Raw genomic sequence first — 144,179 nt, 5'->3', positions numbered from 1 at the left:
CTTCTGTTACCACAATGTGCAAATTCGATGAAACATAATGATACTCTGGACTCAAAAAGACGTGGGAAACTCCGTGTTTCAAGCTTGGCCTGTAATACTCACAGCCTCCCTCACATGCCAAATCCATTCCATACCTGCTCTTCTCCTATGTTCTAGAGTATATCATATCTTCAGGTGTCCACTGCAAATAGTGTCCTCTCCAGGGCTCTCTAATGAGACTTCACATATGCCTGAAGGACATTGGCTCTCTTTCATATTCTCAAATATTAGTACCACACAGATGATAATCACTCTTCCTTACTTAACTCATGAAATGGCCTCGTTTCTTTAGATCACACAGTTGCATGAGCTTTTGAGGTAAAACAGAAGATGTCAATTGTGGACTGATACACCAAGTTATTTTTCAGTGACACTGTCCTGTGATAGAAGACCAAGAGACCAAAAGATCAGGCAGATAGTGTTGTTTGGTATTACAACGTCTTATACAAGCTATGTCTTATGCCAAGAGTGATGACTCATAAGTAGAATATTTATTTTTAATAAAGGAATGGGATGAGGTAAGCAGAAATTACCATACAGTGCGATGCAGACACCAGGAAGCTAATAAAGCAAGATTGCACAAAGCAACAAAGGATACTTCTGGATCATTATAGACAGAGTACCCAACAGCCTTGGGGCTGGTGACTATAACCTAGTATGAGAAGAAACAATAGGTTCTTCTGATCCTAAGCCAATGATCCACAAAATTGTTGGCCTTGTTCTACAGGCACTGCCAAGCATGCTCCTTGTTATAGAGAAGGAACTTAGTATTTCGCATATAATATACATAAGAGCCTCAGAAAAGGGATGCAAAGACATGCACACACAAATGTTAATGGAACTAACATGTATGTTGATGAAACAACTTTTCTTCTCCATACATTGTAGCCTCAGGGAAAAGCCTGGGAGGACCCCAGACCTCAAGACAAATCTGTAGTGCTGCTCTCTTTCATACTTCCTCCACAGCACCAACAGATTTAGCACACATGAATTGAGTGAAAATACTACAGAAGCCCAGGACAGATAGATGTGTCTGCCCCTTTCCAAACTGTAGAGCCTACATGTTTCCCTGAATATCTGCCATCACCAGGGACACAGGGATGATCCCTATCCCAGTACACATGCCAGCTGGGATCACCACAGAGCCCAGCACAGGAGACTACTCACCTCTCTGATCAAGTCCCGTCTTCTTTCTGATCTACACTTCCAACCAGAGCAGATTAGACTGCCTGACCTGCTACCACACCCTACATCCTGAGCACCTCCCAGGAGATCTGCCACAAGCTTTTCAGGAGGTCTCCCTTAACCAGGGACAAAGGTGAATGGCTCCAATGAGAGACAAACAATCCAGTTAACATTACAGTTAATGAGGTAATAAGAGAAAAAGCACAAGAATATAAGCAAGAGAAGCCAAGGTAATATGGCACCATGAGAAAACAGTTCTGCTACAACAGCAGGCCCTGGATACCCTAACACACCTGGAAACTAGATTCTGACCTGACATTCCAACTCATAAAGATGAAAGAAGCCTTTAAAAAGGATATAAATAATTCCCTTAAAGAAATACAGGAAAACACAGGCAAACATGTAGAATCCATTAGAGAGAAAACAAGTCAATTCCTTAAAGATATACAGGAAAACATGACCAAGCAGGTAAAGGAATTGAACAAAAATGTTCAAGACACAAAAAATTAAAACAGAAAAAGGAAATCACAAATGGAGGCAACAACCTTGAAGATGGCACCCTAGGAAACAGTTCAGGAACTACATCACCAGCAGAAGACAAGGGAGGGAAGAGAGAATCACAAGTATAGTATATGAAGATATTACCACATTCGTCAGAAAATACAATATACAAAACGTCCTCATCCAAAACATCCAGAAAATGTGGGATACAATGAGAAGAACAAACCTAAGAATAATAGGAATAGAAGAGGGCAAAGAGTCCCAGGTCAGAGAGCCAGAGAATGTCTTCAACAACATTTAAGAAGAAACTTTCCTAATCTGAAGGAGGTGATGGCCAAAAACATACAAGAAGCCTACAGAACACCAAAAACTTTGGACTAGGAAATAAAATCCTCTTGTCACACAAAATGCACAGAACTAAGAAAGAATATTAGAAGCTGTAAGGAGAAAAGGTCAAGTAACATATGAAGGTAGAACTGTGAGAATTACACCACACCCCTCAAAAGAGACACTAAACCGTGAAAATCCAGGACACATGTCATGCAGTCCATAGGAGACCAGAAGTGCCAGCCCAGGCTCCAATACCCAGCACAAATCTCAATCATCATAGATGTAGAAACAAAGATATTTCATGATCAAACCAAATTTAAACAGTATTTTTCTAATATAAAGCACTACAAAGGACACTAGACCCAATACTCCTACACAAGGTATGTAACTACACCCAAGAAAACAAGAAATTAATCAACTCACAATAAACCTAACATAAGACACACACACACACACACACACACACACACACACACACACTACCATGTCCAACCAAAAAACAATAACAATCTTTGATCTTTAATATTTATAAAAATCAGTGGACTCAAATTCAAAATAAAGACACAAGCTAACAGACTGGATTTGCAAACAGGATTCAGCTTTTGTCTGCATACAAGAATAATACCTCACTGACAAATACAGAAAGAATTCTGAGTAAAGGTCTAGAAAAAAGTTTTCCAAGCAAATGGTCCCAAGAAACAAGCTGTAGTAGCCATTCTAATACCCAATAAAATAGACTTTCAACCAAAAATAACCAACGGAGATGGGGAAGGACACTTCATATTCATCAAAGGAAAAGTCCACCAATATGAACTCTCAATTCTGAATATCTAAGTCCCAATGAAAGGACACCAGCATTCTTAAAAAAAAAAGCAAAAACATTATTAAAGCTCAAAAAACATATTGAAACTTACACAGTAATAGTGGGAGACTTCAATGGCCCACTCTCACCCATGAACAAGTTATTGAAACAGAAACTAAACAGACACACAGAAAAGCTAGCAGAAGTTATGAACTAAAAGGATTTAACAGATATCCACAAAACATGTCACCATAATACAAAAGAACAAAATTTCTCAGGATCTCATGAAATCTTCTCCAAAATTGACCAGTTAATTGGACACAAAACAAGCATCAACAGATACAAGAAGATTGAAATAATCTCATACATTCTATTGGATCACAAGGGTCTAATAATGAACATCCATACCGAAAAAGAAAAAGAAAAAGAAAGAAAGAAAGGAAGGAAGGAAGAAAGGAAGAAAGGAAGAAAGAAAGAAAGAGAGAGAGAGAGAGAGAGAGAGAGAGAAAGAGAGAAAGAAAGCAAGCAACAGAAAGCACACAGATACTTGAAAACCAAAGAAATGTCTAATCAATGACAACTTGATCAGGGAGGAAATAAAGAAAAAAATAAAAAATTCCCAGAATTCAATGAAAATAAAAGCACAGCATATTCAAAATCAGAGGACACAATGAAAGTAATGTTAAGAGGAAAGTTCATACCACTAAACGACTTTACAAAGAAATTGGAGAGGTCTTATACTGAAAACTTAACAGAAAACCTGAAAGCTATAGAAGCAAAAGAAGCAAACATCCCTAAGAGGAATAGACAGCCAGAAATTGTCAAGCACATGACTAAAATCAACCATTTACAAAGAGAACAATACAAAGAATCAAAAAAACCAACAGCTGATTCTTAAAGAAAATTAACAAAGCAGATAAACTGTTAACCAATCTAACTAAAAATTATGGATACAGTATCCAAATTAAACTATTATTTAGCACCATAATATGGAATAAATTAGGAAACATGAATAAATAACCCACACAAAAGTCGTTTTATATCGATATGAAAACCATTCTCTTTGTACAATACCCAAAACACCACTCTGTCAGTCAGAGCAATCTAACATAAAGGCCCAATTTTCCCACACCTCGCTACAGAACAGTTAAGAACAGGAAAAGTGTACCCTACAGTACAAGGACAGTCTGATCAGTGAAGAACAAAGTTACTACAGAGGAAATATTCATACGGCTTTCCTATTTCTATTAGGATACTGCATTCTGTATACCCACTTCATGATTCAAAAACCATAAATAGCTAAAACAGACAGTGAAATGCTAACTGACTCATATAACAACTGACCTAATAGAGATTATTTACATTATCAGTTTCAAGGTTGTAAAGTTCATAATATTTGATTGTGATAACATATTCAGTCCTTTAAAAACTTACTACTTTCCCTCTACTTTAACTACAACTATGATTTTATTTCTTCCAAGTATTACTCTGAACACCCCTAGTAGTCTGCTAATATGATGCCTGTTGTTTTAACATGACACCTAATTATGAAAAGATAATCCAACTGTTAATACATTGAATTAAAAAATATTTTGCTTTGAAATGCCAAAAGAAAATCATCACAATAAATGAAATCTCAGCATATCCATTAATATGAATATTTTTCTGGAAAAGAGTAAATGAATTATCTTAAGAATGTTAAAAATGTTTTATCTGTAACAGAGGAAACTATTCAGGAAATGTTAAAATAAAGAAAAGTGTCACTTCACAGCATGCCTGGCATGGGCTCAATTCTTAGTGGGTTGCATCCTTGACAAACACAGTGAATGGCCACACTCAGTAGACTCTACTCAAGGCAGTCTCCTCAAAGTTCTCCTCACACTTAACTTTCAATGAATCCGTATATAATCATTAAACTGAAGGAGCCTCCCTTCACAAACGAGTAAGCCAGTCTGTCAGGAGATGTTAAATGCTATTCCGAAGGAAGAGTGTCAACAGGGAGGGTATTATAGAACTGATGTAATTCCAATTATTAAGCCAAATGTAGGTAATTACTGCTTTTTCTTTCTCATTTTATGCTCTTCAACTTGAAGCTCCATTTATATCTTAAAACACTGGTATTTTTAAGAGAGCAAAGTGCATAGCGGAGGAAAAGAGGAAATAAGAAGGAGGCTGCAGAGAGCGGGAGGAATGGGCAGGCTTCTCAGGGCCATGGGACAGGTTTTTTCCCATCTTCATTAACTTGGGTATTCCTTATTTACATTTCAATTGTTATTCCCCTTTCCGGTTTCCAGGCCAACATCCCCCTAAACCCTCCCCTTCTATGTGGGTGTTCCCCTCCCCATCCTCCCCCCATTACTGCCCTCCCCTGCAACAATCCATTCACTGGGGGTTCAGTCTTGGCAGGACCAAGGGCTTCCCCTTCCACTGGTGCCCTTCCTAGGCTATTCATTGCTACCTATGAGGTCAGAGTCCAGGGTCAGTCCATGTATAGTCTTTAGGTAGTGGCTTAGTCCCTGGAAGCTCTGGTTGCTTGGCATTGTTGTTCATATGGGGTCTCGAGCCCCTTCAGCTCTTTCAGTCCTTTCTCTGATTCCTTTAACGGGGGTCCCGTTCTCAGTTCAGTGGTTTGCTGCTGACATTCGCCTATGTATTTGCTGTATTCTGGCTGTGTCTCTCAGCAGACATCTACATCTGGTTCCTGTCAGCCTGCACCTCTTTGCTTCATCCATCTTATCTAGTTTGGTGGCTGTATATGTATGGGCCACATGTGGGGCAGGCTCTGAATGGGCGTTCCTTCAGCCTCTGTTCTAAACTTAGCCTCCCTATTCCCTGCCAAGGGTATTCTTATTCCCCTTTTAAAGAAGGAGTGAAGCATTCGCATTTTCTTCATCCTTCTTGAGTTTCATGTGTACTGTGTATCTGGAATAATTCGAGCATTTGGGCTAATAGTCACTTATCAATGAGTGCATACCATGTGTGTTTTTCTGTGATTGGGTTACCTCACTCAGGATATTTTCATCCAGTTACCTATGAATTTCATGAAGTCATTGTTTTCGTAGCTGAGTAGTATTCCATTGTGTAGATTTACCACATTTTCTGTATCCATTCCTCTGTTGAAGGGCATCTAAGTTCTTTCCAGCTTCTGGCTATTATAAATAAGGCAAGGCAGCTTATCCTTATTAAAGAGAAGAAAGCTTTCTTCTTACATCTGGGTTTAATTCATTTAGCATTAAAAGGGTTGAACCTTTTCCTTTCTTTATGCAATAAAGATTGGAGCTCATTAAAAAAAAAACACTGGTATTTTAAACCATGTTTAAAATATGCCATCTGATAGCATGAAAGGTAAATTAAGCTTTTGAAAAACCTTTGAACAACTTATTCTGACCTAAACTGAGTACTGTAACTTAAGGCCCAGTATGGTATTGACCAACTTAAAAAATGAATAAATGAAAAGAAAAATTTAATTTTAAATAGGAGCTAACAAAATCAGGAGCTAATAAAATGGCTGGCCACACTGATTAGGCACTCACTGTAAAACACAGCAGAATTGATATTTTCTGCTCATCACCACAGCACTGTAGTTTCACTAGCCTAATCAAATATTCATTTTTACATAGAAAACAACCCACTTTAGTGTCTAGTAATTCCTTTTAATGCAACTACCTTTCAAAATGTTGCTGGGACAGGTGTTCAGTCGGTGTGTGAGAGCTCTCAGTAAATCCTGTGGATTTACCTGCTTGAGTCTTTCATCAGTGAGTTTGTCCTGGTTGCCTACTTGGACTTTCTGCAGTAAAGAGCAGTGAGGTGTGACCACTATGAGAGAGGTGTCAGGAAGCTGCTTACACCTATATGTTGTATACCTAAGAAGTCCAGGACACTTAAATGCTAGAACACACATCAGACATACTGAGACAACCAGAAATGCTGATCTCAAATATATTCTGAATTCTGGAAGCAATTTTTTTCCAATAATCATCAGTAATCTGCTGATGACTAGTAAGATCCAGCAGCTTCCAAACCTGGAAATCTAAACAAGTCAGCCCAGGACTTGCAAACCAATGATGCAGAAAGGTAACATTATTCAGGGACAAATTCAAAACTATCTTATGGACTGTGGCAGTTGGGTGATAGCTGGGATTTGGGGGAGGCTCTCTGTGACAGAAACAGGAGTTTTTAGGGATGGGCTCCTGAGAGTAAGTTTGGCTACTTTAAGGCTGCTCCTGGGCAGATGAGGGCAGGTGCACCTGGCTCTGACTGCATGCCCCCTCAGCCCCTCCCCCACAATTGCCTCAATCCTGGCACACTCTGTGGCTGGAGAGGCTGGTGCCAGGTAGAGAGGCAGTAAGGGCTGCACAGGGCCTCATAGCAGCTGGTGTTGGGCAGCCACGGAAGTGAGGCACCTCCCTTGCCCCTGCTGCCCTGGCACTTCAGAGGGTCTTTTCCAGCTCTCTGCTTCATACTACCTCAACTGCATTGAAGTTTTTCCTCTAAAGACTTGCGTCTCAGACATTTTCAGAGCAGTTGGTCACTTGGTCCACCATTTCAGACTGTTCAAATCATTTGTTCAAATCAAAGCTTCATTTATACCTGCACTTTCTCAGCACACAAACCCTGGACAATACATGCTACAGCTAACCAGTTTCCTTTTTTATTAATCATTTTATTCACTTGCATTCCAAATGATATCTCCCTTCCGGATTACCCCACACAAACCCCCCATCCCATCTCCTTCTCCCCCCTCCTATTTACCTCTATGAGGGGGCTCCTCCACACACTCAACCACTCACTCTTCACTTCCCTACTCTAGCATCTCCCTATTTTGGGGCATCAAGCCTCCAGAGGACCAAGGGCCTCCCCTTCAAATGAGGCCAGGTAAGGCCATCCTCTGATATATATGTATGTGGAGCCATGGATTCCCTTCATGTATACTCTTTGGTTGGTGGTCTAGTCCTTGGAATCTCCTACTGTGTAATTACTTGGTATCTTTCTTCCTATGGTGTTGCAGTTCCCTTCAGCTCCTTCAGTCCTTCCCCTAATTCTTCCATGGGGCCCCCATGTCCAGTCTGATGGTTGGCTTTGGGCACCTGAATTTGAATTGGTCAGGTTCTGGCACAGCCTGTCAGGGGAGAGTTATGCCAGGCTCCTATCAGCAAGTGTTTCTTGGCATCAGCAATAGTGTCTGTGTTTGGTGTCTGCAGATGGCATGGATCCCCAGGTGGAGTGGTCCCTGGATGGTGTTTCAGTCTTTGCTCCACTCTTTGTCTATATTTCCTTTAGACATGAACAATTCTGGGTTAATATTTTGAAATGGTGGGTGGCCACATCCCTCAGCTGGGGCCATGCTATCAACAGGATATAGTCTCTACTGGTTCTCTCTCCTCTTTGTTGAGTATTTTGCCTAATGTCATTCCGATTGGGTCCTAGGAAACTCTTGCTTCCCTGGCATCTGGGACTATCTAGTAGTTGTCACCAGTACCCATACCCCACTACTGCACACCTCTGTTCATTTTCCTGACCCTTAGTACATCTCCCCTTCTCCTCCCAGACCTCTTCCTGCCACCATTTTTCCCTGTGCCTGCTATCTCCCTCCCAGGTTCCTCCCTCTTCTACCTCCCATAATTATTTTGTTCCCCCCTCCAAGTAGGAATGAAACATCTACATTTTGCTCTTCATTCTTGGGCTTCATATGATCTGTGAATTATATTGTGAGTATTGTGAAATTTGGGCTAATATCCACTTATCAGTGAGATAAGTGATATGTGACCATATGATCAGTGACCATACCCTATGTGACCTTTTTGTGTCTGGGTTACCTTACACAGGAAGATCTTTTCTAGTTCCATCCATTTGTCTGCAAATTTCACATAGACATTTTTTTACAGCTGAAAATTACTTTATTATGCAAATATACCACATTTTCTGTATCCATCCCTCTATTGAGGGAGATCAGGTTTGTCTGCAGCTTCTGGCTACTACAAATAAGGCTGCTGGTGAACTAATACCATCCCACAGTTCCCTGCACCCAAATCCCTTGGGAAAGAGAGCAGACCACCCAGGCGCACAGACATCCCAAGGCCCCAGGACAGACTGCCACCTCTGAACACCTCGGCCCACATTCCTGGTCCAAGGGGAAACTGCACAATGCCTCTGGACAGAGGGATATAAGAACAGACAACTGCCAGTACCTGCAGTTCTGGTCTGCGCCCAGGACGGAACTGATCCCCCAAACAGCTCCCTGAAGCCAAATCCCATGGGGGAGAGAGCTGGAATCTCAGAAGTGTGGATACTCCTGAGAAGTCAGTGGAGAATACCCTCTGCCCACAGTCCAGACCCAAGAGGGAATTGAATAGTGCCAAGTGTGCCCGCTGGGTGCAAGGACCTACATGAGCAATCAGGGACAGGACCCTTTGATTCCTGCCCATGCCTAGAGCTGAAATACAGTCTCCAGGAGTGCTGCCACAGCTGAGAGCAAGCACCTGTTCTCAGGAAAGGCTGAAAGAAAACAGGAAAACAGTTCTACAGGAGTGGGGCCACACAGGCCTCTCACAGGGACAAGACACTCCCAGATATGGCAAGACAAGCAAACACCAGAGACAACCCAATGGCTAGAGGCAAACGCAGGAACATAATAAACAGTAACCAAGACTACTTTGAATCAACAGAGCCCAGTTCTCCAAACAAAGAAAATACTGGATATCCAAACACACCAGAAAAGCAAGATTTGGATTTGAAATTACATTTTTTGATAATGATGGAGGATTTTAAGAACGACATAAAGAACTCCCTTAGAGAAATGCAGGAATGCACAAGTAAACAAGTAGAAGCCCTTAGAGAGGAAACACAAAAATCACTGAAAGAATTACAGGAAAACACAATGAAATAAAACAGGTGAAAGAGTTGAAAATGAAAATAGAGACAATAAAGAAAGCACAAAGGGAGACAACTCTGGATAAAGAAAACCAAAGGAAGAGACAAGGAGTCGTAGACACAAGCATCACCAATAGAATGCAAGAGATAGAAGAGAGAATCTCAGGGGCAGAAGATACTGTAGAAAACATCGACACAACTGTCAAAGATAATGTAAAACGCAAAAATCTCCTAGCCCAAAACATACAGGAAATCCAGGACACAATGAGAAGATCAAACCTAAGGATAATAGGTATAGAAGAAAGTGAAGACTCACAACTTAAAGGGCCAGTAAATTATTCAACAAACTTATAGAAGAAAACTTCCCTAACCTAAAGAAAGAGATGCCCATAAACATACAAGAAGCCTACAGACCTCCAAATAGATTGGACTAGAAGAGAAATTCCTCCCGTCACATAATAGTTAAAACAGCAAATGCACAAAACAAAGAGAGAATATTAAAAGCAGTAAGGGAAAAAGGTCAAGTGACATACAAAGGCAGACCTATAAGAATTACACCAGACTTCTCACCAGAGACTATGAAAGATATAAGATGCAGGACAAATGTCATACAGACCCTAAGAGAACACAACTGCCAGCCCTAGTTACTGTATCCAGTAAAACTTTCAATTAACATAGATGGAGAAACCAAGCTATTCCATGACTAAACCAAATTTACACAATATCTTTCTACAAATCCAGGCCTACAAAGGATAAGAGATAGAAAGCTCCAAGACAGGGAGAGGAACTACACCATACAGAAAGCAAGAATATAATTTCCTTGCATTGAAACCAAAAGAGAGACAAACAAACATAATTTCACCTCTAACAATGAAAATAACAGGAAGCTACAATCACTATCCCTTAACACCTCTCAACATCAACAGACTCGATTACCCAATAAAAAGACATAGGCTAACAGACTGAATAAAGAGGACCCAGCATTTTGCAACATGCAGGAAACACACGTCAGAGACAAAGACAGACACTACCTCAGAGTAAATGGCTGGAAAAAAATTTCCAAGCAAATGGCCAAAAAAACAAGCTGGAGTTGCCATTCTAATACCAAATAAAATTGAATTTCAACCAAGAGTCATTAAAAAAGATAAGGAAGGACACTTTATATTCATCAAAGGAAAAATCCACCAAGATGAACTCTCAATCCTAAATATCTATGCTCCTAATGCAAGGTCAACTACATTCATAAAAGAAACCTTACTAAAGCTCAAAGCACACATTGTAACTTACACAATAATACTAGGAGACTTCAACCCCTCACTCTCATCACTGGACAGATCATGGAAACAGAAATTAAACAGAGACATAGAAAAACTAACAGAAGTTATGAACCAATTTGATTTAACAGATATTTACAGAACATTCCATCCTAAAACAAAACGATATACTTTCTTTTCAGCACCTCATGGAACCTTCTCCAAAACTGACCATATAATCAGTCACAAAACAGGCCTCAACAGATACAGGAAGATAGAAATGATCCCATGCGTCCTATCAGATCACCATGAGCTAAGACTGGTCTTCAGTAACAACAATAATGACAGAAAGCCCACATATACATGGAAGTTGAACAATGCTCTACTCAAGGACAATGTGGTCAAGGAAGAAATAAAGAAAGAAATTAAGACTTCTTAGAATTTAATAAAAATGAAGATGAAACATTCCCTAGCTTATGGGACACAATGAAAGCGGTACTAAGAGGAAAACTCATAGCTCTGAGTACCTACAAATAGAAACAGGAGAGAGCATATGTCAGCAGCTTGACATCACATCTTAAAGCTCTAGAACAAAAGGAAATAAATAAACCCAAGAGGAGTAGAAGGCAGGAAAAAAATCAAACTCAGAGCTGAAATCAACCAAGTAGAAATGGAATGGACTATACAAAGAATCAACAAAATCAGGAGCTGGTTCTTTGAGAAAATCAACAAGATAGATAAACCCTTAGCCAGACTAACCAGTAGTCACAGACAGTGTATCCAAATTAACAAAATCAGAAATGAAAAGGGAGACATAACAAAATCTGAATAAATTTTAAAAAATCATCATATCCTACTACAAAAGCCTATATTAAATAAAACTGGAAAATCTGGAGGAAATGGACAATTTTCTAGGCATATACCAGGTACCAAAGTTAAATCAAGAACAAATAAATCATCTAAACAACCCCGTAACTCTATAGAAATAAAAGCAGTTATTAGAAGTCTCCCAACCAAACAGAGCCCAGGTCCAGATGGATTCAGTGCAGAATTCTATCATACCTTCATAGAAGATCTCAACTCAATACTGTCCAAACTATTCCACAAAATTAAAACAGACGGAGCACTACCAAATTCCTTCTATGAAGCCACAATTACTCTTATACCTAAACCACACAAAGACCCAACAAAGAAAGAGAACTTTAGAACAATTTCCCTTAAGAATATCAACGCAAAAAATACTCAATAAAATTCTTGCAAACTGAATCTAAGAACACATCAAAACAATCATCCATCATGATCAAGTAGGCTTCATCCCAGGGATGCAGGGATGGTTTAATGTATGAAAATCCATCAATGTAATCCACTACGTAAACAACTCAAAGATAAGAAGCACATGGTCATTTCATTAGATGCTGAGAAAGCACTTGACAAAATTCCACACCCCTTCATGATAAAAGTCCTGAAAAGATCAGGAATTCAAGGCCTATATCTAAACATTCTAAAAGCAATATACAGCAAACCAGTAGCTGACATCAAACTAAATGGAGAGAAACTTGAAGCAATCCCACTAAAATCAGGGACTAGACAAGGCTGCCCACGCTCTCCCTACTTATTCAATATAGTTCTTGAAGTTCTAGCCAGAGCAATCAGACAGCGAAAGGAGGTCAAAGGGATACAAATTGGAAGGGAAGAAATCAAAATATCACTATTTGCAGATGATATGATAGTGTACTTAAGCGAACACAAACGATCCACCAGAGAACTACTTAACCTGATAAACAACTTCAGCAAAGTGCCGGGGCATAAAATTAACTCAAACAAATCAGTAGCCTTACTCTACCCAAAGGATAAACCGGCTGAGAGAGAAATTAGGGAATGACACCCTTAAAAATAGTCCCAAATAACAGAAAATATCTTGATGTGACTTTAACCAAGCAAGTGAGAGATCTGTATGACAAGAACTTCAAATCTCTGAAGAAATTGAATAAGATCTCAGAAGATGACAAGATCTTCCATGGTCATGGATTGGCAGGATTAATATAGTAAAGATGGCCATTTTGCCAAAATCAATCTATAGGTCAATGCAATTCCCATCAAATTTCTTACTCAATTCTTTATAGAGATAGAAAGAGCAATTTGCAAATTCATTTGGAATAACAAAAAACCCAGAATAGCGAAAACTATAGTCAACAGTAAAAGAAATTCTGGGGGAATCACCATCCCTGACTTCAAGCAGTATTACAGAGCAATAGTCTTCAAAACTGTATGGTATTGCTACAGAGACAGGCAGGTAGATCAGTGCAACAGAATTGAAGACCCAGCAATGAAACACACACCTATAGCCTCTTGATCTTTGACAAAGGAGCTAAAACCTTCCAATGGAAAAAAGATAACATTTTCAGCAAATGGTGCTGGTTCAACTGGAGGTCAGCATATAGAAAAAGGCAAATCGATCCATGCTTATCACCCTGTACAAAGAAGTGGATCAAGGACCTCCACATCAAACCAGATACACTCAAATTAATAGAAGAAAAAGTGGGGAAGCATCTCAAACACATGGGCACTGGAGAAAATTTCCTGAACAAAACAATGTCTTATGCTCTAAGATCAAGAATCAACAAATGGGACCTCATAAGACTGCAAAGCTTTTGTAAAGCAAAAGACAATGTCATTAGGACAAAATGGCAACCAACAGATTGGGAAAAGATCTTTACCAATCCTACATCTGACAGAGAGCTAATATTAATCCAAAATATACAAAGAACTCAAGGAGATGGACTCCAGAGAGCTAAATCACCCTATCAAAAAATAGGGTACAGAGCTAAAGAAAACATTCTCAGCTGAGGATTATCAAATGGCCAAAAAGCATCTAAAGAAATGTTCAACATCCTTAGTCATCAGGTAAATGCAAATCAAAGCAGCCCTGAGATAAAAAAAGCTCAGATGACAGCAGACGCTGGTGAGGATGTGGAGAAAGAGGAACACTCCTCCATTGTTGGTGGGATTGCAAACTTCTACCACCTCTCTGGAAATCAGTCTGGAGGTTCCTCAGAAAATTGGGCATTACACTACCTCAGAACCCAGCTCTACAACCCTTGGGCATACACCCAAAGATGCTCCAACATACAATAAAGACACATGCTCCACTATGTTCATAGCAGCCTTATTTATAATAGCCAGAAGCTGGAAAAAACCCAGGTGCCCTTCAACAGAGGAATGGATACAGAAAATGTGGTACATTTACACAATGGAGTACTACTCAGGTATCAAAAACAATGACTTCATGAGATTCATAGGCAAATGGAATGAACTAGAAAATATCATCCTGAGGGAGGTAACCCACCACAGAAAACACACATGGCACGCACTCATCGATAAGTGGATATTAGCCCAAAACCTCGAATTACCCAAGATGCAATCCACAGACCACTTGAAGCTCAAGAAAAAGATTGAATAAAATACAGATGCTTCCACTACTTATTATAATGGGATAACAGAAATATCCATAGGAAGGGATATAGAGGCAAAGTTTAGAGCAGAGACTGAAGGAACAGCCATTCAGAGCCTGGCCCACATGTGGCCCATACATATACAGCCACCAAAACTAGATTAGACTGATGAAGCTAAGAAGTGCGTCATGTCCGGAACTGGATATAGATATCTCCTGAGAGACACAACCAGAGCATGTCAAATACAGAGGCTAACACTAGCAGCAAACTACTGAACTGAGAACAGGACGCCCTTTCAGGGATTAGAGAAAGGATTGAAAGAGCTGAAGGGGCTTGCAACCCCATAAGAATAACAATGCCAAAGATTCCAGGGACTAAACCACTACCCAAAGACTATATATGGACCCAGGGCTCCAGCTGTGTATGTAGCAGAGAATACACTTGTTGGTGACCAGTGGAAGGGGAAGCCCTTGATCCTACCCTGGTTGGATCCCCAGTGCAGGGGAATGTAGGGATGGATTGTAAGGGAGTTGGATTCGGGGAGGGACACCCTTACAGGGAAGGGGGAGGGCATAGGGGTTTAAGGACAGGAAACTGGGAAAGGCAATAACATTTGAAATGTAAATAAAGAAACATATACAATTAAAAAAAGAAGAAAAATAAGTAGAGGAGGAGGAGGACGACGAGGAGGAGGAGGAGGAGGACCAAGAGGACGACAAGGTGGAGGAGGAGAAGGACGAGGAGGGGGAGGAGGAGGAGGAGAAGGAGGACGAGGAGGAGGACGAGGACGAGGAGGACGAGGACGAGGAGGAGGAGGGCGAGGAGGAGGACAAGGACGAGGAGGAGGAGGAGGGGTGGAGGAGGACGAGGACGAGGACAAGGAGCAGCAGCAGCAACAGAAGCAGCAGCAGCAGCAGCAGCAGCAACAGAAGCAGCACCCGAAGCCGCAGCCCAAGCTCCAACAGAAGCAGCCAAAGCCAAAGCAGCTGAAGCCAAAACAGCGGAAGCCTAAGCCACCTAATCCGCTGAAACCCCCGAAGCCACCGAAGCCGCCAAAGGCGCCAAAGCCTCCATAGCCACGGAAGCCGCCGAAGCAGCTAAAGCCGATGCCGAAACCGCCAAGCCGAAGCCTAAGCAGAAGCCAAAGAAGAAGCAGAAGGCGAAGCCGAAGCAGAAGAAGCTGGCGAAGCATAAGAAGCCAACAAAGCCAAAGAAGCCAATGAGGACAAGGAAGAAGACAGAGGAGGAGGGGGAGGGGGAGGGGAAGCAAAGGGGAGAAGGCGGGGAAGGAGGAGATGATGACAACCACAAAGATGACTAGGACGAGAAGAAGAAGAAGCCGAAGAAAAAGAAGAAGATGAAGGAGAAGAAGGTGAAGGAGAAGAAGAAGGAGAAGGAGAAGAAGGAGAAGGAGAAGGAGAAGAAGAAGGAGGAGGAGAAGCCGGAGTAGAAGGAGAAGCAGGAATAGAAGGAGAAGCCAGAGAATCTGTATCTATATCTATATCTGATAGAGGGCTAATATGCATACAAAGAAATTCATAAGTTTAGACTGCAGAGAATTAAATAACTCTAGCACAAAATGAGGTGCAGAGCTAAACAAAGAATTCTAAGCTGAGGAATATCAAATGGCCCTGAAGCTCCTAAGGAACTATTAAACATCCTTAATCATCAGCAAAAATCAAACCAAGAAAATGTTGAGATTTGACCTCATACCACTCAGAATGACTAAGAAAAAAGTCTAAAGTGACAACAAATGTTGACGAGGATGAGGAGAAAGAGAAACATTCCTCCACTGTAGGTGGGATTGCAAGCTCTTATACTAACTCTGGAAATTAGTTTGTAAGTTCCTCAGAATTCGGACATAGTACTACCTGAGGACCTAGCTATACAGCCTCCTGGGCATATACCCAAAAGGGGCGCCAACATGTGGCAAGGAAACATGCTCCATTATGTTCATAGAACCCTTATTTGTAATTGCCAGGAGCTGGAAAGAACCCAGATGTCCCGCCATCTACAGAGTACACTGACAGACCCATGTCTTAGGTGCACATGTAGCAGAGGATGGCCTTGTGGGGAACCAATGGGAGGAGAAGCCCTTGGTCTTGCCAAGGCTCTACCTCCACAGTGTAAAGGAATGCTGAGACAGGGAGGGAGGTGGGAAGGGGTGAGTGGATAGGTGGGGGAACAGCCTCATAGAAGAGGGAAAAGGAAGATGGGATGGGCGTTCATGGGTGGGAAACCAGGAAAGGGGATAACATTTGAAATGGAAATAAAAAAAATCAAATACTCCTCCCCAAAAAAGGATGAGGGGAAGGGGTGGTTGGTAAACCTCACTTGGTAAAACTCTTGCCTTGAAAACCCAACTGCAGATGTGGGGACAAGGGGATCCCCAAAGCTACTTGCCTGCAAGTGTGAATATCAGTGCGCTCCAAGATAGTAAATCAATCACACCAGGGACGTGGGTGAGTGAGGTTTGTCTCCAGAACAGAGGGACCAGGGGTGGAACCCACAGGGCGGCCTGATGGCCTGAGTTCAGTCCTCAGAAGCCACAATGTGGCAGAACAGAACGGTCAGTTGACCCTGCCTTCTGGCCACTACACACTTAGCTCCACATGTGTGGGGCACTGGAAAGTGAGAGTTGAGCAGGTGTCCCTGTCGTATGGTTGGTTATCTTTTTGGTATATGCCTAGGAGTGGTATACCTGGGTCTTGAGGTAAAACAATTTTTAGTTATCTGAGAAACCTCCAAATTAATTTTCCAAATTCATTGTACAAGTTTCCACTCCAGCAACACTGAGAAACTCTTTCCTGTGCTCTACATCCTTACCAGCATGTGCTATCACTTGAATTTTTGGACTTAGCCATTCTAACAGTGGATATGGAATCTCAGGGTCATTTTGATACTCATTTCCAAGATGGCTAAGTACTTTGAAGATTTCTTGGCCATTTGAGGTTCCTTTGTTGAGGATTCCCTGCTTATCTTTGTATGCCATTTTAAATTGATAAACCCAGGGACCAGAAATCCTGACCTGGCAGGGCTTAAGAAGTAGTTCTAGCGTAATGAGCTCCAAATGCCAAAATGAAAGCCAAAGATGATTGCACTGTGACATAGGAAGAACCTATATGGGGGTTGCAGGGATGGCTCAGTATTGATAAGGGCCTGGTGCATTTGCCAAAAATCTATGTTCTATTCTCAGAACTTATCCAGTGGCTCAAGAGTACCTGACCTTATCTTCTGGATGCTCTAGATATGACATAGTTGGCAAACACAGACGCACATGACAAGCGTTTATTATTTTGATGTTTGACCTGTATAGATATTTTGTCTGCATGTATTTCTGTGCACCAAATGAATGTAGTGCCTGAAGCATTCAGAAGTGGGTACCACTGCCAGATCTCCTTCAAACTGTAGTTACAGACAGCTGATGGCCACCATGTACAGCTAGATATTAGGCTCATGTCTCCTAGAAGGGCAGTTAGCCAGTGCGTTTAACCACTGGGCCACATCTCCTAAAAATATTCTAAAAGATAAAATACTATAGAATCAATTTTAAAAGTGCTCAGAAAATCTCAGAGTTGCATAAGAGTGTAGGGGGTTGCGATTATTGCAACCAAAGAAACAACAAACTAGTTCTAGACTCATAAACAGGGAATTTAATGAGAGAACCACTTTCTTGATCACTAAGCATGGAAGTGTAGGAATCAAGTGGACCTCACTCTCCTACAGGATTGAGAAAGGTGACAGTCAGTGAGAGAGATTAACCTTAAGAATGCAGAAGACAAATTTGTGTTCAACATACAAAATGAAATGTTTTGAAGTCTCTTGACATCGTCTAAAATTGCCACAGCCATGTACTTCTTTAAACTACTCTTAGCGAATGATTTAGCTCCCTTGAATTTAAGTTTTTATAGGAATAGCCCTCCACTGATTTTTATTGCTTTTATTAGATAATTGCTTTATTTACATTTCAAATGTTATCCTGCTTCTCTGCTTCCAGTCCAGAAAACCGCTACTCCATCCCATCTCCTCAACCCCTGCCTCCATGAGGGTGAACTCCCACACACCCACACACTCCCTCCTGCCTCCCTGCCCTGGCATTCCCCTATACTTGTCATTGAGCCTTCACAGGACCACGGGTCTCTCCTCCCATTGATGCCCAACAAGGCCCATCTTCTGCTACACATGCTGCTGGAGCCAGGGTTCGTTCCAAGTGTACTCTTTACTTGGTGCTTTAGTCCCTGGAAGCTCTGCGGTATCTGGTTGGTTGATACTGTAGTTCTTCCTATGGGGTTGCACATCCCCTCAATTACCTCAGTCCTTTCACTAACTCCCCCATTGAGGTCCCAGTTCTCAATCCAATGGCTTGCTGAGAGCATCTGCCTCTGATTTGTCAGGCTCTGGCATATTCTCTCAGGAGGCAGCTGTATCAGGCTCCTGTCAGCATGTACCTCTTGTCACCCCAATAGTGAATGGGTTTGGTGACTGCATGTGGGATGGATCCACATATGTGTTACTCTCTGGATGGCCTTTCCTTCAGTCTCTGCTCCATACTTTGTCTTCATATTTCCTCCTGGACTATTTTGTACCCCCTTCTAAGAAGTACTGAAGCATCAGATTTTTGTCGTTCGTCTTCTTGAGCTACAAATAGTCTCTAAATTATATGGTCAGTATGCTGAAATTTTGGGATAATATCCACCACTCCACTGTATGTTTAGATTCACCAAGCATGCTGCGGTTTAGGCAAATTAGGGAATTTTAGGATGTGGACATCAGTGGGACTGCTCCGTTATCCATCAGAAAACTCAGGTTTCCTTAGCTATTAACTAAAGATTTAGTGAGTATTATCAAGGAATAAAAACATTAAGATTATGAAGAATCAAGTTAAAAAATCTATTATAATTACAGCCACGATAAATATCCCAGAAAGTTTTATAAAGAAAAGCTTACCAGACAGCCTGAAGTCCGTGGCTTTCATATGAGAGGAATAGAGTAGATCCACAAATTAATATTTGAAGAAGTAACATTTCTAAGAAGAACTTAAAGGAAATTGTGTGAATGAGGAAATAGAGACAGAGTAGCAGGATCCAGCCCAAGAACATCAAAACCTAGGGTAGGAAAATGAGTGCTGCCCGTTCAAACGAACTGCAATAAGAAAGGTGTGCCTGGCAAAGAGCCAGGGAAAAACTGCAGAAAGAACACTGTCTCCTAATGTGATCCCGATTTTCCCCCTGAAAATACTTCAGGAAGCACATTCAACTTACATCCATTGTTATAAAGAATTATTTTGCACCTAGTCTCTGTGATTCTCTCTGAAATATCTACACACAAAACCTTGAATGTTTCACTCTCTGACTGTCTTAAATAGCATCTTGTTTCAGCATTTAGTAAGTAAAAACTCAGAATTATTGGCAGAAGGTGAATTAACCATGTGGAGATTAGGCAATGGCCTATCTACGGTACTGATCAAGATATATCAAAACATAAAACCTTTGTGTGTGTTGTGTGTGTGTGTGTGTGTGTGTGTGCGTGTGTGTGTCTCTGTGTGTGTCTGTGTGTCGGTGTGTGTGTGTGCATGTCTGTCTGTGTGTCTGTGTGTCGGTGTGTGTGTGTGCCTTTCATACAGGAACGTAAACCATTAAAGCAGGTTACAAACCTGTCAATGTGATTTACTCATAAAATATTAATTCTACGCTCACATTGTTAAAAACATTGGTGTTTGTGTGTCCATGGTAACCTGTGATCATTCAGAATGAGGAGTTTCCTTTATTTTTTCTGAACTTTTCGCTATTGTCAATATAATCAAAATAATATGAGGATGGACTCTTGAATGGACACAAACTTGCTGCCTTGTTTTCCTATTATACAATCTTCTGCTTTATCAGGAGCTCTGAAGAATTAGCTACCGTATGCAGAAAAAGTGTTCTAAATCCTTCTGAAAATGTGCTGTCAACAGAAACAAAATCCTGCGCTTCCTTCACTACATTATTTTTCATAAAGAATAAATACATGATGTTGATCATCACAAACATCTCCCCATTTGATTTCAAGCAGGCATGGTAACAGGATCGGCTCTGCATGGCAAACCTGAGGCCTGAATGATGTAGGAGGAGGAGCCTGAGGCAGAGATGAATCTTTGCTCTCGGCATGATTTATTGTGTGCTGTCTCCCAGGTTTATCACGTCCCTATTTATGATATCAGTGTGTGAGGGTTGTGGGTTTTTGAAATTTTTCTGTTTAATCTTAATTGAATACTGTTGCTGTTTACTTTGGATAATTGAAAGACTGTGTGAATTTTCTCTTGATAACTGACAGACTGTTGGAGATTCCTATGCATGATTTACTGGTTGTGTTCATTTCCTTTGTATGCATGACAGGCACTTAGCTTTTCCTATGGATGACTCTCACGCAATGTATGTGATGTGTGGATGACTGACAGACTGTGCGTGTTTCTAATAGATGACAGGATATGGTCATTCCTTATAAATGATTCTAAGGCTGTAGGGAATTCTTATGGATGATTGATAGGACGTAGGTTCTTCCTCCAGATGATTGCCAGCTTGGGGGTGTGCCATGTGTATTGATGACTAACAAGCTGTAGCTATTTCCTATAAACGATTGACAGGCTGTGGGCATTCCCTATGAATGCCTGACAGGATGTGGGTACTTCCTATGGATGATTTGCAGGTAGCACTCAGTTAATATGGATGACTGACTAGAAGGCTGTACATGTTTACTGTGCATATTGAACAATTGTAGATATGGGTTCTTTCCAGCTTCTGGCTATTATAAATAAGGCTGCTATGAACATAGTGGAGCACGTGTCTTTTTTATATGTCGGGGCAACTTTTCGGTATGTGCCCAAGAGAGGTATAGCTGGATCCTCAGGCAGTTCAATGTCCAATTTTCTGAGGAACCTCCAGACTGATTTCCAGAATGGTTGCACCAGTCTGCTTTCCCACCAACAATGGAGGAGTGTTCCTCTTTCTCCACATCCTCGCCAGCATTTGCTGTCACCTGAGTTTTTGATCTTACCCATTCTCACTGGTGTGAGGTGAAATCTCAGGGTTGTTTTGATTTGCATTTCCATTATGACTAAAGATGTTGAACATTACTTTAGGTGTTTCTCAGCCATTTCGCCTTCCTCAGCTGTGAATTCTTTGTTTAGCTCTGAACCCCATTTTTAATAGGGTTATTTGTATCACTGCGGTCTAACTTCTTGAGTTCTTTGTATATTTTGGATGTAAGGCCTCTATCTGTTGTAGGATTGGTAAAGATCTTTTCCCAATCTGTTGGTGGCCGTTTTGTCCTACCCACAGTGTCCTTTGTCTTACAGAAGCTTTGCAGTTTTATGAGATCCCATTTGTCGATTCTTTTTTTTTTTTCTTTTTTTTCTTTTTTTTTTTTTTATTAACTTGAGTATTTCTTATATACATTTCGAGTGTTATTCCCTTTCCCGGTTTCCGGGCAAACATCCCCCTCCCCCCTCCCCTTCCTTATGGGTATTCCCCTCCCAGCCCTCTCCCCATTGCCGCCCTCCCCCCATAGACTAGTTCACTGGGGGTTCAGTCTTAGCAGGACCCAGGGTTTCCCCTTCCACTGGTGCTCTTACTAGGATATTCATTGCTACCTATGGGGTCAGAGTCCAGGGTCAGTCCATGTATAGTCTTTAGGTAGTGGCTTAGTCCCTGGAAGCTCTGGTTGCTTGGCATTGTTGTACTTTTGGGGTCTCGAGCCCCTTCAAGCTCTTCCAGTTCTTTCTCTGATTCCTTCAATAGGGGACCTATTCTCAGTTCAGTGGTTTGCTGCTGGCATTCGCCTCTATATTTGCTGTATTCTGGCTGTGTCTCTCAGGAGCGATCTACATCCGTCTCCTGTCGGTCTGCACTTCTTTGCTTCATCCATCTTGTCTAATTGGGTGGCTGTATATGTATGGGCCACATGTGGGGCAGGCTCTGAATGGGTGTTCCTTCAGTCTCTGTTTTAATCTTTGCCTCTCCCTTCCCTGCCAAGGGTATTCTTTTTCCTCATTTAAAGAAGGAGTGAAGCATTCACATTTTGATCATCCGTCTTGAGTTTCGTTTGTTCTAGGGATCTAGGGTAATTCAAGCATTTGGGCTAATAGCCACTTATCAATGAGTGCATACCATGTATGTCTTTCTGTGATTGGGTTAGCTCACTCAGGATGATATTTTCCAGTTCCAACCATTTGCCTACGAATTTCATAAACTCGTTGTTTTTGATAGCTGAGTAATATTCCATTGTGTAGATGTACCACATTTTCTGTATCCATTCCTCTGTTGAAGGGCATCTGGGTTCTTTCCATTTTCTGGCTATTATAAATAAGGCTGCGATGAACATAGTGGAGCACGTGTCTCTTTTATATGTTGAGGCATCTTTTGGGTATATGCCCAAGAGAGGTATAGCTGGATCCTCAGGCAGTTCAATGTCCAATTTTCTGAGGAACCTCCAGACTGATTTGCAGAATGGTTTTACCAGTCTGCAATCCCACCAACAATGGAGGAGTGTTCCTCTTTCTCCACATCCTCGCCAGCATCTGCTATCACCTGAGTTTTTTATCTTAGCCATTCTCACTGGTGTGAGGTGAAATCTCAGGGTTGTTTTGATTTGCATTTCCCTTATGACTAAAGATGTTGAACATTTCTTTAGGTGTTTCTCAGCCATTCGGCATTCCTCAGCTGTGAATTCTTTGTTTAGCTCTGAACCCCATTTTTTAATAGGGTTATTTGTCTCCCTGCGGTCTAACTTCTTGAGTTCTTTGTCTATTTTGGATATAAGCCCTCTATCTGTTGTAGGATTGGTAAAGATCTTTTCCCAATCTGTTGGTTGCCGTTTTGTCCTAACCACAGTGTCCTTTGCCTTACAGAAGCTTTGCAGTTTTATGAGATCCCATTTGTCGATTCTTGATCTTAGAGCATAAGCCATTGGTGTTTTGTTCAGGAAATTTTTTCCAGTGCCCATGTGTTCCAGATGCTGCCCTAGTTTTTCTTCTATTAGCTTGAGTGTATCTGGTTTGATGTAGAGGTCCTTGATCCACTTGGACTTAAGCTTTGTACAGGGTGATAAGCATGGATCGATCTGCATTCTTCTACATGTTGACCTCCAGTTGAACCAGCACCATTTGCTGAAAATGCTATCTTTTTTCCATTGGATGGTTTTGGCTCCTTTGTCAAAAATCAAGTGACCATAAGTGTGTGGGTTCATTTCTGGGTCTTCAATTCTATTCCATTGGTCTATCTGTCTGTCTCTGTACCAATACCATGCAGTTTTTATCACTATTGCTCTGTAATACTGCTTGAGTTCAGGGATAGTGATTCGCGTTGGGTGTTTCTTATGAATGATGGTCAGGGTGTAGTCATTTCTTATGAATGACTGACAGACTGTAGGCTTGTCCTTTAGAGAAGTGACAGAGTTGGTATGTGTTTCTTGGGGTTGATTCACAGGCTGTTGACATTACCTATGAATGATTTACAGACTCTGAGACTGGGCACAGAAACAAAAAGGTTAAGAATGGGACGATTTTGAGAGATAGTAGAATGTGTATTGTACTCAGTACACATCTAAGTTACATGTGGGGAGTAAATGGACTGACAGAATGAAAAACTACAGTAGGACAAGTCAGTGTATTTAAAGAAAATATTCAATAAACAGGAAGATCTTGGAATTCTAATTCAGAATTTATTATTTATATGAAACTGTAACTTAAAGACTAAAGGCCTTTAGATCTACAAAATTATCAAGAAGCATGTGGATTATGGAATATCTACTACTGTGCTATGGTTCTCCTTCATAACCTAGTACAGCCTAACAATAGGAAATAAGGATTAGAGCCTGAGGTGTTTGGTAAAACACGTTTCCTGAAAACCTCACTGCAGATGTGGAAATAAGGGGATCCCCAAAACTTGCTTTCCTGCAAGGATGAAGATCAGTGTGCTCCAAGACACTAGGATTTGAGTGAATGAACATGTCCCCAGAACTGAGGGACCAGGGGTGGAACCCATACAGAGGGATGATGGCCTGAGTTCAGTCCCTAGAACCCACAATGTGGCGGAACAGAACTGTAGAGTGGCATTGTCCTTTGACCCACACAATTACACATGTGAGTGGGGTACAGGAAATCGAGAGGAAGACAATATCAGTCTCTATCCTTCACATGTGGATCAATGCACACACAAGATGTACACAAGGCTTATACTGGGGTTCAGGGTTATAGATCCAATTCAAAATGTCTTTGTTTGACCCATCTGCAAGCACAAGTCATATTGGTGTAAATATCTCTTGGTGAAAATTTTTGCACGATACTAGAAAATTTATTGAAGTTTCATGATAAAAATTTATCTTATGGTGAAATTTACCATGTTGTATAATATTAACATACATATACATATACATATACATATACATATACATACACACACACACACATACATACACACATATGGCCTAGAGAGATGGAGACGCAGTTAAGAGTTCTAGTTTTGTTTGTAGAGCACTCAGTTTTAATTGCTAGCACATCGCTGGCCACTCAAAACCAACCATCTGTAAATCCAGTTCCAGGGGAACCAGCACTGGGTTCTATCACACATACTGCATAGAAAACGCACAGCAGTAAAAACTCCTACATATAAATCTAATCAATTTAATGATAGACAAAGAAAATAAAATGTATTAACTTCTTGACCTAAAACATGTGCCCAATAACGGGCTCTAAAGGAGACCATGGAAAAGAATTGATAAACTAACTCAATGTTTCTGTTTTCCGTACAGAAGGCCTATGAGCTGCTGTCTTCAGGTACGCAGCTCTCATATGCCTAGGAGCCTAAAGTAGGTATGCAATCCAGTGGGGCTCAGTGAAAAGGAAGCTAAGCATGACCTCTCCCCTCTCAGTAAGGAGCCTATAAAATAAAGGATGCCCAGTGCTACACTCCACAGATCCAAGAAGACTGAACAAAAGAAGGGCACAAGAAAGGATAATTGAGAATATGGAAGGGTCATGGAAGGCATATGGATGAAGGGAACCAGTTGGGAAAGGAGAAAGGAAGGAATAGGGTCACTGAGGGTCCAGTGTAGGGAGGGGGAGGGAACCATGATAATGAATGGAAATCTGCAACAGATAGGGGTGGTGAGTGAGGAGGCGACCTCAGAGAGAGACAGAGACTGAGGTAGGGGAGGCAACAAGAATCACTGGAGCTTTTGACTCACTGCACTGGGGATACAGAGCATGGGGATCCTGGCTCTTCTCGCTATACAGGAAGCCCAGTGGAGCAACTGGAACATCGACCCAACCACAAAACTTTAAATCCAAATTTTTTCCTGTCTACAGGAAATGAAGGAATAGGGCTGGAGGAGAGACTGAGGGAACAGCCAACCAATAACCCACCCAACTTGAAACTGATCCCTTGAACAAGCGACAGTCCCTGACTCTGAATGATACCCTGTTATGCTAGCAGACAGAGTCTAGCACAGGCTGTCTGGAGAGGTTGCACCCAGCAGCTGACTTAGATGTACACACCCACAGCTAAAATTGGATGGATCTTGAAGACTCTTATGGAAGAAAAAGTAGAAGGATTGCAGTCCCTCAGAAGATAAGAACGCAACAGGAGGACTAACAAAATCGATTGACCTGGACTCTTAGGGCTCTTAGAGACTGATCCACCAACCAAAGAATATACAGAGGCTGGTCCTAAGCCTCCACACACATAGGTAGCACATATGGACCTCGATCTTCATGTGAGTCCCAAAAAAACTGCAGCAGGGACTATCCTTAAAGCTGTTGCCCGTATGCGGGATATGTCCTTCTATCTAGACGGCCTTGTCTGGACTCAGTGGGAGAGGAAGGGCATAGTCTCACAGAGACTTCATGTTCCAGGGTGGGAAGATAACCAAGTGGCCCCTACCCTCTCAGAGGAGAAGGAGGCGGGGCGCAAGGGAAGGATTGTGGGAGAGGCTGACAGGGAGGGGGCAGTGAGCAGGATGTAAAGTAAACAAGTAAAAAATAAAATTGAAAATAATTGAACATTTTTTCTAGGAAGCATCACATGGCACAACTGAGTCTCCAGTGAAACAATAAATTTTTACTTCAGTCTACTATCACATTATACCTTTAACTCTACAATTTATATATATGATCAATTCTCCCACACAGACTGCTGTGGCATTCCAATCGATCCTGGAGGAACATCAAGGGTCTAGGGATCAGGAGCCGCAGCCACTAGAAGAAAAACAAGAATTATCAACAGCATCATCAGGCACATCACTGGTGATATTGTCATGCCCAGCATCAACAACATCAGTGTCATTATCATCGGGATCAACGTAGTGAGAAACAGTGAGAAGGTGGATGCTTCTCTTGTTATTTTTAATCTCAGAAGTTGCTTCTTTTGGAATGTTGCGGTCAAAGGCTATGCTAACCTCAGAAGTCAGAGTTCAGAATGACAGCATTAAATAGACAATAACATTTAACAGGAAGTTACCCCTGCTTAGTCATTCAGGAAACACAAGGTCTTCACTGGGAGTGACCATAATCTCCTCATTCTAGACTAGAAAACAACCAATCAGAAAACAGTTTTACATGTCACTTGTATTTGTCCAAACTGGATTTATCACGTTACTGAAAATATATAAATTGAAAAAAAATTTTCAGGTTCTAGGTTATTCATGAATAACCCTATAGAAGCATGAAATTTATTAACAAAACAGACCTAGGTTTCAAGGGAAAAAAATTCATCTATTTTAAGCTACTATTTTTGTCTAACTTACCTGATCCAACTTTTTTGTCAGTGGGAGCTCCTTGGCCATTTTCTTCATGCCATGCATGTTGAATCTGGATTTTCATCCATGTTATGACAGAGAAAAGTGAGGATACAAGCCATATAAAAGGCAAAAAGGGGATGTGTGCTATCGCTGGTGCCCGAAGATATCCACCCACCCTGAGAGGGTTCATGCTGTGGTTTATTGGTTCAGCTGACGCAGAAGCATCAAAATTATCAACAGGTGCCTGAGTAGCAGGCAGACCTTCTTCTATGTCAGGAATAAAAGAAGATTCCTCATCTGAAGAAGCAGTATAAAATATTTCTTCTTCACTAAAGGATATCAAAAGAGTCAGGTTAGTCATTTGAATGGAATCAAGGGAATAACAAGTGCAGGAACCAGGAGTGGGCTCTGGGTCAGCATGGGGTTTGTACCTTGTACTCTCCTTGTAAAGAGGTAAATCAACTACATAATCCAATCCAATGTGACTAGCTGGTCCTGAGTCACCTGACACAGTACTGTCAGAAGCATATGTAAGGGACAGCTCGGGCTCATCTGCAGTCAGACCGTCAGCGGCAGTGGTGGACTTAGTCGGCGCAGGCTCATCTGCAGTCAGACCGTCAGCGGCAGTGGTGGACTTAGTCGGCGCAGGCTCAGCTGCAGTCAGACTGGCAGCAGCAGTGGTGGACTTAGTCGGCGCAGGCTCAACTGCAGTCAGACTGTCAGCGGCAGTGGTGGACTTAGTCGGCATAGGCTCAACTGCAGTCAGACTGTCAGCGGCAATGGTGGACTTAGTCGGCACAGGCTCAGCTGCAATCAGACTGTCAGCGGCAATGGTAGACTTAGTCGGCACAGGCTCAACTGCAGTCAGACTGTCAGCGGCATTGGTGGACTTAGTCGGCACAGGCTCAACTGCAGTCAGACTGTCAGCGGCATTGGTGGACTTAGTCTGCGCAGGCTCAGCTGCAGTCAGACTGGCAGCATCCTTGGTGGACTTAGTCAGTGCAGGCTCAACTGCAGTCAGACTGTCAGTGGCAATGGTGGACTTAGTCTGCGCAGGCTCAACTGCAGTCAGACTGTCAGCGGCAATGGTGGACTTAGTTGGCTCAGGCTCAACTGCAGTCAGACTGGCAGCCTTCTTGGTGGACTTAGTCTGCGCAGGCTCAGCAGCATTCAGGCTGTCAGCAGTAGAAGTGGAAGGTCCAACATCAGCAGCAGCCTCAGAAGGCACGGAATGGAAATTTTCCATTTTAGTTTTTTCATCCTATAAGGAAAATTATCATTATTATTTTTGATTTAAAATTCACTGATTTTATTCATTTCATCACCCTTCTGATAATGTCAGGACCTTGATTTATAGTCCCCAAACTATTTCTGTATTCTGTTGATATTTAGCACTACATTCAATGATATTCAGTAACGTCTGCTTCCTTTCAGGATGAGTAAACGGCCCAGAGTCTTTAAAAATCTTTAATGTGGACATACTTAGGTTTAAACTTACCACTATTCTGCTCTTTGGGATCTAAAGTCATGGTACTTTTTAAGATGGAAATATATAAAAAGAAGTGACAAAATGTGTTTCTTGGCCTCTGATGTTTTGCTCTGCTTCTCCTCTAAATAGCAAATTTGTAATATTCTCTCTCCTTCATATTCTATGGTTCATCCCAAAAGTTCCACCAGAGAACTACTACACCTGATTAAAAAACTTCAGCAAAGTGGCTGGGTATAAAATTAACTCAAATAAATCAGTAGCCTTCCTCTACACAAAAGAGAAACAAGCAGAGAAAGAAATTAGGGAAACGACACCCTTCATAATAGTCCCAAAGAATATAAAGTACCTCAGTGTGACTTTAACCAAGCAAGTAAAAGATCTGTACAATAAGAACTTCAAGTCTCTGAAGAAAGAAATTTAAGAAGACCTCAGTAGATGGACAGATCTCCCACGCTCATGGATTGGCAGGATTAATATAGTAAAAATGGCCATTTTACCAAAAGTGATCTACAGATTCAATGCAATCCCCATCAAAATACCAATCCAATTCTTCACAGAGTTAGAACAATTTGCAAATTCCTCTGGAATAACAAAAAACCCAGGATAGCTAAAACTATCCTCAACAATAAAAGGACTTCAGGGGGAATCACTATCCCTGAACTCAAGCAGTATTGCAGAGTAATAGTGATAAAAACTGCATGGTATTGGTACAGAGACAGATAGACCAATGGACTAGAATTGAAGACCCAGAAATGAACCCACACACCTATGGGCACTTGATTTTTGACAAAGGAGACAAAACCATCCAATAGAAAAAAACATAGCATTTTCAGCAAATGGTGCAGTTCAACAGAAGGTCAACATGTAGAGGAATGCAGATCGACCGATGCTTATCACCCTGTACAAAGCTTAAGTCCAAGTGGATCAAGGACCTCCACATCAAACCAGATACACTCAAACAACAGAAGAAAAAGTGAGGAAGCATCTGGAACACATGGGCACTGGAGAAAATTTCCTGAACAAAACACCAATGGCTTATGCTCTAAGTTCAAGAATGGACAAACAGGATCTCATAAAACTGGAAAGCTTCTGTAAGGCAAAGGACACTGTTGTTAGGACAAAACGGCAACCAACAGATTGGGAAAACATCTTTACCAATCCTACAACAGATAGAGGCCTTATATCCAAAATAGACAAAGAACTCAAGAAGTTAGACCGCAGGGAGACAAATAACCCTAATAAAAATGGGGTTCAGAGCGAAGCAAAGAATTCACAGCTGGGGAATGCTGAATGGCTGGGAAACACCTAAAGAAATGTTCAACATCTTTAGTCATAAGGGAAATGCAAATCAAAACAACCCTGTGATTTCATCTCACACCAGTGAGAATGGCTAAGATCAAAAACTCAGGTGACAGCAAATGCTGGCGAGGATGTGGTGAGATTGCAGACTGGTACAACCATTCTGGAAATCAGTCTGGAGTCTCCTCAGAAAATTGGACATTGAACTACCCGAGGACCCAGCTATACCTCTCTTGGGCATATACCCAAAAGATGCCCCAACTTATAAAAAAGACACGTGCTCCACTATGTTCATAGCAGCCTTATTTATAATAGCCAGAAGCTGGAAAGAACCCAGATGCCCTTCAACAGAGGAATGGATACAGAAAATGTGGTACATCTACACAATGGAATATTACTCAGTTATCAAAAACAATGACTTTATGAAATTCATAGGCAAATGGTTGGAACTGGAAAATATCATCCTGAGTGAGGTAACCCAATCACAGAAAAACACACATGGCATGCACTCATTGATAAGTGGCTATTAGACCAAATGCTTGAATTACCCTAGATGCCTAGAACAAATGAAACTCAAGATGGATGATCAAAATGTGAATGCTTCACTCCTTCTTTAAAAGGGGAACAAGAATATCCTTGGCAGGGAATAGAGAGGCAAAGTTTAAAACAGAGGCAGAAGGAACACCCATTCAGAGCCTGCCCCACATGTGGCCCACACATATACAGCCATCCAGTTAGACAAGATGGATGAAGTAAAGAAGTACAGGCCGACAGCAGCCGAATGTAGATCTCTCCTGAGAGACACAGCCAGAATACAGCAAATACATAGGCGAATGCCAGCATGAAACCACTGAACTGAGAACGGGACCCCCGTTGAAAGAATCAGAGAAAGGACTGGAAGAGCATGAAGGGGCTTGAGATCCCATATGAACAACAATGCCAAGCAACCAGAGCTTCCAGGGACTAAGCCACTACCCAAAGACTATACATGGACTGACCCTGGACTCTGACCTCATAGGTAGCAATGAATATCCTAGTAAGAGCACCAGTGGAAGGGGAAGCCCTTAGTCCTGCTAAGACTGAACTCCCAGTGAACAAGATTGTTAGGGGGAGGGAGGTAATGGGAGGAGGATGGGGAGGGGAACAGGGGGGAGGGGCTAGGGGGACGTTGGCCTGGAAATTGGGAAAGGGAATAACAATCGAAATGTAAATAAGAAATACTCAAGTTAATAAAGAAAAAAATAAAAATAAAAATAAAAAGTACCTGAGTTCCATGTCTTTGCTAAGTTCTTCCTAGAATAAAAATTACTCAGGTTCATCACCTGTAGTAGTTAATTGGAAACCAAATTGATCTAGGCATAAAGGAAGAGCATTTGAGTTTGGTTTCTATAAATTTACAGTTTCTAATGATTCCATTATGTGTAATAATTATATCTGAACTTCCTCTTTCCTAATGATGAAATTAGAGGTCTAGAGGAAGGTAATTAGCTACGTGTTGACAGTATGCAGTGGAGTAAGGAGTAAGTAGTGTGTGTAAGATCAGCAGACACACCCTTCTGCTTGCTTTGTAACTTCTGAAAGGGGATTTAAACAGGAAAGATGGCTGTTACTTTTGAATTTGTTTCTGTACTTTCTGTGACAAAATATCTGATGGGGAAAACCAGTCACTTATTTCAAGGAAGGAACAGGGAGGCCTGACTTTTGGCAGTACATTATTGGTTCTCACAGGCTGGTAGACCGGGAAGCAGATAACACAGTACTGGTACCACAAGTAGTCACAGCCATTAAAATCTACCACTGAAAACCTTCTGCTAGCGAGGCCACACCCCAAAAGTTAAACAATCTCCCAAACAGTGGCCAAGTGTTCAAACACATGAACTCCCATCTCTTTGTCTGATCCTCCCATGCACTGCTTAGCATTTGTGTTAATGTTAAATAACCCCCCCCACACACACACACATGCAGAGTTTATCTACTGTCTGTCTGTTAAGGCTAACCAAAGTGTAAATCATGCTACAAATGTGATAAACCTACTTGGCAGCCTGACTGATAACTTGAATTTGATACCTGAGACTGGAAACAGAGGAAGGGAAAGATTGATTCATACAAGTTATCTTTTGATACCCACAATTCAACTTACATTCTCCTACTCCCCAAATAAATTAAGAACAGGACGTCCTTGAACTGACAGAGACCACCCTGCCTGCTTTATGAGTTCGTGAATTAACTGTGTACACCAACATACCCAGCCACCTGTTGTGGGCACCCTGCCTATAAGTACTTTGGACTTCAATGGGTAAAACCAGAATGCTGAGGTCCTGTCCAGGAAGTTAAGAAATATCAGAAGACTGACTTCTTATTTCCCCTGATGATAATTTTAATCTTTTTGCCTATCAAACATATTAAATCTGTGTGCTGGAAAAGGGGCTGAGGAGTTTAAAACATTCATTGCTCCTCCAGGACACCTGGCTTTGCTTTGTAAAACACATAATATTGGCTGACAAAGTTCTGGAACAACAAGAACAAAGGATGAAATGACCTCTTCTGATTTTTGTGGGCAGCACACGCACATAGTATACAGACAGAATACACGCAAAACATTCACACACATAAAGTCAGTCAATCCAAAGTAAATGAAACAGAACTATGGTGGTCGCTTTCATATTGACTGTACCTATTTCCAGGAGCATGTACTATTTGGTTTCTGTATTTTTATGACTTCTCCTCAGTGAGTTAAAAACATGCTCATTTTCTGTTTTTTCTTCTGTTTCCATAGTCTAATTTACTATTATAACATTTTATGACAGTGATTCTCAACCTGTCTGTCATACCCTATTGGAGGAGGGCATAGAACAGTCTCACACAGGTTGGCAAAGACCTTCTGAAAATACCAATACGACATTACAGTTGATGATATTATCAATCTGACACTGATGCAGTAGCAACAAAACAGTTGTATGGTTGGGAATCACCACAGCATGAGGAACTGTATTAAAGGTCACAGCATTAGGAAGGTTGAGAAGCACTGCCTAATGCAGTGACTGGCAAGGAGTGAGGATATGGAGAGTGTGAAGGGAATGCTCAAGGCTGATCTTTCTCTACTCGTTCACTACTTGCACTAGGAAGACATAGGCACAATAACCCATCACTCCCCTTCACAAAAGGAAATAGGTTACTTCTCACATCAGTGGGGATTACCGTTGCAGATGTATTTTCTTCCCATACTTCAAGAATTGGGGCTACCCGAGAAGACACATAAACTCCAGATTTTCTAAAACTGTTCTGGCTCTTCTTAGGTTTTATGTGGATCTTTCTCCCTGATTCTCCCTGCAATGCAGAGGGGACAGTTAACTTTTTATTTGGTCCCGAAATTAACTCTTTTCTTTTAGGATGCATGCTTTTAAATCAACTTTATTACTTAGGAATTACAGGATATTGACACATGAAAATTAAAATTCATTATTAAATATAAAATATCTTCTAATATGCCTACTTACAACTTAGCAGAGGAGGACGGTAATGGGGGGAGGATGGGGAGGGGAACACACAAAGAGAAGGCGACAGGGAGGGGCTAGGGGGATGGGGAGGGTTTAGGGAGATGTTGGCCAAAAACCCGAAAACAGAATAAGAATCGAAATCTAAATAAGAAATACCCAAGTTAATAAAGATGAAAAAAGTTGCATGCATTTTCCTGAGGGTCAAGTCACTTAGGAGATTCCTGGATTATAGAAATGTCTGGACTTACTAAGAAGTACTTATTATATATAAGTACACTGTAGCTGTCTTCAGACACACCAGGAGAGATCATCAGATCTCATTATAGATGGTTGTGAGCCACCATGTGGTTGCTGGGAATTGGATTCATCAAGACCTCTGGAAGAGCAGTCAGTGCTCTTAACCACTGAGCCATCTCTCCAGCCCAGGAAAACCCATATGGGAGAGGGTGAGGGGGAAGGGATGGGGGCTCATGGACAGGAAACCGGGAAGGGGAAAAACATTGGAAAAGTAAAGAAATATATCTAATAAAGAATTTTTAAAAAAGAAATATTATGGTCTAGTAACAGTCACATTTTAAAATCAGTCAAATGTGTACTCATCTCTGCAAACAATACTTGTCAAACATCAGACATCTTCTATTGTACAAGGACTGTGCTCAATCTTCCACTCACTATGTCTTTTGAGTCCATTCTCTTATTGGCCACCACTACCCACAAGGACTTACTGCTCACTTGCAGTTTGTAGAAATCTCCACATCTACAATGTAGACTCCCTTGAGCAATCTTTCCATATAAAACTGATCCCAGTTACACTATTGCTGAATTATAACAAAATTCATAAGAAAATTAATTTCACAAAGAAGCATTTTACCTTCACAGAGGAGGTAGAGCTGACATTATCCACATTCACACACCTAGGAACAACAAAGGAGGGCTTGTCAGGGAGCCTTTAGAATAACAGCATGCAACATTCTTCCAACCTCAGTTTTGTGGCTCAATCCCTTCTTCGTGAATAAGAAACCCAGGCAAACTAGCCAGTAAACTTCAGGGGATTCTCTGTCACCACCTCCTGCCTCATCATAAGTGCCCCAGGATTCAGATGCACGTGAGATCATCAGACTTCATGTGGATTCTGAGAATCCAAACTTCTATTCTCACAGACTCATGGCAAGCACTTTATCCACTGAATCATCTCCCTACCTAAGGATGTTTGTCCATATCTCATGCTGTGTGGGAGATAGGTCTAGTAGTTTGAACATGGTTTGCTCTACAAATAATTGTTTAGCTTGTGATTATAGAAGAAATAAAGAAGCTGAAATCGTTGTACACAGAGACAAAGACAGTGTCATGTTCTGAACACTATACTTTTTACAGATTAATGTATTGTACAATGCACACATTCTTACCACGGTGATCTTCCTGTAAGTTGCATACCAGCTTCTAAATAGGGAAGCAAAATTTGTCACTAAACAACTATAGGAAACATGACAATAAGTGCAAAGGCTAATATTTGTGACCCTATATCTTTTGGCACCATTTATGAAAAGCCTTTAAAGTGAATAATTATTGGTAAATAATAAATATATGCAAAAACCTTCCTTCCCATTTCCTAGTATATTTTAAAGACAAAGAGAAAATTTCATCAAAAGTTACTACTTATAAAAATTGTTGTGCAAATTACCTATGATCCTGATCACTATCAGACACAGAAATTACCATCTTAGCCTGAACTGTTGTCCCATAGTGAAGGGTTAAAAGGACAGCGTCATGTTGCCACTGCTGCTTTTTGCCTCTGGACTAGGGATGTTTGCAGCGCTCTAAGTGAGCATGCTCATCTGGTACAGCAGTGAAAGGGGCTGCTACAAAGGTCGACTTGAACTTCCTTCACTGTGGAGGAACATTCATTGCTACCACCGGGAAGCACAGTCTCTGGTGACTGTCATTGCAGGACAGTCAAATATAGGAGACCCAAAGACCTTTACAAAACATTTCCAGCTGCAAGTGTGACAAAGCTCTTGAGAGATCAGTGTGTTACTGTAGTCGAGATCTTCTGAAGAAGATGTTAAGGGCCCTCAGATCTAGCATTGACCCCTAGCTCATTTCCAGCAAAAAGAAGTTCAACATCAACTTCCATTGCCGGCCATGGCAAGAGCAACTGGAAAGACTTCCTTAGTAGTTATGCAACATGAATTATTACTCCAGAGAGAGAAGCATGAAAGAAACTTGCAGATAGAGCAGCAATCTCACATAAAACATTTTTAAAATATATTTCCACATATAAACCATAGTGTGTCTCAAGTTTCACTCTCTGGATAAAGCCTGCCCTCGAAACATGCTTCAGAGAATGAACAACCCTAGTTCATTTCCTTTACAGTATGTAAAACTCCACTGCACACCCCTTGGCATTGCCCATGACCAGAGCAAGTTTTTGTCCTATCAACAAATGGGCTGAGAAAATGTCTCTATGGTGGACCGTATGCTCAGCATGTGTGGGGCCTCTTTCAGTCCTCGACAACACAAACAAAACTCCAGTGCTGAAATACATTTTTAAAAAAGACACCCACATTATGATAATTCTGTTTCCCTCAGGGTTATGTGAAGAGGGTCATTTAGGTTCCTCTACACTATTCTCTGGCTGGCTCTCTCCAAAGGCACAGTAGGTATGAGAGATGCTGTGGTGTAGGTTGCTGAAAGGATAAATTCTGTGGTGCTTCTCCCACTGTTGGAATCTAATCTTATTCAGACTCAATCAAGGGATCATTCAGTGCTGTGTACTGGAGAATGATGTGGTTTTTCAACCTTCCATCTACTGTGTCAATGTTGTTTTTACTGGAAATTTTGTCTTGCAGCATATAAATCAAGTAGCACTATATCTTTTGCTAATTAATAGGACTACAGGGAAAAGGTGCTGTCAGAGTAGCCCATATGGAGGCCGCTTTCATTGAATGCTAAGAATATCAGTTTTTATTCCCCAGCACTACCTACAAATCTCACACACTATTCACTTCTCCAAGGGTTCCTGAGTGAGCCAGATATTTATAATATCAAGATATTTACATTAAATGGAAGACATCTAAAAATAACTATAAGATAATCTATGAATTATCAAATAAGTATGATTGAAATATTATGAAGGGAAAAATTCCAGATTATGCTATAAACATTTAGTCTCCAAAACATAATGAAAGTAATTGAATATTGTTTTGGTTTGTTTTTTAACCTTATCATATTTTACAGACACTAACACCTATAATACATAGCATTAATCATATATATATTATATATAAAAAACTGAAATAAAAATGTATTTTATTACAAAGTCAACTTACTGCTATGTGTCTAGAGAAGACACAAATCATGGAATAGTGTATTTTTTGTATCATAAGACACTACACGCATGAGTAGTTCAATTTGAAGAAGCTAACACATCAGACGGTATAATTTGAATTTGACATTTCTTAGAAACAATACCTTAATAAATCTATAGTCTAAAAATGGTTGCCAGCAAGTGAACAAAGAATATAAATATATTCATATTTGATTTCCTTATTCTTTTTATAGTAAGGGTAGAATCAGTAGAGGACTTACACTTAATCTTACCTGAATTATGCTGGATAGATGTTTTCAGAATGGATTTTAGCTGTCTTGGTGATCTTACTCGACTGTGGGGTATTTTAAGAATGTTATGTTAATATTCATATTAAACATTAATCCAATGCATTGAATTACTTCTTGTTTGATTTCCTAACTTATATTACATTACAAGTCTGGGAATACTTTCCTTTCAACTTTTCCCCATGTGGAAAAAAGGGAAGGAATTTAGCAACACAAATGAAACCATTACACAGTTACACACACACACACACACACACACACACACACACACACACACACCTTTCCAGCTTTTGCTCTCATAGCTATACCAAGTGATATTTTTAATCTGTAGATGCAATGGAATTAGTCCCCTGACTACATTAATCATAACAGTCTCTGCCCCTGATGCAACAAAGCACCTTTTCCCATGATACTTTGTGAATATTTCACTATCTATGATGGTATCACCCAAGTGGTTTGCTTGTCGAACATCAAATAGATTTCTGTTGCTGCTAGAACTCTTCAAAACCCACCACTGCTTTTGTAATGTTCAAGCTGCTCCTTCTTAACTCATGCATGAATGAATCCTGAAGTCACAATATGCCTGTTTCTGTGCCATTTATGCGTTTTTATGAACATAAGAAGGTAATAACAGAAAAAAAGAACAATAAGACTAAGCGCATTGAGACTGTGAAACTGTTTGCACTTCCAAGTATAAGTTAAAATGCATATTTTGCAAGGAGTCTTTGAACAGTTTTAGTATGGAAAAGTTTGAATCTTGATTTTTGACATTAGCTTGTATGATTTAGGAAATTTTAAACATGGAGGAAATAAGTCATTTGATAGTATTTATAAAATGTTTTCCTGATGTAGAGCCCAAATAAAGAGAACAACATAATTGTCTTCTCTTGTGGAGGTAATTACTCTTAATGAGCACAGAATTAGCTTGAAATACACCTTTTAATTTTCTAACAAACCAGTGTCTAACCTAGCATCCTGGACAGGAATGGATGGGCCTTCACCTGTATGTTCATGTCCAACTGATGTGGAAGGCAAAAACCCCTTTTATACAGAGATAAATAATTGTCACATGGTCATTTAGTTCTATACATTCAGCTAACCTATTGAGATTCAAAGGATCTGTTACTGTGGAAAGCAGATCATATGAATGGATAATTGACGGGTGGAACTTTCAGGAAGACATGGGACTTGTGGAATAATTAAAAGGTGAATGATTCCCTCGAGTTCCCATGCCAGGTGGAATCACATGCTCTAGATGTTTCTCTGTCCTCCATTTTCACACACTGTCTCCATAAAGGGTTGTTCCCAACCTGAAACCCACATCACGTTCCGTGGGCCATGCTAGTGTGGCCAAATGTCAAGCTAGCCCCAAGCATTCTATAGCCTAGCACGGCTTCCTGTCACAGACTCTTCTCACACTCCCAACAACCCAGTGAAGTCATGACTCAACAAACTGTAACCCAGCAACCAGAGTCATATGTTAATTACTTAATGAACAATACATTCGCACAATTAACTCATAACTAACTTATAAGGACATAAACCGCCCACCAAGATAAGATATAGTTTGTTCATCTAGACACACAAAATCCTGTACATATCCATCCCTTCAGAATAACCATAACACCCAATAAATGTACAGAGAGAATTCTTAACATCCACCTTCAAATTCTCTCAGCCTGTCATTGGATGGACTGCAACTCATGGGTGTCTTCCAACATCTATGATATATGCTACACCTTTGCATTCATAGCTGGTGCCAAAGGAGGAAAGAAATTGTTGCCATCCTCTAGTAATGACTGACTGAGAATCATTCCAAATTATGTAACATGTCAGACAAGATGAATGACTGAAATGATAACTATGAGTGTGGCTCTTAGTGCACAAGTATTTAGTAAGGCTTTGAAAAGCCAAAGAATCTTAAGTAGACACTAACTTGCACAGTTAATCCTAGCAGGCTCTTTTTAAAAACTGTATAGTTTGTTCTTGGAAATGGTGGGTGAGTATAATTTTCATTTTCTTATGAAATACACTGAACAAGTTTTCAACCTAAAATTATATTCAGAATATTGTGGGACCTGTAAGACACAAGTCTCAAAGTATACCCAAAATAATTTACTTATTATCTTTGCATTTCTCTAGTATTAATGTATTGTTAAACCTTACCGGGACAAAGGCCTTTCATCGTTAAAAACAAATACTTCTGAAAATAAAAACAAAGAATGTATTATTACAAGTATAGAAGAATATTACGAATAATCAGACTCATTATTAGTATCAATGTCTATAAGAGCAATCTAGAGAGTATTCTAGAGTAAATATTCATTTGTAGCCAATTACTTCACTTAGAACCAATCCATTCCCTATATATTTCAAATCAAGGATGACAGCAATTTATCAAACATTAATGTCTAGAAATAAATAGCCGTAAACAATTGCGACGATCCTAACTGAACTCTCTCAGAATGACAGAAAGCCCAATCCTTACCAGTATGAATATAATCAACTGTGATTCTTTTTACTCTGGGCTAATGATTCTGGAAAGAATAACAGATTGGGTCTGGTGGTGCATAACATGAATACCAACACTGAGGAAGCAAAAACACATTGATCACTGTGATTCCTTAGACAAACAGAACTACAATTTAGTGAGACAATGTCTCAACTTCACCCGTAAAAAGAGAAAAACCCAGAGCCCTCCTCAGGACACTGCACCTGAAAAACACCCAGGGATAAACAGTTGGCTGAGGGCCAGCATGAGAATACATTCAACAAGAGCCAAATCAACATGACACATCCTGAGCCCAGATATCCTACTACAGCAAGACCTGGATATCCTAACACAATCAAAGCACAATGAAATTACTTTGAAACCAATCTTATTGATATGATAGAGGAATTTAAAGGAGAAATTAATAAATCCCTTAAAATGTACAGGAAAATATAATCAAACAGGTGAAAAATGAATAAAACATGTCAATACCTGCAAATGATAAAAAAAAGAAATAAAGGAAACAAACTGATGGAACCTTGGAGATGGAAAATCTACAAAAGAGAACAAGAACAGAAGCACAGCCAACACAATAAAAGAATTGGAAGAGATGATCTCAGGCATAGAATATATACTTTAAGAAATTAATACATCATCCAAAGAAAAGGTTACCTAAAAAAATGACTGACCCAAAATGTTCAGGTAGTCTGAGACACTGTGAAATTTCCTACTAAGAATAATAGCCATGAGCAAAAGTGGAGAGTACGAGCTCCAAGGATGAGAACATATGTTCAGCAAAATCATAGAAGATAATTTATACAACGTAAAGAAAGAATGCTTATGAACATAAAAGAACCTCACAGAACACCAAATTGATTAGTGTTCCCAACACATAATAATCTCTTCACAAAACGAGAATGGTAGGAATTAACACTCATTGGCTATTAATATCTCTCAATATAAGTGAACTCATCTTCCCCACTAAAAAGACACAGCCTGACAAGCAGGATGTGAAATTAGGACCAAATCTATGAAAAATAGGAATGGAAGAAGTTTCCCAGAGTAAAGGCACAGAAAATATCCTCAACAACATCATAGAAGAAAACATCCCAAACTTCAAGAAAAAGATGCCTATCTACACACAAGAAGCTTAAAGTACAAATAATACTTTATTGTGCCAGAAAAGAAAATCCTCCAGCTACATAATAACCAAAACAGTAAATCCACCAAAAAAGAGAGAAAATTAAAAAGCGGCAAGGAGAAAGAGGCAAGTAACATATTACATATAAAGGCAAACCAATCAGAAATATACCGAACTTCTCAACAGAGAATTAAAAGCCAGAAGTGCCAATGAGATGTCTTCTAGACCCTAAGAGACTACAACTGTCAGCCCAGACTACAACACTTAACAAAATTTTCAAACAACATACATGGAGTAAAAAGATATTTTGTGACAAAACCAAATACAAACTATATCTTTCTACTAATCCATACCTACCAGGGATGCTACAAGCAAAACTCCAAGACAAGTAGAGTAACTGAACTCAACAAAACAGAAGAAATTAATAATCACACAGCAAAACCAATAGAAGAGAAAGACATGCAAACCAACATCAAAATAATAAGTAAAAGCAATCGTTAGTCATTAATACCTCTGAACAGGAACAGATTCACTTGCCAAACAAAAAGACAGGGTCTAAGAGAGCAGATGTATAAACAGAATCTATCGTTCTGTTGCATATCGAAACGGAACTCAGCCACAAAGATAAAAACTACCACAAAATAAAGGGCTGAACCAAAGGACTGAAAAGCAAATGGACCCAAGACACAAGCTGAAGCAGTCAATCTAATAACTGGTAAAATAGACCTTCGATCAGAAATAATCAAAAGAGATGGGAAAGGACACTGCATACAAATCAAAGGAAAATACACCAACATGATGTCTCAATTCTGAACAATGCCTGAGATGCAAGGGCATCCTGCTTCATAAAAGAAACATTTACTAATTTGGCTAAAGCTTAAACCACACCTCAAACCTCACAAATTAAGAGTAGGGGGCATCAACTACATATTATCACTATTATGACCAAAGGACATGTCACCAAAAGAGAAACTAAACTGAAAAATTATGCAACTCATAGATGGCATGTACCAAATGGACCTAACAGATATCTACAGAACCTTTCACACAAATAAAAAATATGTACCGTTTCAGCATCTCATGGAATGTTCTCCAAAATTGAACATATATAGATACAGATCTACATCAACAGATAAAAGGGAAAAAAAGAACCAACAACAATCCCCCCAAAAAACTCTTGCATCTAATAAGGTCACCATGGACTAAAGCTGGACTACATCAACAAGAAAACAACAGAAAGCATACAATCTGATAGAAACTGAACAATGCTATGCTCGGTGACCACTGGTGCAAGAAGAAATCGAAGACTTTCTAGAATTCAATGAAAATGAAGGCACAAAACATCCCAACTTAGGGAACACAATAAAAGCAGTGCAAAAGGAAAGTTCATAGCACTATGTCCCTTCATAAAATGGAGCGATTTCATAAAAGCAGCTAAACATCAAATCTGAAATATTGAAAAAAAGAAGCAAACAGGCTCAAGAGAAGATGGTATGAAAATTAAACATAGAAACATGGCAAACAATACAGAGAACAAAACCAAGGGCTGCTTACTCAAACCCACTGACATGTGATTTGACACCCATCACAAAACAAGGTGACAAACTCAAGTGAGAGTAAATGCTGGCAGGATGTGGAGCAAAGGGAAGTCTACTCCATCACTGGTGGGTGTCAACAATAACTGGATATCAATTGGGTGGTTTCTCAGAAAACTGAGAATAGTTCTACCTCCAGGGCCAGCTATAACTCTCCTGGGTGTAGTCAGAAAGATGTCACACGATACCAAAGAACCACATCTTAAACTATGTTCTAGTAGCTTTGCTCATACCAACCAGAAACTGGAAACAACCTAGATGTCCCTCTACTGAACAATGGATAAAGGAAAAGATGTGTACCTACATGATGGCATACTATGCAGCCATTAAGAACAAGGGCAGCATGAATTATACAGTCAAAGCAATGGAACGTGAGAACATCATCCTGAGTCCCAACAGGACATGTGTGGTATGTACTCACTTATAGATGGTTATTGGCCAAAAAGTGCAGGTACCATAGAACTATCCACAGACTCAGAAAAGCTACACAAGAAGGAATGCACAAGTGAGGATGCCTGAATCTCACTTAAATGAGTGTACAAAGCAGTCCTAAGAGGAAGTCAGAGGGAGTGAACTGGATAGAGAAGAGATACAGAGGGGTAGGGAGGGGTTCAGAATCAGGTGTGGGGAAGGAAGAGGAGTGATGGGTGGAAGGTTCTGAAAATGAATGGAAATCTGCAACTGACAAGGGTGAAGAGCAGGGGGCATCTCTGATGAGACAGAGACCTAGAATCATTGAGGCACCCAAGAAAAAACTGGGATGACCTTAGCTGTGACTGACCACGTTGGGGATATGGCACCCATAATTTATTTTGTCTACCAAAAATATTGCAAGTCCAAGGTTAGAGCAGAGACTGAGAGTATGGCCAACCAAGAGCAGCCCAAATTGAGACCAATCTCATGAGCAGGTACCAATCCCTGACATTATTAATGATATTCTTTAATGTTTGCAGGCATGAGCAAGCTGTCATCTGAGAGGCTCCATCCAGCATCTCACTTGGACACATAGATACAGATACCCACAGCCAAACAGTGGAGGGAACATGGGAATCTATGTGGAAGAATACAGGAAAGTACTGAGTACCCAAAATGGGATAGCAATTCCACAGGAAAACCAACAGAGTAAACTAACCAGGACCCTTGAGGCTCTTAGGCTAGGGACCACCAACCAAAGTACATACATGGGCTGGGCCTAGGCCTCCCCGACCTACATAGCAGACATGCATCTTGGTCATCATGTGGGTCCAAAGAACTGGAGCGAGGGCTATCCCAAAAGCTATTGCATATCCTTGGGATATGTTGTTCTAACTCGGCTGATTCGTCGGGACTCAATGGGAAAGGAAGCACCTAGCCTTGCAGACACGTCAAGTGCAAGTCTCCTACCCACTCAGGGGAGAAGGAGTGGGAGATGGAGGAAGGATTGTGTAAAAGGAGTGACCAGGAGACAATCAATGAGCTGAATTTAAAGTGAATAAGTAAAGAAAAATTATATTAAGTAAGAATAATAATTTATAGACCTGAGATATGGGTCAGCATTTAAGCACATGTGGTGCTCTTCCAGAGGACTACAGTTCAGTTCTCAGTCCCGTCTCTAAAACTCTTACTCCAACTCTATGAGAATGACTACTTCTGGCTTCATAGGTCACATGTACACATACTTTTTTTTTTATTAACTTGAGTATTTCTTACTTACATTTCGAATGTTATTCCCTTTCCCGGTATCCGGGCCAACATCCCCCTAACCCCTCCTCCTCCCCTTCTTTATGGGTGTTCCCCTCACCATCCTCCCCCCATTGCCGCCCTCCCCCCAACAATCACGTTTACTGGGGGTTCAGTCTTAGCAGAACCCAGGGCTTCCCCTTACACTGGTGATCTTACTAGGATATTCAATGCTACCCATGAGGTCAGAGTCCAGGGTCAGTCCATGTATAGTCTTTAGGTAGTGGCTTAGTCCCTGGAAGCTCTGGTTGCTTGGCATTGTTGTTCATATGGGGTCTCGAGCACCTTCAAGCTCTTCCAGTTCTTTCTCTGATTCCTTCAATAAGGGTCCTATTCTCAGTTCAGTGGTTTGCTGCTGGCATTCGCCTCTGTATTTGCTGTATTCTGGCTGTGTCTCTCAGGAGAGATCTACATCCAGCGCCTGTCGGCCTGCACTTTTTTGCTTCATCCCTCTTGTTTAATTGGGTGGCTGTATATGTATGGGCCACATGTGGGGCAGGCTCTGAATGGGTGTTCCTTCTGTCTCTCTTTTAATCTTTGCCTCTCTATTCCCTGCCAAGGGTATTCTTGTTCCCCTTTTAAAGAAGGAGTGAAGCATTCACATTTTGATCATCCGTCTTGAGTTTCATGTGTTCTAGGCATCTAGGGTAATTCAAGCATTTGGGTTAATAGCCACTTATCAATGAGTGCATACCATGTGTGTTTTTCTGTGATTGGGTTACCTCACTCAGGATGATATTTTCCAGGTCCAACCATTTGCCCCTTGAATTTCATAAAGGCATTGTTTTTGATAGGTAAGTAATATTCCATTGTGTAGATGTACCACATTTTCTGTATCCATTCCTCTGTTGAAGGGCATCTGGGTTCTTTCCAGCTTCTGGCTATTATAAATAAGGCTGCTATGGGCTGGAGAGTTGGCTCAGCAGTTAAGAGCACTGTCTGCTCTTCCAGAGGTCCTGAGTTCGATTCCCAGCATCCACATTGTGGCTCATAACCATCTGAAATGGGATCCGATGCCCTCTTCTGTGTGTCTGAAGACAGCTACAGTGTACTCATATAAATAAAATAAATCTTAAAAAAATAAATTTTTAAAATGAAAAAAGACAATGTGGGATACCATTCACCTACTAAGGACAAAGATAATGAATTTTGCTGGTGAATGAATAGAACTTGAGAGTATCTTCCTGAGTGACATAACCCAGACCCAAAAGACATGGATGGTGTATACTCACTTCTAAGTGGATATTAGCAATAAAGTACAGGATATCACTACTATACTCAGGACCAAAAGAAGATGAGCAAGAAAGAACCAAGAGAGGATTTTGAATCTAACTTAGAACATACTGTAAAATAGTCAGAGGAGGCAGAGGAAGGAAGGAACTAGATGGGAGTGGGTAAATTTGGGACAATTGAGTGTTTCAGGATCGGGTCTGGGGAGATACAGAGGAGATGGCTTGACAGCCATGAAAATGAATGGATAGCTGCAGCTGGTAGGGGTGGGGTTATGGAAAAATTTTACTTGATCATCACATTAGATGCTGATAAAGCCATATAAAAACAAACACCCCTTCATGTTAAAAGTCTTAGAGACCTCAGTGATCAAATTTGCATACCTAAACCAGCCAATAGACAATAACAACTTAAATGCAGAGAAACTTAAAACCAGAGAGTAAGCAAAGCTGCCCACATACAAAGGAGACCTCGCAAAATCTACCAAAGTACACCTACACCAAAGGTGATAAACCCTTACAGAAAAGTGTCTGGATACAAGATTAACTCCGAAACCAGCAGCCCTCCCTCATACAATAGTTAAAAGAGATAAGAAAAAATTTAGCCAAGCAAAACCCTTCACAGTAACCACAGGGAACATTAAATAGCCCAGTACAACTCTAATCAAGCTACTTAAAGTCCTGTCTGTCAAAAACATTATGTCTCTGAAAAAGGAATTAACAGGACATCTGAAGATGGAAAGGTCTCCTATGCTACAGATGGATAGGATTAACAAGGTGAAAATGGCCATCTTATAAAAAGCATCATCACATTCACTGCACTTCCCATCAAAATTGCAAGACAGTTATTTACAGACCTTGAAAGAGCAATTCTTTCAAAAAAAAAAACCCAAGATCGCTAAGACATAGATAGATAGATAGATAGATAGATAGATAGATAGATAGATAGATAGAGTTAGATATCGATATAGATATAGATCTTGAATAATAAAATAATTCTTGGAGGTAACACCATCCCTGATCTCAAGACATATCACAAAGCAATCATAACAAAAGTTGTATAGAATTAGTACAGAAACAAAAAGTTGATAGGTGGAATCAAATCAAAGAAAAGACACACATATCTACCAACACATGATTATGACAAAGAAGGCAAAACCATACAATGGGGGAAAAATGAAAGTATCTTCAACAAATGATGCAGGTGTAACTGGATGTCTGCATGAAGAAGAATGCAAATAGATGAGTATTTATCACCCTGCACAAAACTCAAGTTCACATGGATGAAAGACCTCAGCATTGAAGCAGAAACATTAATATCCTTGGAACATTAATACAGTAGACAATTTCCTAAACAGAACACCAATGTCCCAGCCTCTAAGACCAACAACTGATAAATGGGGACTCATGAAACTGAAAACCTTCTGTAAAGCAAAGGAAACCATTAAAGGACAAAACAGAAGCCTACGCATTGGGAAAAGATCTTCACCAGTCCTGCACTTGAAAGAGAAATAATGGTCAAATTATATATAAAAACCCAAGGAGTTAGACACCAATAAACCAATTGGAAAGTGAGGTAAAGTGGTAGATGGAGAATTCTCAACAGAGGAATCTCAGGAGGCAGAGAAATAGTAAATGTTCAGTCTTCAGTCATCACTGAATGCAAATAAAAAGAACTCTTAGATTCCATCCTACCCCAGTCAGAATGGCTAAAATAGAAAACACAAGTGACAGCACATGCTGGCAAGGATATTGAGCAAAGGAAACACTCCTCCATTGTTGGTGGGAGGACACATTTACAACCCCCTTTGAAAAGGAACTTGACAGTTTTTTTTCTAAAAATTAAGAATGGATGGGATTGGCAAACATCATAATGGATGAGGTAACTGAAACCGAGAAGGACAGGCATGGTATGTACTCACTTAAAGGTGAGGACCTTAGCAGCCATAAATTACAGAATAACCAGGCCACAGTGCACAGACCTAAAGAAGCTAAGTAATGAGGGCCCAAGGGAAGATGCGTGAATTTCACTCAGGAGAGAAAATGAAATAGATATCAGGATTCGATTGAGGGAGGGAAATTTGTGGGAGATGGGGAGGGGAACTAAGGTGCAGAGCAGGTGTGGTGTGGGAGCTGGGACAGAAGATACCAGTGGAGAGGCATCTCTGTCGTGAAACAAAGACCAGGAACCATGGGGGCTCTTAGCAGTCTATCTATGGAGCTGAGACTCGCGGAGCCTACTAGCAGCAGGTGATATGCAGCTTTCAGTGGTCATCTTCTGTACACAGGGGAGACTTCCAGGAGAAGGAGGAGAACACCAAAGCACTTAGAAAAACATCAACCCAAAATTTATCCTACCAGCAAGATAGGCAGGTTAAAATGGAACGGACATTAAGGAGATACCAAACCAATAACTGGACCAACTTGAGACCCACCCTGTGGAAGAGAGCCAATCTTTGACTCCATTAATGATATTTTGCTATGCTTGCAGACAGAAACCTTGGCTAATTGTTCTGAGAGTCTTCATCAAGCCCTGGATAGAAACAGATGTGCACACCCACAGCCAAATAAATATCAGGTGGAGGTTGGGGCGTCTTGTGAAAGAGTTGGGTGAAGGATATTGAATTCAAAGGAGGACAGTGCCATTGAAGGTTCAGAAACACAACAAGAAAACCTACAGATTAACCAACAGGGGACCATGAGGGCTCACAGGGACTGAACCACCAATCAAAGAGCACGCAAGGCTGCACATAGACCCCATATTCACAGGTAGCAGACGTGCAGCTTCATGTGCTCTTCATGTGGACTCCTGGTTTACTGAAGTGAGGGCAGGTTCACATTCTGTTCACATTTGGATTCCTTTCTGCTAGCTGGGCTGCCTTGTGTGGTCACAGTAGGAGAGGAGCTAAAATGTCTGCACTATTTTATCTAGGGTGAATAAGACCAGCTACAATATAGTAAATTTATATATGATATAAAAATCTTACCTTTGTTAAATCTGACATGCTTCACTTTTTTTTTATGTGCTGGTCTTCTTGCACTGTGGCATAGATTTTAAAGTTATGGTTATCGTACTATTCATAAGAAAAACATTTAGCGAGCATTTGAAGCCCTTTATATTTGAGTCCCCTGTGTCTTAGTTTAGATGTTTACAAACATTCTTTTTTGAAACCGGATCTCACTATGTAGCCATGCTGGTCTGAAACCCACCCCATAGACCATGTTGGACTTAACTCACAAAGGTCTATGTGTCTCCTACCTCCCACAGTCTGTGATGTACTTCATGGAACTACAGGTCTAGGCAAATAATCTTTAATTCATTTTTCAGCAAATGATTATGATTATTGACTGGTATCCTCCCGAATTTCACAAGAGAAAACATGAGGCATGGTTAAGTTTTAAATAGAGCACAAACTAAAAGGCTCGAGAAAGCATACACACAATCTTTCCCTCTTTCCCTCCCTTCCTCCCTCCCTCCCTCCCTCCCTCCCTCCCTCCCTCCCTCCCTCCCTCCCTTCCTCCCACTTAAAAACTCTAATGACAAGATTTGCCTTGCTCAGGGATGTATGGCAGTAGACTCTTAGGGAACACTAGGAGGAAAGATTCCAGGTCTGCAAGGAGATAAGAACTCCAGAGGACAAACAACAGAGTGAAATAACCTGGACACCTGGGGCTCTCAGAGCCTGAACCACCAACCACAGAACATACACGGGCTGGACTCACACCTTCCCACTCATATGTAGCAGAAGAGTAGCTGGATTTTCATATAGGTCCCAGTCAACTGGGATGGGGCCTATCAAAAAGCTGTTCCTTATACATGGGATACCTCCTCCTAGCTGAGCTGCCTTGTCTGACCTTGGAGAGAGAGGAAGTGTCTACCCTTGCAGAGACTTGAAGTGCCTGGGTGTGGGGATATATAGGGGATCCATGACTGCTCAGAGGTAAAGGGGAAGGGGAACCGGAAAGGACTGTAGAATAGGGAGACTGAGACAGGGTCAGTGAGTTTGATGTAAAGTGAATAAGAAAAAATAAAATTAAATATTTCAAAGAGCATTAAAGTTTTGAAATGAGAGTGAGCTCTCTCTAGAAAGGCTCACCTTAAAGCACAGATCTGTTGTCTGGAAATAATGGCTCAACATAAACAATAGGTAAACATGTGTACTAAACAGGGAATTTCAGCATAAACAATTTTATTTCATATGGAAAGGAATATAGCTTTGTAAGATCATTTTGTAGAGCTAAACATTAACAAAGTCTAGGACAAGATTTATAATTCTACAATACCAGAATATGTGGAAGGAAATGAACTATTTATATATCCACATTGAAAGCTCCATCTGAAATATGACAAAAAAATGTCTTGGACTGCAGTATCAAGAACATTGCTGGTTCATTACAGGATGAAAGTTTACAGAAAACCTCCTAGCAAAAGGTAGTTTTCTGCTGCATTGGACATTTCAAAACTCAAACAGATCATTAGGAAACACTATTTATTACCTGTGATTATGTATGTATAATTTTAAACATGTGGCTTATGCTGTCATTTTTAGAGTCAGAAATTATAAAATTTCAGACTCAGGGACTGGGGGTGTTTATTCATGGTAGAACATTTGCCAATGACACACATGACCTTTAATTCAGTGGCAAACTGTGTCAAAATAAAAAATACTGAAGTGGACCAACAGCTGATCTAGCTTATTCTTTGTCTTGGTTCATGACTCACGAACTGAACTACTGAACTATGTAGTAATCCTGGTACTGCTGTTCTTTTGTTGTGTTGGAACAGTCTCCGTATTTCCTGTGTCATAAGCTTTCTAAATATTTGTCTCTGAATTTTTCAAATCATTTAATATCATTTTAATATTCATACTTAAGTAATTGTCACCATCAAAAACAACACTAAGATGGTAGGGAAGGGAGAGGTAGCAATGAATATCCTAGTAAGAGCACCAGTGGAAGGGGAAGCCCTGGGTCCTGCTAAGACTGAACCCCCAGTGAACTAGACTGGTGGGGGGAGGGCGGCAATGGGGGGAAGGTTGGGAGGGGAACACCCATAAGGAAGGGGAGGGGGGAGGGGGATGCTTGCCCGGATACCAGGAAAGGGAATAACACTCGAAATGTATATAAGAAATACTCAAGTTAATAAAAAAAAAAAAAAAAGAACCTATTCTGCATACAGGCAACATCCTTTAGGATAACCCATGCTGTAATTGTTTGGGACTCACACAAAGATCAAGCTGCACATCTCCTACCTATGTGTGTTGAGGCTTAGGACCAGCCTCTGTATGTTCTTTGGTTGGTGGTTCAGTCTCTAAGAGCCCTAAGAGTCCAGGTCAGTTGATTTCGTTAGTCTTCCTGTGGCGTTCTTATCGTCTGAGGGACTGCAATCCTTCCACTTATTTTTCCATGACAGTCTTCAAGATCCATCCAATTTTAGCTGGGAGTGTTCATCTAAGTCAGCTTCTGGGTGAACCCTCTCATGGGACAGCCTATGCTAGACTCTGTCTGCAAGCATAACAGGATATCATTAATAGTGTCAGGGACTGTTGCTTGACAATGTGATGGGTTTCAAGTTGGGTAGGCTAGTGGTTGGCTTTTCCCTCAGTCTCTCCTCCAGTGTCCCGCGCGAGCTCGCCAGCAAGAATACATGGGAACACACGAATTCTTTTTTTTTTATTTTATTTTATTTTTTTTTTATTATCTTGAGTATTTCTTATATACATTTCAAGTGTTATTCCCTTTCCCGGTTTCCGGACAGACATCACCCTCCCCCCTCCCCTTCCTTGTGGGTGTTCCCCTCCCAAACCTCCCCCCATTGCCACCCTCCCCGCATAGTCTAGTTCACTGGGGGTTCAGTCTTAGCAGGACCCAGGGCTTCCCCTTCCACTGGTGCTCTTACTAGGATATTCATTGCTACCTATGGGGACAGAGTCCAGGGTCAGTCCATGTATAGTCTTTAGGTAGTGGCTTAGTCCCTGGAAGCTCTGGTTGCTTGACATTGTTGTACTTTTGGGGTCTCGAGCACCTTCAAGCTCTTCCAGTTCTTTCTCTGATTCCTTCAACGGGGGACCTATTCTCAGTTCAGTGGTTTGCTGCTGGCATTCGCCTCTGTATTTGCTGTATTCTGGCTGTGTCTCTCAGGAGCGATCTACATCCGGCTCCTGTCAGTCTGCACTTCTTTGCTTCATCCATCTTGTCTGATTGGGTGGCTGTATATGTATGGGCCACCTGTGGGGCAGGCTCTGAATGGGTGTTCCTTCAGTCTCTGTTTTAATCTTTGCCTCTCCCTTCCCTGCCAAGGGTATTCTTTTTCCTCATTTAAAGAAGGAGTGAAGCATTCACATTTTGATCATCCATCTTGAGTTTCCTTTGTTCTAGGGATCTAGGGTAATTCAAGCATTTGGGCTAATAGCCACTTATCAATGAGTGCATACCATGTATGTCTTTCTGTGAGTGGGTTAGCTCACTCAGGATGATATTTTCCAGTTCCAACCATTTGCCTACGAATTTCATAAACTCGTTGTTTTTGATAGCTGAGTAATATTCCATTGTGTAGATGTACCACATTTTCTGTATCCATTCCTCTGTTGAAGGGCATCTGGGTTCTTTCCAGTTTCTGGCTATTATAAATAAGGCTGCGATGAACATAGTGGAGCACGTGTCTCTTTTATATGTTGAGGCATCTTTTGGGTATATGCCCAAGAGAGGTATGGCTGGATCCTCAGGCAGTTCAATGTCAAATTTTCTGAGGAACCTCCAGACTGATTTCCAGAATGGTTTTACCAGTCTGCAATCCCACCAACAATGGAGGAGTGTTCCTCTTTCTCCACATCCTCGCCAGCATCTGCTGTCACCTGAGTTTTTGATCTTAGCCATTCTCACTGGTGTGAGGTGAAATCTCAGGGTTGTTTTGATTTGCATTTCCCTTATGACTAAAGATGTTGAACATTTCTTTAGGTGTTTCTCAGCCATTCGGCATTCCTCAGCTGTGAATTCTTTGTTCAGCTCTGAACCCCATTTTTTAATAGGGTTATTTGTTTCCCTGCGGTCTAACTTCTTGAGTTCTTTGTATATTTTGGATATAAGGCCTCTATCTGTTATAGGATTGGTAAAGATCTTTTCCCAATCTGTTGGTTGTCGTTTTGTCCTAACCACAGTGTCCTTTGCCTTACAGAAGCTTTGCAGTTTTATGAGATCCCATTTGTCGATTCTTGATCTTAGAGCATAAGCCATTGGGAACACACGAATTCTTACTGCAGCTAAACATTTTTTGAATCTTAAGGAGAGGCCCGGGACGCCGGCAGGGCGCGGCTTATATACACCCTAACGTGGCACATCCACACCTGATTGGTCGCTTACCCAAGATCTCATTAGGCACGCCCCGGAGTGGGCAAAGACCTGGCACGAAGGCACTCTTGCACATACACACACAGTTAACTTCCTGAAAGGAAGTCGGCTGGCGCGGCGGAGGCCAGCGCCATCTTGTGGTGGCGAATGTTATTGCGGCCCTCTACACTCCAGCCCTGTTCCTTCATTGACTGTAGACAGGAAAATAATTGGATGTAAAGTTTTGTGGTTGGGTCGATGTTCGAATTGCTCCAGTGGGCTTGCTGCGTAGCTAGAAGCGCCAGTCACCCCAGGTTCTGTATCCCCAAGGCTATGATTCACAACCTCCACTGATTCTTGTGTGCCTCCCCTATCCCATTCTCTGTCTCTCTCTCTGAGGTTGTACCCTCACTCAACACCCTTACAAGTTACAGATCTCCATGTAAGGTTTGTATGTAAGCTTGTGGACATGACCTGTGGATGATTAACAGACTATGGCCATTTTTTATGCGTGATTGACAGGCTGTGAAAATTTCTTCTGGATGACAGAGAGTTGAGAGTTGCTTGTAGTTGACTGACAGGACAAGGAGGTTTCCAGTGGATGATTGACAGGACTTAGGCAATTCTTATGGATGATTGCCAGGCTGTGGGATTTCCCTATGGATAATTGACAGACTATGGAGGGTTTGCGGACAGATTTTTTGATAAGCTGTGTGTCTTGTGGATGAGTGACAGGCTGTGGGTCTTAGGCTGGATGATTGACACAATGTAGACATGACCTATGGATGCAGTTTTCAGACCACGTGTATCTATGTAAATTCTTACCAACAAATGAACAAGGAAACCCCCAGTCACTAGTACTTTGATTTTTTTTTCGTTTCCAAATTTCATTTTTTTATGCCCAGGAGTAATGTTTCTGTATTTACTTCCATCAGGATCACAACATGCTTCTTAGGTAATAGATACAGTATCAATGGTAACACAGGGACTAAAAGGTAGCAAAGCAGGACTTCACGCTTTATGGTAAAATGGTCAGTGTGTGCCTGGACTTACACCAAAATTGGTAAATATCACTATGAGGTGAGAAACAATGGCACCCCAGCTCCTGGATTTTAGATTCAAAATGGTTTAAGCAAAATGAAATGAGGGTCCCAAAGACCAGGGTTCATTTCATAATATTTAAATTTATGAACTGTAAGGATCTTGACTGGCTAAAGAAACAAAAAGGTGTAAGAATGGGACAATCTTGAGAAATAGTAGAATGGGGATTCTACACAGTACATGTTGGAAGTTACATGTGGGGAGTAAATGGACTGACAGAATGAAAAACTACAGTTCATCAAGTCGGAGTATTTAAAGAATATGTTCAATAAACAGAGGAATATTTTGGAATTAGAATGCATAATTTATTATTTATATGAAACTGCAGCTTAAAGACTAATTAATTAAGCCTTTAGAACTACAAGATGATCAAGAAGCATGTGGACAATGGAATGTCTACTACTGTGCTACTGGTTCTCCTTCCTAAGCTAGTACAGCCTAAAAATAGGAAATAAGGGATAGAGACTGGGGTGCTTGGTAAAACTCAATTGGCAAAACACTTGTCCTGAAAACCTCATTGCAGATGTGGGTATAATGGGATCCCCAAAGCTTACTTTCCTGCAAGTATGAAGATAATTTTGCTCCAAGACAGAAAATCAAACACACTAGGGATTTGAGTGAGTGAACAGTCTCCAAAATGGAGGGACCAGGGGTGGAACGAAAATGAGGGTTGATGGTCTGTATTCAGTCCCTAGAACCCACAGTATAGCAGAACAGAACTGTCAAGTGGCATTGTCCTTTGGCCCAAACACAGTAATCCACGTGTGGGGGTAAAGTGAGAGAAAGACAATATCAGTCTCTATCTTTCATATGTGGATCAATGCACAAACAAGATGTACACATGTACACAATGTGAGTACTGGGGTTCAGGGTCATAGATCCAATTCAAAATGTCTTTGACCCATCTGCAAACACAGGTCATATTAGAGTAAAATGTTCTTAGTGAATTTTTTTTTACATAAACTAGACAATGTATTGAAATTTCATAAGATTTTATGATAAAATTTACCATGTTGAGATATATATATATATATATACCTTTAGAGATGGATGGGCTGTTAAGAGTTCTAGTTTTGATTGTAGAGCTCTCAGTTTTAATTGCTAGCACATTGCTGGTCACTCACAACTATTTGTAACTCCAATTCCAGGGGAACCAGTACTGAATTCTATCACACATACTGCATAGAAAATGCACAGTAGCAAAATCTCCTACATATAAATCTAATCAATTTAATGATATAAAAAGAAAACAAAATGTAATTTCTTTAACTTAAACATGTTAAAGTGCTGAATAGATGGGCTCTAAAAGAAACATTGGAAAAGTATTTATGACTTAATTCAATGATTATGTTTTCTTATAGAAGGCCTAGGATTGGCTCTCTTTAGTTATACAGGCCTCTTATGCCTAGGAGCCCTAAATAGGAATGCAATCCAGTGGGGCTCAGTGAAAAGGAAGGTAAGCATGACCCCTCCCTCTCAGGAGGCAGCCCATAAAATACAGGATGCCCATGATAGACTCTACAGACCCAAGAAGGTAGAAAAAGAAGGGCACAAGAAAGGATATTTGAGAATATAGAATGGTCATGGAAGGCATATGGATGGATGAAAGGAGCTGATTAAGAAAGGAGATAGAAAGGGATAGGGTCAGGCAGGGTTCAGTGTGGGAAGGAGGAGGGAACCATGATAATGAATGGAGATCTGTAACTTGTAAGGGTGTTGAGTGAGGGTACAACCTCAGAGAGAGAGACAGAGAATGGGATAGGGGAGGCACACAAGAATCAGTGGAGGTTGTGAATCATAGCCTTGGGGATACAGAGCCTGGGGTGACTGGCTCTTCTAGCTACGCAGGAAGCCCACTGGAGCAATTCGAACATCAACCCAACCACAAAACTTTAAATCCAATTTTTTTCCTGTCTACAGTCAATGAAGGAACAGGGCTGGAGGAGAGACTGAGGGAAAAGCCAACCACCAGCCTACCCAACTTGAAACCCATCGCATTGTCAAGCAACAGTCCCTGACACTACTAATAATACCCTGTTATGCTTGCAGACAGAGTCTAGCATAGGCTGTCCCATGAGAGGGTTCACCCAGAAGCTGACTTAGATGAACACTCCCAGCTAAAATTGGATGGATCTTGAAGACTGTCATGGAAAAATAAGTGGAAGGATTGCAGTCCCTCAGACGATAAGAACGCCACAGGAAGACTAACCAAATCACCTGACCTGGACTCTTAGGGCTCTTAGAGACTGAACCACCAACCAAAGAACATACAGAGGCTGGTCCTAAGCCTCCACACACATAGGTAGGAGATGTGCAGCTTGATCTTTGTGTGAGTCCCAAACAATTACAGCATGGGTTATCCTAAAGGATGTTGCCTGTATGCAGAATAGGTTCTTCTAGCTAGATTGTGTCCTCTGACTCAGTGGGAGAGGAAGGGATAAGTCTCACAGAGACTTCATGTTCCAGGGTGGGAAGATAACCAAATGGCCCCTACCCACTGAGAGGAGAAGGAGAGTGGGGCACAAGGGAACAATTATGGGAGAGGCTGACAGGGAGGGGGCAGTGAGCAGGATGTAAAGTAAATAAGTAAATATTAAAATTGAAAATAATTGAAAAAAGTTTCCAGGAAGCATCACATGGCACAACTGAGACTCCAATGAAACAATCAATTTTTACTTCAGTCTACAATCAGACTGAACATTTTATTTTAAAATTTATATATATGATCAATTCTCCCACACAGACTGTGTTTTGATATTCCAATCGATCCTGGAGGAGCATCAAGGGTCTAGGGATCAGGAGCCGCAGCCACTAGAAGAAAAAGAAGAATTATCAACAGTATCATCAGGCACATCACTGGTGATATTGTCATGCCCAGCATCAACAACATCAGTGTCATTATCATCTGGATCAATGTAGAGAGAAACAGTGAGAAGGTGGATGCTTCTCTTGTTATTTTTAATCTCAGAAGTTGCTTCTTTTGGAATGTTGCGGTCAAAGGCTATGCTAACTTCAGAAGTCAGAGTTCAGAATGACAGCGATAAATAGACAATAACATTTAACAGGAAGTTTTCCCGGCTTAGTCATTCAGGAAACACATGTTTTCACTGGAAGTGACAATAATCTCCTCATTCTAGAATAGGAAACATCCAAGTAGGAAAAAATATTACCTGGTCAGTTGTATTTCTCTAAACTGGATTTGTTACATTATGAAAATTATTTTCTATAAATTGAGAAAAAATAAAGTTTTCAGGTTCTAGGTTATGCGTAAATAGCCCTATAGAAGTATGAAATTTATTAACAAAAGAGACCTAGGTTTCTACTAAAACAATCTTAATCTATTTTAAGCTACTATTTTAGTTTAACTTACCTGGTCCGACTCTCTTCTTAGTGGGAGCTCCTTGGCCATTTTCTTCATGCCATGCTTGTTGAATTTGGATTTTCATCCATGTTATGATGGATAAGAGTGAGGATATAAGCCATATGAAGAGCAAAAAAGGTATGCGTGGTATCTCTGTTGCCCGAAGATATCCACTCTCCCTGAGAAGGTTCAAGCTGTGGTTTATTGGTTCAGCTCGTGCGGAAGCATGAAAAATATCCTCAGCACCCTGAGTAGCAGGCAGACCTTCTTCTACGTCAGGAGTAAAAGAAGATTCCTCATCTGAAGTAGCAGAATCAAATATTTCTTCTTCACTAAGGGATATCAAAAGAGTCAGGTTAGTCATTTGAATGGAGTCAAGGGAATAACAAGTGCAGGAACCAGGAGTGGGCTCTGGGTCAGCATGGGGTTTGTACCTTGTACTCTCCTTGTAAAGAGGTAAATCAACTACATAATCCAATCCAATGTGACTAGCTGGTCCTGAGTCATGACTCTCAACTAACACACTACTGTCAGCAGCACATGTAACAGACAGCCGAGGTTCAAGAGCAGCCAGACAGTCAGCAACAATGGCAGGATCTGTAGGCTCAGCATCAATAGCAGCCATACTGTCAGCAGGGTGGGTGGACATACTGGACTCAGGCTGAACAGCAGGCAGACAGTCAGCAGTACTGGAGCAATTAGTATGTTCAGGCTCAACAGCAGTCAGAATGTCAGCATGGTGGGTGGCCATAGTTGGCTCTGGCTCAGCAGAGTCCAGACAGTCAGCAGCTTTGGTGGAATTAGTCCGCTCAGGCTCAACAGCTGCCAAACTGTCAGCAGGCTGGGTGGACAGGGTTGTCTCAGACCCAACAGCAGCCTGACAGTCAGCGGCATTGGTAGAAATAGTCGTATCAGGCTCAAGGTCGTCCAGACAGTCAGCAGCAATGTTGGAATTAGGCAGCTCAGGCTCATCAACTGCCATACTGTCAGCAGGGTGGATGGATTTGGTTGACTCGGGATCAACAGCACCCAGAAAGTCAGCAGCTTTGGTGGAATTAGTCAGTTCAGGCTCAATAGCTACCAAACTGTCAGCAGGGTGTGGGGACATATATGACTCAGGCTGAACAGAATCCAGACAGTCAGCAGGGTGGTTTGACCTAGTTAGCTCAGGCTGAACAGTAGCCAGACAATCAGCAGCTTTGGTGGAAAAAGTAGGCTCAGGCTCAACAGATGCCAAAGTGTCAGCAGGCTGGGTGGACATGGTTGGCTCAGCCTTGAGAGAAGCCAGACAGTCAGCAGCTTTATTGGCATGAGACAGCTCATGCTCAAGAGCAGCCAGACTGTCGGAACGGTGGGTGGGCATAGCTGGCTCTTGTTCAATAGAGTGCAGACCGTCAGCAGCATTGGTAGAATTATTATGTTCAAGCTCAACAGCTGCCAAACTGTCAGCAGGCTGGGTGGACATAGTTGTCTCAGTCCCAACAGAAGCCAGACAATCAGTAGCATTGGTGGAATTAATCAGCTCAGCCTTGAGAGAAGCCAGACAGCCAGCATCTTTGTTGGCATGAGACAGCTCATGCTCAAGAGCAGCCAGACTGTCGGCACGGTGGGTGGACATAGCTGGCTCTGGGTCAACATAGGCCAGGCAGTCAGCAGCACTGGAGGATTTAGTCGACTCAGGCTCAAGAGCAGCCAGACAGTAAGCAGCATTGGTGGAATGTGTAGGCTCAAGCTCATCAGTAGCCATATTGTCAGCAGGGTGGGTGGACATAGTTGTCTCAGTCCCAACAGAAGCCAAACAATCAGTAGCATTGGTAGAATCAATTGACTCAGCCTTCTGAGAAGCCAGACAGTCAGCAGTGTTGTTGGAATTAGTCAGCTCATGCTCAAGAGCAGCCAGACTGTCGGAACGGTGGGTGGGCTTAGCTGGCTCTTGTTCAACAGAGTCCAGACCGTCAGCAGCATTGGTGGAACTATTATGTTCAGGCTCAACAGCTGCCACACTGTCAGCAGGCTGGGTGGACATGGTTGTCTCAGGCCCAACAGAAGACAGACAATCAGTAGCATTGATGGAATTAATCAGGTCAGCCTTGAGAGAAGGCAGACAGTCAGCATCTTTGTTGGCATGAGACAGCTCATGCTCAAGAGCAGCCAGACTGTCGGCATGGTGGGTGGACATACCTGGCTCTGGCTCAACATAGGCCAGACAGTCAGCAGCATTGGAGGATTTAGTCGACTCAGGCTCAAGAGCAGCCAGACAGTAAGCAGCGTTCGTCGAATTTGTAGTCTCAAGCTCATCAGTAACCATATTATCAGCTGGGTGTGTGGACATAGATGACTCAAGCTGAACAGAGTCCAGACAGCCAGCAGGGTGGGTTGACATAGTTAGCTCAGGCAGAACATTAGCCAGACAATCAGCAGCTCTGATGGAAATTGTAGGCTCAGGCTCAACAGCTGCCGAACTGTCAGCAGGCTGGGTGGACATGGTTGGCTCAGCCTTGAGAGAAGGCAGACAGTCAGCAGCTTTGTTGGCATGAGACAGCTCATGCTCAAGAGCAGCCAGACTGTCGGCACGGTGGGTGGACATACCTGGCTCTGGCTCAACATAGGCCAGACAGTCAGCAGCATTGGAGGATTTAGTCGACTCAGGCTCAAGAGCAGCCAGACAGTAAGCAGCGTTCGTCGAATTTGTAGTCTCAAGCTCATCAGTAGCCATATTATCAGCTGGGTGTGTGGACATAGATGACTCAAGCTGAACAGAGTCCAGACAGCCAGCAGGGTGGGTTGACATAGTTAGCTCAGGCAGAACATTAGCCAGACAATCAGCAGCTCTGATGGAAATTGTAGGCTCAGGCTCAACAGCTGCTGAACTGTCAGCAGGCTGGGTGGACATGGTTGGCTCAGCCTTGAGAGAAGCCAGACAGTCAGCAGCTTTGTTGGCATGAGACAGCTCATGCTCAAGAGCAGCCAGACTGTCGGCATGGTGGGTGGACATAGCTGGCTCTGGCTCAACATAGGCCAGACAGTCAGCAGCATTGGAGGATTTAGTCGACTCAGGCTCAAGAGCAGCCAGTGTGTCAGCAGGGTGATTGGACATAGTTGGCTCTGGTTCCACATCAGGCAGACTGTCAGCAGGGTGGGTGGACATGTTTGGCTCAGGCTCAAGGTCAGCCAGACAGTCAGCAGCTTTGGTAGAAGTATTATGTGCAGGCTTGTCAGCAGTCAGAATGTCAGCAGGGTGGGTGGACATAGTCGGCTCAGGCTCAACAGCTGCCATACTGTCAGCAGGGTTGGTGGACATAGCGGGCTCTGGTGCAACAGCAGCCCGACAGTCAGCGGCATTGGTAGAAATAGTCGGATCAGGCTCAAGGTCAGCCAGACAGTCAGCAGTGTTGTTGAAATTAGTCAGCTCAGGCTCAAGAGCAGCCAGAGTGTCAGCAGGGTGGGTGGACATAGTTGGCTCTGGTTCCACATCTGGCAGACAGTCAGCAGGGTAGGTGGACATAGTTGGCTCTGGTGCAACAGCAGCCTGAAAGTCAGCGGCATTGGTAGAAATACTCGGATCAGGCTCAAGGTCAGCCAGCCAGTCAGCAGTGTTGTTGAAATTGGTCAGCTCAGGCTCAAGAGCAGCCAGAGTGTCAGCAGGGTGGGTGGACATAGTTGGCTCTGGTTCCACATCAGGCAGACTGTCAGCAGGGTGGGTGGACATGTTTGGCTCAGGCTCAAGGTCAGCCCGACAGTCAGCAGCTTTGGTAGAAGTATTATGTGCAGGCTCGTCAGCAGTCAGAATGTCAGCAGGGTGGGTGGACATAGTCAGCTCAGGCTCAACAGCTGCCATACTGTCAGCAGGGTTGGTGGACATAGCGGGCTCTGGTGCAACAGCAGCCCGACAGTCAGCGGCATTGGTAGAAATAGTCGGATCAGGCTCAAGGTCAGCCAGACAGTCAGCAGTGTTGTTGAAATTAGTCAGCTCAGGCTCAAGAGCAGCCAGAGTGTCAGCAGGGTGGGTGGACATAGTTGGCTCTGGTTCCACATCTGGCAGACAGTCAGCAGGGTAGGTGGACATAGTTGGCTCTGGTACAACAGCAGCCTGAAAGTCAGCGGCATTGGTAGAAATACTCGGATCAGGCTCAAGGTCAGCCAGCCAGTCAGCAGTGTTGTTGAAATTGGTCAGCTCAGGCTCAAGAGCAGCCAGAGTGTCAGCAGGGTGGGTGGACATAGTTGGCTCTGGTTCCACATCAGGCAGACTGTCAGCAGGGTGGGTGGACATGTTTGGCTCAGGCTCAAGGTCAGCCCGACAGTCAGCAGCTTTGGTAGAAGTATTATGTGCAGGCTCGTCAGCAGTCAGAATGTCAGCAGGGTGGGTGGACATAGTCGGCTCAGGCTCAACAGCTGCCATACTGTCAGCAGGGTTGGTGGACATAGCGGGCTCTGGTGCAACAGCAGCCCGACAGTCAGCGGCATTGGTAGAAATAGTCGGATCAGGCTCAAAGTCAGCCAGACAGTCAGCAGTGTTGTTGAAATTAGTCAGCTCAGGCTCAAGAGCAGCCAGAGTGTCAGCAGGGTGGGTGGACATAGCGGGCTCTGGTGCAACAGCAGCCTGAAAGTCAGCGGCATTGGTAGAAATAGTCGGATCAGGCTCAAGGTCAGCCAGCCAGTCAGCAGTGTTGTTGAAATTGGTCAGCTCAGGCTCAAGAGCAGCCAGAGTGTCAGCAGGGTGGGTGGACATAGTTGGCTCTGGTTCCACATCAGGCAGACTGTCAGCAGGGTGGGTGGACCTGTTTGGCTCAGGCTCAAGGTCAGCCCGACAGTCAGCAGCTTTGGTAGAATTATTATGTTCAGGCTCATCAGCAGTCAGAATGTCAGCAGGGTGGGTGGACATAGTCGGCTCAGGCTCAACAGCTGCCATACTGTCAGCAGGGTTGGTGGACATAGCGGGCTCTGGTGCAACAGCAGCCCGACAGTCAGCGGCATTGGTAGAAATCGTTGGATCAGGCTCAAGGTCAGCCAGACAGTCAGCAGTGTTGTTGAAATTAGTCAGCTCAGGCTCAAGAGCAGCCAGAGTGTCAGCAGGGTGGGTAGACATAGTTGGCTCTGGTTCCACATCTGGCAGACAGTCAGCAGGGTAGGTGGACATAGTTGGCTCTGGTACAACAGCAGCCTGAAAGTCAGCGGCATTGGTAGAAATACTCGGATCAGGCTCAAGGTCAGCCAGCCAGTCAGCAGTGTTGTTGAAATTGGTCAGCTCAGGCTCAAGAGCAGCCAGAGTGTCAGCAGGGTGGGTGGACATAGTTGGCTCTGGATCCACATCAGGCAGACTGTCAGCAGGGTGGGTGGACATGTTTGGCTCAGGCTCAAGGTCAGCCCGACAGTCAGCAGCTTTGGTAGAAGTATTATGTGCAGGCTCGTCAGCAGTCAGAATGTCAGCAGGGTGGGTGGACATAGTCGGCTCAGGCTCAACAGCTGCCATACTGTCAGCAGGGTTGGTGGACATAGCGGGCTCTGGTGCAACAGCAGCCCGACAGTCAGCGGCATTGGTAGAAATAGTCGGATCAGGCTCAAAGTCAGCCAGACAGTCAGCAGTGTTGTTGAAATTAGTCAGCTCAGGCTCAAGAGCAGCCAGAGTGTCAGCAGGGTGGGTGGACATAGTGGGCTCTGGTGCAACAGCAGCCTGAAAGTCAGCGGCATTGGTAGAAATAGTCGGATCAGGCTCAAGGTCAGCCAGCCAGTCAGCAGTGTTGTTGAAATTGGTCAGCTCAGGCTCAAGAGCAGCCAGAGTGTCAGCAGGGTGGGTGGACATAGTTGGCTCTGGTTCCACATCAGGCAGACTGTCAGCAGGGTGGGTGGACCTGTTTGGCTCAGGCTCAAGGTCAGCCCGACAGTCAGCAGCTTTGGTAGAATTATTATGTTCAGGCTCATCAGCAGTCAGAATGTCAGCAGGGTGGGTGGACATAGTCGGCTCAGGCTCAACAGCTGCCATACTGTCAGCAGGGTTGGTGGACATAGCAGGCTCTCGTGCAACAGCAGCCTGAAAGTCAGCGGCATTGGTAGAAATCGTCGGATCAGGCTCAAGGTCAGCCAGACAGTCAGCAGTGTTGTTGGAATTAGTCAGTTCAGGCTCAAGAGCAGCCAGAGTGTCAGCAGGGTGATTGGACATAGTTGGCTCTGGTTCCACATCAGGCAGACTGTCAGCAGGGTGGGTGGACATGTTTGGCTCAGGCTCAAGGTCAGCCAGACAGTCAGCAGTGTTGTTGAAAGTAGTCAGCTCAGGCTCAAGAGCAGCCAGAGTGTCAGCAGGGTGGGTGGACATAGTTGGCTCTGGTTCCACATCAGGCAGACAGTTAGCAGGGTGGGTGGACATAGTTGGCTCTGGTGCAACAGCAGCCTGAAAGTCAGCGGCATTGGTAGAAATCGTCGGATCAGGCTCAAGGTCAGCCAGACAGTCAGCAGTGTTGTTGGAATTAGTCAGCTCACGCTCAAGAGCAGCCAGACAGTCAGTAGCATTTGTAGAATTTGTTGGGTCAGGCTCGGCAGCATCCAGGCTGTCAGCAGTAGAGGTGGAAGCTTCACGATCAGCAGTAGCCTTAGGAATAGAATTTCTATGCTCAGAAGACACAGCATAGAAATTATCTGTTTTATATTTTTCATCCTAAAACGAAAATTAGCAGTGATACTTTTGATTGAAAATTTACTGATTTTATTCATTCTATCACCCTTCTGATAATGTCAGAACCTGGATTCATAGTCCCCAAACTATTTGTGTATTCTGTCGAAAGTTAGCACTACATTCAGTGACATTCAGTGAAGTCTGCTTCCTGTCTGCTTGAGTAATTGGCCCAGAGTTTTTCAAAGTCTTTACTGTGGATCTCTTTAGGTTTATACTTAGATTTCTTCTGCTCTTTGCTACCTGAAGTCATTTTTCCTTGTAAGATGGAAATATATAAATAGAAAGGACAAAATGTGACTCTTGGCCTCTGATGTTTTGCTCTGCTCTTCCTCTAAATAGTGATTTTGTAATATTCTCTTTCCTTCATATTCTATGGTTCATTCTGCACTGAAACTCTCCAAGTAAAAAGGCCACCTCCCTCCCTCCGCCCCTCCTTCCCTCCTCTCTCTCTCTCTCTCTCTCTCTCTCTCTCTCTCTCTCTCTCTCTCTCTCTCCGTCTTTTTGTACTTTCTGCTGCCCTACCCCTCAAGTAGCCACTTTTCTTATTCTTTCGTGAGAGAGTTGGGAAAATTCTTTATACCAAATCTTTCTCTGGATAATCACCTTCTCTTTCATGCAATTAAGCATCATTTTTAAACGAGGTGCTTCATTCTATAAACTAAGGTTACATTGATTACTTAGCATTAAGGGTGGGTACTAAGGAAATGTCTACATTCCAGTTTGAGAGATTAAAGGTCTGTGCAAAGGCTGAACCACAGCAATTAGTAGAAATTTGTTTATAAGTAAACAACGCAATCTGGGAGGAGGGCACAGTATCGTCAACTATTCTGTAACATCATGACTATTGCTACACTTACAGGATGTATATTAAGACCTCATCCAGCACCTCTGTGGTGGCTTGAATGTCAACAGCCCCATAGGCTCACATTATGCTTGCTGTGCAGAGCGCTGAATTATTTTCAAAAGGAGTAGGTGGTGGGGCTGTTTTGTAGTAAAACTGTTGCCAGGATGAGGTTTAAGATTTCAATAGAGAGACAGAGCTGGAAACAGAGTAGAACAACAGTGCTTTCTTTTGGCATCTGAGACACCGCCAGAACCTGAAGGGACTGACCATATAAACAGTTCTCTACACCCAAATCACGTGGGAGGGAGAGCTAAACCTTCAGAGAGGCAGACATGCCTGGGAAACCAGAAGAGACTGCACTCTGCACACATTACTGACTCCAAAGGAAAACACCAAACGCCATCTGGAACCCTGGTGCACAGAAGCTCCCAGAAAGGGCGGCTCAGAACTTCCTGGTGGCTGCCGCCGCGGAGAGCTCATAAGCAACACCCCATGAGCAACCTTGAGCCTCCGGATCACAGGTAAGACCAACTTTTCTGCTCCAAGTGACCTGCCTGGTGAATTCAGGGCACAGGCCCACAGGAACAGCTGAAGACCTGTAGATAGGAAAAACTACACGCCCCAAAGCAGAACACTCTGTTCCCATAACTGGCTGAAAGAAAACAGGAAAACAGGTCTACAGCACTCCTGAAAAACAGGCATATAGGACAGTCTAGCCACTGTCAGAAATAGCAGAACAAAGTAACACTAGAGATAATCTGATGGCGAGAGGCAAGCACAGGAACCCAAGCAACAGAAACCAAGACTACATGGCATCATCGGAGCCCAATTCTCCCACCAAAGCAAACACAAAATATCCAAACACACAAGAAAAGCAAGATCTAGTTTCAAAATCATATTTGATCATGATGCTGGAGAACTTCCAGAAAGACGTGAATAACTCCCTTAGAGAACAAGTAGAAGCCGACAGAGAGGAATCGCAAAAATCCCTGAAAGAATTCCAGGAAAACATAAATAAACAAGTAGAAGCCCATAGAGAGGAGTCACAAAAATCCCTGAAAGAATTCCAGGAAAACACAATCAAACAGTTGAAGGAATTGAAAATGGAAATAGAAGCAATCAAGAAAGAATACATGGAAACAACCCTGGAAATACAAAACCTAAAGAAGAGACAAGGAGCTGTAGATACGAGCTTCACCAGCAGAATACAAGATATGGAAGAGAGAATCTCAGGAGCAGAAGATTCCATAGAAATCATCGACTCAACAGTCAAAGATAATGTAAAGCGGAAAAAGCTACTGGTCCAAAACATACAGGAAATCCAGGACTCAATGAGAAGATGAAACCTAAGGATAATAGGTATAGAAGAGAGTGAAGACTCCCAGCTCAAAGGACCAGTAAATATCTTCAAAAAAATCATAGAAGAAATCTTCCCTAACCTAAAGAAAGAGATACCCATAAGCATACAAGAAGCCTACAGAACTCCAAATAGATTGGACCAGAAAAGAAACAGCTCCCGTCACATAATAGTCAAAACACCAAACGCACAAAATAAAGAAAGAATATTAAAAGCAGTAAGGGAAAAAGATCAAGTAACATAAAGGCAGACCTATCAGAATCACACAGACTTTTTGCCAGAAACTATAAAATCCAGAAGATCCTGGACAGATGTCATACAGAACCTAAGAGAACACAAATGCCAGCCCAGGTTACTGCATCCTGCAAAACTCTCAATTAACATAGATGAAGAAACCAACATATTCCAGGACAAAACCAAATTTACACACTATCTTTCTACAAATCCAGCACTACAAAGGATAATAAATGGTAAAGCCCAACATAAGGAGGCAAGAGATACCCTAGACGAAGCAAGAAACTAATCGTCTTGGCAACAAAACAAAGAGAAGAAAAGCGCACAAACATAACCTCATATCCAAATATGAATATAACAGGAAGCAATAATCACTATTCCTTAATATCTCTCAACATCAATGGCCTCAACTCCCCAATGAAAAGACATAGATTAACAAACTGGATACGCAACGAGGACCCTGCATTCTGCTGCCTACAGGAAACACACCTCAGAGACAAAGACAGACACTACCTCAGAGTGAAAGGCTGGAAAACAACTTTCCAAGCAAATGGTCAGAAGAAGCAAGCTGGAGTAGCCATTCTAATGTCAAATAAAATCAATTTTCAACCAAAAGTCATCAAAAAAGATAAGGAAGGACACTTTATATTCATCAAAGGAAAAATCCACCAAGATGAACTCTCAATCCTAAATATCTATGCCCCAAATACAAGGGCACCTACATACATAAAAGAAACCTTACTAAAGCTCAAAACACACATTGCACCTCACACAATGATAGTAGGAGATTTCAACACCCCACTCTCATCAATGGACAGATCATGGAAAAAGAAATTAAACAGAGACCTAGACAGATTAAGAGAATTCATGAGCCAAATGGACTTAATGGATATTTATAGAACATTCTATCCTAAAGCAAAAGGATATACCTTCTTCTCAGCTCCTCATGGTACTTTCTCCAAAATTGACCATATAATTGGTCAAAAAACGGGCCTCAACATGTACAGAAAGATAGAAATAATCCCATGCATCTTATCAGACCACCATGGCCTAATGTTGGTCTTCAATAACAATAATGGAAGAATGTCCACATATACGTGGAAATAAAACAATGCTCTATTCAAAGATAACCAGGTCAAGGAAGAAATAAAGAAAGAAATTAAAGATTGCTTAGAATTTAATGAAAACGAAGGTACAACATACCCAAACTTATGGGACACAATGAAAGCTGTGCTATGAGGAAACTCATAACGCTGAGTGCCTGAAGAAAAAAACAGGAAAGAGCATATGTCAGCAGCTTGACAACACCCCTAAACGCTCTAGAACAAAAAGAAGCAAACACACCCAGGAGGAGTAGAATGCAGGAAATAATCAAACTCAGAGCTGAAATCAACCAAGTACAAACAAAAAGGAACATAGAAAGAATCAACAGAACCAAAAGTTGGTTCTTTGAGAAAATCAACAAGATAGATAAACCGTTAGCCAGACTAACTAGAGGACACAGAGAGTGTGTCCAAATTAACAAAATCAGAAATGAAAAGGGAGACATAACTACAGATTCAGACGAAATTCAAAAAATCATCAGATCTTAGTATAAAAGCCTGCATTCAACAAAACTTGAAAATCTGCAGGAAATGGACAATTTCCTAGACAGATACCAGGTACCAAAGTTAAATCAGGAACAGATAAACCAGTTAAACAACCCCATAACTCCTAAGGAAATAGAAGCAGTCATTAAAGGTCTCCCAACCAAAAAGGGCCCAGGTCCAGACGGATTCAGTGCAGAATTCTATCAGACCTTCATAGAAGACCTCATACCAATATTATCCAAACTATTCCACAAAAATGAAACAAATGGAGCACTACCGAATTCCTTCTATGAAGCCACAATTACTCTTATACCTAAACCACACAAAGACCCAACAAAGAAAGATAACCTCAGAACAATTTCCCTTATGAATATCGACGCAAGAATACACAATAAATATCTGGCAAACCAAATCCAAGAGCACATCAAAACAATCATCCACCATGATCAAGTAGGCTTCATCCCAGGCATGCAGGGATTGTTTAATATACGGAAAACCATCAACGTGATCCATTATATAAACAAACTGAAAGAACAGAACCACATAATCATTTCATTAGATGCTGAGAAAGCATTTGACAAAATTCAACACCACTTCATGATAAAAGTCCTGGAAAGAATAGGAATCCAAGGTCCATACCTAAACATAGTAAAAGCCATATACAGCAAACCAGTTGCTAACATTAAACAATATGGAGAGAAACTTGAACAATCCCACTAAAATCAGGGACTAGACAAGGCTGCCCACTCTCTCCCTACTTATTCAATATAGTTCTTGAAGTTCTAGCCAGAGCAATCAGACAACAAATGGAGGTCAAGGGGATACAGATGGGAAAAGAAGAAGTCAAAATATCACTATTTGCAGATGATATGATAGTACATTTAAGTGATCCCAAAACGAACTACAAAAGCTGATAAACAACTTCAGCAAAGTGGTTGGGTATAAAATTAACTCAAATAAATCAGTAGCCTTCCTCTACACAAAAGAGAAAAAGCTGAGAAAGAAATTAGGGAAATAACACCCTTCATAATAGATCCAAATAATATAAAGTACCTCGGTGTGACTTTATCCAAGCAAGTAAAAGATCTGTACAATAAGAACTTCAAGATTCTGAAGAAAGAAATTGAAGAAGACCTCAGAAGATGGAAAGATCTTCCATGCTCATGGATTGGCAGGATTAATATAGTAAAAATGGCCATCTTACCAAAAGCGATCTATAGATTCAATGCAATCCCCATCAAAATACCAATCCAGTTCTTCAAAGAGTTAGAAAGAACAATTTGCAAATTCATCAACAAAAAGCCCAAGATAGCTAAAACTATCCTCAACAATAAAAGGACTTCAGGAGGAATCACTATCCCTGAACTCAAGCAATATTACAGAGCAATAATGATAAAAACTGCATGGTATTGGAACAGAGACAGACAGATAGTCCAATGAAACAGAATTGAAGACCCAGAAATGAACCCACACACCTATGGGCACTTGATTTTTGACAAAGGAGCCAAAACCATCCAATGGAAAAAAGATAGCATTTTCAGCAAATGGTGCTGGTTCAACTGGAGGTCAACATGTAGAAGAATGCAGATTGATCCATGCTTATCACCCTGGAAAAAATTTCCTGAACAAAACACCAATGGCTTATGCTCTAAGATCAAGAATCGACAAATGGGATCTCATAAAACTGCAAAGCTTCTGTAAGGCAAAGGACACTGTGGGTAGGACAAAACGGCCACCAACAGATTGGGAAAAGATCTTTACCAATCCTACAACAGATAGAGGCCTTACATCCAAAATATACAAAGAACTCAAGAAGTTAGACCGCAGCGAGACAAATAACCCTATTAAAAATTGGGGTTCAGAGCTAAACAAAGAATTCACAGCTGAGGAAGGCGAAATGGCTGAGAAACACCTAAAGTAATGTTCAACATCTTTAGTCATAATGGAAATGCAAATCAAAACAACCCTGAGATTTCACCTCACACCAGTGAGAATGGGTAAGATCAAAAACTCAGGTGACAGCAAATGCTGGCGAGGATGTGGAGAAAGAGGAACACTCCTCCATTGTTGGTGGGAAAGCAGACTGGTGCAACCATTCTGGAAATCAGTCTGGAGGTTCCTCAGAAAATTGGACATTGAACTGCCTGAGGATCCAGCTATACCTCTCTTGGGCACATACCCAAAAGTTGCCCCGACATATAAAAAAGACACGTGCTCCACTATGTTCATAGCAGCCTTATTTATAATAGCCAGAAGCTGGAAAGAACCCAGATGCCCTTCAACAGAGGAATGGATACAGAAAATGTGGTACATCTACACAATGGAATATTACTCATCTATCAAAAACAATGACTTTATGAAATTCGTAGGCAAATGGCTGCAACTGGAAAATATCATCCTGAGTGAGGCAACCCAATCACAGAAAAACACACATGGTATGCACTCATTGATAAGTGGCTATTAGCCCAAATGCTTGAATTACCCTAGATGCATAGAACAAATGAAACTCAAGACGGATGATCAAAATGTGAATGCTTCACTCCTTCTTTAAAAGGGGAACAAGAATACCCTTGGCAGGGAATAGAGCGGCAAAGATTAAAACAGACACAGAAGGAACACCCATTCAGAGCCTGCCCCACATGTGGCCCAATCATATACAGCCACCCAATTAGACAATATGGATAAAGCGATGAAGTGCATGCCGTCAGGATACGGATGTAGATCTCTCCTGAGAGACACAGCCAGAATACAGCAAATACATAGCCGAATGCCAGCAGCAAACCACTGAACTGAGAACGGGACCCCCGTTGAAGGAATCAGAGAAAGAACTCGAAGAGCTCGAAGGAGCTCGAGACCCCTTATGAACAACAATGCCAAGCAACCAGAGCTTCCAGGGACTAAGCCACTACCTAAAGACTATACATGGACTGACCCTGGACTCTGGACTCTGACCTCATAGGTAGCAATAAATATTCTAGTAAGATCACCAGTGGAAGGGGAAGCCCTTGGTCCTGCTAAGACTGAACCCCCACTGAACGTGATTGTTGGGGGGAGGGCAGCAATGGGGGGAGGATGGGGAGGGGAACACCCATAGAGAAGGGGAGGGGGAGGGATTAGGGGGATGTTGGCCTAGAAACCAGGAAAGGGAATAACATTCGAAATGTAAATAAGAAATACTCAAGTTAATAAAAAAAAAGATTTCAATAGACTGGTGTCATTTCCACTAAGTTCTCTCTTTCCTGTGTAGGTCAAGATGTGATCTCTCAGCTGCTGCTTCATCGTCATGCTTGTCTGCCTGAATCATGATGGTGATTTCTGTATCCAATTTAACCAAGAGACCCACTTCACACCATCTCTTTCTTCTAAACATTTTCTTTCCCATGATATTTTTTACAACTATAGAAAGTGACTAACATAAGCATCAGCTAGTTACAATAAGAGTGTATTTAACAGAGTCTGAAGGATTCATTCAAAGCTGTGAAGTGGTGTTACCCAGGGGATTTGGTCACAAAATGTGTTATCAAATTCCATAAAGCTAGCTTAGATAGGATGCCCGGAACACTCGTTGATTTAAATAGATGAATTCAGGAAGTTGGGCTTGTGAATGGGTTTGATGCTGCATTGTAAATGGGAAGCCTCATTGACTCATACTGCATAAGAAATAAGATCTTCACATGTTTGTTCTTCCTTACACCTCAGGGAAACCCATAACATGGCAGTCTACTTTTGACTTTCAGTGCCAGGTTTGAGGATGATTTACGTTTCTTACTTGCAAAACTGACACGTCAAACATTCTCTGCATCAACAAGCAATATATCACAGAGAAGATTCAACAGAACAGGTGAAGGAGGACTGTTGATCAAAGAATAATGTTGAAGAAGCATGCATTTCCTCTTAGTGTTCACACTATTAAAATGGATCATGAGAGAATTTAAGTTCCTTGGATTTCCTGAGAAAGACAGACTTGAATATAGCAAACCATGGGGTATGTTACACACATAGTCATGTTTTCATATGCAATGTGTTACCAGACTACTTATCACTACCCCATTGAACCATCTGGCTGGCAAATATGCATATACACATGTGTGTGCACTTATACGCATGTATGTATTTCTAACTACATATGTGTACGTGAGAAGATGTGTATACATGCATATATATGCAAGTATATGTATATATGTATATATATGTATATATATTTACTGCTTTTAAAATAAAAGGAGAAAGATTGGTGTATAGCCGTTTAGAATAAAAATGAAATGTAGTAAGTGTGAATTTCTCATTCATGTGATCTTTTTCTTTCAGCCAAACTAGGCATCACCTTTGAAATGTGCCTGTGTCATTGTAAATCCTGCTGGCTGTACTTGTTTATAATGACTTATACCTGGTATTCCGCTAGCATGGGGTAGAGAACTGGTATTAACTAGCTAAGGTCTTTCATTTTTTTATTTTATACTCATTACACTGCATTTCCCATGTAGTCTTGTGGGAAGTCTTGTGTTCGTTTGGTTTTATTCAAATTTAACATCAGAAATGATGTTTAGTTTTACTTCAGTGACATTTATTCCTTGGAAGAATGGAAACTACCTTTGTCTTAGTTGTCTCTGTAAGATCCCACTGCTGTAATGATATTGTGGATTGTATTCTAATCATGGGCATATAAAATTTAGTTACTATATTCATCACCATTATTTGTACATTCCATAGCATCATAAAATTCTAGTTAGGATAAAATGTGTTTGCATTGGAAATTTTAGTTTAGAAAATTCTAATGACTTTTCACTGCAATAGAAGGTGATTGCCGAGTGAATTTCTGTTTATTAAAGTACCTGAGTTCTATGTCTTTGCTAAGTTCTTCCTAGAATAAAAATTACTCAGGTTCATCACCTGTAGTAGTTAATTGGAAACCAAATTGATCTAGGCATAAACGAAGAGCATTTGAGTTTGGTTTCTATAAATTTACAGTTTCTAATGATTCCATTATGTGTAATAATTATATCTGAACTTCCTCTTTCCTAATGATGAAATTAGAGGTCTAGAGGAAGGTAGTTAGCTACGTGTTGACAGTATGCAGTGGAGTAAGGAGTAAGTAGTGTGTGTAAGATCAGCAGACACACCCTTCTGCTTGCTTTGTAACTTCTGAAAGGGGATTTAAACAGGAAAGATGGCTGTTACTTTTGAATTTGTTTCTGTACTTTCTGTGACAAAATATCTGATGGGGAAAACCAGTCACTTATTTCAAGGAAGGAACAGGGAGGCCTGACTTTTGGCAGTACATTGTTGGTTCTCACATGCTGGTAGACCGGGAAGCAGATAACACAGTACTGGTACCACAAGTAGTCATAGCCATTAAAATCTACCACTGAAAACCTTCTGCTAGCAAGGCCAGACCCCGAAAGTTAAACAATCTCCCATCAGTGGCCAAGTGTTCAATCACATGAACTCCCATCTCTTTGTCTGATCCTCCCATGCACTGCTTAGCATTTGTGTTAATGTTAAATAACCCCCCCCCCACACACACACACACATGCAGAGTTTATCTACTGTCTGTCTGTTAATGCTAACCAAAGTGTAAATCATGCTACAAATGTGATAAACCTACTTGGCAGCCTGACTGATAACTTGAATTTGATACCTGAGACTGGAAACAGAGGAAGGGAAAGATTGATTCATACAAGTTATCTTTTGATACCCACAATTCAACTTACATTCTCCTACTCCCCAAATAAATTAAGAACAGGACGTCCTTGAACTGACAGAGACCACCCTGCCTGCTTTATGAGTTCGTGAATTAACTGTGTACACCAACATACCCAGCCACCTGTTGTGGGCACCCTGCCTATAAGTACTTTGGACTTCAATGGGTAAAACCAGAATGCTGAGGTCCTGTCCAGGAAGTTAAGAAATATCAGAAGACTGACTTCTTATTTCCCCTGATGATAATTTTAATCTTTTTGCCTATCAAACATATTAAATCCGTGTGCTGGAAAAGGGGCTGAGGAGTTTAAAACATTCATTGCTCCTCCAGGACACCTGGCTTTGCTTTGTAAAACACATAATATTGGTTGACAAAATTCTGGAACAACAAGAACAAAGGATGAAATGACCTCTTCTGATTTTTGTGGGAAGCACACGCACATGGTATACAGACAGAATACACGCAAAACATTCACACACATAAAGTCAGTCAATCCAAAGTAAATGAAACACAACTATGGTGGTCGCTTTCATGTTGACTGTACCTATTTCTAGGAGCATGTACTATTTGGTTTCTGTATTTTTATGACTTATCCTCAGTGAGTTAAAAACATGCTCATTTTCTGTTTTTTCTTCTGTTTCCATAGTCTAATTTACTATTATTACATTTTATGACAGTGATTCTCAACCTGTCTGTCATACCCTATTGGAGGAGGGCATAGAACAGTCTCACACAGGTTGGCAAAGACCTTCTGAAAATACCAATACGACATTACAGTTGATGATATTATCAATCTGACACTGATGCAGTAGCAACAAAACAGTTGTATGGTTGGGAATCACCACAGCATGAGGAACTGTATTAAAGGTCACAGCGTTAGGAAGGTTGAGAAGCACTGCCTAATGCAGTGACTGGCAAGGAGTGAGGATATGGAGAGTGTGAAGGGAATGCTCAAGGCTGATCTTTCTCTACTCGTTCACTATTTGCACTAGGAAGGCATAGGCACAAACACCCATCACTCCCCTTCACAAAAGGAAATAGGTTACTTCTCAAATTAGGGGAATTACCATTATGGATTTTTTTGCTTTCCATACATCAGGTACTGGCTCTCCTCGAGAACACACATAAACTCCAGATTTTCTAAAAATGTTTTGGATCTTCTTAGGTATTATATGGAATTTTCTTCCCGATTCTCCCTGCAATGCAGAGAAGAGAGTTTACTTTTTATTTGGTCTTGAAATTAACTCTATTCTTTTAGGATGCATGCTTTCAAATCAACAATGTTCTTTAGGAATTACAGGATATTGACACATGAAAATCAAAATTATTAAATATAAAATATCTTCTTATATGCCTATTTACAACTTAATAGGATACCATCAAGAAGTTAAAATATTTATGCTAGCCTAGATTAAGAGAAAATCATTAACTGACAAACTTGACCTTGTTCTTGTTGAGACTAAGCTTAATTCATTATCAGTCAATTATTCTGCTTCTAATTTAAGATGATTATTAATATTAATGAGGCCCCTTCTAACAGTCTTACTCTTCCATTGTGGGGAATCACAAAATGCACAGTTTTCATTTACAAATAAATGGCAATTTAATTGCTAGCACTGTCCATACCATAGAACCGGTGAAACTGCTTTATAGAAACACAATTGTCCACTGAGTCACATTCAAAAATCATTAAATTGCCACTCTTCATTCACACAGCCCCTCACTATAGGGCTATAGGTTATATAGAAACAGGTTTCTTAACCTGGAGCAGCTCACAGTGATAAAGCAGCCTCAGACTGAATATGGATATATCTAAGTAAAGCACTACAATATTTTAACTGTTTGAATGTGGCACAAAGAATATAAGTTTATATTATTTTAAAATCCATAAAGAAGAACTTAAATGGAAATATACAGTAATTGACTCCCTGCATCTAAAAATGCTGGATAATTGGGAAAAACACTTGTTGTTTTTCTAGATGAAGAGCTTTCAACATACCCTCATAGAATCAAATAGAAAATGCTCTATTCTCATAAGACAAACTTGATGAACATATTACAAACTGCTACATAGCCACAATTTCTCCTTAGTGTAAATACACATGAAATAGAGAAACCAAGGAGATGCTCTCATACAGGATCCTAAAATAGCAGTGTCCAAAGGTAGATAAAAATTGCATGCATTTTCCTGAGGGTAAAGTCACTTAGGAGATTCATGGATTATAGAAATGTCTGGACTTACTAAGAAGTACTTATTATATATAAGTATACAGTAGCTATCATCAGACACACCAGGAGAGATCATCATATCTCATTATAGATAGTCGTCAGTCAACATGTGGTTGCAGGGAATTGGATTCATCAAGACCTCTGGAAGAGCAATCAGTGCTCTTTTTTTTTTTTTGTTTTGTTTTTTGGTTTTTTTTTTTGGTTCTTTCAGTCAGTGCTCTTAACCACTGAGCCATCTCTCCGGCCCAGGAAAACCGATATGGGAGAGGGTGAGGGAAAAGGGATGGGGGCTCATGGACCGGAATCCAGGAAGGGGAAAAACATTGGAAAAGTAAGTAAAGAAATATATCTAATAAAAATTTTTTTAAAAAGAAATATTATGGTCTAGTAACAGTCACATTTTAAAATCAGTCGAACATGTACTCATTTCTGCAAACAATACTTGTCAAACATCAGACATCTTCTATTGTACGAGGACTGCGCTCAGTCTTCCACTCACTATGTCTTTTGAGTCCATTCTCTTATTGGCCACCACTACCCACAAGGACTTACTGCTCACTTGCAGTTTGTAGAAATCTCCACATCTACAATGTGGACTCCCTTGAACAATCTTTCCATATAAAACTGGGATAGTTACACTATTGCTGAATTATAACAAAATTCATAAGAAAATTAATTTCACAAAGAAGCATTTTACCTTCACAGAGGAGGTAGAGCTGACATTATCCACATTCACACACCTAGGAACAACAAAGGAGGGCTTGTCAGGGAGCCTTGAGAATAACAGCATGCAACATTCTTCCAACCTTGGTTATGTGGCTCAATCCCTTCTTCATGAATAAGAAACCCAGGCAAACTATCCAGTAAACTTCAGGGGATTCTCTCTCACCACCTCCTGCCTCACCATAAGTGCCCCAGGATTCAGATGCACATGAGATCCTCAAGACCTCATGTGGATTCTGAGAATCCAAACTTCCATTCTCACAGACTCATGGCAAGCACTTTATCCACTGAATCATCTCCCTTCCTAAGGATGTTTGTCCATAACTCATGCTGTGTGGGAGATAATTGTTCAGCTTGTGATTATAGAAGAAATAAAGAAGCTGAAATCGGAGTACACAGAGGCAAAGAGAATGTCAGGTTCTGAACATTATACTTTTTACAGATTAATTTATTGTAAAATGCACACATTCTTACCATGGTGATGTTCCTGTAAGTCTCTTACCAGCTTCTAAAGAGGGAAGCAAAATTTGTCACAAAACAACTATAGGAAACATGACAATAAGTACAAAGGCTAACATTTGTGACCCTATATCCTTTGGCACCATTTATGAAAAGCCTTTAAAGTGAATAATTATTGGTAAATAATAAATATATGCAAAAACCTTTCTTCCCATTTCCTAGTATATTTTAAAGACAAAGAGAAAATTTCATCAAAAGTTACTACTTATAAAAATTGTTGTGCAAATTACCTATGATCCTGATCACTATCAGACACAGAAATTATCATCTTAGCCTGAACTGTTGTCCCATAGTGAAGGGTTAAAAGGACAGCGTCATGTTGCCACTGCTGCTTTTTGCCTCTGGACTAGGGATGTTTGCAGCACTCTAGGTGAGCATGCTCATCTCATACAGCAGTGAAAGGGGCTGCTACAAAGGTCGACTTGAACTTCCTTCACTGTAGGGGAACATTCATTACTACCACCCGGAAGCACAGTCTCTGGTGACTGTCGTTGCAGCATAGTCAAATATAGGAGACCCAAAGACCTTTACAAAGTATTTCCAACTGCAAGTGTGACAAAGCTCTTGAGAGATCAGTGTGTTACTGTAGTCGAGATCATCTGAAGAAGATGTTAAGGGCCCTCAGATCTAGCATTGACCCCTAGCTCATTTCCAGCAAAAAGAAGTTCAACATCAACTTCCATTGCCGGCCATGGCAAGAGCAACTGGAAAGACTTCCTTAGTAGTTATGCAACATGAATTATTACTCCAGAGAGAAGCATGAAAGAAACTTGCAGATAGAGCAGCAATCACACATAAAACATTTTAAAAATATATTTCCATATATAAACCGTAGAGTGTCTCAAGTTTCACTCTCTGGATAAAGCCTGTCCTCGAAACATGCTTCAGAGAATGAACAACCCTAGTTCATTTCCTTTACAGTATGTAAAACTCCACTGCACACCCCTTGGCATTGCCCATGACCAGAGCAAGTTTTTGTCCTATCAACAAATGGGCTGAGAAAATGTCTCTATGGTGGACCGTATGCTCAGCATGTGTGGGGCCTCTTTCAGTCCTCGACAACACAAACAAAACTCCAGTGCTGAAATACATTTTAAAAAAAGACACCCACATTATGATAATTCTGTTTCCCTCAGGGTTATGTGAAGAGGGTCATTTAGGTTCCTCTACACTATTCTCTGGCTGGCTCTCTCCAAAGTAGGTATGAGAGATGCTGTGGTGTAGGTTGCTGAAAGGATAAATTCTGTGGTGCTTCTCCCACTGTTGGAATCTAATCTTATTCAGACTCAATCAAGGGATCATTCAGTGCTGTGTACTGGAGAATGATGTGGTTTTTCAACCTTCCATCTACTGTGCCAATGTTTTTTTTTTTTACTGGAAATTATGTCTTGCAGCATATAAATCAAGTATCACTATATCTTTTGCTAATTAATAGAACTACAGGGAAAAGGTGCTGTCAGAGTAGCCCATATGGAGGCTGCTTTCATTGAATGCTAAGAATATCAGTTTTCCCAGGAGCGGCAGGACACCTGCCTGAGACAACGCCGGAACCTGAAAGAAACAGACCGGATAAACAGTTCTCTGCACCCAAATCCCGTGGGAGGGAGAGCTAAACCTTCAGAGAGGCAGACAAGCCTGGGAAACCAGAAGAGACTGCTGCCTGCACGCACATCTCGGACGCCAGAGGAAAAAGCCAAAGACCATCTGGAACCCTGGTGCACTGAAGTTCCCGGAAGGGGCGGCACAGGTCTTCCTGTTTGCTGCCGCTGCAGAGAGCCCCTGGGCAGCACCCCACGAGCGAACTTGAGCCTCAGGACCACAGGTAAGACCAAATATTCTGCTGCAAGAAAGCTGCCTGGTGAACTCAAGACACAGGCCCAAAGGAACAGCTGAAGACCTGTAGAGAGGAAAAACTACACGCCCGAAAGCAGAACACTCTGTCCCCATAACTGACTGAAAGAGAGGAAAACAGGTCTACAGCACTCCTGACACACAGGCTTATAGGACAGTCTAGCCACTGTCAGAAATAGCAGAACAAAGGAACACTAGAGATAATCTGATGGCGAGAGGCAAGCGCAGGAACCCAAGCAACAGAAACCAAGACTACATGCCATCATCGGAGCCCAATTCTCCCACCAAAACAAACATGGAATATCCAAACACACCAGAAAAGCAAGATCTAGTTTCAAAATCATATTTGATCATGATGCTGGAGGACTTCAAGAAAGACATGAACACACTTAGGGAAACACAGGAAAACATTAATAAACAAGTAGAAGCCTACAGAGAGGAATCGCAAAAATCCCTGAAAGAATTCCAGGAAAACACAATCAAACAGTTGAAGGAATTAAAAATGGAAATAGAAGCAATCAAGAAAGAACACATGGAAACAACCCTGGATATAGAAAACCAAAAGAAGAGACAAGGAGCTGTAGATACAAGCTTTACCAACAGAATACAAGAGATGGAAGAGAGAGTCTCAGGAGCAGAAGATTCCATAGAAATCATTGACTCAACTGTCAAAGATAATGTAAAGCGGAAAAAGCTACTGGTCCAAAACATACAGGAAATCCAGGACTCAATGAGAAGATCAAACCTAAGGATAATAGGTATAGAAGAGAGTGAAGACTCCCAGCTCAAAGGACCAGTAAATATCTTCAACAAAATCATAGAAGAAAACTTCCCTAACCTAAAAAAACAGATACCCATAGACATACAAGAAGCCTACAGAACTCCAAATAGATTGGACCAGAAAAGAAACACCTCCTGTCACATAATTGTCAAAACACCAAACGCACAAAATAAAGAAAGAATATTAAAAGCAGTAAGGGAAAAAGGTCAAGTAACATATAAAGGGAGACCTATCAGAATCACACCAGACTTCTCGCCAGAAACTATGAAGGCCAGAAGATCCTGGACTGATGTCATACAGACCCTAAGAGAACACAAATGCCAGCCCAGGTTACTGAATCCAGCAAAACTCTCAATTAACATTGATGGAGAAACCAAGATATTCCATGACAAAACCAAATTTACACAATATCTTTCTACAAATCCAGCACTACAAAGGATAATAAATGGTAAAGCCCAACATAAGGAGGCAAGCTATACCCTAGAAGAAGCAAGAAACTAATCGTCTTGGCAACAAAACAAAGAGAATGAAAGCACACAAACATAACCTCACATCCAAATATGAATATAAAGGGAAACAATAATCACTATTCCTTAATATCTCTCAATATCAATGGCCTCAACTCCCCAATAAAAAGACATAGATTAACAAACTGGATACGCAACGAGGACCCTGCATTCTGCTGCCTACAGGAAACACACCTCAGAGACAAAGACAGACACTACCTCAGAGTGAAAGGCTGGAAAACAACTTTCCAAGCAAATGGTCAGAAGAAGCAAGCTGGAGTAGCCATTCTAATGTCAAATAAAATCAATTTCCAACTAAAAGTCATCAAAAAAGATAAGGAAGGACACTTCATATTCATCAAAGGAAAAATCCACCAAGATGAACTCTCAATCCTAAATATCTATGCCCCAAATACAAGGGCACCTACATATGTAAAAGAAACCTTACTAAAGCTCAAAACACACATTGCACCTCACACAATAATAGTGGGAGATTTCAACACCCCACTCTCATCAATGGACAGATCATGGAAATAGAAATTAAACAGTGATGTCGACAGACTAAGAGAAGTCATGAGCCAAATGGACTTAACGGATATTTATAGAACATTCTATCCTAAAGCAAAAGGATATACCTTCTTCTCAGCTCCTCATGGTACTTTCTCCAAAATTGACCATATAATTGGTCAAAAAACGGGCCTCAACAGATACAGAAAGATAGAAATAATCCCGTGCGTGCTATCGGACCACCACGGCCTAAAACTGGTCTTCAATAACAATAAGGGAAGAATGCCCACATATACGTGGAAATTGAACAATGCTCTACTCAATGATAACCTGGTCAAGGAAGAAATAAAGAAAGAAATTAAAAACTTTTTAGAATTTAATGAAAATGAAGATACAATATACTCAAACTTATGGGACACAATGAAAGCTGTGCTAAGAGGAAAACACATAGCGCTGAGTGCCTGCAGAAAGAAACAGGAAAGAGCATATGTCAGCAGCTTGACAGCACACCTAAAAGCTCTAGAACAAAAAGAAGAAAATACACCCAGGAGGAGCAGAAGGCAGGAAATAATCAAACTCAGAGCTGAAATCAACCAAGTAGAAACAAAAAGGACCATAGAAAGAATCAACAGAACCAAAAGTTGGTTCTTTGAGAAAATCAACAAGATAGATAAACCCTTAGCCAGACTAATGAGAGGACACAGAGAGTGCGTCCAAATTAACAAAATCAGAAATGAAAAGGGAGACATAACTACAGATTCAGAGGAAATTCAAAAAATCATCAGATCTTACTATAAAAACCTATATTCAACAAAATTTGAAAATCTTCAGGAAATGGACAATTTCCTAGACAGATACCAGGTACCGAAGTTAAATCAGGAACAGATAAACCAGTTAAACAACCCCATAACTCCTAAGGAAATAGAAGCAGTCATTAAAGGTCTCCCAACCAAAAAGAGTCCAGGTCCAGACGGGTTTAGTGCAGAATTCTATCAAACCTTCATAGAAGACCTCATACCAATATTATCCAAACTATTCCACAAAATTGAAACAGATGGAGCCCTACCGAATTCCTTCTACGAAGCCACAATTACTCTTATACCTAAACCACACAAAGACACAACAAAGAAAGAGAACTTCAGACCAATTTCCCTTATGAATATCGACGCAAAAATACTCAATAAAATTCTGGCAAACCGAATTCAAGAGCACATCAAAACAATCATCCACCATGATCAAGTAGGCTTCATCCCAGGCATGCAGGGATGGTTTAGTATACGGAAAACCATCAACGTGATCCATTATATAAACAAACTGAAAGAACAGAACCACATGATCATTTCATTAGATGCTGAGAAAGCATTTGACAAAATTCAACACCACTTCATGATAAAAGTCCTGGAAAGAATAGGAATTCAAGGCCCATACCTAAACATAGTAAAAGCCATATACAGCAAACCAGTTGCTAACATTAAACTAAATGGAGAGAAACTTGAAGCAATCCCACTAAAATCAGGGACTAGACAAGGCTGCCCACTCTCTCCCTACTTATTCAATATAGTTCTTGAAGTTCTAGCCAGAGCAATCAGACAACAAAAGGAGATCAAAGGGATACAGATTGGAATAGAAGAAGTCAAAATATCACTATTTGCAGATGATATGATAGTACATTTAAGTGATCCCAAAAGTTCCACCAGAGAACTACTAAAGCTAATAAACAACTTCAGTAAAGTGGCTGGGTATAAAATTAACTCAAATAAATCAGTAGCCTTCCTCTACACAAAAGAGAAACAACCGAGAAAGAAATTAGGGAAACAACACCCTTCATAATAGACCCAAATAATATAAGGTACCTCGGTGTGACTTTAACCAAGCAAGTAAAAGATCTGTACAATAAGAACTTCAAGACTCTGAAGAAAGAAATTGAAGAAGACCTAAGAAGATGGAAAGATCTCCCATGCTCATGGATTGGCAGGATTAATATAGTAAAAATGGTCATCTTACCAAAAGCGATCTACAGATTCAATGCAATCCCCATCAAAATAACAATCCAATTCTTCAAAGAGTTAGACAGAACAATTTGCAAATTCATCTGGAATAACAAAAAACCCAGGATAGCTAAAACAATCCTCAACAATAAAAGGACTTCAGGGGGAATCACTATCCCTGAACTCAAGCAGTATTACAGAGCAATAGTGATAAAAACTGCATGGTATTGGTACAGAGACAGACAGATAGAACAATGGAACAGAACTGAAGACCCAGAAATGAACCCACACACCTATGGGCACTTGATTTTTGACAAAGGAGCCAAAACCATCCAATGGAAAAAAGATAGCATTTTCAGCAAATGGTGCTGGTTCAACTGGAGGTCAACATGTAGAAGAATGCAGATTGATCCATGCTTATCACCCTGTAAAAAGTTTAAGTCCAAGTGGATCAAGGAACTCCACATAAAACCTGATACACTCAAACTAATAGAAGAAAAACTAGGGAAGCATCTGGAACACATGGGCACTGGAAAAAATTTCCTGAACAAAACACCAATGGCTTATGCTCTAAGATCAAGAATCGACAAATGGGATCTCATAAAACTGCAAAGCTTCTGTAAGGCAAAGGACACTGTGGTTCGACAAATCGGCAACCAACAGATTGGGAAAAGATCTTTACCAATCCTACAACAGATAGAGGCCTTATATCCAAAATAAACAAAGAACTCAAGAAGTTAGACCGCAGGGAGACAAATAACCCTATTAAAAAATGGGGTTCAGAGCTAAACAAAGAATTCACAGCTGAGGAATGCCGAATGGCTGAGAAACACCTAAAGAAATGCTCAACATCTTTAGTCATAAGGGAAATGCAAATCAAAACAACCCTGAGATTTCACCTCACACCAGTGATAATGGCTAAGATCAAAAAGTCAGGTGACAGCAGATGCTGGCAAGGATGCAGAGAAAGAGGAACACTCCTCCATTGTTTGTGGGATTGCAGACTGGTAAAACCAATCTGGAAATCAGTCTGGAGGATCCTCAGAAAATTGGACATTGAACTGCCTGAGGATCCAGCTATACCTCTCTTGGGCATATACCCAAAAGATTTCCCAACATATAAAAAAGACACGTGCTCCACTACATTCATAGCAGCCTTATTTATAATACCCAGAAGCTGGAAAGAACCCAGATGCCCTTCAACAGAGGAATGGATACAGAAAATGTGGTACATCTACACAATGGAATATTACTCAGCTATCAAAAACAATGCCTTTGTGAAATTCATAGGCAAATGGTTGGAACTGGAAAATATCATCCTGAGTGAGCTAACCCAATCACAGAAAAACACATATGGTATGCACTCATTGATAAGTGGATATTAGCCCAAATGCTTGAATTACCCTAGATGCATAGAACACATGAAACTCAAGATGGATGATCAAAATGTGAATACTTCACTCCTTCTTTGAAAGGGGAACAAGAATGCCCTTGGCAGGGAATAGAGAGGCAAAGATTAAAACAGAGACTGAAGTAACACCCATTAAGAGCCTGCCCCACATGTGGCCCATACATATACAGCCACCCAATTAGACAAGATGGATGAAGCAAAGAAGTGCAGACCGACAGGTGCCGGATGTAGATCTCTCCTGAGAGACACAGCCAGAATACAGCAAATACAGAGGTGAATGCCAGCAGCAAACCACTGAACTGAGAACAGGACCCCCGTTGAAGGAATCAGAGAAAGGACTGAAAGAGATTGAAGGGGATGAGATGCCATATGAACAACAATGCCAAGCAACCAGAGCTTCCAGGGACTAAGCCACTACCTAAAGACTATACATGGACTGACCCTGGACTCCGACCTCATAGGTAGCAATGAATGGCCTAGTAAGAGCACCAGTGGAAGGGGAAGCCCTGGGTCCTGCGAAGACTGAACCCCCAGTGAACGTGATTGTTGGGGGGAGGGCGGCAATAGGGGAGGAATGGGAGGGGAACATCCATAAAGAAGGGGAGTGGGAGGGGCCACGGAGATTTTGGCCCGGAAATTGGGAAAGGGAATAACACTTGAAATGTAAATAAGAAATACATAAGTTAATAAAAAAAAGAAAGTGATGTATACTTTCAAAATGGCATATTATCCCACTATTACAAACAAAGGCAGAATGAATTTTGCAGGTAAATCAATGGAACTTGAGGATATCCTCCGGAGTCCAAACAGGACATGTGTGTTATGTACTTACTTATAGATGGTTATTGGCCAAAAATACAGACACCATGCTATTATCCACAGACTCAGAAAAGCTACACAAGAAGGAATGCACAAGTCAGGATGCCTGAATCTCACTTAAAGGAGTGCATAAAGCAGTCCTAAGAGGAAGACGGAAGGAGTGAACTGAATAGAGAAGAGATACGGAGGGCTATGGGATGGGTTTGGAATCAGGTGTGGGTAAGGAAGAGGAGAGATGGATGGATGGTCCTGAAAGTGAATGGAAATCTGCAACTGACAAGGGTGAAGTTTTTGTTTTTTTTTTTTTAATGAAAAAAGACAATGTGGGAAACTATTCACCTACTAAAGACAAAGACATAATGACCTTTGCAGGTTAATGAATAGAACTTGAGAATATCTTCCTGAGTGACATAACCCAGACCCAAAAGACATGGATGGCGTATACTCACTTCTAAGTGGATATTAGCAATAAAGTACAGGATATCACTACTATACTCAGGACCAAAAGAAGATGAAGAAGAAAGGACCAAGAGAGGATTTTGAATCTAACTTAGAACATACCGGAAAATAATCAGAGGAGGCAGAGGAAGGAAAGAACTAGGTGGGAGTGGGTAAATTTGAGACAACTGAGTGTTTCAGGATCTGGTCTGGGGAGATACAGGGGAGATGGCTTGACAGCCATGAAAATGAATGGATAGCTGCAGCTGGCAGGGGTGGAGATGTCAAAAAAATTCACTTGGTCATCACATTAGATGCTGATAAAGCCGTTGATAAAATCAAGCACCCCTTCATGTTAAAAGTCTTAGAGACCTCAGTGATCAAATTTGCATACCTGAACCAGCCAATAAACACTAACAACTTATATGCAGAGAAACTTAAAACCAGAGAGTAAGCAAAGCTGCCCACATACAAAAGAGACCTCACAAAATCTACCAAAGAACTCCAACACCAAAGGTGATAAACCCTTACAGAAAAGTGTCTGAACAAGATTAACTCAAAAAACCAGCAGCCCTTCCTCATGCAACAGTTAAAAGGGATAAGAAAAATTTAGTCAAGCAAAACCCTTTACAGTAACCACAGATAACATTAAATAGCCCAGTACAACTCTAATCAAGCTACTTAAAGACCTGCCTGTCAAAAACTTTATGTCTCTGAAAAAGGAATTAACAGGACATCTGAAGATGGAAAGGTCTCCTATACTACAGATGGATAGGATTAACAAGGTGAAAATGGCCATCTTACAAAAAGCATCTTCACAGTCAATGCATTTCTCTTCAAAATTGCAAGACCATTTACAGACCTTGAAAGAGCAATTTTTTAAAAAACAAAAAACCCATGATAGCTGACAGATAGATAGATGATAGATAGATGATAGATAGATAGATAGATAGATAGATAGATAGATAGATAGATAGATGATAGATAGATAGATATCTTGAATAATTAAATAATTTTTGGAGGTATCATCATCCCTGATATCAAGACATATCACAGAGCAATCATAACAAAAGCTGTATAGAATTAGTATAGAAACAAAAAGTTGACCGATGGAATCAAATCAAAGAAAAAACACACATACCTACCAACACATGATTTTGACGAAGGCAAAACCACACAATGGGGAAAATAGGAAAGTTTCTTCAACAAATGGTGCAGGTGTAACTGTATGTCTGCATGAAGAAGAATGCAAATAGATCTGTATTTCTCAACCTGCACAAAACTCAAGTTCATGTGGATGAAAGACCTTGACATTGAAGCAGAAACTTCAATATACTGAGGACAGTACAGTAGACAATTTCCTGAACAGCACACCACTGTCCCAGCCTCTGAGATCAACGATTGATAAATGGGGACTCACAAAACTTAAAAACCTTTGTAAAGCAAAGGACACCATCAAAAGGACAAAAGAGAAGCCTACATTTTGGGAAAAGATCGTCATCAGTCTTACACTTCCAGAGAAATAATGGTTAAAATATATAAAATGCCCAAAAAGTTAGACAGCAATAAACCAATCTGAATATGGTGTACAGTGGTAAACGGAGCATTCCCAGCCGAGGATGCTCAGGAGGCCAAGAGACATCAAATGCTCATCTTCAGTCATCACTGAATGCAGATCAGACGGACGCTGAGTCCATCCTACACCAGTCAGAGCAGCCAGAATCAAAACCTCAAGTGACAGCCATGCTGACAAGGATATTGAGCAAAGGGAACATTCCTCCATTGTTGGTGGGAGAGACATTAAAATCCCTTTTCTTTTTTTTTTTTTTTCTTTTTTTCAGAGCTGGGGACCGAACCCAGGGCCTTGCGCTTGCTAGGCAAGTGCTCTACCACTGAGCTAAATCCCCAACCCCTAAAATCCCTTTTGAAAAGCAATTTGGCGGGTTTTTTTTTCCAAAAATTTTGAAATAGTTTTTACCTTAAGACACAACTATGTCAATCATGGGCATATACCCCAAACTTGCTCCACCATACCACCCAAGCACACTTGCTTAACTATGTTCATAAAACCTCTCCTTGTAATAGCCATGGACAGGAGACAACTGAAAAACTGATTAAGGAAATGTGGTATATTTGCACAATGAAATAATACTCGGCTATGAAAACCATGGAATTTGAGAAAATTGCAGGCAAATGGATGGGATTGGCAAACATCATATTGGATGAGGTAACTGAAACCGAGAAAGACAGGCATGGTATGTACTCACTTAAAGGTGAGGACCTTAGCAGCCATAAATTACAGAATAACCAGGCCACAGTGCACAGACCTAAAGAAGCTAAGTAATGAGGGCCCAAGGGAAGATGCGTGAATCTCACTCAGGAGGGAAAATGAAATAGATATCAGGATTCGATTGAGGGAGGGAAATTTGTGGGAGATGGGGAAGGGAACTAAGGTGCAGAGCAGGTGTGGTGTGGGAGCTGGGACAGAAGATACCAGTGGAGAGGCATCTCTGTGGTGAAACAAGGACCAGGAACCATGGGGGCTCTTAGCAGTCTATCTATGGAGCTGAGACTTGCAGAGCCTACTAGCAGCAGGTGATATGCAGCTTTCAGTGGTCATCTTCTGTACACAGGGGAGACTTCCAGGAGAAGGAGGAGAACACCAAAGCACTCAGAAAAACATCAACCCAAAATTTATCCTACCACCAAGATATGCAGGTTAAAATGGAACGGACATTAAGGAGATACCAAACCAATAACTGGACCAACTTGAGACCCACCCTGTGGGAGAGAGCCAGTCTTTGACTCCATTAATGATATTTTGCTATGCTTGCAGACAGAAGCCTTGGATAATTCTTCTGAGAGTCTTCATCAAGCCCTGGATAGAAACAGATGTACACACCCACAGCCAAATAAATATCAGGTGGAGGTTGGGGCGTCTTGTGAAAGAGTTGGGTGAAGGATATTGAATTCAAAGGAGGACAGTGCCATTGAAGGTTCAGAAACACAACAAGAAAACCTACAGATTAACCAACAGGGGCCCATGAGGGCTCACAGGGACTGAACCACCTATCAAAGAGCACATCAGGGCTGCACATAGACCCCATATTCAGAGGTAGCAGACGTGCAGCTTCACGTGCTCTTCATGTGGACTCCTGGTTTACTGAAGTGAGGGCAGGTTCTCATTCTGTTGCCTGCATTTGGATTCCTTTCTGCTAGCTGGGCTGCCTTGTGTGGTCACAGTAGGAGAGGAGCTAAAATGTCCGCACTATTTTATCTAGGGTGAATAAGACCAGCTACAATATAGTAAATTTATATATGATATAAAAATCTTACCTTCCAAAAATCTTACATGCTTCACTTCTTTTTTATGTGCTGGTCTTCTTGCACTGTGGCATAGATTTATAAGTTATGGTTATTGCACTATTCATAAGAAAAACATTTAGCGAGCATTTGAAGCCCTTTATATTTCAGTCCCCTGTATCTTAGTTTAGATGTTCACAAACAATGTTTTTTGAAACCGGATCTCACTATGTAGCCATGCTGGTCTGAAACCCACGCCATAGACCATGTTGTACTTAACTCACAAAGGTCTGTGTGTCTCCTCCCTCCCACAGTCTGGGATGTAATTCATGGAACTACAGGTCTAGTCAAACAATTTTGAATTTATTTTTCAGCAATTCACTATGACTGTTGACTGGTATCCTTGCGACTTTCTCAAGAGAAAACATGAGGCATGGTTAGCTTTTAAATAGAACACAAACTAAAAGGCTCAAGCATGCATACACACAATCAGTCAATCAATCTCTCTCTCTCTCTCTCTCTCTCTCTCTCTCTCTCTGACTCTCTGTCTCTCTCTGTCTCTCTCTCTGTCTCTCTCTGTCTCTCTCTCTGTGTCTCTCTCTCTGTCTCTGTCTCTGTCTCTGTCTCTGTCTCTCTCTCTCTCTCTCTCTCTCTCTCTCTCCTCCCTCCCTCTTAAAAACTCTAAAGAGAATATTTGCCTTGCTCAGGGATGTATGGCAGTAGACTCTTAGGGAACACTAGGAGGAAAGATTCCAGGTCTGCAAGGAGATAAGAACCCCAGAGGACAAACAACAAAGTGAAATAACCTGGACACCTGGGGCTCTCAGAGACTGAACCACCAACCACAGAACATACACGGGCTGGACTCACACCTTCCCACTCATATGTAGCAGAAGAGCAGCTAGGTTTTCATATGGGTCCCAGTCAACTGGGATGGGGCCTATCGAAAAGCTGTTGCTTATACATGGGATACCTCCTTCTAGCTGAGTTGCATTGTCTGACCTTGGAGAGAGAGGAAGTGTCTACCCTTGCAGAGACTTGAAGTGCCAGGGTGTGGGGATACATAGGGGATCCATGACTGCTCGGAGGTGAAGGGGAAGGGGAACCGGAAAGGACTGTGGAATAGGGAGACTGAGACAGGGTCAGTGAGTTTGATGTAAAATGAATAAGAAAAAATAAAATTAAATATTTCAAAGAGCATTAAGTTTTGAAAGGAGAGTGAGCTCTCTCTAGAAAGGCTCACCTTAAAGCACAGATCTGTTGTCTGGAAATAATGGCTCAACATAAACATTAGGTAAACATGTGTACTAAACAGGGATTTTCAGCATAATAATTTTATTTCATATGGAAGGGAATATAGCTTTGTAAGATCAATTTTTTTAGAGCTAAACATTCACAAAATCTAGGAGAAGATTTATAATTCTAAAATACCAGAATATGTGGAAGGAAATGAACTATTTATATATCCACATTAAAAGCTCCATCTGAAATGTGACACAAAAATGTCTTGGACTGCAATATCACCAACATTGCTAGTTAATTACAGGATGAAAGTTTACCGAACACCTCCTAGCAAAAGGTAGTTTTCTACTGCATTGGACATTTCAAACAGATCATTAGGAAACACTATTTATTACCTGTGATTATGTAACATATAATTCTAAAGATATGGCTTATACTGTCACTTTTAAGGTCAGAAATTATAAAATTTCAGACTCAGGGACTGGGGGTGTTTATTCATGGTAGAACATTTGCCAATGACACACATGACCTTTAATTCAGTGGCAAACTGTGTCAAAATAAAAAATACTGAAGTGGACCAACAGCTGATCTAGCTTATTCTTTGTCTTGGTTCATGACTCACGAACTGAACTACTGAGCTATGTAGTACTCCTGGTACTGCTGTTCTTTTGTTGTGTTGGAACAGTCTCTTTTCTAGCTCATATTTCGTGTGTAATAAGCTTTCTAAATATTTCTCTCAGAGTTTTTCAAATCATTTAATATCATATTAATATTCCTGACTTAAGCAATTCTCACCATCAAGAACAACACTAAGATTGTAGAAGAGAAGAAACTGTACCTGTTTGACACTTGCACGGCCTGTGCATCTGCACTCATTGATTCTAAGAAGTTTATCATTTCAGTCTGATTTTCATATGTTGCAAGTTGCAGTGGTGTCAAGCCATACTGTAAAGAAAACAATATTACATTTTATAAAACAACTTGTTTCTCAACTGAAAGTTCATCACAGATTTTGTGAACATAAACACACACTGTACTGAGTCACAAGGCATCATTTTTCCTACAACACCTGCTGTGCTTTCCACACACAGCTCTCTTCTTCCCTTTGACACATCTTTTGTCTACACAACACTGCATATGAACACCAATCCCTTCCAGAATTTTCCCCAAACACTCAATGGTTCCAATCTTCTTAGCTCCAAAAACTAGGACCTCCATGGACACAACCCCAAAATATAAAGTTTGGTATGCCCCTGTTGAAGGAGTGTGCTCAAGAGGTATCTGGAGCAGAGTTTCTCAATCTGCACTCCAAATATATTTCTTTTCTAAACTAAGAATTATCTCCCAAGGGCAATAGCATCTTCTATGAATACCAAAACTTTTGAAAATCATAAAAATGTTTTGTATATTTTCTCAATGATCAGATTTTCTAATTTGCCTGACACCTCTCTCCTTTCCCAGTCTGCCCTCATCCCTGAGCCAAACACACATCAATACCTTCTTAGCAGCAACCCAGTTCTATATATTCTACAATCATTAAACTTGAAATGTATTTCTTTTCCTTGTTGGTGTAGATGTGATGTGATGTGATGTGTGTGTGTATGTGTGTATGTGTGTGTGTGTGTCTGTGTGTGTCTGTGTGTGTGTGTGTGTGTAATCCTAAAGCCTATAATCTTGAATTTCAAACTTAAAGTCAACGCTGAGACAAAATATGCTATTCTGTGGGGTTTTTGGCACTAATTATAAATACACACACACACACACACACACACACACACACATATATATATATATATTTAAAGAGAAAAAGCGTTCCTCTGAACACATTCAGTGAGAATGCTTGAGGTTCTGCATGTAGAAAATAGGTCTGAGTGTCCCAGCTAGAAGTAGCTAGAAGTGCATTGGGAATGAAGTTGAATGACCTTTACCTCTGTTTTGGCTTCAATATCTACGTTGTACTCCAGGAGCATCTTTACAATTGCTATGCTGCCCCTGGAAATGGCATGGTGAAAGGCTGTATTCCCACTGTAATCCATCAAATTTGGATTAGCATTGTGCCTGAGCAATACACAAACACAATGTGTGTTGTCCCGCTGCGCAGCCTGTGGAAATTGTACAAAGAAATACATCTTCACTTCAAGGAAGCCAAGGGAGACATTTCTACAATGGCACTGAATAGTTTCTCTGAAATCAGACAGAGTTTTAGTTATTCATATTTTCCCTCCATTTTGACACAAGGTCTTCTTAAATACTCCAGGCTTGACTCATTTAATGATCTCCCCACCACATCTTTTTCCAAGTGGTAGAATTAAGGGGTTCTACCAACCCACCTAGATGTCCTAAGCACTCAGGTCTGTGCTGGTTGGCTGTCACAATGCAGAGATTGCTTGTTTGCTTAGATTTTGTTCTTTTTGCCAATGTGATACATGCTTAATACACCTGGAAAGATCCTCACTTGAGGAATTGGACTGGCCTCTGGGGCACTGTGTGGAACTATTTTTTTTTATTTAGACAGAAGTAGGAAAGCCCAAGGTCTTGTGGTAGGGGCATGCCTGAGTTCAAAGTTGTATAAAAAAAAGCTGACCAAACCTGGGTAAAAGCCATGGAAAGCTGCATTCTCCCCTGATCTCTAGTTTAGTTCTTCCCCCCAGTTCCTGATTTGATTTCCTGACCAGGTTTCCCATGAGGATCAACTGGGATGAATAAATGTAAGCTAAATAACTTTTTCCTCTCCTGAGTAAGTTTTGGTCTGTGTTTTCTCACAACAACAGAAACCAAACAAGGACACCTCTAATCCATTTCATACCAAAACAGATGGCCAATAGCTACCTTAATCAACGGTGTGCAGCCTTCATCATCCTGGATGTTAATGTTGGACCTATTTTCTAATAACAGTGTCACTACATCTGGATGGTTGTGGGCACTCGCATAATGCAGCGATGTCCTGCAAATTGAAAACACATTTAGCAACATCTCTGAATTCCCAGTAAGACTATCATCACCTGTAAGTACTACATAATATGAAGGTGATTTCTATCTGATGGAAGAAAGTAACTACAATGTTCTTATTTATTGAGGTCTACTCGAATGTTCATTTACTGTGCTAGGGATATGGTACATGACTCTTCCTATTTAAGGCAGGTGTTCTATCCTGACCTTCTTCGCTGCTCAAAGCAGCCTGTCTGAATCCTAGAAAAGTTCCCAAATTGATCTCAGCTTGAATTTAAATCATACTCTAATATCTGGAACTTACTAGTTACTCCTCGGTATTTTCAGGAGCTCCATGACTCCATGTCCCCATCCAAGGGATGAACATTAAACATATCTTAATAGGGGCTACTCTGATGTTTCAGTTCGAATGGGGAAGAAATCTGCTACAACACTACAAGCATTTCCAGCTCCTGAGAGCTCAGCATTTCCTGATCATGGTAATGATTTCTCTTCCTAGTGATAACAAACAGAACTATTCTGTGAGAGAAAAACAGGATTTTATCAGCAGTACACATAAAAAAATTCATATAAAAGAAGTTTACATTTCTTAATCCTCCTATCTTATCCATTGTGGTTACCTTCATTTTCATTCACATTTTACCCTCTCTAAGAATGGAAGGTCATTTATCCTTTTTATTATTTTACAACTATAATTAGCAATACTTTTAGCACTTTACAAAATTAAAGGTAATTATCATGCAACCCATTGTGGCCTACATTAAACAAAATATGTCACAATCAACAGGTAAGTGGCAATTTTACCGGTCACTTGCATCTATGTACATTTTTAACAGTGAACAAAATATAAGCCCTCAGTCCTCAATACTTTCTTTTATTTTTATTTTCACATTTCATTTTTTATGCCCATATGTAACACTTCTATACTCGGTATAGAAACCAGGACCTCATGCTTTGCCGTATATTGATCAATGTGCCCATGGACTCACACCAAAATCAGGTAAATATTGCTACAAGGTAATAACCTATGGTGGCATAGCTGCCTTGCTTGAGATTCATAGAGTTTCAGTAAAATGAAAGGAGGGTTCCAAAGAGTAATGTTCATTTCATGTTATATTTAAATTTATAGAATGTAAGGAAGCTTGACTGGGCAGAGAAATGAAGTTTTACAAATGGGAAGATCTTGAGAGATATTAGAACGTGTATTCTACACAGGGGATATCTAAGTTACATGTGGGGAATAAATGGACTGACAGAATGAAAAATTACCATTGGACAATTCAGTGTTTTTAAAGAAAATATTCAATGAACAGAAGAATATTTTAAAACTAAACTTCATTCTTGTATTCTTTATATGAAGCTCCACCTTAAAGACTAATTAACATCTTAGAATAACAAAATGATCAAGAAGCATGTGAACTAGGGAAAATATGCTGGTGTGTCATCGATTCCCCTTCAACCATAAAGACAGGATATAAGAATGAGGTGCTAACCTTTAAAAGTCTTGGAAAAATCAGGAATTCAAAGCTTACTATAAACATAGGAAAAGCAATATACAGCAAACCAATAGCCTACATCCAACTAAATTGAGAGAAAGTTGAAGGAATACCACTAAAATCAGGGAGTAGTCAAGGATGCCCCCTTAAACAAATTCAGCAAAGTGGCTGCATACAAAATTAACTCAAACAAATCAGTAGCCTTTCTCTATTCAAAGGATGAATAGGCTAAGAAAGGAATTAGGGAAACAACACCTTCAGAATAATCACAAATAAAATAAAATAACCCAGTGTGACTCTAACCAAGCAAGTGAAAATCCTGTTCGGTAAGAACTTCAAGTCTCTGAAGAAAGAATAGAAGATCTCATAAGATGGAAAGATCTCCCATTCTCACAGATTGGCAGGATTAACATTATAAAATTGGGCATCTGTCCAAAAGCAATCTACTGATTCGACGCAATCTCCATCAAAATTCTAACTCCATTCCCCATGGAGGTAGAAAGAGCGATTTGGAAATTCACTTGCATTAACAAAAAAACAGGATCCTGAGAACTATACTCAACAAGAAAAAAAATTCTGGGGGAATCACCCTCCCTAACCTTAAGCTGTATTACAGAGCAATAGTGATAAAAATGTTATGATACTGGTACAGCGATAGGCAAGTAGATCAATGGAATAGAATAGGAGACCCAGAAATGAACCCATACACCTACCTATGGTCACTTGATTTTTAACAAAAGAACTAAAACCATCTAGTGGGAAAAAGATAGCTTTTTCAACAACTGGTGCTGAATCAACTGGCACTCAGCATGTAGACTGCAAATCAAACCTTTCTTATCACCCTGTACACAGTTAAAATCCAAGCAAATCAAGGATCTCCACATAAAACCAGATATTCTCAACTTAAAAGAAGAAAACATGGGGAAGAGCCTAGAATACATGAGCCTGGAATACTTGGGAAAATTTCCTGAACAGAACAGCAATAGTTTATTCTCCAAGATCAAGAATCAACAAATGGGACCTCATCAAATTGCAAAGCTTCTGTAAGGCAAAGAGTACTGTCATTAGAAAAAAATGGCTACTAACAGATTGGAAAAGATTTTTATGATTCCTACATCTGATAGAAGGCTTACATCCAATATACACATAGAATTCAAGTAGTTAGACTCCGGAGAATCAAATTACTCTATTACAAAATGGGGAGCAGAGCTAAACAAAGAATTCTCAATTGAGGAATATCAAATGGCCAAAAAGAACCTAAAGGACTGGTCAACATCTTTAGTCATCAGAGAAAATGCAAATCAGTATCACCCTGTGATTCAATGCCACACCAGTCAGAATGGCTAAGATCAAAACTCAGGCAACAGAGGTAGGCGAGGATTTGGAGAAGGAGGAACACTCCTCCTTTGTAGGTGGGAGAGCAAGCTGGGACAACTCTGGAAATCTGTTTGGAGGACCCAGCTTTACACACTCCTGTGCATATACACAAAAAGGGCTCCAACATAAAACAAAGAAACATATTCCATTACATTCACAACAGCCTTATTTACAATAGCCAGGAGCTGGAGAGAACCCAGATGTCCGTTCATCTAAAGAGTTCACATGGAAAGACCCCTGGCTTCAACTGCATATGTAGCAGAGGATGGCCTTGTTGGGCACCAATAAGAGGAGAAGCCCGTGGTCCTGCCAAGGCTCTAGCCCCAGTGGAACGGAATGCTAAGGCGGGGAATCCGGAAGGAGTGGGCAAACAGAAAAAAAATTCTGGGGGAATCACCCTCCCTAACCTTAAGCTGTATTACAGAGCAATAGTGATAAAAATGTTATGATACTGGTACAGCGATAGGCAAGTAGATCAATGGAATAGAATAGGAGACCCAGAAATGAACCCATACACCTACCTATGGTCACTTGATTTTTAACAAAAGAACTAAAACCATCTAGTGGGAAAAAGATAGCTTTTTCAACAACTGGTGCTGAATCAACTGGCACTCAGCATGTAGACTGCAAATCAAACCTTTCTTATCACCCTGTACACAGTTAAAATCCAAGCAAATCAAGGATCTCCACATAAAACCAGATATTCTCAACTTAAAAGAAGAAAACATGGGGAAGAGCCTAGAATACATGAGCCTGGAATACTTGGGAAAATTTCCTGAACAGAACAGCAATAGTTTATTCTCCAAGATCAAGAATCAACAAATGGGACCTCATCAAATTGCAAAGCTTCTGTAAGGCAAAGAGTACTGTCATTAGAAAAAAATGGCTACTAACAGATTGGAAAAGATTTTTATGATTCCTACATCTGATAGAAGGCTTACATCCAATATACACATAGAATTCAAGTAGTTAGACTCCGGAGAATCAAATTACTCTATTACAAAATGGGGAGCAGAGCTAAACAAAGAATTCTCAATTGAGGAATATCAAATGGCCAAAAAGAACCTAAAGGACTGGTCAACATCTTTAGTCATCAGAGAAAATGCAAATCAGTATCACCCTGTGATTCAATGCCACACCAGTCAGAATGGCTAAGATCAAAACTCAGGCAACAGAGGTAGGCGAGGATTTGGAGAAGGAGGAACACTCCTCCTTTGTAGGTGGGAGAGCAAGCTGGGACAACTCTGGAAATCTGTTTGGAGGACCCAGCTTTACACACTCCTGTGCATATACACAAAAAGGGCTCCAACATAAAACAAAGAAACATATTCCATTACATTCACAACAGCCTTGTGCCACCAAGTTACAAATCCAGCAACAGGAATGGGTGACAACCTGTTGAGTCATTAACCAAAGGATCCTATAGAAAACCTTGACCATCAGAAGCCAGTGCCAAGACTATTGGTTGCTCTATACAATCTGATGTTCAGGACTGACTTCTGAAGATAACATTTCTGTCATCACAGGGGGGGATAGGTTGAGCCGGGGTCTAACTAGACTCTTCACACTACTAACCAGAGTTCATAATACTGGAAGGTAACCTGTCTGCTACTGGAGGGCAAAGGTAATCCTCAATATCGGTCAGCTTCAAACCCTGAAACCTACAGTAACACCTACAAAGAAGCTCAAAGGCATCTTCAAATCTAATTATAGGTGATCTAGAACCCTCATATCTTCACAGGCCCAGACATACATATAGTGCACACACAGACACGTAGGCAAAACATTCATACATGTGAAAGAAGCATAATCTTTCAATAATAACATGTTTACAGGTATGTAATACACTTATGCAGCAAATTCATCTTTTTCAAGTATATAATCTAGGAGTGCATTCTTACTATGTCATTAAATTATGCATCACTTATACTATTGGTTTTAAAAATATTTTAAGTTTGAGAAAACTCTGTGGCCATTAGAAGGTACTCTTTATTCCTCCAGATCCTATCCCCTATCAACTTGTTAGGCACCAGCTCAGCCTATCCCTCTTTAATGACAGAAGTGTTACTTTAAGTATAGGAACTTAAGATCAGGATGTGTAGAGCACACCATACCCCATGATGTGCCTGGGTTTCATGGATGCTTTGAGTTAATGAGTAAACTGGCTGCAATCCAATCTAACATTTGGTCTCATTCGGTTGGTTTTTGGTGTAGATGTTGTCGTCGTTGTTGTTGTTGTCATTGTTGTTGTTGCTGCTGCTGCTGTTGCTTCTGACATTGTTTGATAGATTGATTGGTTTTTTGGTGTCTAGTTTTTTGAGGTTTTTGTTTGTTTAATTGATTCCTTGTGTGAGTGATTGGTTGATTTTCAAGAAAGTTTGTCTCTGCCCACCCCCTTTCTCTCTCTCTCTCTCTCTCTCTCTCTCTCTCTCTCTCTCTCTCTCTCTCTCTCTCTCTCTGTGTGTGTGTGTGTTTGAGTGTGTGTAGTTCTGGCTGTCCTGAATCTACCTCTGTAGACTAGGCTGGCCCCAAACTCGTGAAAATCTACATGCCTCTGCTTCCTGAGTGCTGGGATAAATTTCTATGCCCCCACCAACCAGGTCATTTTGCATATTTAACAAAAATGAAGTCATCTAATATAGAAATATCCCCTTTCTTGGTCATTAAATAATAGCTTCTTTTATCATAAGATAGTGTCAATGCCTCTGTCCATCTCTAGAGACTAGTCCATTGTATCAATATGATAAACTCTGTTTACCCATTCATCATGCTGGACCATTTGGGGTTCTCTCTTTTGTCTTTTACACTTAGCAGGGCAATTATACATCAATCACAAAAAAAAATGAGCTTCAGACTTGCCCTCAGGACAATGTGATGGAGAAGATACCTCTACTGTGATTCACTTTTCCCAGATTATATCCACATTTTGTAGAGTTGCTTAAAATCAACCAGCATCCTAGCCTCCAAGGCTCCAGTGCTGCTGTTGAGCAGAGTCAGAGAGGATGGAAGAGTGAATTTTGGGGGCATTCCTGTAAAACTAGGTCTTATGGATGGAACAAATGCTAGCAGTCATGAGTCCAATACAGGGGCCTTTGCTGAAAACACCCCACACAGAATGGGGCATCCTAATTCCATCAGGTACTAGAAGGAGCTCCTGAAGTTTTAAAGAGTACCAGTTGAAGACTGGTTTTCACTTGAAAAATACACTAAAAAGCTACTGATGTAATAAAGAGTATAGAAAATTGTGGCTTTCACTTAGAACATTTTCATGGGAAACTCTTTCTTTTTTTTAATTAACTTGAGTATTTCTTATATACATTTCGAATGTTATTCCCTTTCCTGGTTTCCAGGAAAACATCCCCCTAATCCCTGCCCCTCCCCTTCTTTATGGGTGTTCCCCTCCCCATCCTCCCCCCATTGCCGCCCTCCCCCCAACAATCTAGTTCACTGGGGGTTCAGTCTTAGCAGGATCCAGGGCTTCCCCTTCCACTAGTGCTCTTACTAGGATATTCTTAATGGGAAACTCTTAATTAAAAGGCAAACAGTTTAGGTCAACACTCATAGGATGAGTCACTAGGACTAGCAGCAGAGTCTTTGACAAGAGGGAGTCCTACTTAGCAATCTCATGATAAACCCTCACAAATCAGAGGCCCACTGCTCTCCTTGGACTGTTTTACTAACAGTGCTGTGCTGGCTTTCTTTTACAACTTTACAGCGTATGCAGACCAGACTCCATAAATTGTCATGTCTGCAAACGTCATCTGCTGTTCGTGACGTCACTTTATCTCTGAAAAAAACTGAGCTTCACTAAGGATCACCTTGGACATGGATACATCTACTGTCATGGTATTGGCCTGCTGCCTGCCCGATGGCAAAGAAGGACAAATGAGTCACCTCCAGGACACTGCAGTCACAGAGACATGGATTCTCCTTGATCAAGGTTCCAATCTCCTGGATTGTGTCATCTGGTAAGTGCGTGAGAAGTATTTGTTCTTTTCACACATAAAATCCTGTTCACCAAAATCAGTGAGTGCACAGTGCACCCTTCAGGTGCAGACCTGACCTATTAGACTGAGAATAAATTTTAACAAACATCCATGCTCAGTGGAATCCAAACATCACATCTGTCTTCCCAAGTGGAGGATATTTATACTCATTAAATTGCAGATATTACTAAAATACCTAAATACTGAAGGGAAACCCAGGGTGGCTGGTGCCATTGTGCCGTCCTTAGGTGATGCTCCCACAGGTCCTCTGAATGCACGAAAGGGAAAGTACTGACCTCTACCTTCATCCACTCAGCAATTCCTTGTTTGAATCCTATTGACTTCTTAGTATTACTTCTCAGATTCCATGTTGTTTTTTCTTCTCTTTTACTAGGGACTTGGTATTATGTCTGTAAGTCACTCACTACAGTAATCTATCACCCCAATCTCTTAGAATCTCTACGTTTATTTGCTATAGAGATAATGAAGTCTTGAGGGAGAGACGTAAAGGAGTCATCCCATTTAAAATGGAGTTACCACCTTCTCTGTACACTTTCCAGGTTGGGGTCTCTGTGTTAGTGTCTATAGCCTACAAGAAGATGATGCTTTTCTAATGAGGGTTCCAAACACAGATCTATAGCTATGACAGTCATTTCATTGATACGGATAAGAGTACTGAGTTTTCCTCTTGGCTTAGGACATATCTACTCTTAGGGTTTTGGCTGCTTTAGCAGTTTCAGGCCTGGCTTCCATCACATAGAGTGTGTCTGAAATAGAATCAGGAAATAGAATTATTTCCATAATATGTGTTCCACTACTGTACCAGAACATCTTAAGAGCCAGTAACTGGTTTACTTTGCAGTATTTGTAGCTTTGGGATAACCATGTTTGCATTTCTGTTCTGAAATCATGCAGACTACTTTATGTATCATGAATGCTACTTGGTAGGTGTGAAGCTTAATAGATAAGGTTTTTCTTGTGTTTATAGAGTAAATATACTTATTTTTTATAGGAATCTATTAAGATTTTTACGAATGGTAGAGGCATCATTTTCAGCTAAATGATGATGATCATTGATTTATGCCATGTTTTAAATTTCAGGAGGTATGATTTATGAATGGATGTTTTTATTCTCTATGCTATAGGAGTAATGTTCAGGAAGTACCATTCTGCACAGCGAAGTCAAACATATTTCCTATTTTCTCATCTCCCACATCTGTGGTATGAAGTCTTATGTTTTGTTCCATGATGCATGTGGCATTGACTTTTGTGCTTGTTCTGTGTAATGGACCAAGTTTCTGTCTTCTCCATGAAGCTGTCTCTATTCATCAGTATAATTTGTTAACATGCTGTCAATTCCCCATATACCATGGATTTATTTTTAATTTTTATTTTTTAATTAATTAGTTAATTAATATATACTTTCCTTCAATCTCTTCTCTAAATTTTGGCTTCATATTTCCTGCTATAAATATTTTTGTTTCCCCTTCTAAGAAATACTGACACATAGACATTTTGGTTGTCCTTCTTCTTGAGCTTTATGTGATCTGTGGATTGCACCTTGGCTCATTTGAGCTTTGGGGCTACTATTCACTTATCAGTGAGTGCACACCATCTGTGTTATTTTCTGGGGTCACCTCACTCAAGATGATATTTTCTAGTTCCATCCTTTTCCCTATGAATTTCATGAAGTCATTGTTTTTTAATAGCGGAGAAGTACTGCGTTTGTGTAATTGTACCACATTCTCTGTATCCATTCTTTTGTTGATGGACTTCTGGGGTCTTCCCAGATTCTAGCTATTAAAAATAAGGCTGCCATGGACTTACTGGAGCATGTTTGTCTGTTATATGTTGGAGCATCTATTGGCTCTATGCCCAGAAATGGGTATACCTGGGTCCTCAGGTAGTACTATGTCCAATTTTCTGAGGAAACCCCCAGCTGATTTACCAGAGCAGTTGTACCAGCTCGCTATCCAAGTAACAGTGGAGGAGTGTTCTGCTTTCTCCACATTCTTGTCAGAATCTGTGGTCACCTGAGTTTTGTTCCTAGCCACTCTGAGGGGTGTGAAGTAGAATCTCAGCATTGTTTTGATTTGCATTCCCCTAATGACTAAGATTGTTGAAGAACATTTCTACAGGTACTTTTCAGTTATTCGATATTCCTCAGCTGAGATTTCTCTGTTTAGTTCTATATCCATTTCTCTAATAGGATTATTTGGCTCTCTGGAGTTTAAGTTCTTGAGTTCTTAGTATATATTGGATATTAGACCTCTATTGAATGTAGGATAGGTGAAGACCTTTTCCCAATCTCTTGGTTGCCGTTTTGTCCTAAAGAGAGTATCCTTTGCCTTGGAGAAGCTTTGCAATATTATGAGGTCCCATTTGAAAGTCCTTGAGCAGAAGCCATTGGTGTTTCTTTTCAGGAAAATTTCCGCAGAGTCCCTACGTTCGAGGCTTTTCTCCACAGTTTCCCCTATGGCTTTGAGTGTTTTCTTTTTATGTGGATGTCCTTGATCCACTTGCCCTTGAGCTTTGCACTAGGGAAGAAGATCAATTTGCATTCTTCTGGGTGCGAACTTCCAGTTAATCCAGCAACAATTATTGAAAAAGCTATCTTTTTTCTACTGTATGGTTATATTTCCTGTCAAACATCAAGGGACCATAGGAGTATTTGTTCATTTCTGTGTCCTCAATTCTATTACATTGATCTACCTGCTTGTCTCTGTTTTAATACCATACAGTTTTTAAAACTATTGCTCTGTAATACAGCTTGAGGTCAAGGACGGTGATTCTATCTTTTATTGTTATTATTTCTTTATGTTGAGGATAGTTTTCTCTATCCTTGTTTTTTTTTTTTTTGTTATTCCAAGTGAATTTCCAAATTCATCTTTCTGACTCTATGAAGGATTGAATTGGAATTTTGATAGATTGTATTGAATCAGTAGATTGCTATCAGCAAGATAGCCATTTTTTATTTATTTACTTTTACACTTCAGATTTCATTCCCCTCCCAATCCACCCCCTGACAGTCCCACATCTCAATATTGCATACCTCCTCCCCCTACCCCTTGTCTCCTCCACAAGGATATACCCAGCCCAGCAACTCCACCATATGTATAAGCTTCCTGGAGCCTCTAGTCTCTTGAAGGGTAGACATCTGCTTTACCTGAACCCAGACAGGGGTGTTCAATGACTCATGGCTGTCTGTGTACAAATTTATGGACAGATGCTTAATTATGTTTCCCAACCTATGAGCCTTTGAATACTGTTGCAGATTTCATTATTGCTTTACCTCTATGGTGTATTAACTCCAAATCTGTGCCGGTGAGGGCTCAAGCTGCGCTAATGTTGATGACTGTGTGACCTACATGGCTCCTTTATATTGACCTATTAAATTAATGATGGATTTCTAAATGTCATTAAAGAATCGTGTTGGTATTCTTAGGGGGTTGCACAGATTATCTAGATAAATTTTTGTGTTATGGCCACTGTCTTACGTAGGACTTTAGTTGTGTGAACAGACACCATGGCCAATGAAACTCTTAAAAGGAAACCATTTCATTAGGGCTGGTTTACAGCCTCAGAGGTTCAGACCTGTTATCATCACAGCAGGATCACTGCAGCCACCAATCAGACATGGTGAAGGAGGATCTGAGAGCTGTAGATCTTCATCTGGATGGTCCTGCAGAATACTGCCTTCTAGGCAGCTAGGATGAGTGTGTTAAACCCCTTACACACAGTCGCACACCTACTCCAACAGGGCCACACCTACTCCAACAGGACCACGCTTCTAATAGTGCCACCCCTGAGCCAAGGAAATATAAACCATCACATCCAACTCCATCATATTAATCCTTCTGACCTAGGAGCGTGGGGCCTTTCCATGTTACTGTATCTTCTTCTGTTAATTTACGTTAAGTTTAGAGTTTTTACTGTACAAGTCATTCAATTCCTTGGTTATATTTAATCTATAATATCTGTGAGAATCTGTTAGTTTGCTTATTTGCAGAGTGTGCTGGGTATTTGAATTTAGGAAACTAACTTGGTTTTATGCATTGCTTTTCCTCTAATACAATGCTGAACAATTGAATAGCTGCAGGGGAATTTTGGTGGAGGCTTTAGAGTCTTTTGTGTATATCAACCACCCAGGCCTAAATAAAGTGACATTGGCTTCATTCTTTCAAGGGTGTACATCTATCACATTCACTTGTGCTGTTATTCTAGCTAAGACTTCAATGATTTTATTGAACAGGGGAAGATCAAATATATTTTTCACATTTCTGATTTCTGATTTAGTGTGAATGCTTGGCATAAATATTTTAGAATGATATTTGCTGTGTACCATTCTTATCTTGTCTTTATTATATTGAACTGTATCCTGGGTCTGATGGTTTGTATGTGTGAAGCCGAGGAAGTAGCAGTATTAGAAGTTGTGACCCTGTTGGAATAGGCATGTCACTGTGGGTGTGGGCTTTAAGACCCTGATCTTAGCTGCATGGCAGTCAGTCTTAAACTAACAGCCTTCACATAAACATGTAGACTACTCAGATATCAAAAAACAATGACTTTATGAAATTCAAAGGCAAGTGGATGGAACTGGAAAATATCCTGAGTGAGGTAACCCAATCACAGAAAAACACACATGGTATGTATGCACTCATTGATAAGTAGATATTAGCCCAAATGCTCGAATTACCCTAGATGCATAGAACACATGAAATTCAAGAGGGATGACCAAAATGTGATTGCTTCACTCCTTCGTTAAAAGGGGAACAAGAGTACCCTTGGGAGGGAATAGGGATGCAAAGTTTAGAACAGAGGCTGAAGGAACACCCATTCAGAGCCTGCCTCACATGTGGCCCGTAAATATACAGCCACCAAACTAGATAAGATGGATGAAGCAAAGAAGTGCAGGCTGACAGGAACCAGATATAGATCTTTCCTGGGAGACACAGCCAGAATAAGGCAAAAACATTGGCGAACGCGAACAGCAAACCACTGAACTGAGAACAGGACCCCCGTTGAAGGAATCAGAGAAAGGACTGAAAGAGATTGAAGGGGATGAGACGCCATATGAACAACAATGCCAACCAACCAGAGCTTCCAGGGACTAAGCCACTACCCAAAGACTATACATGGACTGATTCTGGGCTCCAACTGCATAGGTAGCAATGAATAGCCTAGTAAGAGCACCAGTGGAAGGGGAAGCCCTAGGTCCTGCCATGACTGAACCCTCAGTGAACGTGATTATTGGGGGGAGGGCAGTAACAGGGGAAGATGGGGATGGTAACACTCATATAGTAGGGGAAGGGGAGTGGTTGGGGGATTTGGCCTAGAAACTGGCAAAGGAAATAACAGTTGAAATTTAAATAAGAAATACCCAAGTTAATAAAGATGGAGGAAAAAATACTGAATAAAAGAAAGGAATGTAAACCTTTGAGGCAAGTTGTAAACCTGTCACTAGAATTCATTAATTAAATATTAATTCTATGTGCATATTGTTTAAACATCTGTGTTTCTTTCAATGGCAAACTGTGATCATATTCAAAATGAGGCATTTCCTTTCATTTTTCTGACGTTTCCTTTTGCTATTGTCAATATAATTGAAATAAGGTGAGATAGGACTCTTGAATGGACATACACTTCCTGCCTTGTTTTCCTATTATACAATCTTCTGCTTTATCAGGAGCTCTGAAGAATTAGCTAACGTATGCAGAAAAACAGTAGACTAAACCCTTCTGAAAATGTGCTGTCAACAGAAACAAAATCCTGCGCTTCCTTCACTACATGATTTTTATAAAGCTATTAGAATAAATTGACGAAGTTCATCATCACAAACATCTCCCCATTTGATTTCAAGCAGGCATGGTAACAGAATCGGCTCTGCATGGCAAACCTGAGACCTGAATGATGTAGGAGAGGAGCCTGAGGCAGAGATGAATCTTTGCTCTCGGCATGATTTATTGTGTGCTGTCTCCCAGGTTTATCATGTCCCTATTTATGATATCAGTGTGTGAGGGTTGCGGATTTTGGAAATTTTTCTGTTTAATCTTAATTGTATACTGTTGAATAATTGAAATGTGGGAGCTGTATTGGATTTGGGCCTGGTTGCTTTGTCACTGTGTGGCACAAGAAGTTTACATTCACAGAATGTTGTCAGCCTGAACAAGACCCTTCTGGGTCTCCAACAAGGTTTGACCCCTGCTGAGCCCTGCCCTTGCATGTGGAAGCCTTTTGTCCCCAACTGGGAACAGTCTGGCCGGGTACTTCTCACCTGAGTCAGAATTAGGCTGGCCTTCCTGGTTATTTCCCTAATTTATTCAGGCCACATAGTTGGTCCTTTGTTACCGAAGTCTCAGCCAGGGTTCCCCACTGTGCTTGACAGATACCTGCTAAGTGGTGTTCTTTGGATATATAGTTTGGTCAATAAAGAAACCAGGAGCTCTCTTCCTCTTCTGGCTTGACACGAATAACCTGTGTGTGTGTGCTTCTTTCATCCCGCAGGCTTTCGCCCGATTCTAGGTACCCTGTTGGTGCTGGCCCCGACATTGAAAGACTGTGTGAATTTTCTCTTGATAACTGACAGACTGTTGGAGATTCCTATGCATGATTTACTGGTTGTGTTCATTTCCTTTGTATGCATGACAGGCACTTAGCTTTTCCTATGGATGACTCTCACGCAATGTATGTGATCTGTGGATGACTGACAGACTGTGTGTGTTTCTAATAGATGACTGAGAGGCTGTTGACTTTACTGTGGCTGTTTGAAAGGATATTGAAATTTCTTATAAATGGTTCTAAGGCTATGGGCAATTCCTATGGGTTATTGATAGGATGTAGATTTTTCCCCCAGATGACTACCAAGTTGGGGGTGTGCCATGTAGCTGACAAACAGGCAACTCTTTCCTACAGATGATTGACAGGTTGTTGGTTTTTCCTATGAATGCCTTACAGGTTGTGGGTACTTTCTATGGATGATTTCATGTAGCAGTCATTTACCATGGAGGACTGACTGAAAGTCTGTGCATATTTGTTATGCATACTGAACAATGGTAGATACATACTATGTATGGTTGACAGGCTTTGGCTATTTCTTATCAATGATGGACAGGGTGTAGGTATTTCCTATGAATGACAGATAGAGTGTAGGCTTGTCCTTTGGACAAGTGACAAAGTTGGTATATGTTTCCTGGGGCTGAGTGATAGGCTGTTGACACTACCTATGAATAATCCACAGGCTTTGAGATATGTTGTGAAAGACTGACAGGCTGTGGGTCTCTCCATTGAATGACTGGCTATGGGAGTTTCTAATGTATGACTGACCGGCTCTGAGAGGTTTGTATATAAGTTAGCCGCCATGTCCTGTGGTTGATTAACAGACTATGGCCATTTGTTATGTCTGATTGACAGACTGTGATAATTTCTTCTGGATGACTGACAGGTTTTGTGAGTTGCTGGTAGATGATTGACAGGGTGAGGGGATTTCCAGTGGATGACTGACAGGACATGGGCAATTCTTATGGATGGTTGCCAGGCTGTGGGCTTTTACTTTGGATGATGTAGGTGTTGGGGACAGATTTTTGATAAGCTGTATGACTTGTGGGTGACTGACATGTTGTGCTTCTTAAGATAGATGATTGATACATCATAGGCATGATCTACAGATGCAGATCTACAGACCACTTGTTTCACTGTAAATTTTATAAACAAATGAAAATTGAAATCCCCAGTCACCAATACTTTGACTTTTTCAATCCAAATTTCATTTTTTATGCCCACGATTAAGCTTTCTATATTTGCTACCATTATGATCACAACATATTGCTTAGGTAATAAATAAAGTATCCATGTTAACCCGGGAGCAAAAACGTAGCAAAGCAGGACCTTCCATTTTGTTTTAAAATGGTCAATGTGTCCCTGGACTTACACTAAATTTGGTAAATATAAGTAGAAGGAGATAAACTATGGCATCCAATCTCCTACATATGAGATTCAAAAAGGTTTCAGCAAAATGAAATGAGAGTTCCAAAAAGCAAGGTTCATTTCATGCTATATTTACATTTATATGATGTAAGGAAGCTTGACTGGGCAGAGAAACATAAAGGTTTAAGAATGGGAAGACCTTGAGATATATTTTTTTTTCGGAGCTGGGGACCGAACCCAGGACCTTGTGCTTGCTAGGCAAGGGCTCTACCACTGAGCCAAATCCCCAACCCGACCTTGAGATATATTAAAATGTGTATTATACACAATAGACATTTAATTACATGTGAGGAATAAATGGACTGACAGAATGAAAAACTATAGTTGGACAAATCAGAGTTTGAAGAAAATATTCAATAAGCATAAGAATATTTTCAAACTATAATTCATTCTTGTATTATTTATATGAAGCTCTACCTTAACAACTAATAAACACCTTAAAATAACAAAATGATTAGGAAGCATGTGGACTTCGGAAAAATATGCTGGTGTGCCATCAATTCCCCTTCAAGCAAAAAAATATGAAATACGAATGAGGGCCTAGCCCATCACACTGCTCCCTGATCTCAAATCCCACGGAGAAGAGAGCTAAACACCAAGAAGTATGGAACATCCTGAGACCAGAGGACAGACAGACACATCTGTCCACTTTCAACACCACATTCTCATCAATGGACAGGTAAGAGAAACAGAAATTAAACAGCGACATAGAGAAACTAACAGAAGTTATATACTAAATGGATTTAACAAATATTTATAGAACATTAAATAATAAAACAAAAGGATTTATATTCTTCTCAGTACCTCATAGTACCTCCTCGAAAATTGACCATATGATTTGTCAAAAAAATAGGCATCAATAGATACAGGAAGATAGAAATAATTCTATTTGTCCTATCAGATCACCATGGACAAAGGCTGGTCTTCAATAAAAACAATAATGACAGAATGCCCTCAGATACATTGAAGTTTAACAACACACTACTCAATGAAAACTTGGTCAAGGAAGAATTAATGATAGAAATTAAAGATTTCTTAGCACTTCCTTCGGATGCAAGTTACTAGATGACTGCTTCTCGGCCTCGCCAGGAAACTAGTAAGTTCCTCTGGGATCAAGTAGAATTTTATAAGAACATAATGGATGGAGAGGAGAAAACCTATGGTGGCTGTGAAGGCCCTGATGCCATGTATGTGAAATTAATATCTTCTGATGGTCATGAATTTATTGTAAAAAGAGAACATGCATTAACATCAGGAACAATAAAGGCCATGTTGAGTGGTCCAGGTCAGTTTGCGGAGAATGAAACCAATGAGGTCAACTTTAGAGAGATCCCTTCACATGTGCTATCGAAAGTGTGCATGTATTTTACCTACAAGGTCCGCTATACTAACAGCTCCACTGAAATTCCTGAATTCCCAATTGCACCTGAAATTGCACTGGAACTGCTGATGGCCGTGAACTTCTTAGATTGTTAAATAAGATAAATTAAAATAAACTGTTAATTTTTTTTCAGTATTTAATACCTGTAGTTCAGTTAGTAATTTTTTCACATATAGCATGTTGCCTGTATGAAATTGAACTCTAAAGTTAATTGCTGAGCACATTTCTTCTGTCATTTGCATAGCAGAGTTGAAATTTGTTTGCTACATCAACAAATTAAGGAAGTTTCACAAGCCAAAAAATAAATAAATAATGCCAGTTTTAAAAAAAAGATTTCGTAGAATTTAATGAAAATGAAGATACAACACACCCAAACATTTAGGACACAGTGAGAGCAGTACTAAAAGGAAAAATAGCTCTGAGTGCCCCCAAAAGAAACAGGAGAGAGCATACTCAGCAGCTTGACAGCACATCTAAAATGTCTACAGCCAAAAGAAGTAAATACACACAAGAGGAATAGAAGGGAAGAAATAATAAAACTAAGAGCTAAAATCATCCAAGTTTTAAAAAAAAAGGAGTACACAAAGAATCAACAAAAGCAGGAGCTGGTTCTTCGACAAAATCAACAAGATAGATAAACCCTTAGCAAGAATACCCAGAGTGTATCCAAATTAACAAAATCAGAAGGGAAAAGGGAGACATAACAAAAAATCTGAGGAAATTAAAAATATCAACGGATCCCACTACAAAGGCATATATTCAACAAAACTGGAAAATCTGGAGGAAATAGACAATTTTCTAGACAAATACAAGGTACTAAAGTTAAATCAAAAACAGATAAACATCTAAACAACACCATAATTCCTAAAGAAGTAGAAGCAGTTATTAAGAGTCTCCCAACCAAAGAGAACCCAGGACTCCATGAATTTACTGCAGAATTCTATCAGGCCTTCATAGAAGACCTCATATCAACACTATCCAGATTAGTTCCCAAAATAGAAATAAGCAGAGCACTACCAAATTCCTTCTTTGAAACCACAGTTACTCTTATAACTAAACCACACAAAAATCCAACAAAGAAAGAGAACTTGAGACCATTTACCCTTATGATTATTGATGTAAAAATACTCAATAAAAATCTTGCAAAGTGAATACAAGAACACATCAAAATAATCACCCATCATGATCAGTTAGGCTTCAGCCCAGGGATGAAAGGATGGTCCAATATACTAAACGATAACCTGGGCAAGGAAGAAATAAAGAAAGAAATTAAAGATTTCTTAGAATTTAATGAAAATGAAGGTACGACATACCCACACGTATGGGACACAATTAAAGCTGTGCTAAGAGGAAAACTCATAGTTCTTAGTACCTGCAGAAAGAAACAGGAGAGATCATATATCAGCAGCTTGACAGCACACCTAAAAGCTCTAGAACAAAAAGAAGCAAATACACCCTGGAGGAGTAGAAGGCAGGAAATAATCAAACTCAGAGCTGAAATCAACCAAGTAGAAAAAAAGAGGACCATAGAAAGAATCAACAGAACCAAAAGTTGGTTCTTTGAGAAAATCAACGGGACAGATAAACCCTTAGCCAGACTAACGAGAAGACACAGAGAGTGTGTCCAAATTAACAAAATCAGAAATAAAAAGGGAGACATAACTACAGATTCAGAGGAAATTCAAAAAATCATCAGATCTTATTATAAAAGCCTATATTCAACAAAACTTGAAAATCTGCAGATAATGGAAAATTTCCTAGACAGATACCAGGTACCGAAGTTAAATCAGGAACAGATAAACCAGTTAAATAACCCCATAACTCCTAAGGAAATAGAAGCAGTCATTAAAGGTCTCCCAACCAAAAAGAGCCCAGGTCCAGACAGGTTTAGTGCAGAATTCTATCAGACCTTCATAGAAGACCTCATACCAATATTAGCCAAACTATTCCACAAAATTGAAACAGATGGAGCACTACCAAAGTCCTTCTATGAAGCCACAATTACTCTTATACCTAAACCACACAAAGACCCAACAAAGAAAGAGAAATTCAGACCAATTTCCCTTATGAATATAGACGCAAAAATACTCAATAAAATTCTGGAAAACCGAATCTAAGAGCACATCAAAACAATCATCCACCATGATCAGGTAGGCTTCATTCCAGGCATGCAGGGATGGTTTAATATATGGAAAACCATCAATGTGATCCATTATATAAACAAACTGAAAGAACAAAACCACATGATCATTTCATTAGATGTTGAGAAAGCATTTGACAAAATTCAACACCCCTTCATGATAAAAGTCCTGGAAAGAATAGGAATTCAAGGCCCATACCTAAACATAGTAAAAGCCATATACAGCAAACCAGTTGCTAACATTAAACTAAATGGAGACAAACTTAAAGCAATCCCACTAAAATCAGGGACTAGACAAGGCTGCCCACTCTCTCCCTACTTATTCAATACAGTTCTTGAATTTCTAGCCAGAGCAATTAGACAACAAAAGGAGGCAAAAGGGATACAGATTGGAAAAGAAGAAGTCAAAATATCACTATTTGCAGATGATATGGTAGTACATTTAAGTGATCGCAAAAGTTCCACAAGAGAACTACTAAAGCTGATAAACAACTTCGGCAAAGTGGCTGGGTATAAAATTAACTCAAATAACTCAGTAGCCTTCCTCTACACAAAAGAGAAACAAGCCAAGAAAGAAATTCGGGAAATGACACGCTTTATAATAGACCCAAATAATATAAAGTACCTCGGTGTGACTTTAACCAAGCAGGTAAAAGATTTGTACAATAAGAACTTCAAGACTCTGAAGAAAGAAATTGAAGAACACCTCAGAAGATGGAAACATCTCCCATGCTCATGGATTGGCAGGATTAATATAGTAAAAATGGACATTTTACCAAAAGCGATCTACAGATTCAATGCAATCCCCATCAAAATAACAATCCAATTCTTCAAAGAGTTAGAACAATCTGCAAATTCATCTGGAATAACAAAAAACCCAGGATAGCTAAATCTATCCTAAACAATAAAAGGATATCAGGGGGAATCACTATCCCTGAACTCAAGCAGTATTACAGAGCAATAGTGATAAAAACTGCATGGTATTGGTACAGAGACAGACAGATAGACCAATGGAAGACAATTGAAGACCCAGAAATGAACCCACACACCTATGGGCACTTGATTTTTGACAAAGGAGCCAAAATCGTCCAATGGAAAAAAGATAGCATTTTCAGCAAATGGTGCTGGTTCAACTGGAGGTCAACATGTAGAAGAATGCAGATCGATCCATGCTTATCACCCTGTACAAAGCTTAAGTCCAAGTGGATCAAGGACCTCCACATCAAACCAGATATACTCAAACTAATAGAAGAAAAACTAGGGGAGCATCTGGAATACATGGGCACTGGAAAAATTTCCTGAACAAAACACCAATGGCTTATGCTCTAAGATCAAGAATCGACAAATGGGATCATAAAACTGCAAAGCTTCTGTAAGGCAAAGGACACTGTGGTTAGGACAAAACAGCAACCAACAGATTGGGAAAAGATCTTTACCAATCCTACAACAGATAGAGGCCTTATATCCAAAATAAACAAAGAACTCAAGAAGTTAGACCGCAGGGAGACAAATAACCCTATTAAAAAATGGGGTTCAGAGCTAAACAAAGAATTCACAGCTGAGGAATGCCGAATAGCTGAGAAACACCAAAAGAAATGTTCAACATCTTTAGTCATAAGGGAAATGCAAATCAAAACAACCCTGAGATTTCACCTCACACCAGTGAGAATGGCTAAGATCAAAGATCAAAAACTCAGGTTACAGCAGATTCTGGAGAGGATGTGGAGAAAGAGGAACACTCCTCCATTGTTGGTGGGGTTGCAGACTGGTACAACCATTCTGGATATCAGTCTGGAGGTTACTCAGAAAATTGGACATTGAACTGCCTGAGGATCCAGCTATATCTCTTGGGCATATACCCATAAGATACCCCAACATATAAAAAAGACATGTGCTCCACTATGTTCATAGCAGCCTTATTTATAACAGCCAGAAGCTGGAAAGAACCCAGATGCCCTTCAACAGAAGAATGGATACAGAAAATGTGGTACATCTACACAATGGAATATTACTCAGCTATCAAAAACAATGACTTTATGAAATTCGTAGGCAAATGGTTGGAACTGGAAAATATCATCCTGAGTGAGGTAACCCAATCACAGAAAAACACACATGGTATGCACTCATTGACAAGTGGCTATTAGCCCAAATGCTTGAATTACCCTAGATGCCTAGAACAAAGGAAACTCAAGACGGATGATTAAAACGTGAATGCTTCACTCCTTCTTTAAATGTGGAATGAGAATACCCTTGGCACGGAAGGGAGAGGCAAAGATTAAAACAGAGACTGAAGGAACACCCATTCAGAGCCTGGACCACATGTGGCCCATACATATACAGCCACCCAATTAGACAAGATGGATGAAGCAATGAAGGGCAGGCTGACAGGAGCCGGATGTAGATCTCTCCTGAGAGACACAGCCAGAGTACAGCAAATACATAGGCGAATGCCAGCAGCAAACCACTGCACTGAGAATAGGACCCCATTGAAGGAATCAGAGAAAGAACTGGAAGAGCTCGAAGGGGCTCAAAACCCCTTATGAACAACACTGCCAAGCAACCAGATCTTCCAGGGTCTAAGCTACTACCTAAAGACTATACATGGACTGACCCTGGACTCTGACCTCATAGGAAGCAATGAATATCCTAGTAAGAGCACCAGTGTAAGGGGAAGCCCTGGGTCCTGCTAAGACTGAACCCCCAGTGAAGGTGATTGTTGGGAGGAGGGCAGCAATGGGGGGAGGATGGGGAGGGGAACACCCATAACGAAGGGGAGGGGGAGGGATTAGGGGGATGTTTGCCCTGAAACCGGGAAAGGAAATAACACTCGAGATGTAAATAAGAAATACTCAAATTAATGAAAAAAATTTGACTTCAACAAGTTTCTAACCCCTGGACCATTTCTAAAATTCAAAGATTGTTTTCTCTACTATAAAGTATATGTGTATTTAATGGTTTTATCTTATAATTATTATATAACTTCTATCCATTATATGATAATGAACTCATCTTTTTCAGTAGCACATACATTTTATACTTTATTATGTAAAAGGTATGGCTCAGGTACAATATTTCATTGCATAAATGTTATATTTTGTAATAAAGAGAAAACAACAACAAAAAAAAAGTCCTGGAAAGATCAGGAAATCAAAACCCATAACTAAACATAGTAAAAACAATATACAGTGAACCAGTAACTAACATCATACTAAATGGAGAGGAACTTGATGAAATCCCACTAAAATCAGGGACTAGATAAGGCTGCCTGCACTGTAACTACTTATTCAATACAGCCCTGGAATTCCGAGCCAGAGCAGTCAGACAACAAAAGGAGGACAAGGGATACAAAGTGGGAGGGAAGATGTCACAATATGGCTATTTGCCAACGATAGGATATATTTAAGTGTAGATAGGATATATTAAGTATATTTAAGTGACGCCAAAAGGTCCACCAGAGAATTACAAAACCTGATATTAACTTCAGCAAATTTTTGGGTACAAAATGACTCAAAAAAAAATTAGTAGCCTTCCTCCACTCAAAGGAAAAACAGGCTGAGTAAAATTAGGGAAATGACACCCTTCACAATAGTCACAATAATATAAAATACCTCAGTGTGACTTTAACGAAATAAGTGAAAGATCTATATAGCAAGAACTTCAAGTCTCTGAAAAGACATTGAAGAAGATATCAGAAGATGGAACGGCCTCACATTCTCATGGATTAGCAGGATTAATATAGTAAAAGTGGCCATTTTGCCAAAAGCAATCTACAGATTCACTGCAATCCCCATCAAAAATCCAACTCAATTCTTCAGACATAGAAAGAGCAATTTACTAATTCATTTGGAATAAAAAAAACCCAGGATAGCAAAACCTATACTCAATGATAAAAGAACTTCTGGGGAAATCATCATTCCTGACCTCAAGCAGTATTACAGAGCAATAGTGGAAAAAAAAAAAGCTGTATGGTTTAGTAACATAGACAGCTAGACAGATCAGTGAAATATAATTGAAGACCCAGACCTGAACCCACCCACCTTTGGTCAATTGATCTTTGACAAAGAACAAAAACCATCCATTTGTAAAAAGATAGCATTTTCAATAAATGGTGCTCATTCAATAGGTTAGCATGTAAAAGATACAAATCAAACAATTCTTATCTCCCTGTACAAAGCTTAAGTCCAAGTGGATCAAGAACATCAACATTAAAACATATACAGTGGAACTAATAGAAGAAAAACTGGAGAATAGACTCACACACATGGGCACTGGGGAAATTTTCCTAAACAAAACAACAATGGCTTATGTGCTAAGGTCAAAAATTGACAAATGGAACCTCATAAAACTGCAAAGCTTCTGTAATGCAATGGATACTTTTCAATAGAACAGAACAGCAACCAACAGATTTGGAAAAGATCTTTACCAATATTACATCTGATGCAGGGCTAATATCAAAAATATACAAAAAAAAAAAAAACCCCAAGAACTTAGAGTCCAGAGAGCCAAATAACCCTATTAAAATTTGGGTTCAGAGCTAAACAAAGAATTCTCAGCTGAGGAATATCAAATGGCTGAGAAGCACCTATAGAAATGTTTAGCATTCTTAGTCATCAGGGATGTACAAATCAAAAAACCCTGAGATTCCACTCACACCAGTAAGAATGGATACGATAAAAAAACTCAGGTGACAGCAGATGCTGGCCAGGATGTGGATAAAGAGGAAAACTCTTCCATTGTTGGTAGGATTGCTGACTGGTACAACCACTCTGGAAATCAGCCAGGAGGTTCCTGAGAAATTTCCACTACCTGAGGACCCAGCCACACCTCTCCTGGGCATATACCCAATAGATGCCCCAACAAACAACCAGGAAACACGCTCCACTATGTTCATAGCAGCCTTATTTATAATAGCCAGAAGCTGGAAAGAACCCAGATGCCCTTCAACAGGGGAGTGGATTCAGAAAATAAGGTACATCTACACAATGGAGTACTACTCAGCAATCAAAAACAATGACTTCATGAAATTCATAGGCAAATGGAATGAACTAGAAAATATCATCCTGAGTGAAGTAACCCAATCACAGAAAAACACACATGGTATGCACTCATTCATAAGTGGATATTAGCCGAAAACCTCGAATTACTCTAGATGCAATCCACAGACCACATGAAGCTCATGACAAAGGATGAATAAAATACAGATGCTTCCACTCCTTCTGAAATGGGATAACAAAAATATCCATAGGAGGGAAATAGAGGCAAAGTTTAGAGCAGAGCCTGAAGGAACAGCCATTCAGAGCCTGCCCCACATGTGGCCCATACATATACAGCCACCAAAACTACATTTGACTGATGAAGCTAAGAAATGTGTGATGACACGGACCGGATATAGATGTCTCCTGAGAGACACACAGAGCATGTCAAATGCAGAGGTGAACACTAACAGCAAACTACTGAACTTAGAACAGGACTCCCTTTTGGGGAATTAGAGAAAGGATTGAAAGAGCTGAAGGTGCTTGCAACCCGATAAGAACAACAATGTCAGAGATGCCCAGGGACTAAACCACTACCCAAAGAGTATACATGGACCCAGGGCTCCAACTGCATATGTATCAGAGAATAGACTTGTTGAACACTAGTGGAAGGGGAAACCCTTGGTCCTACCCTGGGTGACCCACAGTGCAGGGGAATATAGGGGTAGGTTGTAAAGGGTGTGGGTTTGGGGGGAGAATACCCTTATAGGGAAGGGGGAGGGGACGGGGGCATATGGAGAGGAAACTAGGAAAGGGAATAAAGCAGCAGCAGCAGCAGCCTGAGGAGGAGGAGGAGGAGGAGGAAACAGACTGGAGGAGCTGAAGGGGTTTCAACACCACAGGAAGAACAACACTATCAACCAACCAGAATCGCAGAGTTCCCAGAGACTAAAACACCAACCAAAGAGTAGCTTGATACTCATGTATTGCTTTTCTAGGTATCACATTATCTATTTACTGACTAACTGATTTATGGGATTTTGCTGTTCATGGTTTGTTTTAGATACAGGCACTGTAGAATAGGATAGAAGCCTCCAAAAGGGCTTTTATCTGTCCCTCTTGAGACACTAATCCTGTCTAGCTCCAGATGGCTCCAGGCATTTAGAGAACATTAATTAGCTCAGTAATGCCACTGTGTGCTCACAGAAAGGGATTGATTCAAAATTGCCAACATTATCTCTGGAGCTAGTTAAGTTTGCCACAGTCAAAACAAATCTAAATAAACTTGTATCTAATAAAGGTATAATATATTTAAAGTAAAAAAAAAAAGAATGAAGGCTAGCCTTCATTTTAAAAGTCTTGGAAAGATCAGGAATTCAAGTCCCAAATCTAAACATAGTAAAAACAATATACAGCATACCAGTAGCCAACATCAAACTAAATGGAGATGAACTTGAAGAAATACCACTAAAATCAGTAGCCTTCCTCTATTCAAAGGATAAACAGGCTCAAAAAGAAATTAGGGAAATAATGCACTTCACAATAGTAACAGATGTTAAAAAACTACCTCGGTGTTACTCTAACCAAGCAAGTGAATGATCACTTTGACAAGACCTTCAAGTTTCTGAAGAAAGAATTTGAAAAAGATCTCATAAGATGGGAAGATCTCCCATGCTCATGGATTGACGGGAATAAAAATGTAAAATGGCCATCTGACCAAAGGGAATTTACAAATTCAATGTAATCCCCATGAAAATTTCAACTCTATTCTTCATAGAGTTAGAAAGAGCAATTTGCAAATTCGTTTGAAATGACAAGAAATCCAGGATAGTGAAAACTATCTTCAACTATAAAAGAATTTCTGGGAGAATCACCATCCCAGGCCTCAAGCTGTATTATATAGCAATAGTGATAAAACCTGTATGGTTTGGTACAGATTCAGACAGGCAGATCAATGGAATAGAAGTGGAGACCCAGAAATGAGCCCACACACCTTTGGGCCCTTGATGTTTGACAAAGGACCTAAAACCATCCACTGGAAAAAATATAGCATTTTGAACAAATGTTGCTGGATCAACCAGCAGTCAGCATGGACAATGCAAATCAAATGTTTCTTATCACCCCGTACACAGCTAAAATCCAAGAGAATTGAGGATCTCCACATAGAAGAAGATACACTCCAAATAATAAAAGGAAAATTGGGGAAGACCCTGGAACACGTGGGCACTAGGGAAAATTTCCTGAATAGAACACCAATAGCTTATGCTTTAAGATCAAGATTCAACAAATGGGACCTCAAAAAATTGCAAAGATTATGCAAGGAAAAGGACACTGTCATTAGGACAAAATGGAAAACAACAGATTGGGCAAAGATCTTTACCAATCCTATATCTGATAGAAGGGTAATATGTAATATATATATAAAGAAATCTAGAAGTTTAGACTGCAGAAAATCAAATAACTCTACTACAAAATGAGGTACAGAGCTAAACAAAGAATTCTAAGCTGAGGAATATCAAATGGCCCTGAAGCTCCTAAGGAACTATTAAACATCCTTAATCATCAGCAAAAATCAAACCAAGAAAATGCTGAGATTTGACCTCACACCACTCAGAATGACTAAGGACAAAATCTAAGGTGACAACAAATGTTGACGGGGATGTGGAGAAAGAGGAACACTCCTCCACTGTATGTGGGAGAGCAAGCTGGCAAAATAATTCTGGAAATTAGTTTGTAAGTTCCTCAGAAAATTGGACATAGTACTACCTGAGGACCCAGCTATACCCCCTAGTGGGCATATACCCAAAAGGGGCTCCAAAATATAGCAAGGAAATATGCTCCATTATGTTCATAGAACCCTTATTAGTAAATGCCAGGAGCTGGAAAGAATTCAGATGTCCCTCCATCTACAGAGTACACATTGGCTGACCCATGGCCTCAGGTGCATATGTAGCAGAGGATGGCCTTGTTGGGAACTAATTGGAGGAGAAGCCCTTGGTCTTGCCAAGGCTCTATCCCCCAGTGTAAGAAAATGGTAAAGCAGTGAGGTGGGAAGAGGTGAGTAGATGGGTGGGGGAAAACCCACATAGAAATTGGGAAGGGGCGATGTGATAGGCTGTACATGGATGGGAAACCAGGAAAGAAGATAACATTTGAAATGGAAATAAAAAAAATTAAACAAACCCCTCCCAAAAAAATGAAGGGCTGTGGTGGCAGGTAAAACTCATTTGGTAAAACATTTGCCCTGAGAAACTGACTGTAGATGTGGGGATAAGGGGAGCCCCAAAGCTTACTTGCCTGCAAGTGTGAGTATCAATGTGCTCCAAGATAGTAAATCAATAACACCAGGAACGTGGGAGAGTAAAGTTTGTCTCCAGAACAGAGGGACTAGAGGTGGAACCCACAGGGCGGCCTGATGGCCTGAGTTCAGTCCTCAGAAGCCACAATGTGGTAGAACAGAACCGTCAGTTGGCTCTGCCCTCTGACCACTACACACTTAGCTCCACGTGTGTGGAAAGTGAGAGGAAGTCAATGGCAATCTCTGGCCGTCACATGTATATCAGTGCAAAATCAACAGTACAGAAGGTCCTCACTCACCTTCTGTGAGGGGGCATGGTCACAGTTCCTGTTCAATATGTCTTTTATCCATTAGCAAACAGGTAATATTGATCTAATATTCATTATTGATATTTTTGTCCCAAAGTTGACAATTTGTCTTATGATTAATTTTCCAGTACTGTCTATTAACATTAATGCTCTATATATTAAGAAAGTCTTCATAGAATCAGGGGTTGTAGAGAGGAATGGGAGAGGCAAAGAAGGGGATAACATTTAAAATGTAAATACATAAAATACACAAACACCTCCAGCAAAGTGGCTGGGTATGAAATTAACTCAAAGAAATCCGTAGCCTTCCTCTATACAAAAAAGAAATAAGCCGAGAAAGAAATTAGGGAAATGACACCCTTCATAATAGTCCGAATTGATATAAAATAACTCGGTGTGACTTTAACCAAGCAAGAGAAAGATCTGTATGATAAGAACTTCAAGCTTCTGAAGAAAGAAATTAAAGATGAGCAATGCTCTACTCAATGATATCCTAGAAAAGGAAGAAATAAAGAAATTAAAGACTTCTTAGAATTTAATGAAAATGAGGGTACAACATACCCAAACTTATGGGACAAAACGAAAGTTGTGCTAAGAGGAAAACTCATAGCTCTGAGTGCCTGCAGAAAGACACAGGAGAGAGCATAGGTCAACAGCTTGACAGCACACCTAAAAGCTCTAGAACAAAAAGGAGCAAATACACCCAGGAGGAGTAGAACGCAGGAAATAATGAAACTCAGAGCTGAAATCAGCCAAGTAGAAACAAAAAGGACTATACAAAGAATCAACAGAGCCAAAAGCTGGTTCTTTGAGAAAATGAACAAGATAGATAAACCCTTAGCCACACTAACAAGAGGACACAGAGAGTGTGTCCAAATTAACAAAATCAGAAATGAAAAGGGAAACATAACAACAGAATCAGAGGAAATTCAAAAAATCGTCAGATCTTACTACAAAATCCTACATTCAACAAAACTTGAAAATCTGCACGTAATGGACAATTTCCTAGACAGATACCAGTTACCAAAGTTCAATCAGGAACAAATAAACCATTGAAACAACCCCATAACTTCTAAAGTAGTAGAAGCAGTCATTAAAAGTCTCCCAACCAAAAAGAGCCCAGGTCCAGACGGGTTTAGTGCAGAATTCTATCAGACCTTCATAGAAGACCTCATACCAATACTATCCAAATATTCCAGAAATTTGAAACAGACGTAGCGCTACCGAATTCCTTCTGTGAAGACAGAATTACTATTATACCTAAACCACACAAAGACCCAACAAAGAAAGAGAACTTCAGATCAATTTCCCTTACAAATATTGACACAAAGATACTTAATAAAATTCTTGAAAACCAAATCCAAGAGCACATCAAAACAATCATCCATCATGATCAAATCAGCTTCATCACAGAAATGCAGGGATGGTTTAATATACGAAAAACCATCACCGTAATCCACTATATAAACAAATTGAAAGATAAAAACCACATGATCATTTCATTAGATGTTGAGAAAGAATTTGACAAAATTCAACACCCCTTCATGATAAGAGACCTGGAAAGAAGAGAAATTCAAGGCCCATATCTAAACATAGTAAAATTCATATATACCAAACCAGTAGCTAATATTAAACTAAACGGAAATAAACATGAAGCAATCCCACTAAAATCAGGGACTAGACAAGGCTGGCCACTCTTTCCCTACTTCTTCAATATAGTTCTTGAAGTTCTACCCAGAGCAATCAGACAAGAAAATAATATCAACGGGATACGGATTGGAAAGGAAGAAGTCAAAATATCACTACTTGCACACGATAAGATTGTATATTTAAGTGATCCCAAAAGTTCCATCAGACAACTACTAAACCTAATAAACACCTTCAGAAAAGTGACTGGGTATAAATTTAACTCGAATAAATCAATAGCCTTCCTCTAACACAAAAGAGATACAAGCCAAGAAAGAAATTAGGGAAATGATACCCTTCAAAATAGTCCCAAATGATATAAAATAACTTGGTGTGACTTTAACCAAGCAAGTGAAAAGATAAGAACTTTTATAAGTGTATGATAAGAACTTCTAGCCTCTGAAGAAAGGAATTGAAGAAGACCTCAGAAGATGGAAAGATCTCCCAGGCTCATGGATTGGCAGGATTAATATAGTAAAAATGGCCATTTTACCAAAAGCAATCTACAGATTCAATGCAATCCCCATTAAAATACCAATCCAATACTTCAGAGAGTTAGACAGAACAATTTGCAAATTCATCTGGAATTACAAAAAACCCAGGATAGCTAAAACTATCCTCAACAATAAAAGGACTTCCAGGGGAATCACTTTCGTGAACTCAAGCAGTATTACAGAGCAATAATGATAAAAACTGTATGGTATTGGTACAGAGACAGACAGATAGACCAGAGGAATAGAATTGAAGACCCAGAAATGAAGCCACACACATATGGTCACTTGATTTTTGACAAAGGAGCCAAAACCATACAATGGAAAAAAGCATTTTTTAACTAATGGTACAGGTTCAACTGGACATCAGCATGTAGAAGAATGCAGATCAATCCATGCTAATCACCCTGTACAAAACTTAAGTCCAAGTGGATCAAGGACCTCCACATCAAACCAGATACACTCAAACTAATAGAAGAAAAAGTGGGGAAGCGTCTTGAACACATGGGCACTGGAGAAGATTTCCTGAACAAAACACCAATGGCTTATACTCTAAGATCAAGAATGGACAAATGGGATCTCATAAAACTACAAAAACTCAATAAAACTCTTGCAAACTAAATCTAAGAAAACATCCATCAGCATCAAGTAGGCTTCATCCCAGGCATGCAGGGATGGTTTAATATACGGAAAACCATCAATGTAACCCACTATATAAACAAATTCAAAGATAAGAAGCACATGGTCATTTCATTAAAAACTGAGAAAGCATTTGACAAAATTCCACACTCCTTCATTATAAAAGTCCTGGAAAGATCAGGAATTCAAGGCCCATATCTAAACATAGTAAAAGCAACATACAGCAAACCAGTAGCTAACATCAAACTAAATGGAGAGAAACTTGAAGCCATCCCACTAAAATCAGGGACTACACAAGGCTGCCCATGCTCTCACTACTTATTCTATATAGTACCGGAAATCCTAGTCAGAGCAATCAGACAGCAAAAGCAGGTCAAAGGGATACAAATTGGAAGGGAAGAAATCAAAATATCACTATTTGCAGATGATATGATAGTGTACTTAAGCGAACACAAAAGATCCACCAGAGAACTCCTTAACCTGATAAACAACTTCAGCAAAGTGCCGGGGTGTAAAATTAACTCAAACAAATCAGTAGCCTTACTCTACCCAAAGGATAAACAGGCTGAGAGAGAAATTAGGGAATGGCTCCCTTAACAATAGTCCCAAATAACATAAAATGCCTTGGTGTGATGTTAACCAAGCAAGTGAGAGATCTGTATGACAAGAATTTCAAATCTCTGAAGAAATTGAAGAAGATCTCAGAAGATGACAAGATCTTCCATGCTCAAGGATTAGCAGGATTAATATGCTAAAGTTGGCCATTTTGCCAAAATCAATCTACAGGTCAATGCAATCCCCATCAAATTTCCTGCTCAATTCTTTATAGAGATAGAGAGAGCAATTTGCAAATTCATTTGGAATAACAAAACCCCAGGATGGCGAAAACTGTACTCAACAATAAAAGAAATTCTGGGGGAATCACCATCCCTGACTTCAAGCAGTATTACAGAGCAATAATCTTCAAAACTTTATGGTATTGGTACAGAGACAGGCAGGTAGATCAGTGCAACAGAATTGACGATCCAGCAATGAACCACACACCTGTAGCCTCTTGATCTTTGACAAAGGAGCTAAAACTGTCCAATGGAAGAAAGATAGCATTTTCAACAGATGGTGCTGGTTCAACTGGAGGTCAGCATATAGAAGAATGGAAATGGATCCATTCTTATCACCCTGTACAAAGCTTAAATCCAAGTGGATCAAGAACCTCCACATCAAACCAGATACACTCGAATTGATAGAAGAAAAATTGGAGAAGAGTCTCAAACACATGGGCACTGGGGAAAATTTCCTGAACAAAACAAAAATGGCTTATGCTCTAAGATCAAGAATCAACAAATGGGACCTCATAAAACTACAAAGCTTTTGTAAAGCAAAAGACAATGTCATTAGGACAAAACAGCAACCAGCAGATTGGGAAAAGATCTTTACCAATTCTACATGTGATAGAGAGCTATTATCAATCCAAAATATACAAAGAACTCGGGAGGTAGACTCCAGAGAGCCAAATCACTCTATCAAAAATAGGGTACAGAGCTAAAGAAAACATTCTCAGCTGAGGATTATCAAATGGCCAAAAAGCATCTAAAGAAATGTTCAACATCCTTAGTCATCACGTGAATGCAAATCAAACAGCCCTGAGATAAAAAAAAAAAAAAAAAAAAAAACCTCAGGTGACAGCAGACGCTGGTGAGGATGTGGAGAAAGAGGAACACTCCTCCATTGTTGGGGGGATTGCAAACTTCTACAACCTCTCTGGAAATCAGGCTCTCCAGCCTCAGAAAATTGGACATTACACTACCTCAGCACCCAGCTCTACCACCCTTGGGCACATACCCAAAAGATGCTCAAACATACAACAAAGACACATGCTCCACTATGTTCATAGCAGTCTTATTTATAATAGCCAGGAGCCGGAAAGAACCCAGATGCCCTTCAACAGAAGAAAGGATTCAAAAAAATGTGATAAATCTACACAATGAAGTATTACTCAGCTATCAAAAACAATGACTTCATGAAATTCATAGGCAAATGGAATGAACTAGAAAATATCATGCTGAGTGAGGTTACTCAATGACAAAAAACACACTTGGTATGCACTCATTGATAAGTGGATATTAGTCAAAAACCCAATTTCCCAAGACACAATCTACAGACCACAGGAAGCTCAAGAAGAAGGATGACCAAAATGCAGATGCTCCTACATTTTCTTAAAATTGGGGAAAATATTCATGTGATGGGATATGGAAGCGAAGTTTAGAGCAGCGACTCAAGAAATGGCTGTTCAGAGCCTGACACACATATGGCCCATGTATATACAACCACCAAAACTAGATAAGATTGATGAAGCTAAAAAGGGACCAGATATAGATCTCTCCTGAGAGACAATCCAGAGCATGTCTAATACAGAGGTCAATGCTAGCAGCAAACCACCAAACTGAGAAGAGGACCCTGTTGGGCAGAATTAGAGGAAGTATTGAAAGATTTGAAGGAGCTTGCAACCCCATAAAAACAAGAATGCCAACCAACCAGAGCCTCCAGGGACTAAACCATCACCTAAAGACTATACATGGACTGACCCAGGTCTCCAGCTGCATATGTAGCAGAGAATAGCCTTGTTGGGGCACCAGTGGAAGGGAAAGCCCTTGATCTTTCCACGGTTGGACCGCCAGTTCAGGGGAATATGGGGGAGGGCAATGAGGGGGATGTATAGGAGGAATACCTGTATAGGGGAGAAGGAGGGGAAGGAATGTGGGCTTATGGACAGGAAACCAGGAAGGGGAATAACCTTTGAAATGTAAGTAAAGAAACATATAATAAAAAATTAAAAATAAATAAATTTAAAAATAAGAAAATAAATAAATAAATAAATAAATAAATAAATAAATAAATAAGGCTGCTATGGAACATAGTGGATCATGTGTCCTTGTTAAATGTTGGGGAATCTTTGTAGGTATATGCCCAGGGTTATATATCTGGTTCTGAGGCACGGTGTCCAGTTTTCTGAAGAACCTCCAGCCTGATTTCCGGAGTGATTGAACAAGCCTGCAATGCTAACAGCAATGGAGGGCTGTTCCTCTTTTTCCACATGTTGGCCAGCATATGCTGTCACATGAGTTTTTACTCTTTGCCATTCAGACTGATATGAGGTAGAATCTCATGGTCATTTTGAGTTTCATTTCCCTCATGACTAAGGATTTTGAACACTTCTTTATATGCTGCTTGGACATTTGAAATTCATCAGTTGAGAATTCTTTACCTCTGTACCCCATTTTTAATAGGGTTATTTTTCTCTCAGGAGTTTAACTTCTGGGAATTCCATGAAGCCACAGTTATGTTGATAACTAAACCACACAAAGACTCAAAAAAGAAAGAGAACTTCAGACCAATTTTTCCTATGAATATCGAGGCAAAAATACTCAATAAATTTCTAACAAACCTATTTCAAGAACGCCTTAAAATAACCATTCATCATGATAAAGCAGAGTTCTGCCCAGAGACGCAGGGATGATTCAATATATGAATATCAATCAACATAATCTACTATATAAACAAACTAAAAAATACATTATCATTAAAAGCCTTGGGCAAAATACACCACCCCTTAATGTTAAAAGTCTTGAATAATCAGGAATTCACGGCCCAAATCCAAACATAATAAAAGCAAGGAACAGCAAACCAATGTGCAATATCAAACTGACAGAACGTTCACATATTCATGGAAGTTGAACAACTCTATCCTCAATGACAACTTGGTCAAGGAAGAATTAAAGAAATAAAGACTTCTTAGAATTTAATGAATATGAAGATACAAAATATCGAAATATAAGGGACACAATGAAAGCAGTGCTAAGAGTAAAACTCATAGCTCTGAGTGCCTGCAAAAGAAACAGGAGAGAGCATACTCAGCTACATGACAGCACACCTAAAAGCTCTAGAACAAAAGAAACAGATACACCCAAGTGGTGTATTTGTAGAGGGCAGCAAATAATCAAACTCCGGGCTAAAATTAAGCAAGTAGAAACAAAAAGGATTACATAAAGATTCAACAAAACCTGGAGCTGTTTCTTTGAGAAATCAACAAGATAGATAAACACTTAGACAGACTAACCAGAGATCACAGAGAAGTGTAGCCAAATCAAAAAAAAATCATAAATGAAAAGAGAGACATAGCAAAATCTGAGTAAATTAAAAAAATCATTAGATCATCCAACAAAAGCCTATATTCAGCATAACTGGAAAATCTGGAGGAAATGGACAATTTTCTAGACAAATACCATTTACCAATGTTAAATGAGGAACACATAAACCATCTAAACAATCCTGTAACTCCTAAAGAAATAGAAGCAGTGATTAAGAGTCGCCTAACCAAAAAGAGCCCAGGACGAGATGGATTTAGTGCAGAATTCTATCAGAATAGAAGATATCACAGCAATACTATCCCGATTATTCCCCCAAATAGAAACAGATGGAGCACTCCCAAATTCCTTCTATGAAGCTACAATTACTCTTATACAGAAACCACACAAAGACCCCATGAAGAAAGAGAAGTTCAGACCAATTTCTTTTATGAATATTGACACAAAAATACTCAATAAAATTCTTGTAAATGGCAAACAGAATCAAAGAACACATCAAAACCATCATCCATCATGATCAAGTAGGCTTCATCCCAGGCATGCAGGGATGGTTTAATATACAGAAAACCATCAACATAATCCACTATATAAACAAACCGAAAGAACAAAACCACATGATCATTTCATTAGATGCTGAGAAAGCATTTGACAAAATTTCAACACCCCTTCATAATCAAAGTTCTGGAAAGAATAGGAATTGAAGGCCCATACCTAAACATAGTAAAAGCCATATACAGCAAACCAGTTGCTAACATTAAACTAAATAGACAGTAACTTGAAGCAATCCCACGAAAATCAGGGACTACACAAGGTTACCCACTCTCTCCCTACTTATTCAATATAGTTCTTGAAGTTCTAGCCAGAGCAATCAGACAACAAAAGGAGATCGAAGGGATAAAGATTGGAAAAGTGGAAGTCAAAATATCACTATTTGCAGATGATATGATAGTATATCTAAGTGAACCCAAAAGTCCCACCAGAGAATTACTAAAACTGATAAACACCTTATGCAAAGTGGCTGGATCTAAAATTACTCAAATAAATCAGTAGCCTTCCTCTACACAAAAGAGAAACAAGCCAAGAAAGAAATAGGGAAATGACACCCTTCCTAATAGTCCCAAATAATAAAAAATACCTCGGTGTGACTCTAGCCAAGCAAGTGAAAGATCTGTATGATAATAACTTTAAGCCTCTGAAGAAAGAAATTGAAGAAGACCTCAGAAGATGGAAAGATCTCCCATGCTCATGGATTGGCAGGATTAATATAGTAAAAATGGCCATTTTACCAAAAGCGATCTACAGATTCAACGCAATCCCCATCAAAATACCAATCCAATTCTCCAGAGAGTTAGACAATTTGCAAATTCATCTGGAATAACAAAAAACCCAGGATAGCTAAAACTATCCTCAAAAATGAAATCACTTCCAGGGGAATCACTATCCCTGAACTCAAGCAGTAATACAGAGCAATAGTGATAAAAAAAACTGCATGCTATTGGTACAGAGACAGACAGACAAGTGCAATAGAAGTGAAGATGCAGAAATGAACCCATACACCTATGGTCACTTGATTTTTGACAAAGGAGCCAAAACCATCCAGTGGAAAAAAGAGCATTTTCAGCAAATGGTGCTGGTTCAACTGGTGGTCAGCCTGTAGAAGAATGCAGATGATCCATTCTTATCACCCTGTACAAAGCTTAAGTCCACATGGATCAAGGACCACCACATCAAACCACATACACTGGAAGTTATAGAATAAATAGTGGGGAACTGTGTCAAACATGTAGGGACTGAGAAAAATTTCCTGAAAAAATGCCAATGGCTTATGCTCTAAGATCAAGAATCAAGACATGGGACCTTATAAAACTGCAAAGCTTCTGTAAGGCAATGTACACTGTCATTAGGACAAAACAGCAACCTATAAATTGGGAAAAAATCTTTACCAATACTACATCCGACACAAGGCTAGTATCAAAAATAGATGAACTCAAGAACTTAGGCTCCAGAGAGCCAAATAACACTATTTAAAAATGTGGGGCAGGCTCTGAACGGCCATTCCTTGAGTGTCTGTTGTAAAGATTGCCTCCATATCCCCTCCTATGAATACTTTTTCCCCCCATTTTAAGGATTGCAAGCGTCTGCATTTTGCTCATCCTTCTTCTTGAGCTTCATGGGGTCTGGGGATTGCATCTAGGGTAATTTGAGCTTTTGGGCTAACATACAATAATCACTGAGTGTACAACATGTGTGTTTTCCTGTGAATGGGTTAACTCACTCAGGTTGATATTTTCTAGTTCTTTCCATTTGCCTCTGAGTTTCATGAAGTCATTGTTTTTGATAGTTGAGTAGTACTCCATTGTGTAGATGTACCACATTTTCTGAATCAATTTCTCTGTTGAAGGCATCTGAATCCTTTCCAGTTTCTGGCTATTATAAATAAGGTTGCTATGAAAATAATGGAGCATGTTTTCTTGTTGCATGTTGGAGCATCATTTGGGTCTACGCCCAGGAGAGGTATAGCTGGGTCCTTAGGTAATGCAACGTCCAATTTTCTGAGGAACCTCCAGACTGATTTCCAAAGTGGTTATACCAGTTTGCAATTCCACCAACAATGGAGGAGTGTTCCTCTTTCTCCACATCCTCACCAGCATCTGCTGTCACATGAGATTTTTATCCTAGCCTTTCTGACTGGTGTGAGGTGGAATCTCAGGGATTTTTTGATTTGCATTTCCCTGATGTCTAAGAATATTGAACATTTCCTAAGGTGCTTCTCGCCCATTCGATATTCCTCACCTTTTAATTTGTGTGTGTGTGTGTGTGTGTGTGTGTGTGTGTGTGTGTGTGTGTATCCACCAAAACTAGGTAAGATTGATGAAGCTAAGAAGAGCATGCTGACAGGAACCAGATATAGGTCTCTCCTACAGACACAACCAGAGCATGTCAAATACATAGGTAAACACTAGCACCAACCCACTCAACTGAAAACGGGACTCCCTTGGGGAAATTCCAGAAGGAATTGAAAGATCTGAAGGTTCTTGCCACCCCATAAGAATACCAAGGCCTACCATCCAGAGCTTCCAGGGACTAAACCACTACCCAAAGACCATACATGGACTGACCCAGGACTCCAAATGCATATGTTGCAGAGTTGGAATATCATTTCTTAGGCACCAGTGGAAGGGGAAGTCCTTGGTCCTGCCAAGGTTGGACCCCAGAGCGGGGGAATGTCTGGGGGTGTAGAACGGGAGAATGAATGGGAGGGCCTCAGTTATGGTGAAGGAGGAGGGGATAGGAGGCTTATGGATAGGAAAATGGGAAAGGAATGTACATCTAAAATGTAAATTAAGAAATATATCCCATCAAAAAAGAGAAGAAGAAGAAGAAGAAGAAGAAGAAGAAGAAGAAGAAGAAGAAGAAGAAGAAGAAGAAGAAGAAGAAGAAGAAGAAGAAGAAAAAGAAAACGGACTGGAGGAGCTGAAGGGGTTTCAACCCCATAAGATTAATTACAACATCAACCATTCAGACCCTCCAGGGCTCCCAAAGACTAAACCAGCAACCAAAGAGAAGCTTGACACCCGTGTGTTGCTTTTCTAGGTATCACACTATTTATTTACTGACTAACTCATTTATGAGATTTTGCTTTCTTTGTTTGTTTTGAATACGGGCACTGTAGGATAGGCTGGAAGCCTCCAACAGGGCTTCTAGCTGACCCTCTTGACACACTAAACCTGTCTAGCTCCACATGGCTCCTGGCACTTAGAGAACTTTAATTAGTCCAGTAACTGCTCACAGTTAGTGAATGATTCGAAATTGACAACAATGTCTGTGGAGCATGTTAAATTACAACAGTCAACACAAATCTAAGTAATCTTCCATCCAATAAAAACTATAATGTATGTAAAGTAAAAAGTGAGGGCTAGCCTTCATTTTAAAATTCTTGGATTGATCAGGAATTCAAGGCCCATACCTAAACATAGTAAAAACAATATAGAGCAAACCAGTGGCCAATATCAAACTAAATGGAGAAAACCTTGAAGAATTAGCACTAAAGTCCACTGCCTTCCTCTATTCAAAGGATAAACAGGCTCAGAAAGGAATTAGGGAAATGACACCCTTCAAAACAGTAACAAATGATATAAAATACCTCGCTGTGACTCTAGTCAAACAAGTGAATGATCTCTTTGACAAGAACTTTAAATTTCTAAAGAAAGAACTTGAACAAGATCTCATAAGATGGAAAGATTTCCCATGCTCACATATTGGCAGGATTAAAATTGTAAAAATGGAAATCTGACCAAAAGCAATCTAAGATTCAATGTAATTCCCATGAAAGTTCCAACTCTATTCCTCATTTAGGTAGAAAGAGGAATGTGCAAATTCATTTGGAATAATAAAAAATCCAGGGTAGTGAGAACTGTCCTCAAAAATGAAAGAACTTCTGGGAGACTCACCATCCCAGGCGTCAGGCTGTATTACATATCAATAGTGATAAAAACTGCATGGTTTAGTACACAGACAGGCAGGTTGATCAAGGGAGTAGAATTGGAGACAGAGAAATGAACCCACACAACTTTGGTCACTTGATGTTTGACAAAGACACTGAAGTCATTCAGTGGAAAAAAGACAGCATTTCCAGCAAATGCTGTTGAATCAACTGGCAGTCAGCATGTAGAATGCAAATCAAACTTTTCTTGTCACCCTGTACACAGCTAAAGTCCACGTGAATTGAGGATCTCCACATAGAAGCAGATACACTCAAAATAATAAAAGGAAAATTGGGGAAGAGCCTGGACCACATGGGCACTGGGGAAATTTTCCTGAATAGAACACCAATAGCTTAGGCTCCAATTTCAAGTATCGAAAAATGAGACCTCAAAAAATTGCAAAGATTATGCAAGGAAAAGGACACTGTCATTAGGACAAAATGGAAACTAACAGATTAGAAAAAGATCTTTACGACTCCTACATCTGATAGAAGGCTAATATGCAACGTATACAAAGAAATCTATGTTTAGACTCCAGAGAATCAAATAGCTCTATTACAAAATGAGGAGGTGCAAACTTAAATAAAGAATTCTAAACTGAGGAATATCAAATGTCCCAGAAACTCCTAAGGAACTATTGAATATCCTTAATCATCAGGGAAATGTAAATCAAGAAAATGAAGAGATTCCACCTCACACCAGTAGAATGACTAAGAACAAAATCTCAGGTGACAACAGATGTTGGTGAGGATGTGGAGAAAGAGGAACACTCCTCCTTGTAGGTGGGAGAGCAAGCTGGTACATCTCTAGAAATTACTTAGCATGTTCCTCAGAAAATTGGGCATAGTACTACCTGAGGACCCAGCTATACCCCATCCTGGGCATACATCTAAAAGGGGCTCCAACATATAACAAAGACACATGCTCAAATTATGATCATAGCACCCTTTTTGTAATTGCCTGGAGCTGGAAAGAACCCAGATGTCCCTCCATGTACAAAGTACACATTGACACACTCATGTCTTCAGGTCATATGTAGCAGAGGATGACCTTTTTGGGAACCAATGAGAGGAGAAGCCCTTGGTCTTGCCAAGGCTCCACCTCCCAGTGTAAGGGAATGCTAAGACAGGGAGGTGGGAAGGGGTGAGTGGATGGGTGGGAAAACACCCTAATAGAAGAGGGGGAGGGGCAATGTGATAGGCGGTTCATGGATGGGAAACTAGGAAAGGGGATAACATTTGAAATGGGAACAAAAAATATCAAATAAAAATCCCCCCACCCCCAGAATAGGGAGGCTAAGTTTAGAATAGACGTAGAAGGAACACCCATTCAGAGCCTGCCCCACATGTGGCCCATACATATACAGCCACCAAACTAGATAAGATGGATGAAGCAAAGAAGTGCAGGCTGACAGGAACCAGATGTAGATCTCTCCTGAGAAACACAGCCAGAATACAGCAAATACATAAGTGGATGCCAGCAGCGAACCACTGAACTGAGAACGGGACCCCCGTTGAAGGAATCAGAGAAAGGATTGAAAGAGCTTGAAGGGACTTGAGACCCCATATGAACAACAATGCCAAGCAACCAGAGCTTCCAGGGACTAAGCCACTACCTAAAGACTATACATGGACTGACCCTGGACTCCAACTGCATAGGTAGCAATGAATAGCCTAGTAAGGTCATCAGTGGAAGGGGAAGCCATTGGTCCTGCCAAGGCTGGACCCTTAAATAATGGGATTCTTGGGGTGAGGTAATGGGGGGAGAATGGGGAGGGGAACACCCATATAGAAGAGGAGGAGGAGGGGTTCGGGGGATGTTGGCCTGGAAACCGGGAAAGGGAATAACAATTGAAATGTAAATAAGATACATCCAATTTAATATTGACCGGGAAAATAAAAGAAAAGGAAAAAATCGCCCCCCCGCAGAAAAATAATGAAGCGCTTTTGCGGTTGGTAAACCTCACTTGGTAAAACATTTGCCCTGAAAACCTGACTGTAGATGTGGGGATAAGGGGAGCCCCAAGGCTTACTTGCCTGCAAGTGTGAATAGCAATGTGCTCCAAGATAGTAAATCAATCACACGAGGGTGTGGCTGGGTGAGGTTTCTCTCCAGAACAGAGGGACCAGGGGTGGAACCCACAGGGAGGCCTGATGGCCTGAGTTCAGTCCTCAGAAGCCAGAACAGAACCGTCAGTTGGCTCTGTCCTCTGACCACTACACACTTAGCTCCACATGTGTGGGGCACTGGAAAGTGAGAGAAAGACAATGGCAATCTCTAACCTTCACATGTATATCAGTGCAAAATCAACAGAACAGAAGGTCCTCACTCACCTTCTGTGAAGGGGACATGGTCACAGTTCCTGTTCAAAATGTCTTTTATCCATTAGCAAACAGGTAATGTTGATCTAATATTCATTATTGATATTGCCCTAAAGTTGACAATTTGTCTTATGATAAATTTTCGAGTGTTGTCTATTATAATTAATGCTCTATATATTAATAAAGTCTTCATAGAATCAGGGGTTATGGAGGGGGGATGGGGATAACATTTGAAATGTAAATACATAAAATATCTAAGAAAAAAGAAAAAAGAACAAAAAGAACAAAAACAGGAAAAACAAAAAGAAAATCTACATGGGGGCATGGCAGTGACCAGCTCTAGTTTTGGTTTGAATAACACTCAGTTCTGATTGCTAGGACACACAGGGCAGCTCACAACTGTTTATAGCTGCAGCCCCAGGGGAACCAGCACCAGGTTCTACCACATATGGTACACAGAAAATACACAGAGGTAAAACGATTGTGTGTGTGTGTGTGTGTGTGTGTGTGTGTGTGTGTGTGTGTGTGTGTGTTTGCCCGCGTGCATGTGTGTCTGTATCTGTGTGCCTTTTTGTATGTTTACACAACTTAAGTTATACATAAAAATAAAATGAGGTAGTTTCATTAAGGCCTAGGACCTGCTGTCACACAGGGTGGAGGTCTCATATGACTAAGAGCTTTCAGCAGGTATAGACTCAGGAGTCCCCAGGCTTGGGCTCTGTCTTCAAATCATGGGTCACCTGGTACCCATCATGAAAAGGATGCTTAGGGATCCTGAAGAAAGACAAGCAGCTAGGGAGAGCAGCAGAACGCCTTGACTTGCTGTTTGGCAAATGGTGCTGCAGAGACTTGTGAGATTGCCTGGGCTCTGTTAATGTTTTTGGGGTTTTGCTTTGGTTTGGTGTTTTGAGCCAGGGTTTCTCTGTAGACCAGGCTGCCCACAAAGTGAGATTCTATCTCAGAAGTAGTAAGTTACCTTGCCAGAGACGGTGTCATCTGCTTCAGATGTCTTCTGTGAGCCCTTGTAGAAAGGTTGCTGACTGATTTATGTGATGCCACAGAGCTGTTTGTAATGAGGCAGGAAAACAGGGACGTATGTGAGGGCTGCCTTTGCTCCTTGTGTATCACAGGCCAAATCCTTCCTTCCTAAACTCCAGACTTGCGCGCTGCCCCTTTACCTCTTGAGCAGATGAAGTCCTTGTGGAGATGACCGCAGCTCCATCCTGCAGTTGTTGGTTCTGACAGACAGCCCCGAGAGACCACAAAGCCTTTAAGGATAGGGCGTGTTCTGGAAGTCCGCTGATGTGGGGTTCACCCACACTGGACAGCCTAGACGGAGCAAGTCTCACATCCGCCATCTTGGTGAAGGCCCACAACAGCTCCAGGAAGCGGAAGTACATGGATCGGGGGAGGAGTCCTCCAGCACTGGTTAGAATGGACAGTCTCAAAACGGCCAGGGAGGTAAACGCCCCAAGCATGTCCAGGATCGAGGCCACTTCTCTTTTCATCACGGAGAGGTCTCTGTGACCTCTGTCTCAGTACTTTTCTCCCTGACATGATTTATTAATACATGTATGTTATTTTGGGGTTATTTATTTTTCCACTACTGTCAATGCCAGTCACCTTAAAAGGCAATCATTCACCTATTCCAAAAACACTGTGGGTTTATTCTACATTTCTCTCAGCGAACAAAAGCAAAAAGTGCCAAGTATAACAGTTTAATATTTGTCACCAAGTTAAAAAAACAAATGAAAAAAATACATATATAAATACATATATATACACATATATATTTTTATATATATATGCATGCATGCGCCAAGGGAATACATACGGAGCCAAAAACTAACAGAGGACACAAGGCTCCACCTAGACATCTTGTGTCACACAATTTCACCTCCAGTAACAGGAATGGGTAACAAACTGCTGAGTCATTAACCATAGGGTCCTATAGGAAGCCTCAACTGTCACAGGCTTGTGTCAAGACTATTGGTTGGTCTACACAATCTGATGTTCAGGACTGATTTCTGATGGTAACACTTCTGTCATCACAGTGGGAGAGGTTGAGCCGGGGTCTAGCTAGACTCTTCACCCTACTAACCAGAGTTCATAATACTGGAAGGTACCCTGTCTGCTACTGGAGGGCAAAGGTAATCCTCAATATCTGTCACCTACAAACCCTGCAACCTACAATGACAACTATGTGGAAGCCCAAAAGCATCTTCAAATCTAATTCCAGGTGATCTAGACCCCTCTTATATCTTCACAGGCCCAGACATGCATGTAGTGCACCGACAGACACATAGGCAAAACTTTCACACATAGGAAATAAGCATAATGTTTCAATAATAATAGGTTCACAGGTATGTAGTAAACTTATGTGCTAAGTTCATTACTTACAAGCATACAATGTAGTAGTGGTTTCTTAGTACTTTATTAAAGTCATGCTCCCATTACCCTATTGTTTTAAAAACATTCTCATCTTTGACAGGAAACCCTGGGCCATTACAAGTTACTCTTTTTTACTCCACAGCCTACCCCCTATCAACTTTTTAGGCACCAGTTCCAACTATCCCTCTTTGATGATAGAAGTATGACCTTCAAATATAGAACCTTAAAACCAGGTTGTGTACAGCTCCAATGCCATTGCAATAGCCCATAATATGAATGGTTTTCTGAGGGGCCCTTTGATTAATGAGGAAACAAGCTGGTACCCAATCTAACTTCTGCTTTACGTTTCTCATTCTGTTAGTGTTTGTTGTTGCTGTTGTTGCTGCTGCTGCTGCTGCTGCTGCAGTTGTTGTGTTTAATTGATTGATTTCTTTTTGTTGTCTTGTTTTTGAGGTTTTGTTTGATTGATTGATTGATTGATTGATTGATTGTGTGAGTGCGTGTATGTCCGTGTGTGTGTGTGTGTGTGTGTGTGTGTGTGTGTGTGTGTGTGTAGCATCCCTGGCTGTCCGATACCTAACTCTGTAGACCAGGCTGGCTTTAAACTCATGGAGAACTACATGTCTCAGCCTCTTGAGTGCTGGGATTAAAGGCATATGTCACCACCAACCAGTTCATTCTAGGTATTTAATAGAAATTAATGATCTAATATAAAAATAAAGCTTTTTGGTCATTAAAAATGCTATTTTCACTGAGTTTACGGATTGTAATGTGTTTTCATGTTTTAGGATTATTATGAATACCTCTTGTCATTGCTAGATACTAGTCCATTGTATTGATATGCCACACTTTGTTTACCTATTCATCATGCTATACTTCTTGGGGTTCCTCCCTTTTGTCATTTGTAAGTTCTGTGCACATTCAGCTGCTTGAGGCTGAACCATTTTATATTTATAGTTCCAACAGTAATATAGAAGGTTGCTATTTCTCAGTTCCTTTACAGTCTCACATGTGCCATACAAGTGCTCCACCACTGACCTACACACTCAGCATATGAATATATATATATCATTTTATTATACTATATGTTATATATAAATGAGAAACTTATAAGAGTATTTGTGAAATGTATGTGTCAACTACACTCCAGTGCTCTGTGAACTGAGCTATCGAAGTCTCTTCAAAACAACTACAGAAAATACTTGCAAAGTAGGTTTTATACCAGGAAAGCAGGGATGGTTCAGTTACAAACACTCAACAAGTCATCTGCCATATAAACAAACTGAAAGAAAAAATCAGCAATTGATGACAGAGTGGAGACTGAGGGATACTAGCCAAACTTGATACCCATCTGTGGGCAAGCACCAATCCTTGACATTTCATAATACTCTATAACAGAGTATTTTATAACAATTATAACAATTACAGACAAGTGTTTAGCATGGCTGTCCTCTGAGAGGCTCCACTGAACAGCTTACTCAGACAGATGCAGACATCCACAGCTAAACACTGGGTAGAACTTAAGGACTCATATACAAGATTCAGAAGAAGGATTGCAGCCCTCAAGGGGAATGAAACTCCATAGGCCGTCCAGCAGAGTTAACTAAACTTGACACTTTGGGCTCTCAGCATCTGAACCACCAGCAAAAGAACATACAGGGGTTGGAGACAGGCCTCCCAGTACATGTGTGGCAGATATGCAGCTCGATATTCATGTGTGGCCTGAGCAACTGGAGCAGGGGCTGGACCAAAAGTTGTTGCTTTTCTGGTTGGTATGTTCTTCTAGCTAGGTATCTAGCTGGAAATCTCTGGAGAAAGGTCTTGAAATCCATTGCCCATGCTGACCTTTTACTGTTGAGATTTTAGACATCTTTATATATTTTGGACAAAAAATTGCTATAAGCCTATACCTTTACATAAACTTCTGGAAATATTTCAAACAGCAGGAAAAACACACTGACTTCTTCTGGACACAAATGAATTAAAAAAATCAGGAACTTGAGTGTCAGGCCCTGGTGTCTTATACAATTATTTATTGTACTAAAAATTATTTACTTCCCTTAAAATGTTGTGCTTGTCTTCACAGTTCGAGAGCTGCCTTCCATGTGTGAAGCAAACTCGCACTGCCTCTAAAGTACTTGCACATCCTTACGTGTTCCTTAATATTGTCTAAGATTTGATGTACTTAGAAAGTGACAGAAATATTAGAAATGCTTCTGCTTTTTAAATGAAAAGAATGTCAATGGGAAGAAATTTGTAGGAAAGCAACCATTGAGATGACACAGCACCTAAGATCATTTTCCATTCAAGCCTGATGACCTGCAATCTTGGTAGGAGGATCAAACCAATTCTAAGACATTGCACTCTCACCTCTACATATGGACTTTGTCACTTACAAACACACACACACACACACACACACACACACAGAGAGAGAGAGAGAGAGAGAGAGAGAGAGAGAGAGAGAGTGGGGAGGGGCAGAGATTACTGCCTTGTTCACATGATTTGCTCAACCTGTTTTCTTTTTTTTTTTTTTTTTTTTTTCCGGAGCTGGGGACCGAACCCAGGGCCTTGCGCTTCCTAGGCAAGCGCTCTACCACTGAGCTAAATCCCCAGCCCCTCAACCTGTTTTCTTATACAACTGAGGCCCATCCACCCAGAAGTACCAACATCTAGTATCACCACCTACAATTACAGGGGACATTCTACCTTAACCACAGAAAATGACCCACAGACTTCCTTCAAGACAATGTGATGGAGAAGATTCCTCTACTCTGATTCAGTCTTCCCAGATTATATGTAGATTTATGGAAAGTTCATTAAAATCAAACAGCACAACATCCTCCAAGGCTCAGTTACTGTTGTGGAAGAGGGAGTCAGAAAAGATATAAGGACAAAATGTGGGGAGACGTGCTGTGAAACTAGGTCTTCTGGATGTGACAAAGTAATGACAGTCATGAATATAATAAGGGTGTTTTCCTCAAAACGCCCTACACGAGAATGGAGCATCACCATCATCTCAGGTATTTGGAATGGCTCATAAAGTCATCATTAATGGCCACTTGTGGAGGGAGCAGAATAAACGTTTTACAAAAATAAAGAAAGAAAAAAAGGAAAGAAAGGAGGAAGGAAAGGAAAGAAAGAAAATTCAGAGAAGCCACATTTCAACTGTCTTCTCTTTGCCAACTAATAACACATGACTTGATAATATGAGAAGTAAGAGTAGGGTTAAAGATTGTTTTCCCTTGAAAATACACTAAAAAAGCTACTGATGCAATAAAAATTTTAAAATGCAAGACTTTCACTTTGAACATTTTAATGGGAAACTCTTACAATTAAGAGGCAAGCAGTTTAATTCAAAACACATATGCTAAGTACCTTGGACAAACAATACAGTCTGTGACACCAAGGTGTTCTATTTAGCAACTTTATGATATATCCTCACAAATCAGAGGGACAGGCAATGTACACTCCCTTCACATATTAAGTGCATGTAGTATATATCGGGAAGAGATTTAACTGAAAGACGGAGTTAGAGGTCAGTGTTTGGTCAAACTATAGGCTCTATGGTGGAGGGTTACAGTGAAGACAGCACAAACCAGAAACCTAGAAGCACTACATACAAACAGCTAAAGGCAAGAAGGCACATGTGTGATGGGAAGCTACAAAGGAGTGGACTGAGAGTCTCTGAGAGATTAAAATGAATACTGAACAGTGGCCTGATTGATAAGGTTGGCTTAGTGCAGGCTGTGAACACTGACAACTAACCTAAAGGAAGGGCTAAGTCCTGAGGAAGCAGTGCATGAGCCTAAGTGGCATCTGATTTTGTGCAAAGGGGGACAGAGCTGCCATCTCAACAATGCAACACATTGACCTCTGTTGAAACCCTGGGCAGATAGCTACAGGGTTACACATCTGGGTCCATTGATCTCCTTGGACTGTTTTTCTCACAATGCTCTGCTGCCTTTCCTTTACAACTTTATAACATGTGAAGACCTGACTCCATAACTTACCATTTCTCCAATTGTCATCTGCTGTTCATGATGTCACTTATTTCTGAAAAAATTTAATTCAATTGGATATATATATTCATTCTTGTTACTGGCCTGCTACCTGCCTAATCACGAAAAAGAAGAAGAAATGAGTCATTTTCAGGACACTGCAGTCACAGAGACATGGATTCTCCTTGATCAAGGTTCCAATCTCCTGGATTGCATCATCTGGTAAGTGCGTGAGAAGTATTTGTTCTTTTCACACATAAAATCCTGTTCACCAAAATCAGTGAGTGCACAGTGCACCCTTCAGGTGCAGACCTGACCTATTAGACTGAGAATAAATTTTAACAAACATCCATGCTCAGTGGAATCCAAACATCACATCTGTCTTCCCAAGTGGAGGATATTTATACTCATTAAATTGCAGAAATTACTAAAATACCTAAATACTGAAGGGAAACACAGGGTGGCTGGTGCCATTGTGCCGTCCTTAGGTGATGCTCCCACAGGTCCTCTGAATGCACGAAAGGGAAAGTACTGACCTCTACCTTCATCCACTCAGCAATTCCTTGTTTGAATCCTATTGACTTCTTAGTATTACTTCTCAGATTCCATGTTGTTTTTTCTTCTCTTTTACTAGGGACTTGGTATTATGTCGGTAAGTCACTCACTACAGTAATCTATCACCCCAATCTCTTAGAATCTCTACGTTTATTTGCTATAGAGATAATGAAGTCTTGAGGGAGAGACGTAAAGGAGTCATCCCATTTAAAATGGAGTTACCACCTTCTCTGTACACTTTCCAGGTTGGGGTCTCTGTGTTAGTGTCTATAGCCTACAAGAAGATGATGCTTTTCTAATGAGGGTTCCAAACACAGATCTATAGCTATGACAGTCATTTCATTGATACGGATAAGAGTACTGAGTTTTCCTCTTGGCTCAGGACATATCTACTCTTAGGGTTTTGGCTGCTTTAGCAGTTTCAGGCCTGGCTTCCATCACATAGAGTGTGTCTGAAATAGAATCAGGAAATAGAATTATTTCCATAATATGTGTTCCACTACTGTACCAGAACATCTTACGAGCCAGTAACTGGTTTACTTTGCAGTATTTGTAGCTTTGGGATAACCATGTTTGCATTTCTGTTCTGAAATCATGCAGACTACTTTACGTATCATGAATGCTACTTGGTAGGTGTGAAGCTTAATAGATAAGGTTTATCTTGGTTTGTATTGTAAATATACTTATTTTATAAGAATCTATTAAGATTTTTATGAATGGCAGAGGCATCATATTCAGTCAAATGATGATGATCATTGATTTATGCCATGTTTTAAATTTCAGGAGGTATGATTTATGAATGGTTGCTTTTATTCTCTGTGCTATAGGACTAATGTTCAGGAAGTACCATTCTGTACAGTAAAGTCAAACATATTTCCTACTGTCTCCTCTGCCACATTTGTTGTGTGAAGTATTATGCAGATCCGTATGTATGTGATGTATGTGGTATTGACTTCTGTGCTTGGTGTAGAAATGGACTAAGTTTCTGTCTTCTGCATGCAGTTATCTCTATGGATCAGTGTAATTTGATAAAGTGCTGTCAATTCCCCATATACTGTGGATGTTTTCTTTATTTTTATTTTGATTTTTTAAATTTATTTATTTATTTATACTTTTCTCCAAACCCTTCTCCAAATTTTGGCTTCATATTTCCTGCTATAAATATTTTTGTTTCCCCTTCTAAGAAATACTGACACATAGACATTTTGGTTGTCCTTCTTCTTGAGCTTTATGTGATCTGTGGATTGCACCTTGGCTCATCTGAGCTTTGGGGCTACTATTCACTTATCAGTGAGTGCACACCATCTGTGTTATTTTCTGGGGTCACCTCACTCAAGATGATATTTTCTAGTTCCATCCTTTTGCCTATGAATTTCATGAAGTCATTGTCTTTTTAATAGCTGAGTAGTACTGCGTTTGTGTAATTGTACCACATTCTCTGTATCCATTCTTTTGTTGATGGACTTCTGGGTTCTTTCCAGATTCTAGCTATTAAAAATAAGGCTTCTATGGACTTACTGGAGCATGTTTGTCTGTTATATGTTGGAGCATCTATTGATTCTATGCCCAGGAATGAGTATACCTGGGTCCTCAGGTAGTACTATGTCCAATTTTCTGAGGAAACTCCCAACTGATTTCCAGAGCAGTTGTACTGGCTTGCTATCCAAGTAACAGTGGAGGAGTGTTCCTCTTTCTCCACATCCTTGCCAGCATCTGTCATCACCTGAGTTTTTGTTCTTAGCCATGCTGAGGGGTGTGAGGAGGAATCTCAGCATTGTTTTGATTTCCATTCCCCTGATGACTAAGGTTGTTGAACATTTCTATAGGTACTTCACAGCCATTCAATATTCCTCAGCTTAGGACTTTAGTTGTGTGAACAGACACCATGGCCGAGGCAACTCTTAAAAGGACACCATTTCATTAGGGCTGGTTTACAGCTTCAGAGGTTCAGACCTGTTATCATCACAGCAGGATCACTGCAGCCACCAATCAGACATGGTGAAGGAGGATCTGAGAGCTGTAGATCTTCATCTGGATGGTCCTACAGAATACTGCCTTCTAGGCAGCTAGGATGAGTGTGTTAAACCCCTTACACACAGTCGCACACCTACTCCAACAGGGCCACACCTACTCCAACAGGACCATGCTTCTAATAGTGCCACCCCTGAGCCAAGGAAATATAAACCATCACATCCAACTCCACCATATTAATCCTTCTGACCTAGGAGCGTGGGGCCTTTCCATGTTACTGTATCTTCTTCTGTTAATTTACGTTAAGTTTAGAGTTTTTAACTGTACAAGTCATTCAATTCCTTGGTTATATTTAATGTATAATATCTGTGAGAATCTGTTAGTTTGCTTATTTGCAGAGTGTGCTGGGTATTTGGATTTAAGAAACTAACTTGGTTTGATGCATTCCTTTTCCTCTAATACAATGCTGAACAATTGAATAGCTGCAGGGGAATTTTGGTGGAGGCTTTAGAGTCTTTTGTGTATATCAACCACCCAGGCCTAAATAAAGTGACATTGGCTTCATTCTTTCAAGGGTGTACATCTATCTCATTCACTTGTGCTGTTATTCTAGCTAAGACTTCAATGATTTTATTGAACAGGGGAAGATCAAATATACTTTTCACATTTCTGATTTCTGATTTAGTGTGAATGCTTGGGCATATATATTTTAGAATGATACTTGCTGTGTACCATTCTTATCTTGTCTTTATTATATTGAACTGTATCCTGGGTCTGATGGTTTATATGTGTGAAGCCCAGGGAATAGCAATATTCCAAGTTGTGACCATGTTGGAATGTGTGTCACTGAGGTGTAGGCTTTAGGACCCTGATCCTAGCTGCATGGGAGTCAGTCTTAAACTAACAGCCTTCACATAAAGATGTAGTCTCTCAGCTCCTCCTGCACCATGTCTCCCTGGATGCCACCATACCCCTACCTTGATGATAATCAAGTGAACCTCTGAACACATAAACCAGCCCCAATTAAACGTTGTCCTTCATAAGATTTGTCTTGGTCATGGTGTCTATTCACAGCAGTAATACCCTAACTAGGACACTGGGTATCCCTATTCTCTCAAGGATGTCTTTCAATACTAACGTTGAATAATTTCAAAACCATTTTACCTCTCCTCAGTTGGTCATATAGACTCTGACTTTAATAATGCAATAAATAATATTTAATCCTCTAGATAGACAAGATCTTATCTGCATCTCTAGGATCATGAGAGCTTGATAATGGTGAATTATCATTTTGATGTAGATATGAATAATTTCTTAAAGGGTTATACTGACAATTTTACATCTACAAAGATCCAAAGAATTTTTAATTAGTAAATAAATTAATCAATTTTACACTCTAGATATTATTCCCCTCCTGGCCCATTCCCCAAGAATTCTGGATCCCATAACCCCCCGCCAATTCTACTGGGGATATCCACACCCACAAAACGTCTAAACTTCCTGGGGCCTCCAATCTCTTGAGGATTAGTGGCATCTTCTGTGACAGAAGCCTGACCAAGGGGTCCTCTGCTATATATTACATATACTTTTGTTTTATTTTTTATATTTTTATTCACTTTATATCTCAATCATTGCCCCCTCTGAGACCATCCTAACACCATTCTTCCTTCCATCCCACCTCTCCTCCTCCTCTAAGAGGTTGAACTCCCCAGCCCCGTGAGTATTCCCGCACCTTGCCACATCAAGAAACAGCAGGATTACGTTCATCCACTCCTACTGAGTCTAGAAAAAGTATCAGATTTCACAGACAAGAAACGGCTTTAAAAAGAGCT

At 40.5% G+C, this 144,179-nt stretch overlaps 2 protein-coding genes and 1 pseudogene across 4 annotated transcripts; 1 reads left to right on the top strand and 2 right to left on the bottom strand.

Annotated features, from left to right (window-relative positions):
* Positions 1–26,504: 26,504 nt before the first annotated feature.
* On the bottom strand, positions 26,505–39,711 carry LOC148000475 (uncharacterized). Its single transcript, XM_087589588.1, has 9 exons — positions 39,687–39,711; positions 39,270–39,306; positions 37,089–37,150; positions 34,895–34,928; positions 34,360–34,402; positions 33,190–33,318; positions 27,635–28,464; positions 27,210–27,532; positions 26,505–26,661 (listed from the first exon to the last, which is right to left on the bottom strand). Exons 1-9 carry the CDS (start codon positions 39,709–39,711, stop codon positions 26,639–26,641), a joined length of 1,506 nt encoding a protein of 501 aa, XP_087445714.1. The 3' UTR covers positions 26,505–26,638.
* A 16,659-nt stretch (positions 39,712–56,370) lies between these two features.
* Positions 56,371–134,814, bottom strand: LOC148000474 (uncharacterized). Of its 2 annotated transcripts, XM_087589379.1 has the most exons (11): positions 134,406–134,814; positions 92,605–92,719; positions 91,704–91,877; positions 90,614–90,720; positions 88,567–88,619; positions 76,885–76,918; positions 76,385–76,427; positions 74,526–74,654; positions 57,501–63,715; positions 57,076–57,398; positions 56,371–56,516 (listed from the first exon to the last, which is right to left on the bottom strand). In XM_087589379.1, the coding sequence occupies exons 1-11, from the start codon at positions 134,423–134,425 to the stop codon at positions 56,494–56,496; spliced, it is 7,236 nt and encodes a 2,411-aa protein (XP_087445505.1). In that variant the 5' UTR covers positions 134,426–134,814; the 3' UTR covers positions 56,371–56,493. The 2 variants fall into 2 exon arrangements, with proteins under 2 accessions (XP_087445505.1, XP_087445504.1); XM_087589378.1 differs by having other exon boundaries at positions 57,076–63,715.
* LOC134482484 (elongin-C-like) lies at positions 108,692–109,042 on the top strand (annotated as a pseudogene). Its single transcript, XR_015639742.1, has one exon. The product of XR_015639742.1 is annotated as an elongin-C-like, transcript variant X2 (transcript).
* Positions 134,815–144,179: the final 9,365 nt, after the last annotated feature.

The sequence above is a fragment of the Rattus norvegicus genome, chromosome 16, assembly GCF_021556685.1.
Source record: "Rattus norvegicus strain SHRSP/BbbUtx chromosome 16, alternate assembly SHRSP_T2T, whole genome shotgun sequence".
Lineage (NCBI taxonomy): Eukaryota > Metazoa > Chordata > Mammalia > Rodentia > Muridae > Rattus > Rattus norvegicus.
This window is presented reverse-complemented; position numbering and strand designations above follow the sequence as displayed.

Excerpts from the sequence above, each read along its gene's own strand:
- LOC148000475 (XM_087589588.1), bottom strand. The coding sequence starts at position 39,711 with ATGTGTTTTTGCTTCCTCAGTGTTG. Across the intron at positions 37,151-39,269 it reads GATGAAAGGCCTTTGTCCCG|TCGAGTAAGATCACCAAGAC; the intron begins GTAAGGTTTAAC and ends AATACCCCACAG. Across the intron at positions 27,533-27,634 it reads CTTTACAAGGAGAGTACAAG|TGAAGAAGAAATATTTTATA; the intron begins GTACAAACCCCA and ends GATATCCTTTAG.
- LOC148000474 (XM_087589378.1), bottom strand. The coding sequence starts at position 134,425 with ATGACACCGTCTCTGGCAAG. Across the intron at positions 74,655-76,384 it reads GCTCTACCTCCTCTGTGAAG|GGAGAATCGGGAAGAAAATT; the intron begins GTAAAATGCTTC and ends TCTGCATTGCAG. Across the intron at positions 56,517-57,075 it reads TAAGAAGAGAGTCGGACCAG|TGGCTGCGGCTCCTGATCCC; the intron begins GTAAGTTAAACT and ends TTTTTCTTCTAG.